Below are 115,085 nucleotides of genomic sequence, written 5' to 3'. Positions count from 1 at the left end.
AGCTCTTGAGCAGGTAGCCACACTAAGGAGAGTCAAGAGACTGCACGTTTCAGTTATTTTAACACTTTAATTAATAAAGAGTCTTGGGGCTTGATCCCGCAAATCCTTCTCTCAAAAGTGCTTTTGTAAAGCTTTTGCAAGTAGTACAAGAGTGATGGAATTGGGTCTGTCCTTTTGAAACATGGTTCATTGTGTAGATGTTGAATGTCTCGTGTATAAATTTCCCCATACAAACACTGTGTTACAGACACATCCTGGTCTTTCAATACACCAGCCTCCTTTTACGTGGATTTTTTTCCAGCCACCTATTAGTTCTAGTATTTTTTTCTTTTTTCCTTGGCAATGATGATGGCACCAAAGGCACGGGCTTTGGTGGAAGCTTTGTGAGAGAGGAAAAGCAATTCCCATCTTACCTGCGTGCTTAATGTGACCAGCAGCAAGTGCTTTAGCCTTCTGTGTAAGTTACAACCTCACTGCTGGACCGTTAGATGACAACAGTTGTGAGAGCCTGGGTAGACTGTCCTGCCGCTGGTTGTGGAGGCGTGAGGATGGGCAGGAGGTTCAGAGGGCATCGTTAGCTGTCTTCGGAGTTGACGTGCTCCAGGACTGCCCCAGGCTGATGGTAGGATTGGGGTGAGGGTGACAGACTTCGATTTGCTCTACCCTTCTGCAAGAAACATGAACAGAATTGAGGTTTGGGGTGGGGTGGAAGTGTTGCCTGTTCATAGCAAGTCAGCAAATTCTTGGCCACGGCATGTCTTGCTACCATCACCATGTACCAGGCAGAAGCCAGGGGCTTCTTGATGGTTTTCAGCTGTCTGAGTATCTTGGTCAGGCAGAAGATTGGCTCTTAAATTCTTTAGGATATGGAAAGCAAAGATCAGGGCTTGTTACCTATTAAAAGGAGCCATGCTTATGGAAACAAAGCTTAAACAGAGCAGAAACCTTTTTCTAGTTTCGAATATCTGAAGTCTGAAATAGAAGATGGTTTCTAAGCACTTTAAGCTTTGGGTTGGCATCCTTCTCTCCACACCTCAGCCACCAAGACATGTCTGCATTGCTTGTTGAAGCAGGTTAACCATCTCCTCAAGTCTTGAGCAGCAACTTGCTACAAAAACATGTCCAGAGCAAGTGCAGGGACCTGCCTGCAGCAGTGCAGCATGTGGGAAAGGGATAGGAACAACTGAACCTCCTTGTAAGAAGTCGCACATGCCACAAGCAGACTCACGAGGTCGCTGGGATCGACACTGCTGTTTAACCTGCTTTATTTCTTCCACCTTTGCAAAGTCCTAGCAAATTCTGTTAAAAGTCTAAGTATATGCAGCAGCTGAGGATCTGTAAAAATATAAGCAGCTTACTGTAGCTGAAAATGTGTCTTTCACTGAAGCCATACCTCCACGTTACTTTACTCTGATCAGATATGTTCAGGGGGGTGGAAAAGAGGAGGAGGGGAAGAGAAGGAAAACTGCTTATATCTGATATGCCGTGCTTAGCTGTGAATGGGTGTTTCAAGGTTTCTTTTTAAAAAAAAGGCCAAGAAAATTATTTGGGGCCAAGCTCCTCTTTAGGAGCCTGATGCACTATTTAATAAGCTCCAAGTCATACTCTGTGGATCTTGGATAAAATTGTGGTGAAGGGACTTTGCAGTCAACCTTCTTCCCTTGACATGCTTTTTCCTTCTGCTAAAGCCCTTCAAGCTGTGCCAGTTTTCCTCCTCAGAGCCTGCCCCAAGCATTGGCCCCAGGCAAGAGCGCGGAGAAGAGCCGGGAAGTGGGAAGAGTTGCCCTAGAGGCTGACAGCCATCCTTGGATCCAGCCTTGCACCATGGCCGGTGTGTGCAGAAGCCTCCTAAACAGCAACCCCAGGGACCAATATCCCAAGGGGCCCCTTCGAGGGCTGCCTGAGTGGATGCTCCATCCCAGGCGGGCATGAAGCCAATGCACCAGAGCTGCGCCGTATTGCTGCATCATCATCATCATCATCATCACTCATCTAAAGAGCAGGGCTTGCTGGGGGCTGCCGAGATTGAACATTGGTGCTCTCAAGGCAATTTGGGTACAGTTTGATGCAATGTTTGTGGGACATATTTGACCTGGAGAGGGACTCCAGGAAAAAAAAAAAAACCAATCTGTTTCTTGGCTATTTGACACTAATTTTTCTCTGCATCACTAGTAACTAGAGCTAGGGCACGTTTTGTGACTTTTGGCAACATCTCCTTCAGCCACTGCCCATCCCTGTATTGTAGCTATTGCAATGCATATGCTTGACCTAAAAAGATGATGCATTGATTTTTTTTATTACTGTGAGTTTCTCTTCACCTGTGCCCCCTCCCAGATGCTTCCACCCTCCATACAGCATCCAGCTCACCAAGGGGACATGTCTGGTCGTAGTTGGCAGGAGGAGGCAGAGGCTTTGCCATCCAAATGTGGTTGAGTGTGTTAGGACAATTTTCTAATGCACTTGGGTTGTGACTGCTCTGGTTCAAGGAGGAACCAGCTATTCTGTGTGCAGCTCTGGTTTAATGCTGTTTTGAAGGTTGGCATTTGGTATTTGGCCTTTTCAGCAGCAAGGGGAAATCCTGCTATTGGATCCCAGCACCAACCCTTGATGCGAAGACGTTGCTTTGCCCCAACAGCATCCCCCTGTAACCAAGAGCAGCATTTGACCCCAGGAATGTCTTGAGTCACAGGAGTCTGCCCTTAGATTAAAGAAACGCAAAACCATGTGAGTCCTTTTTTTATCTTGGAAGGCTGTGGATCACTTTACATCATTCAGATGCTGACACTTGTACTTTTTTTCCATGGGACCCCTCTCAGGAGATGTTCTGGGCCAGGCCTCTGTGTGTGATAAGAGGGACCAGGAGTGGTTTCTCTCCTGCTCTGGGACGTTGAGGAAACTACTGAAGGCCTTGAGCAAAGCTCTAACCCGTCCCAGCTGGGAGCAAGGTTTTGCAGGATCTCTGTGTGGTTGATGGACGTGCCGAGCTACTGCAGGATTTTCCATGGTGTCCACATAAATTAGGCTCTGTAGGAACCACTAGAGAGCACAGCTTGCAAAACTCTGGGCTTCTCCAAAATTTTGCGGAGATTCCCACTTTATCATGAAGAAGTGGCCAGGGTATTGGAAGCTCTCTGGGCTTTTGCTGGTGTAGCCAGTGGTTTTTAGGGCGTTGCTTTGGACTCACTGCCAGTGTTCAGCAAATGCCCTTCCCTCTGATTATTCCACCTAATCTCTGTTTGTACTTACCTTTTAAGAATAGGTCTGGGCTGATTGGAGCAGGATCCACTTTGACTTCCCACGAAGGGTGCGTGCTTGCAGGTGTTTTATTTGCCTGGTGCAAATAGATGTTACTGCACATAGATGTTGTGGTAGGGAGAGTGAAGAGCAACCTGGAAACCCTACAGACAGATGGAGAGGATGGATGGGTAAACAGATATAGCTGAGAAACCAGTCTGCAGACCTTGGCCAAATACCCTTGAAAAGGTTCATCAATGCATCCAGTTAATTATCTGACCACTAATACTGCTGTTTCCTGATTCCCACAAACCTTCCTCTGATACTGGACTTCAGCTTCAAAACTTAACATTAATTTCTTCCTTTGCTTTCAGTCAGAGGGGTTGGTTTGTTTTTTTAAAAAATTAAGTCTCTCTGCTGGGACCCAGAAAAATCAAGCTTTGCCTCCTCCCCTGCCACGGCCTTTGTGGCCATGGCTGGGCCATGCAGAACCCGGGTTGACTTACTGCATCTCTCAATCCCTTTGTGCATAGCAGCAATAGCAGCGCTTTCCAAATCCTGGCTGCAGAGGTGAAACCTTCAGCCCACGAACACCCTCATCCCATCATCCCCACGTGCACTCAGGCAGGCTCTGCCCTTCTCTGCAGCCGGTTCTGCCGCAAGACACGGCAGCCACCGCTGCAAGAGGCGGCAGTGATCGGCGGTGTTGCATGATTTTTTTCTGCAGCATGTCTCTTCATTGCTATAGGACAGCCCAGGCTGATGGCTGCTCACGAAGCACAAGTATTTTAATTGGCTATCTGGGATAGCCACAGCCCAGGGGAAAATACGTAGCGCTTGTACTCCAGGAAAATGAAAAGCTTGGTCTGCAGCTAAGGTCAGTGTGCAGTAGAGAACTGAGAAAGCACAGATTTGTTGAGCGTTCTACCAATGTGGCTTTATGGAGGATGTTCTTGGGATCTTTAACATCAGAAGTCCCTGCTCTGGGTCCTGATACTGCTGGGAAACTCTCCTTTTTCAGGCTGAAATGTTTCTCTATTAAGTTTAATTCTGTAGATGTTTGGGGAAGAGGAGACAAGGGATGCAGGGATGGGTTTGGAGGGACATGCTATTTTCTTCACTGTTGGGGAGGAAACCTTCAGGTCAAACATCCAGAAAGTTGGGTAAGCGCTGAGTGAAACTTCATATTGAGCTGTTGTGGCAAAGGGAAAGAAGTCCCAGCTCGCGGGAGCTGCAAAATGTGAAAGATGACAGAATTCAAAAAAGGCCGTGTCTTTGCTTTAAAAAAAAATTTTTTTCCTTTTTTTAATTTAGCTGCGTACGGCTACCCGCTCCAGGCAGGTTACTGCTCGCTTTGCGCTTGAAGATGGCGGCGTCATCATCATTTTCATCATGATCATCTTTTCTTCTTCCTCCTCTTCATCATCACTGTCTTTCAGTTCTTCATCATCATAAACATGCAGAACTGTGAACCTGCTTTGTAAAAGCCAGCCGTACCACCATCGTCATGGACCCCTATTCCCTGCGCCCACAGCAGTCGCCCAGCAGCGTTGTGAACACCAACAGAACGTTTTTTAGGGGAGAAGTTTCCTTTTTTTTAAAAGGTTTGCCCACATTCCCAAAGGTGATGCTCTTTAAGCACAGCAGTTCCGTGTGCCAGCAGGGCCAGGATGATGCAGAGCACCCCACCAATGACTTTCACCCTAATTACTGTAAAGCTGGTTGAATGAAGAAGCCAGCCCCGGGGTGGGGTGAGCGCCAAGACTGAATCCATACCTTTATCCAGCGGTTGCTGCCTAGCACTGATCTGTCCACAGATTTGTCACTCAGCAAAAAGGGAAGCGAGTGAGTTCTTCCCTCTCGGAATGACTCGCTTCTTCCCTCCTGCTCTGCCCTCCCAGATGGTCTCTGTTTAAATCAGGAGACCCGAGTTTTTATTTCAAGTTCTGTTAATAGTGGCAGCCTCGCCTTGACGGGTCTATTTGCAGGAGGCGTTGCCCTGAACGGGTGTCAGCCCAGCGTGCGCTGCAGGGCTGGCCTGTGGTACCCTGCTCGCCCAGAGGTGGAGCAATGAGCATCCTCCATCGCTCCAGACTTCCTCTCCCCTCTCAAGCCTTCAAGGTGTGAATTGAAAAGCAAACTTGTTCTTCCTGTATAGATATGTTAAAATAATTAAGTTTTGAGACAAGAAGTTCTCGGGTGTGATTGCTGCAAGAAGCTAGAAAGGTACATGTGGGAACTGAATGATATTCTCAGGTTTTTGGCATTCTGCTTTTGTGTCTTTTAATAATCCCCCCGGAGTGAGTCATATGGAGATGCATTTATTCACTGAGTCGGAGAGAGCTGCTACCCAAAATAGCAGCCATGTAATTTTTTATGACGCTGTAATGCCAGTACAGTGAAGATTGACATCATTTAACAGAGATGCTTTCTGCCTGGCAATCAGATAACCCATGTCAAGCCCAAAAATAAACGTGGGACGCCACATGCTCGGTTACATAAAACAGCCGCGAGAGCCAGCCCATGCTGGAAATGCCTTTTTGCCCTTCCCTGCACAGCTGTTGCCTTTTTTTTTTCTCCCCTTTATGCCTTTCTAAACCTTCTTTGCTAATTTTCTTAAGCTAGAGTGTGAGGAGCATTGGGCCAGAGGAGGAACAGGAAAATGGCTTTTCTGGTGTGGGGGTGGGGGGCACACACGTCGCTACCGATCAGCGTTTACTCCGTGACCACCCCAGCACCCATGAGGTGAAGAGCTCCATAGAGAAATCCTAAAATGCATTAAATTCAGTACGACCAGCTCTGAATTGCACATCCTTTCTTCTCACCGACGTTGCCACGCCACCAACTCTGCATTCTGCGCAAACCTCTGAGCAGCCCCCTCGGCCGGGGCTCATGCCCGAAACCCAGCCACTCCTTCCCATCCCAGTGCTCACAGCCCGAAGCGCCGCAACGGCAGCGCCCAGCGGAGGGAGTGAAGGCAAGCTAAATGCTCAGGTAGGGTGTTCTAAGGAATGGTGAAACTGATTTTCTGTATGACTTCTCTTTCTCTGCCCTGTGCTGCTGCCACCAGGTCTGCGCTGGTGTCGCAGCTGGTGGGGCGCCCGAGCCATCCCAGGGTGGTGCTGGTGCTCCCCGAAAGCACATGCACTACCACCGAGTACTCTGCGCACTTTTTTGTGTTGTTTTGGCTTAAATGCCTCTGCAGTCGGCCCAGCCCTGGTGTCATGCCGTCACGCTGTGCCCTCCACCAAGGGATTAATAAAGATGAATTTGCCCACACTGGGGTTTAACAGCTTGGGTGAACTTTCCCAGGCAAACAGTGTTTTATAGGCCCATTCCAGCTGGAAAAATTTATTAACATTATCTTTTTATGTAGCACTTCAGAAGAAAACAGGACTCCTGCCACCAGCAGCTTCAGGCTGACATGAATGATGGGTCTTGCAACGAGCGGCAGCTGAGGCTGAAATTTTGTCAGAGCCGCTCAAGCCTTCCAGCTTTGGCTGACCTAACCGGGAAGTGGAAACGTGAAGATGGAGCAACGGCCCATCAATACACCTATTGGCATAAAGTAATTATTAAGGATAGTTCTAGCACAAGGTGCGATGCACTGATGCCTCTGTGCTTCCCTCACCCTTCGTGCGCCTGTGCAATGAGCATCCCTGCAGACCAGGACAGTTGGGAACACGTCCGGAGCCAGAAATAAATAACTAAATATTCCTGATTTCATGTTATAAGGGAAGTACAGAGAGGGGGCAGGGCTGGGAGGCATCCTAGCTGTTAATTTTTCTTACTATGCCTTTTCAAAGGCAATTTGCAATGGGAGAGCAACTCCTTGTTATGCCAAAAAGCATCTGGCCATCGCAGCTGGCAAGGTGGTGGAGGCAAACATGGAAATAAAAAAAACAGGTCTTCTGAGAGCTGTGGAAGGGTATTGCAAAGAGAAAATATTGATTCCTGTAAGACAGTTTCCCCCCCTTTTTTTCAGTAAAAACTAATGCAATTTACTGAGAGTTTGCTCCAAGATCTCTCCAGTTACCCCAGTAGAGATGAGAGAGAAAGAGACCTTGCTGCTGTTCATGGCTCTGCTCCAACCTCCTGAGGCCCCGTCCACCAGGCCCCAGCAGCAGGCAGGGCAATGGGTTAAACCCTCCCGTGCTAAATCTCAGGCTCTGGTTTCCTGTGGCAAGCGTGTTGCTGGCCCAAGAGGACCCTTTATGCTTATAAATATCTGAAAGGTGGGTGTCAAGAGGTTGGGGCAAGACTCCTTCCAGTGGTGCCCAACGACAGGACATGGGGCAATGGGCACAGGTTGGAACACGGGAAGTTTCACTTAAATACAAGAAAAAAACTTCTTTCCTGTGAGGGTGACAGAGCAGCGGAACAGGCTGCCCAGGGAGGCTGTGGAGTCTCCTCTCCTGGAGACATTCAAAACCTGCTTGGACACGGCCCCCTGCTCTGGGTGTGCCTGCTCAAGCAGGGGGTTGGACAAGGTGATCTCCAGAGGTCCCTTCCAACCCCGACCATTCTGTGATTCTGTGACCCGGGTTTTTGCAGAACTGGTGCTTCTTTTAGGCAACCACGTCCCTCTGCTCGCCTGGGCAGCACCGCAGGTGACCCATGGCCAGAGGTGGGGTGCAGGCACTTGCAGAGGATCAATGTCTCAGCCTGTTTTTTTTTACATCCATCGATGGATGGATGGGGAAGAAGGATGTGAGCAAGCCAGGGAAGTAGGGATGAGACAGAGCAGATGGGAGGCACAACGATTATGAAGAAAGCAGTCCTGAAAGATTTGATCTAAAGCCCCCTGCTCCAGCCCAGCCTCCAAGGAGATGGCAGAGAGAAGCACAACCCATCTCGCTGTAGTTGTCTGCTTGTACCAGTGCTCTCTTTAACTTGTTCTAGCTCTCTTTGCACATTTTCTTGTGGTAATATTTTTAAAATTATTTTAAAATAATAAAGATTAATGTTTCTGGCAAGACCCCACCTTTGCACTGGACTCCTGAGTACATGTTTCAGTTTGACCATCTCTTGTTGCTCTGCACTGTCTGACCATCCATGGTAAAACACGGGGTGCCAAAGTACAACAGAAGCTGCCAACACAGCTGCAGCACCGATAAGACAGGAACATTTGTTTGAGGAACATCTTCTATTCCCAAAATAAAGAGATGCAGAGGAAGCATGCAGGGCTTCAAGTGCGTTGTTATATAGCCCACAGATCAAAGTGCTTTTTGTGTATCCCAGCTTCAAGACCCTCCAAAGGGTGAGGGAAGCAGAAGGTGTCTTTGTTCCAAACTACTCCAGTCGCTGCATCCTGATGTTCCCCTAACAGTAGTTCGAAGAAATTTAGCGCTTCACTGGCGAGGCAGGTAATGGTTTCTGCTTAATGAATATCATAAACACTGCTATCATAAACAAGGACATCAGGGCTCCTGCATCTTTTATTTTCTTAATCCTAACTTCCACAGAGGAAGAGAGGCATCAGGGAACAGCTGGTAACAGAAACATACTCCATCCTTTCTCTTTCGAGACTTAAGTAAAGTCCAAGAGAGACCCGTTTTCATTAGTGAATTAAAAAAAAAAAAAAACCAAACCCAACAAACCCAGGATCAGAAGTAGTCATACTTAAAATGAACTTTTGAGGATCTCCATCTTCATTGCAGGAATGGATTTAAAAAAAACAAACGAACAAAACACACAGCCCATGCCACAGAATAACAGACCCTGGAATAGCCCAACTGGAGCAGGCTGCTGAGAGCCTTTCCAGTCCACTTTCACTTTTATACCAAAAAAAGGAGGTGTTCCGGTTATAAAAATCAAAATAATATAATAAATTTATAATATATAATAAATATATAAACTGGATAAATCTCACAGTGAAGAGTTATCCCTTAGTTCAGAATTTCCTGGGGGGCTGCACACCAGCGCAGCGGCCGGTACCACCCGAGCCCCAGCTCGGCGCCGGACGGCCTTGAACTGCTCCTGCGAAGCTGCTTCCCTGCCCTGCAAGAGCCAGGCTGGGGCTACGCGCTCCCAGCCCCAGAACTCTGAGGTTCCCCAGCAGGGCTTTCTCCTGCCTTTCAAAGACCCTGGGCAGCAGCGCCGCATGCCAGGGCACCGACCGCTTCTCCAGGTGGTAGCCAGGAATTTCCCCTCGTTAGGGTGGCTAATGAGGACAGGGCAGCACTGGTGCAACTACCACGGCCTTGCTAAAAAGCAAGGCAAAGACAGCGGGCTGGGCAACTGGGAAATTAGCGTCAGTTTAGCACAGCTTGACCAGAATATTTACATTTTATTAAATCTTTACAATCAATTATAATCAAGTACTCAATTATGTACAGATTATGTACATGTTAGCCCAGACTTTTACATCACAGTACATAGTTGCCCTTAGAAATATTGTATACACTTAATCACCAGACAGTAAAACCCAACAATAGTGTTACAGCACCTGTTATTAGACATCTTTCATAAGAAAATATACGGCTGTAAATTGGCTGGCTAAAAAAAATCTTATAAAATCTGAACATACAATATTTCATTCACAGAATGGGTTTTTTATTCTATGTTCTGACTGATGCCTTTTGCATAAGATGTCCTGTTTTTAACCTCTCAACATACACTTACTCACACCTAACACTACGCCTTCAGGTACACTGGCAGGAGGTGGAGAACCAAAGCTGGGCTCATTTTGAAACTTCATTAAGAAACAATAAATGTAAACAATTGAGAAGATTCCTTTACGATCAAAGGATAAATTAATTGGCTGATCTGAATTAGATGGCGCGGAGTAAGTGCTAGTTCCAGCTGCGACTCCTGAATTCTTCAGTGTTCAATACCGTACACGTAACTGCACAATACCATACAGAGAAACAGGCGATTACTGATTAATGATGTACGAGCAGTATTCCACATGGAGGGAGCAGACTTCTGAAAACCTGGGAGGAATGCTTACTCCCCTCTCCAAGAGGCTTGGGTTTTTTGATGAATACATTCTTTTTGCTTTTTAAGATGTCAGTGACAGAAAATTGTATCATTTTCAGAATGATATGAAAAGGTTAACTAAAGCCTATTTCCTCATAAGGAAATATAAGTGAAAATAACCTGAATAAAGCTGCCCCCCCGCCCATTTAGTCCTCTTTCCAAAAAGGTCAACCTTACCTGATTCAGTTCTGTAAACAAAGCTATGGCTCTAGTGATGGTTTCAAAGGTAAAGTAGAACGAACTGAAACAACAACAACAAAAAAAACCAACCCAAAAGGAAGGAGGCAACAGTCATCTGAGGTAGGCCACCACCAAAAATGATGCTTCAGATCCATACGGAGCTCTGGGATCATTTGAAATCCCTTAGAAAGAGAGCTGATGTCTGCTGCTTTAGCAGTAGGGGTGGAAAAAGCAGTTTAATAAAAATGAGCTCGTGGTGGCAAGGAAAGTTAATCTTTTAATAAAATTTTACATCTACACCTAAATTTTCTGCAAGTAAAAAAAGAAAACCTTTAGTTGTTATATTGACAGTCTTAACGGAGTGACCAGAGGGCTTCTATAGCTATAAAAATAATTCTATTTCCACCAAAGGAGCTAACAAGTATGAAGATGTAGTCCATGTCAAAGAGCACAGCAGCAAAAGTGCTCCTTTTGTGGCACTAAGCACTAACCCATCAGAGGAATTATCAGAGTGAAAACTCTTGATCTGCACCTGATGGTTTTGATCCTGCAGCTGACTGCACTTGGCCACGTCGCTTCGAGCCCGGACGCCACCAGGGGAGCGCAGCATCCCTTGGGTGCGGAGCAGGGCTCCAAGTGACGAAGGACACTTAAAAGGCTCCCACGATCAAATTCCTTACACGAAGAAACTCATGTAACAACACATAAACAAAAAAATTCTCAGCTGAAAACCCCCAACTGCTTCAAGCCCTACTCATTCAGTCCAAGCCTCCATACAGTTATTTGTGCAAAGGAATAACTAAATTTAAAAGCTAATTTATTTAAAAAGGACACTTATTCACTATTCGGCTACTGCTTCATTTCCTCCTCAAAATTACCTCCTACTCTAGTGACTTAAAGTTATCATTCAGTTTATGGATAATATTCTGATTGACCATCATGCTCTCAAAAGGTGCCTGTGCATTTTGATACTCTTGAAAGCAAGTGTCATTAATGTATACAACATTTGCCTGGGATTTCTCCGTTCATACTGTACAGGAGTATACATAAATACATACAGTATGGCTGTACTAATTAACAGTTGCATATTCAGCACGCATAATTTCACCAGCAAAATGAAAGGTGCAATTCAGACTGGGGCGCTTTTTTTTTGTCCATTTTAAAGATTAACATAAACCTTCATTTTTAGCCTGATGCAGCATATAGGCAGTGTTAACTTACTCTTTAATATAAAACAATTCTTTGAACCACAGTTCACTAAAAGCAGTTTATATAAATCAAGTTAATTAGTTTTTGGCAGTTTCTTTGGACACAGTCAAAACATCTCTTGGTTGTTTAAACATCCCCATTTTTATTTAACTGATTTTTTCGTAATAGGGATAACAGATGAGGACTCCCACTTACCTGTACCGAACTCCGGAAGCCCAGAGTCACATACCAGTCATCCTTGCAGTTCACGCCACTGTACTTTGAGCTATGGACCCAACAGCCAAAATAGTTGCGCTTCACTACTGGTACTGGCCTCGTTGCCTTAAGTATCACACGTATAGAAGTTGCATATAAAAAGAATGACAACAAAGTCAAGCTGTTAGAAGTCAAACTTGTAGAAAAAGGAAGATTTTGTTATAGCTGATCTAGATCTGCTTAGTGTCCTTTCAGAGAATATTGCCAGTTTAAATTCCGTATCTCAGGGTAGACTGAGTTTTTCAACCTGGAAGGACAAAAGAGACATCTGCAACTCAACCTTGTCCACTTCACCTTAACCTTGAGCCCAACTTTCATAACACACCAAGAACCTTTATCTTGTATACTCCAAACAAGCAAGTCTCTCAGTTTGCCTGAAGGAACCTGCTTACAAAGTACCCATTGCCTTTGGTTTATACGGTTTCTCTAGTTGAAAGCAGAGCAGAAGGGAAAACTCGTATGTCATCGTGGTCGTTCTTCATGGTAACAGATGAAAGGTGTGATGAGCAACACTTACGTTTCACTGTGATATGCCACGACAAAAACCAAACTGCTTCTAGCTGTCTCTTAAAGACGCAACAACTGGAAACATGATTTCACCTGCTGCTATCAATGAAGGCTTTTAACTCATTAGAGATCAGCGAAACCACACCTTTGTTCCAACAAAAACAGTGGCTGACCTACTGCCTTTGAGCGCTCTCATCAATAACCGCTACATGGTATGTTAACCCCACTGCGTTCAACTTTTGCTTTCCAGAGACCAAGGGAGCATGACCTCTCGGAGCCTGGAACACAGAAGTCGGGCTCGCTCCCTGAATGAGCCTCCAGGGTTACAGCACCATGCAGTGGAGCCAGACAAATGCTTCAATTGCACGTTCCCATTTTCAAACAGGAAAAATTAAAACAATACAAAGAGCGCGTGCTGGATTTCTATGGTAATTTCCAGGTGAAACCTGGTTGCTCATCACAATACTGAATATGTTTTCTAGTTCTCAGGTATTAGGGCCTCTCACTTCTACCCAGAGAGTTCACCATTTGTTTACTAACAAATAAGTTATTACTGTAAGTCATAGCTCATCCTTTTCCATCATTTCAAATGCTTCTATATCTTCATTCCAGTCTGCTAATATGGATTCCATAGGTTGTCCTTTATTATCCCAGTTAACTTTGGAATTTGACTCTGTCTCCGTCTCTTGTTCCTGAGGCTGGTGATCCCCTTGCGTACATGCTGGCTCCGGAGCACTAGACTCAGCACTAGCCTCATCGGTTCCAGGGACGTAGGAATCCTGATTTGAAATGGAAATACTGTCACTGTCTGCATGAGCAGGAGATAAAGAATCAGGGTCAGTAACATCAGAGTTTTCTCCTTCTTCAGGCTCCTCACTGACTGCACCAACATCCTGAGACGCTGAAGTAGCTTCTTCTGAATTCTGTTTATGTGAATCATTTTCAGAAAATTTCTGGTCCATATTCTCCATTTCCAAGTCTTTGAGAGGAGAGAGGAAAAAAAAGTTTTGAAAAAACCTTAGGAAGGCAGAATTTTATGATGTATTTCAAGAGCAAGGTCACTTCCCTTGGCCTTATTTCCTCAAGGAAGTGCAGACTTTCCATTGATATGGAAATTTAATGTTATTAAGGAACATATTTTACAGAGGGAGGGGAGGGAAGACATTTAAACACATTGTAAACAGGGCAAACAATATAGTGAGACCAGTTTTGGTTCCTCAAACTTGAATGGTGATTTCTGGGTCAGTGCTAGTTACCTTCCGTCAGTCTTAAGCAAATACCCACTGCGTGCACTGCTGAAATTTAATAGTGTATTTTAAAGCACTCCCAGATCCACCAGGATCCCACTTCTAGGCAACTGGGAGACAGAGTTTCATAAGATTACTGAACTGTGAATTAAAGAGAGGCAAAGCCTCCCTCATCACATCCCCACTCAAAGCAACTAATTTACAACTCAAGCAGTGAGTTAGCCTGTAACTTCCCAACAGCTGTCCGATCTAACCATGCAGATTTCTTTGGCGTTTGACATTTATACCTAGCATACAGGACATTAATGTTTCAAGACTCCTAGGGAGTTTAACGGCATACACCATGTTTAACACGGGATACTTACTGCTATCAATAATGTAGTTTGGAATCATTTTACCTTTAAAGATCGTTGCTGGGATTCCAAACGGAAGCACGAGGAAGAGGGGAAGAAGCAAATATGCATTACAAATTCTCAAATGCAGAGCCATCTTTTCTGTTTAGTATTTTGTAAGAGCACCTTAACCATAGTTATAAACAGAAGGAAATTGTAAGGAGCTCTGAAGAAACAATGCTAGCTTTCGGCACATTGCTTTTGCAAATGTGCGGAAGTCAAATACTGCCGCTAGTAGCCACTGGTTTTCTAAAGATACTTGTTCTTACATACTCTGCTTGGACAAAGCAGCGCTAAGAGAGAGGCTTACAAAAGGAAAACCTAGAATTTTCTGCCATATGCATATATTTTAATTGGGAATGTATTACCTTGCAATTTTCTTGTATTATACAAGAAAAACTGCAAAATTACTGAGATCAGCAGCCTTATTTCTCAGGATAACCACTTCTCCTTAGATAGGCAAAAGAACTGTAATAGTTGTCTCTTTCCTTTTGGGTACCAAGAATGTCACCGGGGAGCTTGATAACAGATGCATTTACAATGTAGGGCACTGGAAACACACACACTATTCCTGACACTACTTCAAAGCAGATTATGACAAAAGGGGTTCAGAAGGAATCCAAAAGGCTGTATTTTCTCATTAGTCAAACTGACATTTAACTTATGATCAGCTTTTTTGGATGTTAATGTTAACTTGGAGTGGGGGGAGCGGATGATGACACATCTCAGATAATGGCCTTCTTACGAAAAAACTAATACCAACATCAAACAGAAAACTAGAGCTACCAAGTAACACGTTTGCACCTTTGGGTAGTGATAGAAATCATTATTGTACATTTCACATTTGCCATGGCACAGATGGAAGCTAAATTTGTATAACTAACTAAATTAAGGTAGGTAATCTTACCTCTGTCTTTTGCTTTATCAGAAAGGAGCACCTCCACAGCCTCATACTCCCGGATTGCATCCAGTAAAATGTTTCCTTCCTTGTTGAAGAGGAAGAGCATGGGAATTGTGATATCATCGGTATTCTTTCCATCGCCAGCCATTTGGAAGAGAGGAGCTGTGTCACTACTGCTTCCCTCGTTGTCATCTAGCCAGATGCACACAACAGGAAAGGCAAACAAACCAGGCCCGTTAGATAAACGGGCTATAACTCTGAACTTCAGCAGACTTCTTGAGCAGCTTTCTACTGCCCAATCAGTTAAGAGGATCCCAGGCAGAGAGTAGAAAGTTAGTAGTAAAAAGCAAAAAGCCAACTTCTGTACTTGTTTTCCTTAACATTTTTATTTGTATCTCAAGTCTTCCTCAGCAGTTAATAGATAGCACTATTTCAACACTCAGTGATCCTTAAAACAACAACTTCTAATCTGCAAAAACAGTAACAATCACCCATCCCAGTTTGTTTTGCTACACTTTCTGCACAGAACCAGACAAAACTAAAACATTTCTTCATCTTCTGAAAGCATAATTTCTGTGCTGGAATACTGTCATCTCAGAGAGTTTAACAGCTTCTTGTCAGCTTTCCACTATCTTCAAATCTGTAAAATGCAGGTTACATTTACACAAACAAAGAACTTAATTTTATTTACCAATAACAATGCCTCCTATTGCACCAGCTTTTTGAATGTTCCGTGCCTTTTCAGCAAACATACACTGGCCTCTTTGCATCAGAGCAATTTTCTCTTTCACTGCCTCAGGGTTAGTGATCTCTGAGCATCCATTATATGGCTTAATGGTTGCAACAAATCCTCTTGTCTGTTTAGAAAAACAAAAACAAACAGAAAGATAATTAGAGCGCTAGGTTCAAGCTTGCAAAAGATCCCTCAGCATTTTCCTTTAGTCAGTTAATCTAATGCATTTAGTGTTATCTTCTGCCAGTGCAGGCAGTCTTTACCTTGAAGCTGTTGCTCCAAGAAGAGAAGAATGACCGAGTGAAAAATGTAATTCTTATATTCAGTGTACTTTGTCTATACCTGTGAACTCCTGCCTCTGGAAAATTTCTTCTGTCAACTGCTAGCCTGGAACTCCTCTTGTGGGCTGCATCTTGCCCGAAGTCATTGGGTTTTCCTACTGCTTCTAGTAGAGACCGTTGCCTCTGTGATATTTCCTTCTTCCATCTAGAGACAGCCTTTTATAAAAGCTTGCGCAAAGAACAGCCTACTCTAACTATAAAAGGGTTTTGCTAAAATGCAAATTCATGGCTGACATGGTAGGAAAACTTTCCCTTAAATTAACATCTCTTAGGATATGCCCTGCAGATTATATAAACTTGTTTAAAAAAAAAATAATCATACTACGTATGCATTTTAAAACCTAAATCATGACTAATGACTCAGGAGCAGAGCACAGGCAACAGACCGGTAAGCCGCTCATGTAAAAACCTCACTGCTGTCATTCTGTCATTGCTGTGCCCTGTCATTCTAACCACTGTACTTAACTGATCACCCTCTAGCTGGCCACCCTGAAATTGTACCAGTACTGTAAAATTTAGGCTTATGCAATAAGGAAAGTAACAGAAAGCTAGGAATGGATCACATATACACCTTACATACCCCTGCTTTGTGTTTGGATAAGTCCATCCCAAATTGTGCTGGTCCAGCAGTCAAGACCACCCTGCCAAAGAATGGATGGGAAACAATTTGAACAGCACGAGGAGGTAGCTGTTGCTCTTTCTGTTGCTGACTGGAGAGTTCAATCATTTCCTGCATGAACCGTAAGCCATCTTCAGCATCAAGTGAACTTGCTGCCTGAGTAATAAAGAAACGATAAACAGTTTCTTCTTAAATGTTTGAGAAACTTGAGGAAAAAAAATTGAATCTATGTTTTCTTGGACCACTGCTACAAAAATTTTAAAATACAGAGTGCATATTCACTGGCATTCATTCATCATATCAAATAAAGAAGTTATATAAAGTTAACTCCACCACACAGAAAACTAAACATACAAACCTATACACGTCCTAAACAAATAGAAGTACCTTACACTGCAAGCTAGTATTTTCAGGTAAGATGCTGTTAGCTGTATCACTTTGACATGAACAGCCTCCTTCTAATTTAATGGAAGATTAGTTAAAAGAGTTACAAGAGTTGCTCAGGCAAAATATTAACAAGCATCAGCCTGCTAAATACAGTTGCATGTGGAGCTCACGTGCCTCCTTCCACAGCCTGGCTGTCCCTCCTGAACCTTTAGCAGGATTTTACTGAAAGTTTTTTTTTTAAAAAAAGGTACTGTGAAGTCTTACTTGCACTGCATGCTGTACTAACTGCACTCTTCCATCTTTCAGATGAATCAAGCTGACTCCCATCTTCTTTAGTATCTCCAAGTGTTCAGGATTACTGGCCATGAAATCTCTGGCTCTCAATGGTGGTTTTGGTCCACTTCCCAAACTCTCTTCTCTGCCCAAAGATAGAGACCAAAGCTTTAAAAACCAGATTATTCTTGAAACATAACTCTCACTTTATACCTACCCACCATAACTAGAATTCCTTGGAATGACGTTGAATACAAGGTTCACTAGAATGGCAACTTCTAAGTCAAGCTATCTTTTTTAAAAGCTGTCAATATTATTGATGATTTTGTAGTGCAAAAAACCATACACAATGTTGGTAACAAAACAACCATATGCTATCTCATATTCCTCAATAATATGCATTATTTTAAGACTGAGTAAAACCAGTTTTCCTCATAGAATTGCTACTCAGTTTTACTCATGAAGTGTAAATATCAAAGAGGTGGTCAGAAGAATAAAACTTCCTCAGCTTAACAGACTGTCCTAACCTTGCCTATTTTGAAGAGTTTATGTATTGTAGTAAGCAAATTGCGCTACCAAGTGTTGCAGAACTATTGAAGAGACTACAGAAATTAATTTTACAAACCAAAGAGACACATTTCCTGTAATACCTGGGTTACAATTCCACTTGAAGTATGTGGCTTGTTAAGCTCCTTTTGCTTTGAAAGGCTTGCTAATTCCTGCTGGAAACGAAGTACATCTTGCTGATGATGTGAGAGAGAACATAACCGATTTTTCCCATTGCTAGGCTATCTGTTCTAAAAGGACTCCAAATGCAAGCAGAGCAAGTTCTAGAACACCTCATATTTCTTCTCCCATACATAACAGACTCTTCTACTTACTCCCACACTAACAAAAACCCCAGAAAATATTCATCTTACGCTCTGGAAATACCCCTAGGACAGCTCTTATCCACCACATTTTTCAAAGGTTCACGAATACTCTGAGCAAACATAGGATCATTTGGGAAAAGAATCTGGGTGTTTGGACAGGTCCAGTCAAAGTTGCTGTCATCCAGCTCTGTGTATTCTGTAGTCTAAAATGAAAGATACAGGTCACCTATTAAAAATGCAGGTTACATTTTTATACAAAGCAAACCAACAACTAGACCTACCCTTAAGTAATCTGCGTACTCAGGACATTGAGAAGCTGAATGCAGTAAATGTCCTACAACCACACAGTTTCCAGGACTGAAGAATACATCATTCTTCTGTGCCACACCTTGCAACAATAGAGAGTAAGCAGCGCACTACAATCCCTTTCTAGGGATAGATAGATACCATGCCAGTTCTAATTTGTAACTTACCAAACTTATATCCACCATTCCTTGAAATTTTTTGCAGAAACAGTTAAACTTCTGCTGACAAATACTACTTCTCAAGCCTGCTCTGACACAGCTTGGGGCCCTGTACTGTTGAGTGCTGGACAACTAAAGGACGTATTTTCAATTTCATTTGATATTGCCTTTATGCTGAGTGGACCAGCCTTGAGTAATTCTTGCTCTGTATTACTAAGAGCGTCACATCTTTTCATATGAACAAGAGATTCTCCTCCTCAGGAGCCATACTGACTTACAAGTCTGAATGGGCAAGGATGAATTTGTAGATAATTCAAACAGCCTCTAGCTTCACAAAAGATGACAGAGTTAACGTTTGCATAAGTTGCTTTTTTGTAACATGTGAAACCACGTGGAACATGTACGGTGATTTGGAGCCATATTTAGCCTGCTCTTGGTTTTGCAAATCAATGGTTGGGTAAGTGGCAAGTTAGTTTTCTCATCTATAAAAATTAATGCATTATTTACCTACTTAGAAAAAACCTGCAACATATTAGCTAATTAAAAATCAAGTATTTAAAGGCTCCCTAAAAGACAAGGCCTAAAAGGCTATCAGTTTCCTAGAATAAACACTTTAAAGTACCTATGCTCTTAGTGCGACAAATTGTCACATCACTTAAAGATGATCTTGCAAGCACTATAGCAAGCATCAGCATAGTAAGACACGACCTTTCCTGTTTATGAGGATAAATGCAAACAGGATGTTGGGTTGCTACTACCAACTACCTCACAAACATTTCAGCTTATAAGCACTGTGTTTATATTAAAAATAATTTACACATTCAATTTTCTTACCATGTTTTCCCACCACCACATAAATTCCTTAAGAGTAACACACTCATCTTCACAGCCTTTTAGCCATTTAACACATTTTGTTGACACCATTTTCAATAAATCTTTCTTACTTGTATTATGCACATTAGCAGCTTTGACTTAAAGAGCTTAAGAAAACCGCATGTGAACAATTTACTCTATCCTCTTTAGCAGCCTTTTATTAACATTTGCAGTTCTCAAGAGAACTACATATGTCATGCCAGCATTTCACACATCATCAGCTGTGGGAACCATGTCTGCCTCAAAAGTATCAACTTCTCATGTTGGGAATGAGAGTTATAGAAAATGCCTGCTCCTTCAGACCCTTCAGGAAACTTCTTGCACTGTTTAAAAAAAAAGGTCTCTATTTCCAGAACTTAGAGACAAAAGATAAATACTGAAGGAAAGGACATTTCAGAGAGGGTGCAGGATCTCCACCATCAAGGAAGATGAAAAACCAACCCCCCATTAAATATATTACCAGTGTTAGACATTAAGAGCAAGTAATTAGAAGTTCTTCATTGCATAACACTAGAGTCCATAAAACAGAGTGCTTTTGACTCAATTTTAAGATTTCTCCAGGACACACGGCTTGACACATAACATGAGCATTTTCCTCTGATCCACACGTTATCATAAAACACATAGTAAAGGGTAAATATAGAGGCACACTAACATAAGGGAATTTATGTCCCTGATGCCCTAGACACCTCTCCACTCATGTATTTCTATTGCTTGCCAGTAGTATCATTGCCTTAAATTATGTCAACCTTACAGAGGACAAAAACCAAGACACGAGTATTTAAGATGCTTCACAGCACAGTTGTACTACTCTAGGTTATGTTGGAAGGCTAAGTAATTTATAAACACAGAAGTGTTTTCACATGTAGACAATAGATGTCTACTGCATAGACTAAAACAATTAAATATCCCAGAAGCTATAGCGGTATCTTGTCAAACTAGCTTTGTAGCAGTCTCAAAAAACTTTTCAAAATTTGCCAAGGGTTCACACAGTAAAATCAGCAAGAAGAACAAGCATGTTGCTGCAAGTATTTTAGGAAAAATAGACGATGAAGATAAAAATATCATAGTGCATTATTTTCAAATTTATACAGAGATGGGGAATGATTTTCTTTTTAAATATTGCTAATATTCCACAGCTTTTTTCTCAAGATTCGGTGGTGCAGAATGCAGTCATATAAACATTATTCATGCTCATGTGCCTGTCACTGTTAATATGATGAAAAAGTTCTTAAAGTGTTAAAACTGGTGTATTACTTCACACAATTTTTTCTTCCATTTCCTCTCATAATAAAAGGAACTGCTTCAAAGCATCACTGAAACTTATTTAAATTTGAGCCATTACTTACTGTATTTTTTTTAGAGATGGTTTGATTTGTGGTGGAAAGCCAAAGGGGTAATAGATGAGCTTCTGTAGTGAAGATATAATCTTCAATGTCAAAAATCATGTCATCTTTATCAGCAAACAGCAGGTAAAGATATTTAAACATCTCAGCCAGAAAGAAGGAGTCCATTCTATGGAAAAAAAAAAAAAAAAAAAATGTATGTCCTTTAGGAAGAGCCCCTTTTTTCTGAAACATCAGTAAAACAAATATGCATATGCTCTATCTCTGAACTCTTCATGACTATTATTGTTGAACTTCATTCCATTAGCATTCCTTCCACTTGGAAGAAACTATGTTTGGAGGAAAATGATTCAGCATGTTCAGTACAAAATACCATTATAGAGGAAATAAGCCTCTTTACAAACTTCTAGATATGAAGTATTTTTTGTTCAAAAGTAATTCATCTGTTGCTCTGAGACAAATGAAATGTTACTAAACTAAAAATATTCTTATGTAAAAAACTACAAAACTATTGAAATTGTTTATAGACTATGACAAACAGGTAATTTAAGTCTTGGTTATCAAACTGAAGACAGAGCTACTCACAAGTCAATTAATTCAATTACATAAACAGTATAACTAGGTTTTTCCCCCCTTATAATCTTTTTATGAAAAAAATCATTGCAAAAACTTTTACCTGTCTTCATGACTTCCTGTACGAACATCCTTCATTGCAGCAAACCCACAAGGTACTCTTGCATACTTGTTCAAGTTTTCAATGAGTGTTTTTCCTACTTCTAGATAGTAAGGGTCCCCAGTAGCCTTAAAAGAAACATAAAAACCAAACCCAAACATATAGGTGTGCTTAGACTTACTGTACAATTAGCAGCTTTCATTTTCTTAATATGAATTTATTGATTCCATACCTCTCAGGCACCAGTAAAGTCTAATTTTTGAATAGTGCTAAACAGTCATAAGAGAGACTACTGAGATACTACTGCATTAGCTTTTACAGATATGCAGATAAGCACATGGAAATACTTACAGAAAAGCAAAGACATTTAGGCACTGCTCTTCTCTGCAAGGTACAAGCAGCTTTTGCTCTTAGTCTCCAAGATCTCTTTAAGAGAGATCAGCAACACCTAAATATCTTTAAAGATATGGACCTTTGTCACTTAACAGTTTTCTTTCTAATTTAAGGCATGCAAAACAAAAGTCCTAGGACAATTTTTGATAACCAAATACTTTAGTCTTGTTTATATACGGAACTGTCTCCAGTAGATAAAATGAGCTGGGAGATGCACTACTCATTCTATTATTGGAAAAAACACCAACAAAATTCTAAGTGCTGGACAAAGTGACCAGAAGTCAGAGAACTGAAAGTGATCTTACCTTATACAAGAAGTAAGTGCTTTCAGCAAATTCAGGCCTTAATGGATGCTGAGCCCAGTGAACTCTGAAGTCTGTTGTGAACGCCTGAGGAAGAAAAAGAACAGACAACAATAAATGCAAGAATGAAAACCAACAGGGTTTATTTTGAATTCTACATTAACTGTATTATGACAGCTAAAGTACACAGCAGTGGAGGACTGAAGGTCCAACATCAATCTCAGGAGGCTACAAGAACCTCTGTCCAGTTAGTACATTTGAGGCCAAAACCTAAACCAGTGCTCTAGCCCACTTAGTACGAGTGAGATTTAAGCTCGTGTTAGTGCAGGAGTCTGGACACCACTCAGCCGCTTGACAAATGCCCAGCAAGTGGAGTTCTGGCAGGAGGTGCCAGATGAGAACACATGCTCCAGACACAGGAGCCAGCATGCAGCCTCCAGTTGTTCCCATCAGCACAGGCACACAGCTGCTGCTACAACCAAACCAAACTAGCTTGGTGAAAGGCCACTACACAGAGATGACCTGAGCTTTGACAAATACCATTTTTCCAAACATACCAACCACCTGACACTTCTAATGCATTAAACTGTCATTTTGGCCTGACAGGTGGTAACCAGCTGTTTCTAACATAAATACCACAGACTAGAAGCCAGTTATCTAAAAACTTCCCTAGTGTACGTATTCACTCTTACTACGCACTGGCAAAAGCCACTTCTGTGATGGCTTACATTCACTACTAGTTCATTCTAGGGTTTAAGCCAAGTCCTTGCTAAAGAGGATGGCGTATAAGCTTGAATAAGCTTGAAACTGATCTTTCAAAGTTTCCTTCGTAAGTACAAAGCAATGAAAAGACAACCCCAAAAAACCCTAAGAAGCCAAATCATACCATTTAAAGCACTCAAAAAAATAATTCCAGTGCTTAGAGAGCGTTCTTTGGTCTCAATTTCCACATTAGGTGAAGAATGCGATGTTAATTAAAATGTTCTCTAACAGAAATAAGCTTACACCAGAGGAAAGTCAAAGTTAGAAATGGAGTCAGAAGCTCTCTCATTTATTTTGGGTCATCACAGAATAAAGACACACACTTCAGCAAGTAAACAGGCTTTTCTGTGCAAAATTAACCCACTCAAAGACTGCACTTGCAAAATCTACAGATAAGCTGTGTACCTACTTTTAAGGACGTTATGCAAAATTTCAGAACCTTCTCTCAGAACAGTTCAGTCTTCAGTCTCCTTCCTTTGATTAATAAAGATGACTGATCTTTAGCATTAATGTTATTACATTACTAAGCAGCTAGTACTACCTGTGCTTAAACAAGTTTTGTACACTGAAATGAGTCAAGGTCAATTCTGAAAGGCTGAAATATAAAGTCTAAGTAGTTATTAATAGCAGCAGCTTCCTATTATTGTGTTAATTACAGCATAATTGAAGGAAAAATATTTCATATCCAAAACACAGCTGTTGTACATGCAGAACTAAGTCACATAAGAATGCTGTGGAAATGAGCCTTTAGCTTTAATAAAACACATATTTACTATTTCTTCAAATTGTTATCTAAGATTGCTCAAATTGAGGTAAGAATTAGTTTACATGATCAAAAGATTACTACCTTACCTCCGGAAGAAAGTTATGTTTTTTTATAACCTGATACAGCATCTCATGAGTTTCAATAGCAGGTCTAATATCGCCCTTCAACACCTAAAATTCAATAATAAAATTAGCACTAATTCACCATGCATAGGAATAATACTTAAAGTCCAGCACACTCACTGTGTTCATGTAAAGCTACACACCAATTTCCACCTTTCCAGCAGATACTGTATTACCCCCTTTCAGTGTGAGCCACACATATTCGTTAAGAGCTTTTTAACAAAAATCAGTGACCTCATGAAGACTACTGCCAATGTAGAAAAAGGATCTTTATTATTTAGAGAACACCATGATAGAAATGAGATTTAGTTTGTCTTAAAGATGTAAATGGCACACAAACTAGAAAAAATTGTCACTAGACTACTAAAAAGGCAGCTTAGTTTGAGGGTTTTCATGACTAGGAGCAAAGCAAGCAAATCATACAGACATACTTGTCTCGATTCTCAACATGGCCAGAAATGCACAATAACTCGCATCATGGCACTGAAGTGACAGCAGGAATGAGTACAGAAATCCTCATTCAGTATTTCTGAAAATCAAATTACTAAGCTTGACTTGCAATTATATATCCAGTCTACTTAATTGTTTACTCGTTATTAAAATCATCTGCACATGAGTTTTAAACCTTACCTGCAATCCAGGGAAGAAAGCTAGCAAAGAATCCATCCAGGTCCTAGCATTAAGCATTGGTTTATGAATATGAACATCAAGAAGAAGAGGTGGTTGGCTAATGTATCTCATTATGGCATCGTAGTGCTGACAAACATCAGAAAAATCATGAGTTTATATTACCAATACATTTCATAAAACAGATACAGAACACCAGATTACGGCATTTTATTTCAAAGGAAAAATCAGTACTACGCTCCGAATCATTATTACGTTTGGCAATGCACAGTAGTTTCTAGTTTTGCTAACTAAAAAGAAGCGCAGTAAATACTGCAAAGCTCCACAGTATTACACATGCAATACACATCACCTTGTCCAAGTAATACACATCCAATAAAGTATATTCAGCAGCCACTTGATAAAGTAGTAACTACAAGAGTTAAGGCACATTGTTTTGGCTGAATCTTTAAGCACATGCTAAACAGAGCTGAAATTGCTTTCTCTGAACAAGAGAACTCTAAAGCAAATACATCTCAGGAGGAAAAGGCAAAAAGGAGGTATAAAAAAAAATGAACAAAGCAGCTGGACTTGATGGCTTAGAAGAACTTTAAAACCTGGTAGCTCACTTGTCAACCTGCTGACTTCTACTTCTATACTCCCTAAGATAGCTACCTTTCTTGTTTTCTGAAGCACAGAAGGTACAATCATGAGCACATGGGCAAAATCAATAGGAGACAGTTAATTGACATAATTGAGGCAAAACATAATAGTGGTGGCTGCAGGTTAGGAGTATGAACTAATCATTACACTTGAAGTGTTGCAACAGGCCTTTAGCTGCTGAGTTATTCCAATTTTAATACTGTTTTGATATAAAATCATGCTATATAAAATAATTTTATGACATAAAATGTTTTTACTGGATATTGCTATTTTCAGAAGAAAGAATGCTCTTATGAAAGAATAATGATGCTGACAAAGTTGCTTAGATTACTAAATTCGTAAGATTAAGTGTGTTTTTTCACTTTGTAAGTATACTTAAACATATACTGAGCCTTAGGATCTGCAGTGCAATGCAAGATCTAGACTTTGATTTTCTGATCTTTGTTGCTCCAGGACAGAAAAATTGTACCATGGCTTGTAACAAGAGGCCCTTATGTTGTTTCACAGAAACATTTGCAGTATTGCACTCTTCAAGCTGATCTTGAAATACAGCTTCTCCTGTACTGGAAACATGGAAATGGTCCAGAAGATTCTGATTTTCATTGAATAGGGTTAAAATAGCCGCTCAGTTGACAGTTCACCCAAACCTAGCAAAAAATCATATTAAAGAGCTGGCGCTAGACACATCAGAATTTACAGAAATTCTGCGAAAGATCTCTTCATAGGCTTCTCAGGCTAACAGCTGACCGACAATACAATTAGTCTTAAATCTGTTTTACAGAAAGCACAAACCTGAGCAAGGTGTTAACTTACTGTGTTAAATCTTTCCAGGAAACTGTCATCTCCCAGCAAGACATAGGCTTTTAATAAATATTCATAATATGAATCTATTCCTGCTCCAACTCCACTATCTAGAAACAGCAGAAAATGAAAAGGTGGTTTTACATTAAGTAGCTACATGGACATTTTCACATGGTTTCATTTTGATTTTAAAGGCTCTTTCAGTAAAAGGAAAAGCCTCCTATCACTAGAATTAAGGCACAGATGGATGCAGACACACCATACTGTATGGCTACATTAAAGGTTTTGCAGTATCAGCACACAGAGCAATATGAACAGACATGCGCTGAAGCCAGTTATTTCACTTTTCCTCACAGGAAAATAATTCTACTGCTGCCATATACAACGATATTCTTATTTAGATTTTTCCTATGTACTTGTAGTAGAATCTGTGAAAACTTATCCCAAGGCATTCCCCTCTCAGTATTAAAGTGAATTAGATGACACTTTCTTTGCAATGAATGAAACTAGTTTCTTTTACAAAACACCCTTTCAGAGTAAAGCCAGGCTTCGCTGTAGCAGCTTTCTCCAGCACTGAAGTGATGTTATTCCACTTGACTATCCTATTAACATTTTTAAGTAGTCTAGATAAATGCATTGGTGTGGATGTCAAGGTTTTTTCTTGCCCAAAACCACTTGTGGACACTGATTCAGATTTAGAATACCACACACCTTTGCGGACCCAGTCTCCAGTGTGAATATTAATAGTAACGCCTACTAAATTGCTGCTGCGCTGTCTCTTTTCCCAAATAAAATCAAGCGCTTTCCGTGCATATTCCTGCGACAACAAAAAATGCTTGTTAAAGGAAATTAGAGAAACACATACAGGAGAGACTGTTGTTCTTTCATCTATTGATATTAAGATGCTATAAAGTAATACGTTTCATATCTAACAATTATAAAATTCAGTAATACATTATATAGGCTTAAATAGCAGGATGTTCAGACCACATTTTATATAAATAGTTGTTCTGTTGCTGATTAGGAAGAATGGTGCTTGACTACACAATTATTTGCCAATATACTGTATAGCCTTAGGCAAGTGAAATGTCCTTCTGCACAGGTTTTCCACCCTAAAATTGTGAATACAGACAGGAAAGTAACCTAATTTTAAAAAATTCCAGTAACATAACAGTCAGAATCAAAATCACTGCATCTTTTCAGACATCTCAATGTGGAGCAGCAGACCCTTTTCATTAATATATAATTTTCCAAAATTACAGAACCATAGAAGAACACTAATGAGGACCTAATTCCCAAAAATAAGATATCATGGAAAGCAAACCTCAAATACAGATGTTCCTGTGAATCGGCTTAAAGCTGCAAACTCAAGGATCAAGGTACCTGCACAAGCTGTACAGGTATCAGTTTCTGTTCCTGTTCGTGCTTCTGGATGTCTTACACCAAATTTTAAGTTAACCTAGAGAAAAGTAGAGATTACCATCTTTATTTTTACTACCTGAAAGAATTTACACTCCTGTGATAGGTGTGTAGAGCAACTATATAACCTATGCTTTTTCCAAAGACAAGGGGAAAAAAAAAAAATCTCACCCCCCCCTTCAGTTCTGCTCTACCACACACAGTCAACTCAAGCATGCACAAAAAATTATCCAGAAGTACCCAAAATAATCAACCCTCCAAAAAAGGACTCGCCCAATTGGCTGTTGCCTGATTCACTGGACATCTGAATAAAAGAATACCACCCTCAAATTCTAATTCTAACAATTTATTTACCAGCAAACCACCTCGGAACATCACACATGCTCATGGAAATTAAGCTTTGAAGATACCTTACTACTCCTGGCTCCAGAGTATATCTGCTAGATGGACCCAATTTTGTTGTGGGCACAACGTAACTTTCTGCATTCCAGAGAGGACTCTCTCAGCAGAAGATTGTCAAATCTGACAATCTGGACGTTTTGAATTTAACATTTTCACTGGAAAAATGCTGATTTACTGAGCCTAAATTTTTAATTTATGGGAAAGTTTCCAATCAAAGCCACATCTCACAAACTCAATGGATTATTTGCATGGGAAGTAGTTTTCTGTCATTCAAATAATGTGTGCCATGCATTGTTTGAATTTGATATAAGTTTCTACAGTAAACGAATATTTTCAGATTATAGCTACCTTTGCCCTCTTAAAAATATGGATGTAGACCATGAAGATTAAGTAGTTTTGTGCTAATTCACAAGCAAGTGCTTGCAAGTTGCTCTTTCACTGTCTTAATGATAGACATGTACCAAAACTAAAATTACTCTCCTCAGCTATTTGGTAGCGCCTACAGTAGCAGGGAGCAAGAAATTGGGAGACAGTGATTAGGCAACATTTCTGCAGTTACTATTTACCCTCAATGTATGCTAGAATTTTCAGAGCTGGAAACATAGGGAGATTCAGAGAGACTAAAACTGCATTTTAAAATACTAGGTAGCATGTATTACAAATGAGCAATTCATCAGCCATTGATTTTCTGTACCCTTAATAAATGTACAAGTGATTTTAGAAACAGAGATAAAAACAAAACAGAAATTTTGCTTACAGAAGTAATTCCGAATTGCAGAAACCAGAGAACTTACTCTTGGATAAGGGAGACCACTAGTGGTGTTAAAAGCAGGCAAAAGCTTGTAGCCTAGTTCCTTTGCCATGTGCAGAAGTTCACCATTGTACCACTGCATATATTCACCTTTTTCTTTCAGCATAATCGCCACTGAATGCCCACCTAGGAGACCTCTGAACACAAGAAAAATTATCCACATCTCAGTAGATCTATTAATCTCAACACAAATGCAGCAATTTCTACAATTTAGATGACTATAAGTAACTGCTACGTTCACATGGCCCTAATTTTCAGGAATGCTGAGCAGATGCAACTTCAGTTACAACCAAGGTGAGCTCTCAGTATTTTGGAAGCAATTCTTATTGTTCAGGATTCAGTCCTAAACTATAGTTGAATCACTGATTCATCAATATAGTTAGTCAAAAATAACAACAGACACCTCTAAAATTGCATATAACTATCCTGCTCTGATCCTCCTTTGAGCAGCAAGTTGGACTAGAGACCTCCAGAGGTCCCCTGAAATAATTGATTTAAGAGGTAGAACATTTCAATGCTAAGGGTAATATAGTATTGGCTAGTGCAATCTGTAAGACTGTTTCCATTAAGAAAAAATACACACTGCTACCTCAGCGTGCACAGCTTCTTTTTAATAAAAAAAAAAGCTATGCCTGCAGCAGTTAGATGGGGGCCAACTTGATTCAGTACCACTGCATTGATTCCTGCCTAGCATTTTAAAACCTTTCTTAGGGCAGGTGTCAAGCTATGCTGACAGAGGTACAACTGTTAAACGTTGCACAGAAACAACACAGAAAGGTATGCCTTAAGGACATTTTGCTAAATGCCACATTTTTAAGTTTGAAAACATTGAAGTTACTCACCCAAGGACTCTTATGTTGGTTTCAAAGACAGATACAACAATGTCGTTATCTAAATTAACATCCTTTATTACTTTTTTTACAGCCTCTTCAAACTCTTTGGTTTTATTTAACACCTGGAATACAAATGTAATCAGGTGTTTATATTTCAACATAGCTAATACAGTCACACTCAGGTGTGGAAGAACAAGTGCAATGAATTGAAAAAGAAATTAACATTTAAGATTGATATTCTGGTTCTGCAGGGGCATACTCTGATACAGTGCAGACAGACATCAGTATTATTGCTTTTCTCATGATACACATGAAAGAATAAAAGCTGTACACAAAGAATAAGGTCACTGAGAATGTACCTAATCCATTACCCAGGGATATATTTGTTCATGGCTTCCCCTACTCCCATGCTGTGACTGTAGCGCAACAAGACTCAGTGGGCTACAGGCTGTGCTGGCAGAGCAGGCAAAGACTGGCCTGCTCTGAAGCCTCCGATTTCACAGAATCCTCCTACCCATGGGCTAAGAAGCCACATCCTAAGCTCGGTGAATCGTCCTAGCAGTTTTCCTCCTCAAGACAGTTTTCTCCTTGTGCCTGAAGAATAGCTCAGGCATTTCCTACAGATTTTTACACTGACTTTCTTTTAGTTCAATCGATCTTGAAGAATCTTTGTGACAGAAATGCTCACACCAGCACATCCAGCAGGGGAGTAAGTCAGGCCAACCAGTGCAGTGACAAATGTTCTTTAGCTGTCTCCCAAGATGTGAAACAGACGAGTAATCACCTCAGGTGTACGTATACAAATGCACACAGTCTAGAAAGCAAACAGAAGGAACTGGAGCTCCGTGCCCTCTCAGAAGGGTACGACATCATAGGAGTAACTGAAACATGGTGGGACACCTCAAACAACCGGGGGATCACAATGGACGGTTACAGGCTCTTTTGTAAAGACAGGCAGGGTAGAAGAGGTGGAGGAGTTGCTCTCTACATTAAGGAAAACCTTGATTGTATCGAAGTCAACCATGGCGATTGTGACTGCTCTATCGAATGCCTCTGGGTTAAAGTCAAAGGGGTCGTCTCCAAGCAGGACCTCACAGTGGGCATCTGCTATCGACCTCCTAACCACGATGACGAAGCTAACAAAGCTGACAAAGAGATAATTGGGGCACGAAAGGAAGCCTCTGGACAACAGAACCTGGTCCTGATGGGTGACTTCAACTACCCAGACATCTGCTGGAAGAACAATACGGCAGCTCACATGTCATCCACCAAGTTCCTGGAATGCATAAAGGACTGTTTCCTCATACAAATGTTAGATGTGCCAACCAGGAATGAGGCACTGCTGGACTTGGTGTTCACAAACCGAGAAAGCCTGCTTTGTAGTATCTCGGTTAGTGATGGCCTTGGCTGCAGTGACCACAATATTGTGGAGTTTGGGATCCTGCTGAGCATGCTGAAGGTCAGCTCTAAGACAAGGGATCTGGATTTTAGAAGAGCAAACTTCAGCTCACTCAGGGCTCAGTTGGGAGGGATTCGATGGGAAGCGTCCATGGAAGACAAAGGAGCCAGTGGGTGCTGGGAATTCTTCAAGAACTCACTCTTGGAAGCACAAAGCCAGTTTATCCCCTACAAAGGAAAGGGAAGTAAGCAGAGCAAGAGGCCCCCTTGGCTCAACCATGACCTCCTGGGTCTACTCAAATCCAAGAAATGCATACCAGAGATGGAGAAGTGGAGGATTATCTGTCGAGAGCTACAAGGGCATTGCCAGAGTGTGCAGAGATGCAGTTACAAAAGCAAAAGCCCAGCTTGAACTGAAACTGGCTGTAGATGTCAAAAATAACAAGAAAGGTTTCTTCAGGTATGTCAACCATAAGCAGAAACAGAAGGAAAACACAGGCCCACTGTTAAATGGAAAAGGAGACTCAATCACGAATGATGCAGAAAAGGCTGAGGTCCTCAACACCTGCTTCACCTCTGTCTTCACCAGCACTGGAGGGTCCCAGGCTTTGGGAACAAAATTGCTGGTTGATCCAAACACCGACCCACCATCAGTGAAGGAAGAGTTAGTACATGAATTACTACAGGAGCTTGACCCCCACAAATCAATGGGCCCTGACGCCATCCACCCGAGGGTGTTGAGAGAGCTGGCTGACATCATCGCCAAGGCCACTCTCCATAATCTTCGAGAAGTCGAGGAGAACGGGGGATGTCCCAGAGGACTGGAGGAAGGCAAATGTTACCCCTATCTACAAGAAGGGCTTGAGGGAGGATCCGGGTAACTATAGGCCCATCAGCCTTACCTTCAATCCCTGGGAAAGTTATAGAATGAATCCTCCTGGGGGCCATCACAAGTCAAATGAAGCACATGATTGGGAAAAGCCAACATGGCTTCACTAAAGGCAGATTGAGCTTGACAAACCTGGTGGCTTTCTATGACAAAGTGACTTGCCTGGTTGACATGGGGCAGGTGGTGGACATTGTCTACCTGCACTTCTCCAAGGCCTTTGATACGGTCCCCCACAGTCTCCACCTGGAGAAATTAAAGCGTTATGGCCCAGACAAGTGGTCTGTGCAGTGGGTGGGGAACTGGCTGACAGGCTGCACCCAAAGGGTGGTGGTAAATAGCTCCTTTTCCAAGTGGCAACCTGTCACTAGTGGGGTCCCCCCAGGGATGGATATTGGGCTGAATGTTATTCAACATCTTTATAAGTGATCTGGATAACGGCATCAAGCGTAGCCTGATGAAGTTTGCGGATGACACCAAGTTGAGTGGGGAAGTAGACGCTCCAGAAGGGAGAGCTGCTCTGCAGGGAGATCTGGATAGGCTGGAAGAGTGGGCCAGCAAGAACCTTATGAAGTTCAACAAGGAGAAGTGTAAGGTCTTGCACCTGGGAAAACATAATCTGGGAGTGCAGCACAGACTGGGATCCACCTGGCTGGAGAGCAGCTCTGTGGAAAGGGACCTGGGGTTCTGGTGGACAGGAAGCTCAACATGAGCAAACAGTGTGCTGCTGTGGCCAAGAAGGCCAACAGGATGCTGGGTTGAATCAAAAAGGGCATCGCCAGCAGAGATAAAGAAGTTGTCATCCTGCTCTACTCAGCGCTTGTCAGGCCACACCTGGAGTACTGCGTACAGTTCTGGTCCCCGCTATACAGAAGGGATGTGGACAGGCTGGAAGGGGTCCAGAGAAGGGCCATAAAGATGATCAAAGGATGGGGAAGCCTGCCATGTGAGGATAGGCTGGGAGAACTGGGTTTGTTCAGCCTTGAGAAAAGGAGGCTCAGAGGGGATCTCATCCCCATGTCCCAGTACTTAAGGGGCAGCTACAAAGAAGATGGAGACTCCCTTTTTACAAGGAGTCCCATGGAGAGGACAAGGGGGAATGGACACAAGTTGATCTTGGGGAGATTCCGATTGGACATGAGAGGGAAATTTTCCACAGTGAGGACAGTCAACCATTGGAATAATCTCCCCAGGGAAGTGGTTGACTCGGCCACGTTGGACACCTTCACGAGTCGTCTGGACAGGGTGCTGGGCCATCTTGTCTAGACTGTGCTCTTCCTAGAAAGGGTTGGACTAGATGATCCCTGAGGTCCCTTCCAACCTGAGATTCTGTAAATGCCTTTAAAGTCCATAAATGTTAATCCTTCTCTAAGACAAGAAAACAGTAAGTTTCAACAGTAGAAGTATCTTGTACCAGCAGACCAACAGTTTTCCACCACCACCAGTGTCTGGTAGAAACTGAGAGTTCCATACTCCACGTTTCAACATTTGTGGTCCCACTTCGGATGAGCCACAGGTCATCTCATAAAAAGGGATTAGCTGGCAGAGTAAGAGCATAATCATTCACACCCCAAATCAGTGCAGTAAGGATTTGCAAAACTTTTTAGATTTACCTGTAGATGTGAATGGCCAAAAATTCCTGATTTCCAAACTACTTTATGATGACAAAACATGTCAAAGGGATTGAAATTTTACAAGTAGTAGTTTATTAATAATTGGAATCTTTTAATAAGAGATAGAAAATGTAAGAAGTTTGGCAACATTTCCTAGCAAACATGTCCAGGAAATGCCTTTTTTTTTAATGTGTATTTAAGTGCACACAAGTTTATCCACAAAACTTGTATGTACAACTTAAAAACAGAAATAATCCAGTAGGTATGAAGAAGTGTTCACCTATAAGTCAGTATGTTGTTTTAGACTATAACAGGAAGGAAAGTCTTTTGTTAAGCAGGACAAGAAAACATCAATGAAATGTGAAGGAACTGTTCTAGTTTTCTTTTTGCAACAAACTCCAAATGCCACCATCGCAGTGCTTGGAAGTTCTTACAAGCAATAGGCACTTCAAACAGCCAGAGATCAAAAGGTGAAGAAAAATCAGTATTGTTAAGTATAATTTAACAAAATAGAGATCTAAAAATAAGTGTGACCATCAGAAGACAATTGTTTATAAACATATATATTGTTTGTTTATAAACAAATTAAACTTACCACAAGAGTGTCCAAGGTATCAATCAAGGTCAGTGAAAATCTATGAAACAAAATTTAGAACAAATTTACTATAGACCTTTATGTGTAGAAATTAAATCATTTTTAGTAAACAATATCATGGAAGAAAGTAAACACTCAGACCACTAGCTGCTAAAAAAAATCAGTTGTACACAATATGTTTAATATCAAAACACCCTACTAAGTTTCTTCCCTTTGTTAGTGACCAGAATAGGAGCTGACTGAAACAAGCGATGATTATAAAGATACCTTTATTTACCACTAAGCTTTCAAACTTCCTGTAAGCAAATTACATTTTTATTTCTAGTCTCCAATCAAATCTAAGAAACGCAGCATAGTTCAAAGCGTTTTTCCAATCTCTTTTTTTCCTTCTTTTTCAAAAAGTAAAGAATATTGACTTATGCATAATAAGGAAAGATTTAGGAAGATCAAAAATCATTCCCAGCTAAATTTTTCCTACCAGAAACTGTTCCAATTACCTACTTCAGAAAAAGTTGCAATTTGTTGCAATCAAACTCTGTGTTAAAAGTAGTGGTGAAAGACCAGAGAAAATGTTGTTGTTTTGTTATGAAACTTCTACATGGGATATAACGGAACAGGAAGATACAACGAAGGGCAGTAAGGGGCAACTGAAGGTACGTAGCAGCTTCCGTACTAGGAAGAAGTGAACAGAGTAGAACTCTTCAGCCTGCAAAAACTTAACTGTTATTATACAAAGATTTTTAAATTGCACATGGCATGAAGAAAGTGAATAAATATCTACTCTTCAGTTTCTCACAGGAAGTTTCACCTGGTGCCATCCAGCACTAGCAAGTGGCATGCATAAAATAAAGAAGCAGTTACTCAATAAACAAAGAAGATTAAACCAGATACATACTGTTTGAAACAAGAATATCACAGTAAGGCTTGTCCTGTTCATATGTTCTTCTCTAGGCCTGTTCTAGTGCATACCAAGCTCAGTGGACCTTTAGCCTAATCCGATAAAACTGCTCTTATATTAAGAAACACCACACATACAGCAGAATTTACGGAATTTTATGGTATTAAAATTGAAAACTTTGGAAACAGTTACAATTGGCTATTGAAGAACAAGCACCAAGAATTTAAGCAAGTGCCCAATGTTTGAGACCCTGTAGGCAACATTCTAATTAAGTGGTCTTTAATTTTGTAAAGATATAAGGGCATTCTGCATCATTTTACTAGAGAGATTAACTTGTGGCTATGCACAACAAACACTCAAGTTTTTCCTTTACAAAAGGGGGGAGATTATGCACTGCACAGCTGTAGAGGAGGCTGGTATGCTATACTTGCCCTGGCCTTCCAGGGAAACGGAACCAACCTAGCTGTCTCACCCTGTAATCTCGTGATTGCAAAGGCTTGTGTAGAACATGACTGATGAGCCAACTAGCGAGAAAAAGGACTGTCATGGTTCAGCCCCAGTTGGCAACTAAACACCAGGCAGCCGCTTGCTTATTCCCCCCACCCCTGTGGTATGGGGGAGAGAATCAGAAGAGCAAAAGCAAAAAAACTTGGGGGTTGAGATAAGGACAGTTTCATAATTAAAATAAAATAGTAATTATAATAATGATTGTGATAATAATTTAATAAAAAGGAAAAGAAAAAACCCACAAATTATACAACCGCTCACCACCCGCCGACTGACGCCGCCGGTCCCTGAGCCGTGATTGCTTACAGCTCCCCCCAACCAGCTCCTCCCTGTTAACAAACTGGGCATGATGTTACATGATATGGAATATGCCTTTGGCCAGTTTGAATCCTCTCTCTTAGCTGTGCCCCCTCCCCTCTTGCCTTCTTGTGCACCCGGCAGAGCATGGGAAGCTTGAAAAGTCCTTGACTAGTACAAGCACTACCCAGCAACAACTGAAACATCGGTGTGTTATCAACATTATTTTCACACTAAGTCCAAAGCACAGCACTATGCCAGCTGCAGTGAAGGAAATTAACTCTATCCCAGCTAAAACTGTGACAGTAAGAAATCTGATAAATAAAGATATATCTGATTATTAGGAACAAAAAAGCACATCTAGAGAAAACAAATACTCAGACTATTCAATGCATCTAAGGGGGGGGGGGGGCTGAATGATATTTTTACTCAAATGATAGTATGTTACTATGTAAAAAAAGGTCGTTAAAAAGAATGCATCACCAGGAATAAAAATACATTTTCCTGACACTTCTTTCTCATCAGTCATCTCTTAATACCTCCAAGGCAGCAGGCTTACATAGTAATCTCTAGACTAAGGAACTTCTGCATATAACGAAAAATAACATGCTCAATATCATAAAGTGAATTAGAAGTAGTATTTAAAATAATTTCAGCTGTGATAAACACTATTCTGCTGAGGAACACTAAGCAGTGATACCAATAAAAAAAAGCACCAGCTATTTGCTATTAAGTATTTGCTCTATAAACATAGACAGCACACATACAGACAACATTCCTTGGGAAAGGAATATAAATTACAAACACATTTAGAGTAATTCAACTTTGCGTTTGATCATTCAATTTAACATGGAGGAAAAAGTTCTTAAATTTACATTTTGTCAGCCAAAAGATTGGTACTTTGTATTATCAGCTATCTTAAGTGGAAAAATATGAAGAATTTCCACATCTGAAATAACGTTTTATACTTCGGCAATGGCCTTAGGCTACCACACACGATAATTATTTGACTAAGTATGTTTTCAGAGAGCTTTCTACTAAAAGAAAAAAAGCAATTTAAATATCACTTAAGGCCAGCATAATGGATAACAGTTTACTGTTCTGTGCTGTTCTAAGGGTAATTAACCCTTAGAAACCATATTTATCAGTCAAATTTACTAATACCATAATTATTAACTCACATTTGGAAGGCTTTCCTATGGAAAATACTTGAAGAGTAATTTTTAAAAAATTATCTTTGTATTTCATTCACTGGTCAATTCTCTTTTTCTGATTCAGGTACAACTTCACATCAGTTAAAAGCATGGGAGGAAATAAAAAAAGTATTTCTTGCAAATGTAAGTTTCTGGACATGTCAACTCAACAAACAAGTTTTACGGGCTGCAAACTGCACTTTGATTCCTAGATGTTTACATGAGACAGTAACCATTTCAAACACTAACTTTCCCAAGGCATCATCCACATCCCCTCGACTTGGTTCCTGACCCCGTACTCGTCCACGACAAGTTAAAGGCATGAGTTCATCGGCTGGATACGCATGCTCCTGTGGGGAAACAAAACAAGGGAACAACTGTTACAGCCATTTCAGCGACTCTTCAGAGCCTGTTAAAAGGAAGCCCAATTATGCTGTACTTTAGCAATCACAGAACCTTTGAGGTAGGAAGGGACCTCGAGAGGCCACCTTGTCCAACCCCTCTACTCAAGCAGGGCCACCTAGACCCAGTTGCCCAGTACCATGTCCAGACAACTTTTTAGTATCCCCAAGGAAGGAGACTCCACAACTTCTCTGGGCAACCTATGCCAGTGCCCAGTCACCTTCACAGTAAAGAAGTGTTTCCTAATATTCAGAGGGAACCTCCCATGTTCCAGTTTGTGCCCATTTTTTCTGGCCCTGTCACAGGGCACCACCGAGAAGAGCCTGGCTCCATCATCTGCCAAGAGAATCTGCTTCTACAGCCTTACTTCAAGTATTTTTCTACACTGGTAAGATCCCCCTGAGCCTTCTCTTCTCCAGGCTGAACAGACGCAGCTCTCTCAGCCTTTCTCCATAGGGAAGATGCTCCAGTCTCTTCATCATCTTTGTGGCCCTTCGTTTGACTCCACCCAGTACATCTGTACCTCTCTTGTACTGGGGAGGCCAGAACTGCACACAGTGCTCCAGATGTGGCCTCACCAGTCCTTTGTGGAGGGGAAGAATCACCTCCCTCAACCTGCTGGCAATGTTTTGCCTAATGCAGCGCAGGATACACTTAGCCGCCTTTGCCACAATGGTACGTTGCTGGCTCGTGGTCAACTTGGTGTCCACCAGGACCCCCAGGTCCTTTTCTGCAAAGCTGCTTTCCAGCTGGGTAGCTGGAAACGATAAAACTGTGAGCAAAGCAACAGGACCTCTTTCTCCTCTCTCTAATCATCCAGAGAAGTCTGGAACAACTAACAGCACATCAAGAGCAAACTCCACCAAGTAACCCAAAGAGTTAATTTTGTGCTTTCTCTAACAAGGTGCATGTGACATTTCCTATAATGTTTCCTAGGCAGAAGTTATCATCGCAAAGGTCAGTGTAAAACCTAAAACCAGCGAAGACATTATCAAGTGGCTGATATTTCATGTAGAAATTAGTGGGAATTAAAGTAACTTTGTGACCCTGAGTCACTTATGTTCATTTGGAAATATTTCCAATCAGTGACAGATAAGAGAACCCATTTAAAAGGTAAAATAAATTGGCAAATCTCTACACAAGGCACAACAAAAGAAAACATTCACAAAAAAAGCTTACCAAGACCAAGCCTTTTTTTTAATTTTAAATTTATATTTGCAAGAGACAGACATTGCTAGATTTTTTTTTGAAAAGCAATGGTTACTTTCTGTATTTCCAGAGAAAGCACTCTGCAAAGCAAGCTGTATTGTAATATTATTTCTCATCAGTCACGCAGAAATAACAAGAGAGGCACCACTGCTTAAGTCAAGCACTCTGAATAAAAGGCCTGTTCCTATCCCCTCTCAAGTCAATGCAAGTTTTGTAGGTTTAAACTACCACCAAAATAGGATATCATATGAAATAGACAAAAATTTGAAATTAACTGCAGTACAATAGGAGGGGTTTACTGAAAAATTTTCAGAGTGACCACTGACATTAAGAAAAATTAATTTTAAATATATCTAATCTCAGCAAACATATATGAAATTGCCTTTCCCTTAGAAGCCCAGTACAAGTGATTTGGGGTACAGCTTCTCTCCTTTGATTTCATCAGGAAACTGGCTGATGTACTGTGCTCTCCAATTCTGCTTTTAGTGGAGAAATAACATGTGACGGGGTGGAAAAGTTCAATTACTGCACTGAAACTGCAAGAGAACACATTCAAAGTTTGTCCAAATATATGGTACAAAAAATATTCTATATTCAAACATGAAATAAAGAGGAAAAGAAGGAACATTCTTCTATAAAACAAACAGCTCTTACAGCAACTTCTTTTGAAAGCGATGGTTTGTTTCCCTGTCTGCCACCCTCCCAAATAATTTGGTCTTCACACGACACACTGTTCTCCTCAAATTCAGTACAAAAGCCAGAATCTAGATCATTTTAATATGGCTCAGATGCTTCCAAATGTCTGTGCAAAGATTCAGAAAAACTGATTAAAGAAGTACATGACAAAAGCAATGTTAAAGCTAAGATCTCTGGCTTAAATCACAGAGAAAAAAGGTGACAAAAATTCTGGAGAAAATGGACTTTCAGTCTTACAAAATCATAAGGAACCAGAAGCATTTTTGAAAAATAAATGTTCACTTATTCTGTCTAGAGCAGAAAAGACTGCTGGTTCAAGCAATTTCCCAGCTTGTAACTTCTCCCCTTTCAAGTAACCTCAAAGGAAGGTAGCAAGAGCCATTAAATATAAAACATAGCACAAATGTTACAATAAACATACTTCTGGAAAACATTATACAAATGGAGCTCAACAGATACTCTGGAACTTCTACACATTCCAACTGAACAGATGATCATATTGCCTAACATCAGGATCGTAAATTCAGGGCAGCACAGTACCTGAATAATGAAAAAAGACGCATCGCTACTAGTGCTGTAAACCAAGGAATACCTACTGGCCTCAGGTGACTGAGTTTCACATAATCCTTCTGACAGTCAAGAAAAAAACCATTATTATAAATACTGTCGAAGGATGGAAAAAACCCAGCAGTTTTTACTCAAAGCTCCTGTTAACAACTGGAGAGAAAAAAAGACAACGGAGTTTCCCCCTTGCATGCAAACATGAATTTTCAGTCTTCTAAATACACAAGTCTAAAACACATATTAATAGAAACAGAAAAACAAAACTTTTCAGATGGCTGTTTCAAAAGCAGCTGCAAAAATACTTAATGGTCTTGGTGTCAGAATTAAGTCTGATACTCTAATCTTTTCTTCCACTTTGAACGAACAAGTCATATTTCTGTTTGCTTAGTGCTCCAGCATACGTGGCAAGTAAATATCCTTTTGGCTTCAAAGATTCCAGGGTAGCTGAAGCCATTCTTCTCTTTCACCCAGAACTTTCTTGCTTCAGATGTAGCAAGACACCTACCAGTTTCCAATTTATCACACAATGAACAGTAGAAGCACAAATCCTTTCTACCGGCACACATTTTATCAAAATTTTGCCAAATACATAACAGCTTTTACTTCAGAATGCCATGGGAAACCAAAGCCAAATGCTTTTCATGGAACCAGCTCCCAGGTAACTAATTACAAATAATCATCAAAAAGCCTGATGTTTGTTAAGCTGCTAAGGTGTCAAAAGCAAGAGCTAACGTTAAAAAGAAAAACTATACCCACTTTGAAAATACCCGATTGGCTTTTTATCCATTAATTCTATAACTCTCATGTACCATTTAAACTTGTACCTCACAAGCTTTTAAGCTTGTATTACACATTAAAGCTTTAAACCATAATACAGAAACTGGGACATGTGGCAAGATACTGTCAAGCAACAGCAGTTTGTCCTGCAGGAACTGACACAACTTAAAAGAGGGGTTTCTGCAACAGCCACAAAGAATGTACAAAAAGATTGTCAACGTAAACTCAGTAAGAATGCATCTTCTATACTTATTCACATTTACAGTTCCTCCCCAGAAGTGTATTACTTACAGTATGTTTGAAAGTAATTATTACTTGAGGAAAGTCAGTCCATTCTAAGTAATTCTTTTTTCTTAAACATATCTAAGCTAAGGTAGTTTAAGGCTCATTAGAATGGCTCACATATCCAGAACATGAAGACACCTGCACAGAAAATCACAAGTCATATTAAAAGAATCCAGAGCGAGTGTGGCTCACCGTCATATGACAATCACATACCCAGAAGAGGCTGTAACGCATATATATGACACCAGATCCCCTTTTTGTTCTACTTTGTTCTACAAAGAGTGTTTGTTTGTAAAAGAGCTACAAAATCTACCATTTAGTATATCTTACCACAGAAGAAATACTGTACATAATTTCTACCTACAAAACAAGCAAGATCAATTTGTATTCTCCAGAATCTGATGACCACAGACAGGTCGTCTTGAGCTTCCTTTTCCTAGTATTTTCAGGAGTCTGAAATTTCAAACCACGTACTTTACCAAAGACAAAAACTGTTCACAGCTTGATGCGAGATAAATTGGTTTGAGAAAGATCAGGCACACGCTAACAGTTACTGCTAGCAATTCCTAGCTATCGTTCTGAAAGCCGTCATAAGCCTCCTGCCTCCTGACACTGCTCTTCCTGAAAGTAACATTTGTTCATTGCTTTTTAAAGGCTATACAGGTGCTCTCATTTATTTTAGCTTTGCTTTCGCCCCTACCTCCCTGCTATTTCTATAGAGTGTTAGTGCTGCATGTTTCTTTCTCTCCCAGGTCAGCAATAACAACTCTGAAAAAAATGAAACGAGTATTTTACTTACCATATAATTGCTGTATGCATGGTCAAACATTTCAAGCACTTGGTTTCTAAAGAAAAAGGAAATAGCATTAGTGATCTGCCCCACAATGGTCTTTCACACACCATCTCAGAGGAGCAAGATGTATTACACTTTAATATCTGAATATCACTACCAGGTCCTCTACTAACATACTCTACTCAAGTAAATTAAATACAGCATAATAGTTGTTCCCAATTCGGCTACTTTCGTTCACTGCAGAAAAACAAGGCTGTTTATTCACCTAACACGAAATTAATTATGTGGGGATCTCTTTCAACCTCCTGTGCTTCCCCATAAATAGCTGTAGATGTCACCAACACATTAAAGCTAAAGATGGGACACATTCCATGCTCAGCCAAAAACGGCAAACAGAATTATATTCTGCTTGTAACTACCAACTGACACAGCATAAATTCCTGTCTGTGATTCAGAAGAGGACCATAAGTTATGAGCTACACCTCTTCCTCGCATTAGAAGTCTTGGCAAGCAAATACTAAAGAAAAACCTTGTAGATACACATGTTTGAAAAGCAGTCAAGATGATAAATGCTACTATATAAAAAAGCACTGGCGTGGGTTTTTTTGGTGGGGTGTTTTTTTTGTGTGGTTATTGTTTGTTTGTTTGTTTTAGGGACAGCACTGCTTCCAACTGTTTTACTGAGGAGCCCTGCGAGGCAAAAGAGCATGCCAAATTCCAAGCAACTATCAACATAATTCACAATCTCTGCTGATAAGACTGAACATAACAGAGACAAGAACACCACAATTATATTCTAAATACATGATTTAGTTCAATGACTTGGAAATAGTTTTAACTCATTAAATGCATTAAGTCATCAAAAGAGTAGAATATGATGCTTTTTTGGGGGTATTTCAAAGACAACATCCAGCCTGCAGTTCTGGGATTCGTTGCAGCAGACAAAACCCCAGGGTCTGGCATGAGTGCCGTGTTCAGATGCACTAAGTGCACAATGCTGTTCAGTGATATAGTATACAGAAAGCTTCTTAAAACTTTTATTTCTCTACATGCAACTTACTTTTACAGGGCATTATCTGAAAGAATTTCTGTGACTGGTACGATCCAGTCATTAAATAAATACACAGATTACTGGCTGTTATTCAGAAATAACCCAGCTCGGCATCCTCAAATACAGACCGTGGCAAAACATTACTTGCATGTGCCAGGGGCATCAGATAATATAGGGATTGCAAGTTATGAATGTGAAAATTTTAAAACCAATTGCTAAATGAAATTTAAACTCCTTATGTAGTCACATGAAGAAAACGTACAAAACATTATACAAAGTACCCTGAGAACACAAGATGGAAAACTCCAGTAACTGTAAACATTGGAGTCAAATATCAACTTACATCTAACAATTAACACCCACAACAGTATCCAGAATGTTTCTCCAGCAGACTTTTTGCATCATTATTCTGTGCAACGGACCAGTAGATGGGAAGAGGATGATGATGGAACTGCCCCAGTAATACACTAAGATCATAAGATGCTTAGTTACATATTTCTCTAAAATAGTCCTACTCCATGCAGTGTGATACATTGCCACCTATACTGTAATCCTTATCCTTCAAATAAAAACTATACTAAGAGAGAATGAGCTTCTTACAAGCACATGCATGGGGGACAAACATAATTGACCTTATACACAGGATCTAGTCAAGAACACACGTAAACATTTACCTTTTTTATGACTCTCAAACACTTGCATGCTCCAGGGGCATAGCCATGATTAGACCGACTATGGATTTGTATTTACCTTTGATCGCTTTTAACCTATAATTACACGCAACCACTGGCTGAAATCTTCAAAACTGGAGCTCCCAAGGGCCTGGCAGGAGGGCCTGACCCCGCAGGTAGCGGCGATGAGGGGCTGCCTGCCCCAAATAGCCCTGGCGACCTAACCCAACATCCCGACCCGTCTCCCACACAGGCAGACCAATACCACGCATCCCCCAGAGGCTTCCCGGGGAGGCGGGAAGGGACAGGAGGGCCGTTCCCGGAGTTCTGCCGGGTTGGGGGGCACATCCACACCCCTCAACCCAGGCCCAAACCCCGGGGATAGCGAAGAGCCCCCCCCCCCCACGGCGCGGCGAGGGGACGCCGTGGCACAGCGAAGCCACGGCAGGCAGCGGGCTCGGCCCGGGCCACACCAGCCTCCTCCGCCCGGCCCGCACGGGGACCGGGAGCAGCCTGGCCCCGCCGGCCTTCCCACCCCCCACCCTGGCACCCCCCGCTCCCGGTCCGGCCCAGCCCGGGCGGCGACGCTCACCCCAACCGGCGCTTCTCCTCCTTGCTCATGGCCCCAGCGCTCGGGGCGGCCGCCCGCACGGAGGAGACGGAGAGCAAGATGAGGACCAGCAGCTTCCACGGCCTCCTCTCGCCGGGCCCCCGGCCGCCGCCCTGGCCGCCCGCAGCTCCGCTCATGGCCGCGGCCGCCTGCCCGCTGCCGCTAAGCCCGGCCCCGGCTCCGGCTCCGGCCCATCCCGCTGCCCTGGCCCTGCCCGCCCGGCGGCCGCAGCTCCCGGCACTGAGGCGGAGGCGGAAGGGATCGGCCCCCTCCGCTTTCCTGTGGCGTAGCCAAGGAAACCACCTCGCGCCGCCAACTTCCGGGTTTTCCCCGCACGCGCCGCCCGAGCCGGGCCAATAGGGAAAGGGGGGCAGGGAGGAGGGCGGAAGCGGGCGCCCGCCACGTGACGGCGGCAACTAGAGGGCGACGTGGACAAACGGAAGGGCTGGGAGGGGGAGGAGCGGCGCGCAGGCGCGGTGGCGCCGGACTACAGCTCCCGGCGGTGCCCGCCCGCCCCGGTGCATGCCGGGAGCTGTAGTTCGCCGACCCTAAGGAGAAGAGGCAGGAAGGGGCGGCCGGCTCCCCCCGGGGCCGCTCCGGCAGGCGGGAAGGCGGCCCTCCGCCGGGGGCGGGAGCCAGGCAAGCCTTTTCTCCGCTGACCCCACGACAGCCGCTTGAAGGGCATGTTTTTTTAATATACCTTCCCCCCCGCATCAAATCATCACACACACAAACCTAGCAATGGAAGGGATGAGCTGCTTTTTATTTCCCCCGACAAGCATTTTTACAAAGTTATACGCAAGATACAATGTGTTTCATACCCCGTCCTTTAAAATTGTCAATCCCATGAAATAAAACGGGTAACACACCCCATCCTGGCCCGTTCCCCTGAAGGCACTGCTGTGCTTCTAACCCGCAGCCCTCCACGTGGTGAAACGTGATGTATTATTATTCCTAGTTAACAAGACAAATAATTCATCCCAGGTAAGTGAAGGAAATACCAAGAAAGTGGCAAAAATTAGTGACTCGGTGGCTTATTATTTTTGATCAGTTGTTCCAAGGTAACCTTGCAGATGCTGACCTCTAAATCGCTGTCACCTCTACCCAAGTCTGATTAAAGACAAGAACAATACTACCCTCTACCCATTTGCAAACATCTGAATGTACAGAAGGTATCCACAAAGGCAAAAAACCCAGTCCCCTAGCCATGAGGAACTTAAATTGAAGAACTAGGTGATGTACAGGCTAAATGTTCCCCATTCTTTCCCATCCTACTTATAAAAAACAAATATGCTGACCATCTGAATTCAACAACTCAGTTCTTTAATATTACAGGAAAATACTACCCAGATTTAAGACTGCCACAGAAATAATTCAAAACTTACTGTGGTGGGAATGTTTATGCTAAATACTTTCTGTGCACATGCATCTAATTTGTAGGAGGCTGCAGCCTTTTTCACAGACAGTAACCGTTGCTGTCCTCCTTGTCCTCTTTCATACAAAACACTGTATCCAAAAAAGTCCCCTAATTTTAGCATGGCTACAAGAGACTGCTGCTGCTTAACTGTAAAGCACATTATAAATCTGAAGTCACTTAACGTTCAGTACCAATAAGAAATAGCTAATGATTTGTAAAAAAAAAAAAAAAGTAGCTCACTGAAAGAACTAATGATTTGTAAAAAAATTGGCTGACAGTGGTTTGTGTGTTTACAAATTAGTATTTTTGCACGAAAAAATATAAGGAGGAAATGAGTCAAAGTCCTTTTGCAAGGAAAACATCTGTGACCTTAATGTCTGTATACCGCAATACGGCTTCTGGAAAAGTAGGAGTTTCATTTATTTTACAATAGCGACATTGCGGTTGGTCCAGTTACTCAACAATGTTCCTTATGTATGCAGTAATATTTGCCTGTTCCTCTAGTGTCAATTCTATTAGTATTATAGCATATTTTGAGAGCATAAATAATAGACTTTGCACAGTTTGTTGAAGTTAAATGCCAACAAGTATTATGTTCTCGGGACTTTGTTATTTCTTCCCATATCTTTATAGGCATAAATCCTGCAGTCCTTACTGTACTTAACTTCTACTTACTAGTATTTATCATTAATCTTTGCTGCCCTGTACTGTATTATATTTATTTAGAAACAGTCTAAAACACCAGTCCAAATTTTTAAGGTGCCTTAAAAGTGACCTCTAAAGTGAGGTCTTGATCTCTAAAGCCCAATTTATTAAAATGCTGTTTTTCATTTCCAAGCTTTACTGTGCACAGTCTTTAAATTGTGCATACAAATAATGCATATAAGCAACTTTTGGCATAGATCATGATTTGACAGAGATGATAATATGCTGGCTATGAAAGCAACAGGTCTCATTTTAATTAATGCTTTGGAAACGTGATTCTGCCAAGTCTAAGCACAATGTTTGGCTGCTTTTTGCCTCAGTTAACATCTGTACTAGAAATCCTATGCGATGATTATAATATTTTCAATGACTGCAATTTATGACATAGTTTATGCACCTAAAAAGGCCTAGAGAACTGGGTAACTCAAGTCAGTAAGAATGAGAATGTCAGGGCTTTTAATATTCTTTATTAGATAGCTGTAAGTGAATATATTTTATAGTGGGAAGTAAAACAGAAGGATGCTGCCTAATGGTTATAGTTATTGTAAACATTCTCATCTTTCCCTTCCATAAAACAAAACAAAATAAAATAGCCATAAAGTGCTCTGGAAGGCTATATAACCCAGAAGTGCAGAGTGGGACTGAGAAACCTGCTCCCATATTTTCCCCATTTTAAATACAGCAATAAGAGAAAAAAAATCAGAACACTTGCTTTTCTTTAATATCTGCCACAACTTTAAAATAATTAAGTAATCAGTTTGCAGAGTTTACATAAAGTGTGGCTTTTGAGCAACCTACTAAATTAACTATTTGGTTCTGTTGAACTACTGAAAGTTTTATTTATTTCCCATATACTGCATGCAAATACTAAAAGCCTCCTCGAATAGCAATGTATGTACCAACCCCTTAAGAATCATAGCAGTACTTGTCAAATCCATGCATTTAAAAATCACGAGCTACCGCCCTGCCAAAACCACTAAGAACAGTTAAATTGTTAAAATGACTTTCTAGTTGGGGGTGAGTTGCTTTTGAAGCATTCAGTGGTCACATCTTCAGACTTTTTCTATAACCATAAAAGGTAGAAAAATTTAAGTGAAAGATGAGGTTCCCCAACAGTAGCCTGGTTTTAAACAGTGAGGGCTTTAACTGAAAAGAAACCTATCAGCCATCACTCAGGAAGGGATCTGTGCTAAAGCTGCAAGAGCTGGTGATACCACAACAAAGCCCATTTCCTCTAGCCCTGACCCAAGTTAAGTATTCACAATTAAACAGGGATGAATGGAGTAAATAAATCCTGCAGGGCTGGGCTGAAGAACACTTCTTACTCTTCAGAGTTTTGCTGTGCATAACTCTTCTCTGTTTTCTTCTGTGAAAATATCTTTTCCTTCTGTGCTTTTTATTTCTGTGTGTGAAGATGATTCATCTTCTGGCTTCTCTTCATACCCACCAGCCTCTCTATCTCCTGTGACCTCTATGGTGCTAACCTCACCCTGCTCTGGCACTGAAGAAACTGGCAGGTCTAGCAGTCCTGTTCTTGGGTTTTCTGTATCCAGAACGGGCACTTGTGTTGTGTCTGCAGGATTATGAAAAAAGCTCTCAGTCCCTACCTCCACCAGGACAGCACAGCTATTCCCTGCTCCTCCTTCCTCCCCATCTAATATTTTGCCTTCAGACACATTTTCAGTGTGTTCCTCTGGCTGCAATCTATCATTTCGGAGGCTTCCCACATCTGTGTACCAAACGCTCTGCTTGATATCCACCCCTGCCTTTGCTTCCTGAGGAGTGCCTGAGTTTTCTACCAGCCACTCTGCTTCTGCCATACGGCAGGCCGCCTGGGACACATTCTCTAAATTCATACCATCTGTCCCCAAACTAGATGAAGATGGCCGGTCCTCCTTGAACTCTGCACATTCTGCTGCATCTTTATTCACCGTCGCCTGGCTCACTTGAATTTCTGCTGCAGCCATTTCGCTCAACTTGTCGATCCTTTTATCATGCTCCTGCAACTTTAATATCTCACTTTCACAAATCTCCTTTATGTTCTCAGCCTGAGTACCTGCTGGTATCTCAACTGTTACCATCAGCAAACTCCTTATCTCATTCACATCATCAGGGGATTTACAACTCTTTTCTGACTTGCTTTCTTTTTCAGCATTATCCCCAAACACTCCTTTCCCTGTGTTTTCATCCTGGGAAATAACCCTTGTCTCAGTACTTACTCCTTGGCCCTTGCTTTCTTTCTTACTGTCCTCTTTAGACCCTGTTCCTACCACATATTCACTCTGAGATAATTCTTTTTCCACGCTGATTCTCTTTCCTGCATTCCCTAAAATCTCTGCTTCTGCTACATTATCATGTGGGCAAGTCAGTTTTATCTCTGCAACTTCTTCCTGTGCTTTGCTTTCTTTTTCAGTGCCACTGATGAACACAGCATCCGTTGCTGATCGACTCTCAGAAGTCACCTTTTCCTCCACTGCTCCTTCACGTACCTTAAAGTCCTTTTTAGCACTGGCTCCAAAATCTTTCACTGCAGTTTCAGTCCCATGAGACACTTCTTCCTCCACGGCTTCTCGTTGTGTCTTAAGCTCTTTTTCAGTGTTTACTGCACACTCTGCTTTCACTGTGTCCTCATTCTCCAAAATGATTTTTTCCTCTGCAACCTCTTGTTTTTTAAAGGTAGCTGTAAGGGATTCCTGTATTTCAGCAATGTCTGTACTGACCACTTCTTCACTTTTCCTTGCTGTGTTAACAGAAGTGACTGCCTCTTTGCCTGATGACTTTCTATCATCAGCATCCTTCTCCCAAGAAATTTTTTCCGTCACAATGAGTGTTTCATCACTTTGAGTTTCAGGGTCTGACGTCTCGGCTCGGGTGGCGGAAGGCTTCTTCGCGGGAGTGGTTTGTGCTGATCCTGAAGGGGTCTTGAGGTCCGTTAAGCTGGACACGCTTTCACAGGGCAAATTCAAGTTATCTTCAAAGAGGTTGTGCTTCTTCATAATGGCAGCTTCTTTTATCACTAGATAAAACAGAAAGATTACACTCGTTTGGAAAGACTGACAGAGGTACCTTGACAAAGGTACACCCTTTTCCCAAGTTTCTAATGTCATATGTTCTGATATTACAGAGATTTGATATTCATTTTCAACTTGCTTTTTTACTTTACATTTCTTGGGGTGGGGGAGGGTTTTATCTGTTCAGAATAAGGGACCTTCAATATTGACGTAAGCACTGCTGTAATGGAAAACTACCAAAGGACCCGCAATGAACGTAGGTAATGTATCAATGCAGAAGTATTTACACTTAATATAGGAATAAAAGTGTGCTCTTTACATTAATTATGATACTGATATTTTTGAATAGGATTGCCAAAGAGGAGCCGTTAAAGCTTATTGTGCAATCCAGAGGCTTGTCTTTTATCTAGGGTATAGAGAGACAGATGGATCCGGAGAGATACAAGTATTTTACATATCTATATATGCCATCAAGAATAGTTTCCTTTTCTGACACAAAAGCAGAGGGGTTTGCAGGGAGGACTGCACTGGCACTAGTGGTTTATTGGAAACTGCATCCAGCAGTACATTTCATTTGGGGAAATTAATTTTCACTGCCATTAGATATCACCGAGTCTTTGCAAACGAGCATAATTTCACTCCTTGGCCCAGGGAATCAAGATGAAATGAAACTGGCATAATTACATTTCATCAGAAGCAGGCTTGTGCCAAGCTATCCCTTGTGCTGCAATTCAGACTTTAGGGCTCGCCACACACATTCAGTGAGCTGAATCATAACCACCAGTCTTCAGGAAAGTGGGACCTCGGTCTGGAACAGCCTGCTTAGGACTCTGGGAAGCTCTCAAGCAAGTGCTCACTGGCCAGTAGCTGAAATAGTATTACTGTCACCTCAAGAATGTTCTCACCTTTCAGGGCTTCTTCAAGCACTGTCTGATATAAAATCTCTTCATACACATTCTCTACTTGGATTACGCTAGTGTAATCAGCAAAAATAAACTGCTCGTACTTCTGCAGCTCCTGTGCAGACACAAACAAAGGAACAGATATATAAAAATGAGACATTCTGAGAGTTCTGCTTCAACAGAGCACCTTGGAGATGCCATCTAGCAGGTCTTGCAATGCTCCTTGCTGGCTCTTGAGGTGGACTATTTTAATTATGACTGAATGAACTGCATACGTTCACAGTTTATTATGCACTCATTAAACTATTCTTGCACTACAATTACATTCAAAAGCACTATAGGTCATTGTCATCTACACAATAATAAACAATTCTGAAATAAATAGCTGGTGAGGAAATGCCTTGCTCGCTGTTCATCTGAGGAGGCAAACCCATGGTGAGCATGGGAGATTCAGGGTTTGGTTTTGTTTTTCTAATAGGTGTGTAACATTTTTAGCTTGCTGATTTATATGCAATAGACTGTCTAGACAATAATTGAGTCATAATCACTAAGCAACTGCTTAGTGATTTATAAAAAGTATATTAAGTGACCTCTGCCCACTTCTAGAAGAGGCACCTACATAGAGACATCTGGAGGTTTTCAAGTAAAAGACCTGACCAGACATGTCAGCCGTGCCACACGTTTGTTTGTAGAGCTGGCTGCTCATTTCTGCAGAGGCACAATGCAAAATGCTTCTGCGAAGTCAAACAGAAAGGGCTTGTGGGAAGTTTGCACCACCACTGCTTCCTCTGTCCCGTATGACAGAGACACAGTGTGGGACTCCATCCTCTCTACATATATTCAAGGTGCTGAAATGCTTGCCCTGCGCATACACCATCTCTGAAGGCACTGCTGACGATCTACAAGAGAGTATTATTTTGGGGATAGTAAAGAAAGTAGAGCGACATACGGAAGAGTGTGATTTTAAATATATTTTTGAAAGTTGTAAGTTTTAATAATCCATACTCAAAGACTTGCAAGCATAACTTGGCAAAACACTTCTTTTTAAACTTGTTTTTGGAACTGACACAAGCTGGAGAGGATCAGCAGGAGCAGCACACCCTGGTGAGAGCTTGTAGCTTCAGGGATATGATGAACATCAAGGGAAAACAAAAGGGCAGAGAAGCAGGGTGGCTTAGGGCAGTCATCTTCCAGCAGGATCAGTGAAAATGCAAGAGGGTATGCACGGGCGTCAAGAAGAGTGAAGACTATTTGTTTTGAGCCAAGGTGAACAGCATTCCAGCTGGCCCCTGACATAGCCACACTGATAACATCTCCATGAAACTCTGGCAGCCACGTTTGCTGAGAACTAACCTACCCGTATGATTAAGGGCAACAAAGAACGTCTCTGTATGTTTGTTTCCTGATGCTTGACGCAATTGCTTCCATTTAAAATCACAGAAAGCAAGCGCACGGCCTGTCTGCTTGCTGCTCCTGCTGTCCAAGCAGGCATTTGGATTTGAAGAAGGCCGTCAGCAGAGGCTGTGTATGGTCACAGCTGTGCCTCAGGGTGCTGCTGAAGAGGAAAGTGCCCTCCCCCACAGGCTGAAATTCAGCCTGCAACAGGGCTGCTGAACACAAAGACAAGCTCATAACCTATAACCATAACTGTCAAGAGGAGTCCAGTTTGACTGGACTTCAAGATCTCTAGGGAAGTCACAGAGTTAGAACTGTTATGACTAAAACTTGTTGCTTTGGGGGAGTCAGAAAGGCTTTAAGACAAGAAGTGCCTAAACAAATCTACGACAACAACATTTGACCTTAGAAGAAGCAGCTGTACAGAACCATAAAGATAAGGAACTGCAGAGCAAAACACTAAACAAGAACAGTCCATCCCTCACGGACAGTATATACGTAATCTCAGAACTGAGTTTGTGCAAAAGCAAAAGTTAACTAGCAGACACAGTGAGGAAGAGTATATCCTTCATCCAGAGACCCCTGACGACCACCCGGAGACACCAACAGGCATGAGCAAAGAACGTTTGCATATGATAATGAATTATTGAGAAATAATGAATATGTATATCTTTTCTTGGAAAACTAATGAATATGTATGTAGAGCTTGTATAAATTATGCAACTAACCCTGTGCGGGCACACACACTAGGAGGAGTGATCCCCTGTGCATCCAGCGCTGCAAGAAAGAGTAACTACGTAATAGTTGTCAGACTATTGAGTCCTGATTTCAGCTTTTCACAGCATCAGAAAAAATGAAGTGGGATGGGCAAAGGTCTGCAACTATCTTTGAGAAAGCAAGCTGCACGTACAGTTTCCCTGTTTCCTGAAATCTTCCTACTGCCACATCAGCTCACAGACTGGCAAATCTAAGCATCATTTGGCCAAGCAGGCAGCCAATCTGCACAACTCTCCGAGAGAAAACAGCTTTACATAGTTTAGGATTTACTGCCAAGGTATTAATCCTTCCTCGCCTTTCAATATTGGTTTTTTTTTATTAATCACAGAAACCTACTGGTTTGCATGTTGAAGCCAGTGACTTTTGCATTGTGGGCAAAGTGATCTGTACCAGTGCTTCTTGAAATATCTTCTTCCGGATAGTGCTGCTGTCATAATCATATTGCTGTCAAAACAGACAAAAAGAGAAACAAGCCCAAATGTGTTTGAGGTTATTAATCACTCATAGGAGGAAGTGGTTCTAGTTAACCTGTAACTGGTGATGGATGAATCCCAAAGGATACGACGTCACAGGCACGCTCAGAGGTTTGAATTTCCAGCTTTTAAAAAAATACTCTAAAAGCTGGTTTTCTGGATCTCTTTTCCCTTTTTTTTTTTTTTTTTTTTCTTTCACCTAGGCTAGAAACAGCCCCCTGATTGCTCTCTCCAGGTATTTCAGCACTGCCTCTTCCATGAATAATGAATACAGGGGCAGGCTAATTATAAAGCTAAAAACTGATTTACCCAGATCCATAGCATCATCTCCAACTGATTTAATTGCAGTTAGAAGGTCTACACATGTAAGTACTTTTACAGTTTCCTGCCCAGAACTAGGTTTCACACCCCAAAATGAGCAGGTTTGCTAAGTGCCACCGAATCAATATCTCCAGCTGGATGGGAAGTGATATCTTCTTTCAAATACTGAGATAAATTCACATAAACTATATTCTCCGTTTCCAAAAAGGCAGAACCCAAGGTCTTTCTGTGCAAATACCGCAACATCACATTTACCTTCAGTACTCTCAGCTTGACTTTTTCAATGGTTGTTGCAACTTTTGCTGAGTCTGCCTGGCGGCTTGGAGAGAACAACTGCTCAAAAGTATAAACTGCATTTTCCATCAGCTAAAAATAATAATTAAAAATCCGTTAATGACCAGTAACATAAAATTCCTACATATGTAAAGAAGCACAATAAATGTAACTGCTAACTTAAAATGTATTTTTGAGAAGGTGAGATGAAGAAAGAATAGGCGGCCTGAAAACAATAAATATTTCAGGTACATTAAATGATTGTGGAAGGTGAAGAAAAGACTTGTTTAGTTTAGACTGCAACACAGTTTTGGAATGGGAAACAAAAAAGAAGATCATTTAATGCAAGAGAATAAGAAAATTAAACTACCTCAACTTCTATTTTCAGTTTATGGGCAGGCCAATACTAGGAAGTGTGCTAATGGAACTAACCGAACAGTTATATCAGCAAACTTATTCAGAGTACATTCATTTATATTGTCCAAAATTTTTCTGCTGTATTTCAGTTCTCTGAAGACTAACATGCACAGAAATGTTGCAATAAATAAAGAAAAGTAAGCCTTGGTATCATTATTATGCTATCATAGTTTTCTCGTATATATTTCATGTCACCACCCAAACTGATGGTGACAAAAAGTAGAATCGATCATCTGTGCATAAAGGCCATAGACAAAATTCATCATCCCTAATAAGAAGACTCCCATTGACTCCTACCGGGTTCTAATGGTCTTAGTCATTAATACTGCAGATAAGGTTTTTTAAAAACTAATTAATCAGTAGCTTTCCTTATAATACAAATAATTATCAGCAAAAATCACACAGAGTGCAATAATTTCTCACAGAATTATGTTAGGCTGGCATTTGCCATATTTTCACGTTATCCAGAGATTCATTAAAAATATTAAACCCCCTACTCTGAAAAGATAGTTCAGAAAAACTGTTCTACACACAGTTATGTCTACTTAATGAGGCTTTGCTTTTTCAGGGTATGTGTTTCCACTCAGGTTTTACTGTATTCTTGTTAGAGAAGTACAGAGACATCCACAGGGAGGCTGTCCATACAGCTGGTCTTCCTTTGCACCACCTGGGACCATCCCAGTTGATATACATAGACAGCCACATACTATAGAGGACTTCTTGTAGTTTGTAACTTAATATCTACATACTTATTGGTAAGATATGCTTTTAATTCCTTCTCGGCAAGTAACATTTTCATTAAAATATGTGGTGACAAATGTTGAAGGCCGACTTTTATAACTGACTTTGCAGATAATGTAGGATTGGACTATACAGGCCATTTATAAATGCAAATGGAGAAGATGGAGGTTTAGTCCATTTGTGTGTCCATCAGAAGGCTGTACAGTAAAGGCTCATGCACTGCAAGAACTTGGATACATGAAAAAGACAGGATCAGTGTAGAGTTAAGTCTGAGGCTAATTAAAAGATGAACTACTCATTTTTTATTTCAATTTTTATTTGAAGCAAATCATAAATTGGTGTAGTTCTAGTGAAGTCACTAAAGCTGCTTTATGCCAGTTGACCATCGTGTTCCCAAATTTCCTAAAACTGGCCACTAGAGGATGCCAAGCTCCCAAGCCAAGGAATCCTGCTCCAGCCTCCACCTGAGTTAGAGTTAAGCCAAATGATTCTTTTGTGTTACAACTACACCAGCATAGACATGTCTGACCTTACTCGTTAATAAAATAAATGTCCATGGACACAAAGTGAAACTACTTCACTATTTTTATGAGAAACACCAGCCTTTTAAAGAGAGAGAAGCAATAACAGCATTTTTAGAACAACTTGTGCTTTAATTCATTTATTGCTAATTTTGTCTCATGTTCTGTTCAGGAAGAGAACCCCACTTGGTTTGTATGGGATATATTTTCTGTCCAATTCTTATCTGGACTCATGGTCTTCACTTACAGAAACACATTTTATTTGGCAGCATTTTGGAATGGTCCCCCCTGAAAGACCCAGACATTAAATCAGCATTTTATTTCTGAATAATTCTTTGGCTGTTGATCATGGCTGTACTTAGAAGACCTGCTTTTAGGAAAATCCTATCCTAACACTGTGCTAGAGACTCGCTTTCCATATTCAAAACTCCCACTCCACAGAACTGGACCAGCTCCATTTCACAAGATTACCAACTAGATTATTTAGTTCTCAACTACGGATTAAAATCACAGGATTCAACACAGAGCTACAAGGCCAAATCTGCCTCGTGATCTGGCAATCAAAAGAATCCTACTGGCCAGCTCCTAACAGATTTCTGGCCAGGCATCCAGAAGAAATGAAAGCAAAGCAAAATTATAGCCTATGCCAATACACACTAGAGGGGAAAAAGAGGTGGAGTTCCTTTTTCATCTGAAATTGCGTAGTCACTTCAACCATTCCCATGAAAAGTGAAGTCGGTTAAAACACCTACATGCAGCTATATCCTGAGATGTCATCTGTGTCCAAGTAATTGCCAGTTTCTAAGATCAATTGCGTTACTTTATATTCATGAGAAAATAAACTACCAAGGAGGAGACATTCCGTTTTGGTAAAATATATTTAAGATCCTTCCTGAAAAGGAATATATTTAAGATCCTTACTGAAAGACTCACACGCATGCAACCTCACAAATGTAAATGTGAAACAGCTTTGAGATGTGATTTTCTTAGGTTTTGTTACCTGTACTTTGATTGAGATGCATTCTGGAACTCTTGAGTAGCTTTTTATCAAGATTACTTTGAAGCAGAAGGACAAACCTAACCTGTTCTCCCAGGAGGAAAAACTGGATCTTACAGTACCTCTTGCATGAAGTTCTGTGTCCTCTGAATCACAAAGTCAATGTGATAGACCTTGAAGCGATTCTTGAGGTCTTGAAGGAGCTCCTGGAGGAGGTTCACCTTCAGATAGCAGGGCTCCATTTTCACAGAGTTGAATGGTAGCTTCATAAGCTGATCCACATTCTGCATTCCAGTGGAGGAAGAACAGGTTTTGAGAGAAAGCAACCAGAGGCAAATTTTTAACAGAGAATGTAACAGTGGCCCTAAGACAAATTCTGATATCTACACTCTAGCTGCACAAATACCGCAAGACTTTCTAATTGACAAAACCAAGCGCTAACATACTACCACCTGGGAAAGCGAATACTACCAGTCCTTGTGCTAATGTAAAAGGCCCCAGATATATTTTCTTACCTCCTTTAGCTTCATGATATCATTTGTCTTCTGGAAGTCCTGGATGATTTCATTAACTTCTTTATCAAAAAGTGAGCGGACTTCAGTGAACCCGGAACTCACCGGACCCATGAGCTCCTCCAATATGGATGCAAGAAAGGGCTGGATATTTTCTGTGCAGCACCTCTGGGCAGGCTCAGAAACAGTGGCTGGAGTGCCAGACAAGACAATGGTTGCATTTAGGCTACTAAGAGATACAGTGAAAGAAGTAATCTGAACTGATCTACTTTACAGTGAATTAAACGACTCTGTATCTTTCCCTGGAGTCACACTCTGCAAAGATGGTGAGGGTGATGAAAGGAGAGTTTATAGTTTCATGAATGAAACATGTTTTCCCAAGCCCCAGCCAACCAAACACTAGCAGCTTGGGGGCACTGTGAGAGCAGAGGAAAGGGCAGCTGTCAGTACTGATACACACTGGCAGGTCTGAACAGGGTGTGGCCACCGTGACTGTAAGGAGGTATCCGAACCTGGTACTTTACGGTTCACTGAAAGTGAGAATATCAACAGAACATAATGAGTTTTATCAAAACAGCTCCTAAATTATCAGCTCTTTATTTGCTAGCTTAAGCAACATCGACTAACGTTTTGCCAGCATGTTACTCTCATTTTTATATTCATAGCAAAATTATAATTACTTCACATCAGTTTAAAACCACCTAAGAAGCCCTTTGGATTAAGTATTCTTTGGTAGCCTATGAATTTGTCATATAACCAGAACCTGTTTTTGTGGCACGTTCCTAGACATCAGGTCAAAACCACTACACTTTTAATTATGCTTATATGACCCCTACCTTCATTGCATAAGGCTGTCCAAGTAAAAATGAAAGCAGAATGAGCAACTCTAATTAGGATATTCAAAACCTGTCAGCTCTAGCTCCAACTTGAGAAGACCCAGTATTTTCACAGACATGGGGGCCACAGATACCAGTTCTCATCAAAGGCAGCAGAGGTTCAAAGAATTTTTTTTCTGAAACTTAATGTCTCTGGTTGGATTTTTTTCAAAACACATGAGGATTTCAAAACAAGGACATCGGGTAATTTGAGCAATACAATGGGAAACATTTTAAAAATTGCTCCAAACACAGCTGTTCCTCCACTAACCTTTGATTTTCCCAGCTAAGAAGTTCTTGGAGTTCAGAATCTGATCCATGTCTGAGCGAATGGTTCCTTCAAGAGTTTTTGCAAAATCTCTGCATTCTTCTTTCAAGGTACTTAATCCTTCTGACACCTGTTGCTGGACTAAACTGTAAGTTTCTTCTACAATCTAAACCCAGATTAAATTAATAAGCAGAAATCAGAATCAGCACGCACAGACAACTGCAATGAGAAACAACTACTCTGCAAATACCAGTACTTACACCAAACCAGGCCCGCTTCCTGTCGTTCCTTTTTCCTTTCATTTTAGGCAGAATCATCGTCTGAAGGTTAGGCAGGAGTTCTTCCATCACAAGGTTGCTCAGGATCTATATGATCAGAAGATTAAAATGACATGCTCACACACTGTTCTTCATCTGAAAACTGAGCACTCACATCACAGAATGATATGCAAACACAGGCAACCTCAAATGTACAATGGCTTATTTATCCCAGCTTGCCAGGGGGACTGAATTTAAAATATTATGTATGCCTAAGGGAGGCTCTATGTATTTCATCTGAAGCATATTTCACTGAAGACTTTGGGAGAACATGCAACAGTTGACATCAGATGAACTAAGAAGCCTGTTAAAATGCACTGCATGCTATTATGAAATTGCCATGTGAAAATCAATGGAGCTAAAATGATTGATATCAACTGAGCAACGGGATCAAAAACATTTGAAAAGTTGGTTTGCTGACTGCTGCTTCTCCAAACTGACCTTGTTCTGGGACACTCACACCCTCCCAGAGGAGGTATGATTGAGGAGAAATTGTTCTAAAGAGCCATCAGACAAGGGATGCTTCTGATAGGAAGATAATTGGCCCCAAAAGAAAGATATGACTGTACCAATGTGGATCTCCAGCACTGTTTCAGGCGAGTACCAACTTCACAGTTCAAACAAGAAAAGAAGAACATCCCAGGAAAACCAGAATATGGGACAGAAATGGAACCCAGAAATGTGGGTAATCTGCGAATCAAACAATTCTACTTTATCTGATTTCTTTTTCTTTTTCAAAAATGTGTACCATGATCCAAAAGATTCATTAGCTCCAGCCAAATCCTGAGGTGAAAGGGATAAAATAAATAGCTGTTGGAGTTCGTGAAAAACTTTTCAAGCAAATACTTTTGCCAGTAAAAGACAACTGTACTGGTCTAAAACCAGTAAAACTTTCACATTGGAGAGTTCATATAAATTAAAGTCTCCTCCCAACACCTCAAGATTCTTGAACAAAAAATATATGAAATATATAACCTAAGAAGCTATTCTGTGGCAAAGGTGCACCACAGCAGAAAGGCAGCAGGAAGAACAGTATCCAAGGAACTTCCACACATCAAGTGTCTGTGCTGGAACGTAGGAAAACTGAGGAGAAGGTATCATTGCCTCATTTTTTTATTATTTCTGTAAGTATACAGTCAGTCTATCATTGCTGTATTCTTCTGAATTGACACTGAATACTCTTCTCCCTCAAGAACATTTTCACTTTGAAACAGGGTTCAGTGGTTGTAGAAGAAATGCATCACCCCCTCTGATCCCACCACCTAGCTGGCAATTCAGTCTTGCAGATGGTTCCAATTAGAAAGAGAAGCCATCAGACTGGGAATACAGATGATACCAATTTGGGGGAGTGGTCAATAGGCTGGCAGGCAAGGCTGCTATTCAGAGGGAGCTAGATGGGCTGAAGAAATGGTTGGACAAAAACCTCATGAAGTTCAGGAAAAGCAAATGCATAGTTCAACATCTGGGATGGAACAATCCCGTGCACCAGTACAGGCTGGCAACAACTGGTAGAAAAGCAGTTTTGTGGAAAAGGAGTTGGGCATCTTGGTGGACAAGAAATTCGACATTGGTCTGCAGGGTGCCTTTGTGGCAAAGGGCAACAGCATGTCGAGAGAGAAGAACCTTCCCCTCTATTCAGCATTTGTCAGACTGTGTCTGGAGCCGTGTCCAGTTTTGGGCTCCCCAGTACAAAATAGATCTTGACACACTGGAATGAGTTGAGCAGAGGCCACCAAGGGTCAGGGGATGGAGCACATGACATGTGAGATGGAAGGAACTGGATTTTCTCAGCTTTAAGAAGATAAGGCTAGGGGGAGACCTTATTGCTGTGTACAACTACATAATGGAGGATGTTGGGCAGACAGAGCCAAGATTCTTGGAATTGCACAGGGAAAGGAAGAAGGTGGTGGCTACAAGTAGCAACAAGGGAAAAAGGTATTAAGAAATATGTTTCACCATGAGATCAGTCATGGCAACAAGTCATGCAATCTCCAACCCCAGATATCTTCAGACCTCAACTGTACAAAGCCCCTGAAGTTGGCTCCACTTTGAGTGGGAGATTAGGCCAGACAACCTCCAGAGATCCCCTTTTAACTACATTATTCTCTGGTTCTGTGTGGTTCTCTTGATAGAGCCACCCAACTTTTTATAAAAGAAGCATCAAAGTCTGGCTTCTTCGATACAGAAAGAATGAAATAGTGTGAGACAGATTCCTGGTTTCATTCACTGGCACCCATTTCAGAAGTTTTCTTCAGAATCACCTATGCTGTCAGGCTTTGCACCTCCTCTGTCTAGATTTGAACTACAGCTTTCTTCTTGCCCATCCCACACAGATGCACCAAACTGGCAATAAATACACAGACTTACAGGCACACATGTGGTTTTTAGAGTCTAGTCTTTCCGTTTTTAAATTTACGGACACTGTAACTCTGGCCTGAGAAAGCTGCAAGACTTCTCTTTCTCCCACGCTTTCTTCTTGTTGTTGGCCAACAAGGCAAACTATGCAAGCAGAGGGAGGCATCGTGGGACCTGCCCTGTTTCTATTTCTTTGTGATCTCAGGTCTCGAAATACGTTTCCTATGGAGGCATCTATCAGTGCTGGAGATATATGCTAAATTCTTGAACTCCTCTACTTAAAGCATCTTGATTTTGAACTAAATACCTCAGTCCAATATTTGCTTCAGTCATTAGTCAACCTTGTGATTCAGAGGAGGGAGGGATATCTTTTATTTCTGGACATGTTCATTTTCTGTTAATAGATCTTGCCCAGGTGTGTTTGTACTGGCCTACAGTTACAGATGCACAGCTGCCAGTTTAGGATGAGAGGCAATACAATTGTGCATGTGCTATACAGAATGGAACAGAACCCTTTCATCAAGGCTTTTTATCTGTCCTGACTGTACAGCACATATGTGGTTGTCCACAGTCTCTTGAAAGCTTTGAAGTGTAATGGATATCCTGCAAATCAGAGACACTTAGAAACCCTATAAAAAAGCAGTCAAAATGCATCTTAAGGTTCTGTACATTTCTCATTTAGTCTGGGTAAAGGATTACTACCTTGCTCAACAGTTTCAGTAGTGTCTCACAGGCAAAAGTATGTGTGACTCCTTCCTCTCCCGTGGGCCTTCAACAGTTTTTGCTGAGTGATGCGTATTTGCACCCAGCTTTTTTCCCTGCTTCAACAACACCCCAGCACAACCCTCATTCAAGGATTACTGCCCTGATGCACTCAGCCGCTGGCTGAGCCAATACAGAGTGCAAAAACACTGCTCAACTTTGCATTTTCATCATGCTTGGAGTGCCAGTATTTCATGACCTTCAACCTCATGCATTACGGCTGCTCGAGTGGGTTTTAGACATACAGTTGTTACTAATGTCAGAGCAACACTGCTTCCTCCAGCCATCACACTTGACAAAGGGCTCTACAAACACAAGAAAACACTCCTTTTGCGGGGGTGTGCTCCTTTTTTACTGCTATCAAGAGTCCCATGATGCACCAATAGCACAGCTGGGAAATGGCAGGAATTTAGACAGCAAAAGTAAGTACGAAAGGGCTCTGACTACATGCCACGTGGTGCAAAACAGTACCTCCTGGGCATAAGACAGCCTCTACAGAAATATAACACACAATACCCTACTTATTAATATACTTATAATATACCTATAATATGCAATACCCTATTACTGTTGTTTCATATAACAAGTTCTTATAGATTATGCCACAGCACCACTCAAATTCAGCTCTGCTGACTCAAATACATGAAAACCAATGGACTAGTTCAGGTCCTGAACTAATGACTCGCTTAAAAAAAAAATCTCACGAAGAACCCAAACTGGAGCACCATAGACCGAATAATAAATGTGACAATAGATCAAACATTATAATAACATTAGTGTGTTGTAGTGCTCTCCCTATGAGGCTGTTCTGTTGCTTGTAACAAGCATTGTCAAGAATTGCCTGGTTCTAACCCTGTATTTCAGCACTTAACCTACAGAAATACCATCTAAAATTGAATTTATCCTTTGTTAGTAATGAAACCTTAAAAATGAAAAAGAACAAAAACAAAACCAGGAAAAGGAACTTTTACGACACCAAAAAAAATGTAGTAGGTCTTCAGCTGAGTGACTGGGTACTTGCTGATATTACATCCATGTTGCAGTACCTAGGCAGAACCACGTGAGCTAATGCTGCGGGGACTCTGTCATGATAAATGAATGTCAGGGAATGTATTTATTGGCATTCTGCAGGGTTTTCACAGCAACAAATTGTAGCTTGGTTGTTCCAAACCATTCACTTAGCTTGGATATTTGCCTAAAATAATTATCATATTTGGTCAAAGCAGGCATGAGAACACACTATACTTACAGAATGAATTATTACTAAGAAGATAACAGCGTAACTAGTCTGGATGTCTTCTGATTACAGTCCTCTCGAGGTATATGGGTTATGAGTAAGTAGTTGGCAAGCAATAGGAAAAATAAAACATAAAATGAAACTAGCACTAGAATAGCTCCACAACTTGAGGGAGCAGGGGAGAAGAGAAAAAACCTCACTCCCTCCACTGCAAGGATGAAACTCCTTACACTACAGAATTTATTATCAGATGTTAGCAGGAAGCTTCAGCCGCTGACATGATGGCACTGGGAGAAACACTGCTTGTGGATTCTTCTCCAGTTTCCACATTTGTCAGCATTTGAAAGGTAGACTTCTCCTAGAAGAATAATCTGGTTTCTTAAAACAAAACCTTGGATTGTGAACTCTCCATCAGGCTTTTTTTCCATTTTCCCAAAGGGAAGCCAGATTTCATCAAGGAAAACACCCGGCAGCTGGTACTAAAGTAAATATTTGCTGCTGAGTGCTCAAGTGCTTCAGAAAAATTTCATAAATCAGGGCCCAAATAATGTCTCAATTACACTAAAAGACATCTGGAGTGATGCCAGAGGGATTGGTGGTATTACTTCAGCTACCATCAGTGCTCCAAAGCTGCTTACTCAGGTGCCCAAATATGGACCCAGACCCTAAGCTTAGCATCTCGTTTCTGAAGATCTGAAGCACACACATTTTTGGTGTTTAAGTGTGACTTACTATGCAAGACTCTGTTTCAGAAGTCTGCACAATAAGTAGGTCTACTAGTTTATCAGCTCAGGACTAAAAGCTTCATTCCAAAAGAATGGGGAAAGGCAAAATGAAGAGATTCTTCACAATTTATGCTCATCTGCTGTTCTGTTCTTTGTAAAGCCTGATCTCCTACAATGGCATTTAGAGGCATTAGAGGACAAGCAACAGCAAACTGTTGTGTTCAGTGAAAAAAGTAATAGCAACAGAAGAAAAAACTCTCTCTCAACTGCAGAACAGCTGTCATGAAAGATAGAAGAACAGACCGCAGCCCAACGCAGCCCAACAGCAAGTATCTGCTGAGTACAAACCGTGGGTTCTGAGCTTGGTGTGTATTGCTTTAGGTCTCACTTATTTACCAAGAACAGCAGCAAATGTGGTAGCGAGATGTTAGCAAGCGCCTCATTTTAGACACAGTGTTTATTCACCAATTGACCCCGTGGCATAAAATTGAAGTAGATGTATGAGCTTTTTGTGGAAATGTGGCCATCCCTACATTCCAGCACAATACAACAACTTTAGTTCACAGCACACTTTCTTTTACTTTCTAGCAAAAAACTCAAAATGGGGTTTATTAAAAAAGAATTATCACTTACATATCAATAAGAAGTATCTTGAAATCTTGGGTATTTCTACCTACTAGATTTTCTTTCTAAAAATGCCATTTTTTCCCAAGAGCCTTTACAACCTTCACTATCCTCAGAGCTGCCATATCCAAAGCCAAAAAAGAAGGAAGATATTCTTTTACCTCTTTTTCATTGCCGGTTATCATCTCCCATGTTCCATAGTGGCCTTTCTCTTGCCGGAAGAACTGAATGGCTTCTAAGAATGCCTCCACTTCATAAGTGGTCTGCTTGAGAAAATCTAAAGAAAACAAGAAGTAACACAAAGGATTTACCTATAAATAACCTTTAAAAAATAACCATTTTTTTCTGATCCATTTTCCTGTTCCATGTGCATCTAGCAGTAATATTTTTAAATCATTTACTAAACCTGAATGTCTGAAGACCTTGAGCTTTCATTAAGATCTAGAAGTGTAATGTAGAACTATCACACTGCACATATGAACCAGCACAAGCCATCCCATATAAGTTGATAAGTTAAACCACCACCAGCAAACATGAATGGAGAGCACATGATAAGGTAGGAGTTTTATGGCAGCAAGCCTTGCCTGTAGCAGACTTTGACAAGGCAGTCATTAACACATGAAAGCTCATCCCTTGCCTTTATAAATGCACATGCCTATGAGCAATGTAAGAGTGTACATGGGAAGACTTTGAGAGTGTGTACCAGGGCCAAGAGCTGGGAGCTTCTGCTTCTTTAATTTAAGATAAGAATTAAGAATTTAAGATAATGATAGTCAGCTGATTGCGGCCCTTGATAAATTGCTAAACCCTGAGTTAACACTCCCCCAATAATCTTTTATTTCCTATTGTTTTATTAAGAAATTGATGATCAAGATGATTTTTCATGGGCGTACAATAAAACAGTCCTCGACAAAGTAAGCACCATGCTCATACCAATTAAGCACAAAACCTTCTGACAAAATCATGGTGCTTTCCCTAAATATTTCAGGAATGTTTAACCGCAGCTCTGGAGTATCTAGTTACTGTTCACAGTTAATGCTGCTAGGTGGTAGCTCTTCCCAAGAACAACGTGGTAGCCTGGGGACACTCTTGTACAAGTGAGACTACAGCATGGAAAAACCTGAGAAGTGGCTGAGCTAGTTTGTTCTTACAAACTCCAGATAACCAGTTTGGCAACAGAAATTACATCTCTGGCTATTTGCTCTTTCCAAACTGCTAAAGGCTTTCAAGAGAGCTGCAGCCAACACTATCCTTCACATGAGAGCGCAAAAAAACACAGCTAATTAAGACTGCAACAGCAGTTATACAGCAGAACTAGTTTGTCATGATTTGGGGAGAAACAGTCCCTCTGCCTCAAAATGTGGAAAAGCTCCCTAGAACACTCACGCTGCTTGGCAAACCTGAGTAAGAAAAGCCACCACTGAAATACTTCAGGAATTCAGGTGCTGTGTCTTCGCTGTGAAACAGAGCTTCGGGATTATTGTGAGGATTATTATCTTAAGGGAAAAACAAAGCCATGATGGTTTATTGTCCCCTCTTTGAGGTTATCTACTTGCAGCCTTGATCAGCTAAAGTCCTGTTGTGCGCACATTAGGAAGATAGGAGGGAAGAATAATGATGTTAATTCTCCCAAAGGCAGTATGCTGCTTTAAAAAATACTGATATCTATAAACAATTGTTATGTGAAGAGTGAGAGAGTAAGTTCTCAAGCCTTGCCTGCAAAGCAAGACACTTCTTTTGACTGGTTCATGAAACTTCTTAAAGAGAACAGCTTTATAGGAGGCTTGCATACATGCCAAGGCCAACACAGGGATCATAAAAATTATGGGAAACACAAAGGATTAACACTGCAGTAATGCCTGAAATGTCTCCTCCATGCGCTTTACCTAAAAACGAAAGCTACAGAAACCTACCATTAATTTCATTAATGCTTCACCTTGGTTACTGCTTGAAAACAGCACTGTATACACTGTATAGATTTTATCTACGTAGTGGGCAATGAGGTTTCAGATCTGCTAAAAGCCCGAATGTCAGAATTTCCACTTTCAGAGTTTCTCCTGGGTGTAATAATTACTTCAGGAAGGTACGTTATACATACTGAGGTGCAGTAAACACTCTCTCAGTCCCACTTTATAGATACCATCCCTGTTTTGCAGACATTTGGAGGTCCAGAGAGACTACACAATTTCTTCAAGCTCACACAATGATCAAACAAGAGAAGAACAGCCAGGTAAAATTCCAACCATACCTTCACTGCTACCTCCATGATTTATAGCATTTTTAATAGCAAGTTACAAACCAGGATGCTAAGATACCAGTGAAAGAGTTGTAAGGCTGTTCACTGCCAAGAGAACTTCCTCTGATGGCAGCTTTAATGAAAGACAGAAGTATTCCACCTGAGAAAGTGGTGGAGCATTGCATCTGAAAGCTTTTGTCCTCCCAAAATTAACCTCTGAATATTTTGACAAGAAGAGGGCCGAACTTGGCTGGAGGAAGGAAGAACTGCAGCTCCTGCAGCCCTCTGATCGTGACTCACATGTTTTCCTTCTTCACAGCTGTGCTCCCTCCTAACCAAAAGGGACAACAGGCCATCCAAAGGGTTGGATCTTGGACCTGCTGAGATGATGATGCGCCAGAGCTGACAAGATTCTGCCCTCTAATATCAGCAAGTTTTAAAGTCCATGTTCAAGGGAGTATTTTCTCTCTGTTCTGACCATCCCCAACCCCATAGAGAAGTGGGAAGAAGGTGCTAAAAATCCAAGAGCGACTAATTTGAATCATGGGAAAGTATCAAGGGAATATTCATGGGAATGTTCATGGGAAAGATATTAAGCTGTAAGTACCATAAAATCCCGATCTCACATTCCTTCCTATGCTAGTAAACACAGGAGGAAAACACAAGTATGGCAGTCTTACTACAAAAGCAGCTCCAAGTAGAAAGGAAGCTTTACTCTTCAAGGCTACTACAATTGCTTAATCTAGGCAATTTCATTCTCACTTTCTATAGGAGAAAAAGATTGCATCAGCGATAAGGCACTGAACAACTAGATCCATCCAGTGCTGGGCTGGGCAGTAGCTGTTGGCGAGGCACACAAGACAGAGGCACATTCATGGAATACAGCTCAAGAGAAGGGAATTGTACCCAAGCTGAAAGGACCTGTGGTGCACATCCTCTGAGATTTCAGCAGGGAAGAGCCAGGGCTTCTGTAGATCAGATCTAGCAGTTTATGAAAAGGCTAGAGGACTGTGGCTGGCTTGGCAGCCAGTTCCACTATGCCATAGCAAAGCGAAGAAAACAATGAAAAAGCTGTCAGGGTAGCCCCGCTTGCGTGCAAGAGAGAGGATGGTGCGTGGGAGATGGAAGCAGACGCTGCAGCTGCAAAGAGGGCAGGTGGCAAACCCCAGTGGTATCAGGAACAATTGTTCATCAGCAGAACGGACGACATGTGCTTCGCTCTTCTGAACACCCTCGCAGGGGCTTCCCCTTAAAGAAATCTGGCTGGCATCTATCATGCGTGACGCATCTGTCCCCACTGTTTGTAGAAAGTGGAGCATGTTAGGGGAGCTTGGTGCAGTGCTGGATGTAGGTCATCCTTATCCAACTCCCATAAAAGCCATAAAGTTTACTGAATGCCTCCAGCAAAAGGCTGGTGAGGTACCCAGACGGATGCTACATGCTTAATCCAGGCTGGTCTGCACTTGGAAAATTACCCAAGCAGCTTCTCCAGCTGTTAATGAATACAACATCAGCTTGTTTGTGGAGAGCAAAACAAAATTATCTTTGTTCTGTTTAATTTTAAAATAAGAAAACCCACCTAGAGACTATCTTTACATATCCAAGTGTGGAGCCTAATTTTAATAACAGATAAGATATTGCTAACCATAGATTCCTTTTATAAACATAACAGAATGACTGCTATGAAGCTCCTTTTTGAAAAATGGAAGGACATCTAGGAAGGACTTTTATAAATCTCCCCAAATTTGCATGACTCTCAGAGGCATGGCTGAGTTTGTTCAGTACTGCAGAGAGACGTCTGTAGGCATGAGCTTCCTTGTAGCATATAAACAGTTTAAATCCCTCTCAAAAAAAAAAATAAAATCTCAAACCTTATCTCATCAAAATGATACACAGAGGATTAGGCTACTTGGCACCCGCTAAGAGTGCACTTGCACCTGGTGCAGAAGTGCTAACTTAGAGGGTCCCCTTTCTAATTTCAGCTGTATCCGATGTTTTGGCTGCTGTGGGACTTGCAGTCTCCTAACAAGGTGCTCCAGGCTGTGAGTTGCAGTTCCTTCTCCGTCACTTGGTAGAAGAATGTCTGGTCATACAGGCAAGTAACAAGGAAATCTTCAGTCCTAAGTTTCCACATGCTCTTCCGTGCACTGCAGGACAACTGCACTTTTGTTTGAAGATGGACACGTCACTGGCACATTGTTTAAAAGCCCCTTGAGAAAGGCTGTCTGAACAATTTTTTCTGACGCACTAACACTTCTTGTGTGTGTCTGAAGACAGTAGTGGAAATTAATTGCCCTGGTGAATTTGGTCTTTTCCGTAGCCATAGGTTTTACATCTGTTAAAACACCGAAGATGTGTGTGCAAAAACTTCTATAAATAGGCCTTGTTACCAGAAAGGATGAATGCTGCAGACCTCACTGCCTCTAGCTAAAACTGTGGATTTTCAGCAAATCCAGATAATATGGAATCTGTATTTGAACGCTCCCGTTCAAATTTTGTGTGTGTATGTGCTGCAGGCTGCTGCACAGGGCCTCTTGCTGTGCTTTGTAGCAGAAAGCTCAAAACCTGCTGATGTTTAATTGCTTAGATGATGATTTTTAAAATTATGATCAAAGGAAGATGCCTCTTCAACATTGCATATCCTAACCTGCCACGCTAGCTGTCAAAAAGTGAGTATTTCAATATCCAGTTTAAGCTGTGTGCCCCTCTAAACAGTAATTGCCATTAATGAAGCTATTCAAACTCATTATTGTAGCATGAGAGAGGCTAAAATGGTCATTGAACAACAGGAATGCCAATAGGTGTTTGAAGACAGACGGTGTATTGTTCACCTCCTTAACAAATGCCATGGCGACAAGTCAATTCTTCGTATACGTAGCAGCACAGCTTATTTCTGTACCGCTTGTGCAACCGCGTGGAAAAGTCTGTGTTTGGGAAGAGCAGGGAAATGCTTCTCCAGCACCTGGTGGCACTTCAATCAGATGCGATAACCAGACAGCAAGAATTTTCCACCTCCCAGAACTGATGAGATAGTTTGCTCTACTGAGACACCAGTGGGTCACAGCTCCCTTCTGCATCTTGGCTAATTCTGCAAACTGGGACTCAGTGATTTTTGGATACAGCAGCAGCATTACCACGTTAAACTGTTCAGAGAGCCAAGGAACTGCAGTCAGGATGTTTTATGATGTGTAAAAACTGAGTATGTCATTCTTCAAAACAAACTGAGTGCCCTTATTGCAATCCAGCAAATGTCCTTCTCCCATATGGGCTTTTGTTACAATAAATTTATTACTTTTATTGTCAATAATACTGAAGGGGTGTATTGACTTTGGACAAAGTGCTTTACCAAAGCAAGCTAAACCACTGAGAGTAATCTAAGCTTTTTGGCTGACATTTGACAAAGGGCTGAGGCCCAAAGACGTAGATGAACAAGTGTTAAAACAGAATCCAGAAGTCTGAGCTCACAGAACACGGGTTTTAATTAAAAAAATGCTGATTCTGACATAATGCCCATCATCTGACTATCAAAACTCGTAAGTAATCCACCCTGCTTTCATCTGTTTCCTGCAGCGCTCACATCTACATATACATTCCTGAGCTAGGGAGCTGCCTACAGTTTGGTGAAGGATTCTGCATTCGGTGAATATTATTTTCCATATGGTCCCTGAATTCTTTCTGTAGGTGACTATAATTGATACTAAAGCAATCTGGCATCCAATGATGGCCCTCTTTATAAGAGATGATCATGTAAAGGCCCATAGGTAGGAAGGTAGCCTTGCCTGGCTCTTGCCTACAGCATCCTCATTAACTGCAGCTTTGGTCAAATGTCTCTTCCCAACACAAGTTGCTAACAACCTGATATACTTCTTAGTTCCCTCCTACAAGACAGCTGGGCCCACGAACACCTCAGATCTTCAAAAACTACAGGCTGACCTTGGTTAAGGAGTGGGGAAGGCAGGAGGACAGTTACTGGAAGGAAATGAAGATGACCGAGGAGTTGAGCTCGGTGGCCTTTCACTGATGGGGAGAACATTTGTCACTTGCTATAATTTTTTGAATGTGATAAATTAGTAGAAACTGCATTTAATTTTATGTGACCTTATAATAGTATCTCTTTGCTTCCTCTTCTATTTGGTCGAAAGCTGGCTGATCACCTTATATAGCACTTCTTGGGACAAGAAAAGTCTCTGCACAGGTATCATTGAAGGGCCTTCCTTCTTGTGATGCTACAAATAGATAGTAGGATGTAGATAAAGCTGAAAAATATTTGGAATTTTAAGTGTCTCATCTTTGACTTTATCAGTCTGAAAAGACGGTGCTTCCACCACCTACTATTTCCACTGGACACTGCTACCCTCAATGGAATAGATTTCGCACTAAGAAATGTAAATTTCATTTTCCAATTTTCTTATCCTTCCAAGTGATCCCCCTCTCACCTTGGCATCTGTTTCTTTCAAATATATCTAGGTTGTTATTTTTCCTCTGCTTTCCATTAAGCATGCTCTTTAATAATAAAAAAAAATCTAATTGAATTTTTTTTTAATTTAGTTTTTTTAAAACAAAAGCTGGTAAAAATGAAAATAGGGAACGCCAAACAGGGGGAGGCTGCTGAAAGAAAAGGCTGCTATTTTCAAGAACTGTGGTGTCTTAACCATCTAAAAACACAGGACATTTTCACCTCTAGTACTGGTACTTCAAAGAAAGCTATTGCAAGCTGCGAGCGCCAAAGGATTTGGGGTGAAGGCAGCTGGAGAACATCAGGGAGTAAGAGACATTCATGCAGTTAAGGAATCATTCTGCCAACCTCCCAACACCACAATTAGGGGATGTCCATCAAATAAAAATAAATTTGTATGATGAAGAACGATTGCCCTTTCTGAGAGCTATCTTTGTAGCATAGGTTTCCTGAAATAGCATTTTTTCTAGCATTTCTGGTAATACCTGCCTGGGATTTATTTGCTGTGGGTAGGGACTGCAGTGATTATTGTCTGTTGCTCATATAGTTTCTGTTTAATGATGAGCAAATTTCTACTGTGAGGTGTATGAGTAATATCATCACACAGAGGATCATGGACAGGACACAGAGAATGGCTACAAGAGAGCAAGACCAACTGATCATCACACTGTCAGAGGGCAAAAAGCGACCACCTGAGCTCCCAGCACATTTTAAGAGCTGTTGCTTGTAAGATATTACAGAAAATTCATACGAAAGGCTATGGCCATCAACTCCAAAAAATGAGGTTCTGAAAAGTTCTGTCTCCAAAAAATAAGCAAATGGTCCCAACCCAAAGGGGACAGCAGGTAAGAAAATGAGAGCGAATCCATCTGTTTGAACCTGGGGAGACGAGGAGAGCTTGGGAACTGGACCTTAGGAAAGGATAGCTTGCCCAGGGCTTGCAACACAGCTACAGCACCTCTAGAAAAGATCCTCTGAATAAAAGGACACACTGCTTACTTTTACGAAATGGAGTCTTGTCACATGATTATCCAAATCAAGAACAAAGTGAAGTATAATGCCCTGGGTCTGAGAAGCATCAACCTGACAGCTCTGATGCTTTCCTGAGAGCAATGTGGTATCATATTATTCATAGATCATGCGGTATAAAGCTGCCTAACCACTAACAGAAGCGAGATGAGGTCATTTCCCAACAGGATACAACCCTGCAATAATACGCTGTATTTATAGCAAATCAAGTTTTGTAGTGCAAGTTCCCTCCAAGACCATCAAACCAACATTCAGCAGGTTTAACTATTTGCTTTGCAGCACACAATGCCTGTATTAAAACTGTTCAAAGCAGCACAAGACAGATTACAAGGTAACTCCCTCTGCTGGGACCAGCAGCTTCATGTTTCATAGTCTAAAACATGAACACACCATATAAACATACACAAAGAATCGCAATATCGTTTATCTCTGACAATTTCCAAGCGCTTTCCCAACCAGCTGCCATATTCCTGGTGCAGATGAGAATTTTTCTGCTGTTAAACTTTGAAGCTGGAGCCCAAATACAACCTTACACCTGCACAAATGAGTATCTTTATGGCTCCTAAAATAGGGTTGGATGGTGGGCACAAGGCAGTGGCTCTTCTGCACCACCACACGCTTGCACGGTAATCCATATGAAAAGGAAAATCAGCCTGAGGTGTGGAGGTGAGAGGTAGGAAGAACATAATCGCAATTAGGATTTTAGCATATTAATCATCTTGGTGTTTCAAAATGAATACACCTCCTACAGACTGAAAATCCTAACTATAGCACAGGCAAGTACGCTTACTGGAAAAGCAAAAGTCACACTGAATGAAGGAAATGATGTTGCAGAACAAAAACACCCCATAAAGAGGAAAAATAGTCTTATTTTAAGCAAAATACTCTAAATTATACATATAAAAAAATGTCCTAAAGCATTTCATGGGTTTTGTAGCACCCTAGAAGCCTCACCAAAGATATTTAGAGCAAAATGGTCTTGAATGTTATGACAGCATTAATATTTCTATGGAAATTTGCACACCAGTTTTGAAAGGTCCAACTGGACCTCAGGTATCTGTCTGGTGAAAGACCAGCCATGGTGTCAGCCACTCATGTGGATCACGGGAGATCTGATCTTATTAACCATAAAGTGATTTAATTAATCAAAGTGCAGGAGCTGCAGTGAGAGAAGCCATGACACAAGTCCCAGGTCAAGGACGCAAGTCAGGCAGGTGATGGGTTGAATATTTTGTCTTCATTTGTACCATTTCCCACCCCCAAATTATCAGGCAAACCTTCAGAAAGGTCTTGCTTTCATCCCAGTGCAGAAGGACATTTTTCTTTAACATCAAATAAAGCAATTTGCTCCTTAGTTCTACTTTCATTGGTTCTTCTGCACGTCATCTGAAAAAGGCAAAAAGAAAATCCTTTTCTTCAGCTTCCCTCTCTGGAGAAGAAATGCCAACCTGTTTCCAACATAAAGACTAAAACTCCTTCCAAAGCCCTATTTGGACTCATGACAGCTGCTTTGCCTGTATATGGAGATATATATCCTTCAGTATTTAATGTCACCTTCTCAACCTTTATCAACGCTCCAGTAATTATTTTGAATTATAGTCCAAGAGTACATGTGGTAAGCCCCACATGTACTATATACATGTAACATAGGAAAGCTATAAATAATTATGAGAGAAACACCTGCCAGCTAAACTTAGAGCTGAAAAAGGAAACATGGACACAGCTAATGAAAACTCTAAAAGCCAGAGAAAAAAATATCTGAAGCTGTCCTAGCTGTCCTGACATAGCCAAGCTGTGACCGAATGCCCTGCATAAGCTTAAAAGTACATTTTGTATTTCTCTCTTACCGAATGTATTTCTTTATTATACTTCTTTAATGCATTTATTTATCTAAATTTTTTTTGTTATTTATGGTGAAATTAGAGATGACAGGATATGGGTTTGAAAGTGCCCCAGCTTCCTGTGTCAAGAGGGTGATTATTAAGATAAGGATGTGAAATCAAACCAGATGAAAGAGAATAAAATCACGAAGTGAAACTCTGCATCTCCCAGAATTAGCCACTTGTATTTTCCTCCTCATCACGCAGACTTCCCTCTATCCTGGCACCAAGTGGTCGGGGTTCTCCACTTTTAACAACAAATACCAAGCGAAACAAAATAACTCATAACCTCATATAGGAAATGAGAAGACTCCCTAAAATAACAAAAAATGAAATAAGCATTCAGAAGAAACTTCGGTTTGATTTTCAGGGCATACAAACATAAAGGATTACAAACTGGAGAATGCTGAATATTAGCGCACTGTGAATATTTGGAGCATTTCCCCCATTATTGCCATTCCGGGACTGACAGCACTTCCCCATTGGGAGTTAGGTGGTCACTTCAGCAGTAAATTTCCCCCCAAATTTGACATGTGCAGTTCTCACCATTTCACTAAGAAAATGGGGATGGAGAGAGAACCACAGTAAATCCAAGCTGTGGATGAAAGTGAAGGCATCACGGAGATAAAGGTAAACCAAGGAATCAAAGGCTACAGCCCACATCTAAACAAGGTGTAGTGATTTAGGAAACTGGAGGAAAAATTGAAGCCATTTTCTTCCACACTCCAACTCAAGAACAGCTTCTCTAAAAACCTGAGAAGTATTTAAAACTAAGTATTACATAAAATCCTATAGTAATGAAGGCCTGACCTCCACCGATGCTTGAGAAGAACAGGCTCTCTGGAAATAACAGTGAATGGCCAGAAAAACTCAATTAAGGCAATACTTAGGGATGGAAAGTTAGAAAACAATATTATGGGCAGAAAATTCTCCTTCTTGCTGCCCCTTCTGTTGGGAAATTGATATGGAAGCAGTATTAGGATATGTATTTTTTGTCATGTGCTGTATTCTCCTGAATTAGTTATGAATCATCAAAACTGAACAAATATAGTAATACATTTTATATAATGATGTAACATAGGATTTTTAGATATAAAAAATTCTGATGTGGTCAACAATACTAATTACTTACTAAAGCCAATAAGGGCCCATTTAATATACTGTAAATGCATCCCAATGAATATCAGATCAGAAAGCAAGAGCCCTCCAGTAACTCTTGAAACTGCATCTTTCACAAGAGCTATCTTTTGTCTTGATGCACTTGTCATTTGAAACATTTACTTTCCAGTTTTACTAGAACAGCAGAGGCTACAGTATAGTCCTGGGAAAATACAGCAAACGTCCTACGGCATAAGGAACAGGCTAGCAAGGCAAACATTGAAAATTAATTGTGTAGCCCCGTACCCACAGAACTGTACGTTCTTCTCTGTATGTGGAATTACTTTTATCAAGAGCCATCACTAGGCTGTATTACTTTATACCACCATATTTCTTATTATTGACTCCTCTGTATCTGTTGGCTGCTTGTTCTGCAAAGAACATTTTTTGGCTGACCTGTTCTGCATTTGGAGCCCTCCTCTCAACGTTATGTTTCTATAGGCACATTTATGCCATTTAACTAATTTATCTCAGCCTTTCATTTATCATATTCATGGATCACAGCCAAAAAGCTTTGAAATCAGCCAATATGCCTGTTATAGTGTTTCATATCCTACGCCTGGGTAATAAATTCACTGAGAAATTAATCGTGGCTTTTCGGAGCTGCCACTATGTTCTTTACTGAAGTTCTTAATACAAAGCTGTTGGTAAACAATGAACAGTTTGGAGAGAAGGATGCTTTCTGATGGAGCTTTTGTAAAGTTTTGAGATAATGGCCAAGATTAGATAGCAGCACCTCTGGACTCAGTATGCAAATTTACAGTCATCTTTTTTTTCCTGGGAGCAAAGTTACACAGTCATTAATTTTCACAGGAGAAGGGTCACACACTGAATGGTGAAAAGCAATTTTGAAATATATTGGACTCAAACTCAGCCAGAAAAGGGAATCAAATGCAAGTATGGCTTATGTTAGAGTGGCCAAATCTGGCAGCCCAATAGCTGCAGCTCTCATTACATCCTTCCCCACCAGCCCCCACCGACAGCGGCCAGACCTATGTTCACCCCAGCAGTAACTCCCAGACCCCCATGCCTCTTGGGTAGCTGGCTTGGACTTATGGTTCCTCCAGTACCGGTCACAGCCCTCTGGTCTCTCTGACCACTGGCTCCCACACCTCCTCTCCTACTTGCCAGGTAGTCCAGATTGATGTTTGCTAGTGAGTGAAGCCTATGCACATGCACGGCTGGCGGAAGCGCATTAGGAGAGCACTCTGGTCTCACCAGTTGATGGCCCCACACCTATGGGACCCTGTGCTCTGTGGTCCCCTCTCCCACTACTGACACTGGGACCTCTCACACACATCTCTCCAGGTGCTGGCACCTCAAACCTGTGGAGTCGCCATGACCCCATGGTTCCTTCTCTACTTGCTGGCACTTTGGATCCCAACACACACACCAGAGAGAACCTTCACCCTGGAAAAGAGCAGTGCAGTTTAGGAAGAAGACAAGACAGTCCATGGTGATCAAGCCTGGGGCTTTACTGGACAACCATACTGAGCAGCCTCCTGTTCAAACCCAGCTGACCCCATTTACCCCTGTTTTCCTCTGTTATCCCACATTCTTGCTCTTGCCCTCCATCCTGTAATGAGTTCCATATCAGCTGAGACAACAACAGCCCTGCAGACTGCAAGGGGGTCAGGGAGAGCTGCTGGTGGCCTGTGTAGGTTGGTTTCACAGTGGCACCATGAGCTGAGCCCCCTCCTCTGAGTTCCAGGGCAGTCGGGCTGGGGTCCCCTCTGCGCCCATCAGTTTGTCAGGGTTCACTGCCGCTCCCTGGGCACTCGTGTTTTCATTAATTAGCCCTTAATCACATGACCTCACAGCTTAAAACCCAAAAAACATCTGATCTCCTCCCCAAATCCTGAGGCATCACAAAAGCCAACTTGCAAAGAGCGAAGTGGGAGCCGTCCAGATGAATCACTGAACTGGGATGGTTTCTGCACGCAGATTAATCAGTCAATCAACATTCAGAGTCAGGGTAACTCACAGAATCTCAGTGTATGCATCCAGTTGTGCTAAAATATTTTTAAAGCCATGACCAGTCAGGTCCTGATTGGCTTAGGCTCATTTTAAAGGTCTTAAATATGCTTTTACCTGAACTGTACTCAAGAAAGGTGCAAAACATCTACATATTCCATTAATAATTAAGGAAATCATTGTCCTCTCCCACTTGCCAACCCGTACCAATTAGTATAAAGGAAGGACAAACACAACAGGAAAACGTGGGGGGGGGAGAGAACCCACAATTCGTACATCTGAATCATATTTGCAAGCAGCGATCACTAAATCCAAACACTTTTGTAATTGTTCCCCTGACCATAAGTTCTGACCAGAAAACGCAGAAACACAGGCTGCAATGGTTATTTATAACAGAGGGACTCTGAAGAGAGGAAATAGCTGAATGCCAGGGCGGCTCCCATCGCAACACCACATGCTGATTCACTCCAGTTTTCTGTCAGGCAACAAACAGTATTTAATTCTGCTTCCTAGGAGAAACGAGACTTTAACCAAAAACTCCTCCAAGTTTTTGGCTAAATTCTGGTGCGATATATTCCATTCCAGAAGTGGGAGATTACAGAAAAGACAGAAAGGCAACTTCTGATCAGACATTACATCTGTCTTTCTCCTGCCCTTGCCAAATCTGCCCTGGCAAAAGTTAACTCCGCACTTTTTCGAAGAGGTAGGGTGAATGCTACCTTGGCCAGTGCTCCTTACCCCACTAAATTATATGCCACAATTGAACTCAAAGGATTTTTCATATTTCTTCTTTCTTTCCAAACTTTTTTTAAAAAGAACACACAGCCAATTTTTATCTCATGAGCCTTATTACCTGTAGTATTGCTGCAGGTGCCTGTAACTTTGTTGAATTGTTCAGATACCTGGTTTTTGTAGGCAGAATTGTTTGCACATAGGATTTAAAAAGTATTAATAAAGTAACACATTCCAGTCATGTGAGAATAATATAAATCAATATGAAGTCCTTGTAAAAAAACCCTGCAGAGGTTCACTCCAAGGGCAGAGTTAAGGTTACTGGAGTGCTCATCAGTGATCATTTTTCTGCATGCAGAACCTAGATTTCTAGGATATGGTATACCTCCAAGAAATCCATAAAATACAGGCTCCCATTTCCGTACCTGTAAAAACTTGTTCATTTTTCCTGTGTTACAGTCGGTCTTAATCCAGACTGTCTTTATCTACTAGTGTGTTGAGCAGAAATAATGTGACAGAAAGGATAGGCCTTGATGAAGGCACTCCAGTGTCACCGTCAGATAAAAACTTGACCACAGAAAAAGTGGAGAGGGATAAATCCTGGAAGAGATGTATAAATGAGAAATAGCTGAGCTGTGTGAAATCTAATAAAACACAGACTCGCAGGCATTGGAGATGGAAAAGACCTATTAGGTCATCTAGTCCCAGCTTCTGCCAATTCAGAATTGGCCCCTAGAGTGATGTGCTGAATTTTAAGGAAAAAAAAGGCTGCCAAAAGCTTTGTCAAGCCTGTTACACTTGCTTCAGGAGAGAGAAATTAAAAACCCCAAACCCAATGAACAGGCTTCAAGTCATGGAGGACTGACAGTGCCAGGAAAACTTGATTGTATCCCTGCCTCCTTACCAAATCTCAGTGAGGAGCAAAGGGGTGGCTTTCCAAAGTCTGGAGCACTTTCATACTGTATGACCACCACAGCTAAAACCAGGCTAATCAGAAACAAAAATCAGAGGCGGGCTTTGCCCTCAGGCACGCTATGGGAATTTGTGTTCCTCTATATGGGAATGTGTTCCTCTGGCAGCTATATAGGGAATATTTATTGAGATTTAAGCTATCTGTAAATGCCAAGTGAAGGCGTGTTCCTTCTAGATTGATGCCTCCAAACTATGTTAATCTAGCCATAAAACAGTCTTTATAGTCCCTGTGACTGGGTATTTGCTACCAGATTGTTTTAGCCCTCAGCCTCTCCACACCTACACAGATTTGTATCAGAGATGCTTCCTCTGGTTTCTATGAGGCTGTCAGAGCTAGAAGGGCATGCTGCATCTTACCACCTTCAGCACAACAAGACGGTGTGAGACAGCTGTCTGAGGGTAAGGGGGTGGGCCTGATTACCAGGAGACAAAAGTGACAGCTAAAAAGCCACATTGGGAGCCACTTCTGTAAGTAAAAGGGACTGTTCACGCACTGCACTCTCAAGTCATTTATCTACAAGGAGGGGCTTCAGGCCCAAGTAGCTGAGATTGCTGGAGAAGTTCCTGAGTGTTCCCATTTCCCATCAAGGGCAGCAGGAGCAGATGGGACTCAAAAGCATGGAAGAGCCTGGACACTAGCAGGGGAACCAGGTCAGCTTGGTGGAAAAAGAGAAAAGCATTCTGAAAAACAGGAAGCATTTCTTTTTCTGAAGAATACAAGTCATAAATGCTCTTCCAATTTCATGGGAGCAAGGTTACTTTTATAATGCTAGCAAGTCACAAGTTGGGATTTTTTTAAGTTTTCTAGTCTAACATACTCAGAAAGTGAGATTTAAAATTTACCCATGTGCAAACAATCATTACTGTGTCTTACACACCATTCATGTCCCTCCTACAAGGCTTAACCATGGCTGGGGCTTGAGCTGCTATCTAAACACCTGCACAAAACACCAAATATTTGACCATTGGTGAGATATGTATAACATTACAGAAACATACCAGGAGACTGCGTTCCCTCCTCATCACACAAACCTGGTCTACTGTACCTATGATGCATTCGTCAAGCTTGCCAGCACAGGTGGGAGTTTGCCATGCCATATTTAGTAAACACCTCTTATGATTTTGTGCCAGGATACTGGATTTAGATGAGCTGACAGAGAGGGGAATGCCACTTTCAAAGCAATTCCCATGTTTTCTACCCAAGCTTACCACACTGCAGCTCAAATCCCACCTAACTTCACTCCCAGCAAAGCAAGAAGAAGGGGTATGGTTATGCATTCCTGAAGGCACTGAAAGCCAAGCATCTTTCATAAATGACTCACATTTTTCTACAGCTTTTTTACTATAATAGCTATTTAAATCTTCACCAGGGTTAATGACGTACAGGAAGAGGCCCTTTCTGCACTCACCGTGGTTTGAGTGTCTCACGCAGTCTCCCAGCATGGTGCTGAACTGCCTTTGAGCTTCTGGCTCTGGAAAGCAATAGTAGCTGTGTCGGGCGAAGGGCTGCCACAGGTAAACCGGGAACTCCTTTGGAAGCTGAACAAAGGCTTGAGCGACCTCCTTCTCACTTGACCCTATACAAAACAAACATCTCCATTTGAAATCTGCAGATTTCTTGGGGGTTTGGCTCCTTCCCTCTGCTATGACAGAAAGAACAGACCTTTACTAGCAGGGAAGCACGAGACATGAAAAAATCAAGTCTCCTTCTTGATCCAGGTGATTGGGCACAGAGGGCAGGGGGGCACAGCTGGGACAGGCAAACTCAGCAGGCACCAACCACCTCTCTATGTTATACTATAGCAACTTCATGTCAGCTTGTTTTATATTCAAGATGGCCATAAACTACACATTTTTGGTAAAATTTCAAAGACACTATTTCATTGGATTGTAGCTGCTAGGACAAAGGTTTTCATGGCAAATACGTAAGTTAGTGGGCAGCTCTGGTCTCTTCCACATAGACAACATATAGGAGCATATGGTCTTCCATGTAGAAATTAATTGCATTAAAATGTGTAGGAACAGTGGTTTCCCTCTCTCCAGGGTTTCCAAACACAACTGCAAGCTGGTCTGGTGAACTGTCACTTCAAACTCTTGAAGGTGAAGCAAAGAAAGAATCAAGTATCTCCAGTTTCCACCTGCCCTGAGTCACTGTGCACAGGGGGTGCCATACAACACCGTTTACAGATGACCAAACCCAATCTTGTCTCTGTGCCATGCATCAAGATGAACACAAAATGTTCATTTCGGAGGGTGTTCAGCATCGCACAGAAGGAGAGAAGGGCCATAAAAAAACTAACTGAGCCACTCTTTGTGAAGGGAGAGCAATGGGAAGCCCACAAGCGGCCTTGGGCTGCTCCACATCACTCAACCCCACTGCTGCAGAGCTGTGGTGACACATGGAAGACACCTCCAGGCACCACTGCCCTATGCTACCACCCTATGCCTTGGGAAATGGATGTAAGGGGAACACCTCCCAACGGTCATAACTTCAAGTGGTACAAGACAAGACATGTCTACATGTTGCCCTTATCCCTTTTCTTATGTGACACCCCATCTTCCAAATCTGACTCTGCAATATGAGATCTGCTCCCTTAAAGCCCGAATTTTCTCCATCTTCATGGGGTGGGGGCAGGCAGGACCACAGCGGTTCCTGTCACAGAAACAACAAATTCAGCAGCAGCAACCTTCCTGCCCTCTCTGTGGGACTTCTTATCAACTGAGTCAACACAGGCAGCTGGCATCTAAAAATGGAAACAAATAAACCAGGAATATTAACAAAGCCTGGGAACAATGGTGGTGTGGTTCCTGCCCTGCTTCTGCACAGCTTCCAGCAGCTTTGTGCCGGGATGCTGGAAAAAACAAGGGAGCCAGCATTTTTCTGAATGTTAGCTTATAGCATCTTCTGTGTACATCCACTCTGGAGCTCTGCTTTGACTTAGGAAAAGGGCTGTGTGCATCTTCTGTTGCCCCATTTTAAAGTCTAGCCAGAAAGCCTGCCCAGAAGAGGTCTGCATAAGAGCCTGAGGTTTGGCAGTTCAGCTTTGAGCAGGGCTTACCAATAGGATCTGGAAAATGTTTATCAGACAGCAAATTGTAATCTTCTTCTGAAGTCAGTACTTTGCCTCCTGCAGGAAGAACATGATATTTAGGGCTGGCTCCTTTCTGGTAGGCCTGAAAAATCAAGAGAGAGGGAGTCAAACAGTAATTTAAGGAAAGGGAAATCATAAAGCACAGAACTCATTTACATAGCTAATGCACAAGGATATTCCCCACAGGGATATTTTTTTTGTCAGACTGATTTTGGATACATTTCCTGGAAACGTCAAACCTAAAACATGGTTAAATATAAAAAACATTTTAAAATATCATGGCTTACGAGCCATGATGAAAAGACAGAAGGGAAGGAAAAAGGATGGGATTTTCTTCTAAGCCCTATTCATTTGATTTGTCAGCCAGGATGTGTTTGACTCTTGCAGCTGCCAAACGAAAAGTTTCACTGTAGTCAACGTGAAGCCACCCAAAAATTGCTACTTAAAACCAACTGCAGAAGCATGCTGGTGTATTGCAATGACATACTGATAAGAAATGTTCTATGATATGCAAAGGAAGGTTCAAAGCTCTGTTAAAGTGATTTGCTGATTCTGGCAAATGTGTATGGCCAACACAAGGGGCTTGGTTGTACCCTCAACCACCACTGTGGAGCTTCCAGCCATCTCCACAAGGCTGGAGCTGCCTTGCCGAGGACATTTCATCTAGTATTGTCGAAAGAAAGGTGGCAGCAGTGGCCAATTCACTTGACACCAGTTTCTCTGGGAGCATAGAAGAACATAAAAGGAAGAAGCATTTACCTCTTTAGTCTCAAAGCAATCCACACTGTAGTCATTTTTGATAACGACATATCTGTCCTTCCACTTCTTCAGATCCTCAGCAAAATGCAGCAGCTCTGCCTCATATAAGACGGTCCCAGCTTCCGCCGGGGGCTACAAAGGCAATTTTCTAGATTTGAAATTACTCTGGATTACTGACCATTTTGAAGCTTTTTTTCCTACGTTTCTATAAGATTGCTACGAGGGCTTTCGAGTCTTCAAATGCAATTTGGAGCCATAAGCATCATTCTGATTCAGGCAGATACTACACACACAATCAAATTCTTGTAGCCTGAGGTGAGGAAGCCAAAGAGAAGCTCTGCCTTCCAAAAGAATTCCAGATTTCTGAGACAGAGATGTTCTTATTTACCTTTTGGTTGGCATGCTGAATGCAAGATGACTTGTAATTCATTATCTCCCATTTTCCACTACACAACATCAATGAAAACGTTTCATTGATGCAACAGTTTTATTATAAAATAGTAAATTATTTCCCAGTTCTTTGTAACACATTTGCACCTGTGCTCTTGTAACTGATATGAATCTTTCTGAAAGTCGTGGCTTTTCTATTATCCCACCTTTTACATCCACTTCATTGCTTTACCCTGCTCATTTCAAGAGCATTGGAAACACGTGATTTCCAATATGGCCAAAAAATTCAGATTTGTATCTTTGTAATATTGAAGGCTGGTTCTCTGCATTTTCCTTGAATTAAGAGACTTTTGTCTCTCTTTTTGTCTCTCCTCCTCTAATAAAAAACAGCTCTCCATAGCTCACTTCTCAAAGGGGATTATTGCCTTCTTTACGGAACGTTGTAGTCATGGCTGAAAGGGTTAATTAAGCTTCCTACATAAATTTCTACCCTGAATGTATCATCTCTGACCCAAGATTCTTGCAAAGCCTTGCAATCAGCTGGAAGCAACTAGTTTTGTCCAAGTGTCTAACCCTACCTTGATGAGATGCATCCTTTGTACCAGAAACTTGTGTTATGATTCTTCTCACAGTATGATGAGACAACCAAACACAACCAAAACAAAGATGAATTTTCAAAAATAAACTTTAAACCTGCACCCAAATGCAACTTTTCCACCTAAAACCTAACTAAACCAAATACAACATCTGCACTTGCAAATCTATAGTGTGCAGGTGGGTTACATAGAAGAAAGTACACATGTAAAATGTCCTAGATACACATTTATTATGTATTCAACTATCCAATATAAGAAGCTTAAAGAACACTTCTGAACTGTGCTTGTATATATAGAAGCATTTAAATAACTTTAAAAATACTTTGGGCTTGATTTTTAGAATCTTTGAGTATCTGTACCACCTATCAACTTTACTTGAGGGCATTCAACCCTGGGAAAAACAAGAAAACCAAGCCAAGTCGTTACCTGACACACTTGTAGCTCATGCTTTTCATACATTTTGACTACTAAATGTGTGATTTAAATAGTCAATACATTAATTGTTTCATGCAGGAGAGCAGAGCTGTATGGCAGCTTCAGGATGGTGAAGGGCTTATGTGCCCTCGTACCTTGGTTTTCAGGAACCGGGACTGGGAATCCCGATGCTGCTCCAGCTCATCCTGCACATGCTTGCAGAAAGCCACTGCATACTGGCGTCTGTAATGGGGGCTGAAGTTTTTGATGATGGCCTCTGTTTTTCCTGAAGCAGAAATAGAGATGTACTTGTATTTAATGTACAGCAGCTTAGAAACTGTAATGCAGAACCAAAGCAGTTATCCCCAGTGACCCAAAATATTGCCCAACTGTACCAAAGGCCACTTGCTGCACAGCATATCAGGAAACCCTCAAAGATGCATTCAGCTGTCGTGATGACCAAGCGCAGAGGGAATTTGTCTGGGTCTTAATGATATAGAGAAAACACTGGGTTTTGGACATTGTTTTTCCTTCTTAGAGTGGGCAAAACATACCCCAAATCCATTTCTCTAAGAAAAGACACTATCTGGCTCTCTCTAGGGCACACCGCCAGAGCGTGAGTGTTTAAGAGTTGATAAGGTTTTCAAAGAAACACATACATAAGTGATACCGACTAGTATCTAAGTGATACTGGCTAGTATTTATCACTGTTTTATTTTCCAATTTTATCACATAATCATAGTTTAAAAGCTGACTCAAAGCTCCTACAAAGGATGTTTTCTAGGCTTGTGCACTCAGTCTCTTCTTTGTTTTAATGTAAACATACTCAGTCATGCTGCAACAAGCACTAATCTTGTATTGTCTTGCTATGATCAAGATCTCATCAGTAGCAATAACAGCAGCAAACACACGGACAGTCTCATTTCTGGTTATCTTAAAGCAATTTACAAGTAATTAACTCATTAACCCTATCAAAGAAATAATAATGCTTTCCAGACAGAGAAGTGAAGCTAAAAGTTAAAGCCATGTGCATGTATGTGACTCAAAGAGTCTGCAGCAATGCAAAACCTAAAACCTGGACTATGATCTAGATATCAATCAGACCATCCTGGATACTGGAGAGATCCCCCGTATTAAGGAGCCCCATCACAAAGGGTTTCTTCTGAGTATAAAACAGAGAAACACAATTTCACACCTCAAGCAATTTTGATGCTTTCAAAATTTTCTTCTGCTTGGGTAAAAAAAAAATCAAATTTCTGTGTAAGACAAAAAATGGTAGTTCCCAAACTGTGATTTCTTGAAGCCTTTCATATACGTGGGCTCCTAAACCAGGACTGGCATTCAGACTCCTGAAGGGCCAGAGTAACCAGCAAGAAACACTGTGGAAGTCCTGGAAAAGCTGAACCACCTGCATCCTGTGATGATATTCCCAGACGGACAAATTCCCCCCAGCCACCCACCAGCACAACCACCAAAAGGGATTCACTGTGAGTTTTCATGATGCTTCTATATTTTATACAACGGGCTGTGAGTCTGCAGCAGCTATGATGAAATCAGAGATCTTGACAGATTTGCTGCTTCAAGCACAGAAGCACCGTCCTCCTAAAGTAGCTATGCAAAACTTCCTGGATTACTACTGATTTTATTGCCATTTCTCACTGAAAAATGGGGTTTAAAAGTCAGCACAATTCCCAGAATGTTCATGCCTTTCTTCATCTTAAATAATTTAAAATATGGCTAAAGAAAGAGAAAAGCTGTGGATCATTATGAGAGTAAGTGCATGGGATTTTACAGGAGAAAGTGCATGGGATGCTCTGGTGTAGAAGATGCTACAGTCCAAGATTTATCACTTCCACCTACTTTATTTTCATTTAAAAACCCAAATACGTGTGGCAAAAAAGAACTAGTTTGCTAAGGAATTCACAGAGATGAGCAATAGCAAAATATTTTGTAACGTGCTTATTTCAGGTCCAGCTCCGATTTGCTCCTAATGTGGGACATTACCGGGCTGTTAGAGGTAATTTCGCCAATTCAGATAGCCGCAGTATTAAATTACTCCATAACTTCCTGAAAACTACATTGCTGTAGTTTTGTGGACATACACGCAAAAGAAAAAGCTATACATCAGCTTCTCTGCTTCTGCAATTTTATTTTCAGTTTGATGCACAGAATTTGACTCACCTCTCAAGTTTAGGGACAATATTGACACAACCTTTCATTCCAGCTACTCCTGTGTAACCAGCTCTCCTTCTTAAGCATCAACAGGATCGCTGCCTTCAATTAAACTGAAAGCCCCTTCTGCTCCACTCCTCCCCACTTCCAGTCCCACACCACCACTGGGTTACAAACCAGCCACCACTTTGAGCCCTGCCTGGGTGCATGGAGGAGGTGGCTCAGCCAACGGACGCATTTGCAGAGTCATTATACAAAGCCAGAGGGATGTCAGGAGGTCGGATTAAGTTTTTGGGTATGTAAATTTTTCAGATTTACTTGTGCAGCAGCCCCTGGTGCTAATCAGGGCTCCAACCCTCCAGTTTTAAGAGATCAGATTTTTTGAGACCTAGTGATCATAGGACGTGCTTGTGTATAATAGCAGGATACCGGTGCTGCTGAAGCAGAAAATCCCTGCCCATCTGACAGCCTTTTAAAAACCAGCCTGCTTTAGGCAGGGGTATAAACTTATTCTCCAAATAAGGACAAAGCTTCCCAAAACCTTCTTTATAGCATTTTTTTTTTTCTTCCGGTCCCAGCCAGCAATAGGATGTCGTTGGCCCCAGCCCCGGTGGAGTTTCCTGCTCAGGCCACTGCCAGGGTTGCCCCTATTTTGCACCACAGCTTTTTCTTTTCCAGCTTGCAGTGGCCTTTTAATCTGTTACAGAGGGCTCTGGGACACTGGACCTTACTTGACTACTGCCTGCATCCTGCAGTAAAAATTTGCAGAGGAAGTGGGACAAAGAAAAAAATTCTGGTGTTGGGAAAAAACCCCAACAATCACAGGAAATACCTGTACTTTTGGCAAAGTCTTTCAATTATGGCTAACTCAGCTCAGAAGTGTGATTCTTCGGTGTCAACATTTCTTAGATCAGCTTAAAGTATGATGACCAAAAAGAAAGGAACTATGCAATTCCTAACATATATATAAATGAGAAATATTATATCAATGTGATTTCTATGTGCAGAATATATTTACAATCAAACAAAACATGAATTGAGGAGCAAATGCTTCATGCAGTTTATTACAGTCTTTGTACTTCTTGTGGCAAAGGTTCTCTGTATTAAAAATCTACCCCTTCTTAAAATTAGAAGTTGTTTTTTGAAGAGGTTGAGAGTGGCATTGCACAAGGACCTGGCCTTGCACCGCTTGGCTCAGTAGGAACTGCAACATTACCTGTGGGTGAGAAGAGACGCTGATGGACCCTTGAGCCATTGTTCACCAATGGATCTTTAAACTCTTTTGGTTTACAGGAGATAAAAATATGCTATCTGAAAACAAACATGAAAAACATGACTGGAAACAGACAGTCATGAGTAATAGAAACTCTTCCCATGAAATGATAACATGGGGCAACTGGAGATAAAATACTCCAGGGTCGTTGAAAAATGAGTTCCCCTAATTCTTTTCCAAATTTAGTGTGGCTTGCTTAGTCAGAGATGTTTATATGAAGTAAGGCCAACTTTCCTACTCAATTGGTCTGGCAAAAGCACAGCTCCAGCCTGTATAAATGTCATCTGAAACCCAGCAGCTAGATTGGTGTTTATCCTAGGAGAAGACAAAATGTGATTATCTCCAGTAGAAGCCTGCATGCAACTGAATTTACCAACAGCAAAAGACAGCAGTGATGGAGGTGGAATGATTTCTGTCAAGTTAAGGTGGCAACGGTCTGCACACACAGATGTCACCCTTTTGTTGAGAGTTTAGATCCTGCTAAAGAACAAACTTTTCAAATGCTTCATGATGCATCTTTTCTTCTGCAGAACCACCAAATGTCATTGCACTGGGAAACATCTGCCAGTTGCCCCACTGGAAACCTGGAATCCCCCCCACCCCCAACTTGTTTCTTCCTACTTGTCCACTGCCTTTGACATTTTTAACTGTACCACCTGTGTTGGACGCTTGGATGTAACTCCAAGTCATCAGACCCACAGCATGTTCTCAAATACCTGACTTTTTAATTTGGATTTCACTGTTTTTATTGAAATACACTGACATCCAATGTTAAAAAATAAGGCCAGTCTTTGGCAAGTTCTCCCATGAATATCTGCTGGTCTAGCTGGCTTTCAGCCTGGTGGGATGGCCACGCACAGCCTGGCTACCTCATCCTGCCACACTCCTCTGCTCTCTCAACAATGGGTTGCCAAATGACCGACACGGATGCAGGTCAGAAAAATTCAGGAAAAAAAGGTCACAAAACAATAACTTCTCAGCTGGCATATAAGAGAGGCACTGCTCACACTCACCAGACTTCAGCCATTTGGAAGTTAGGAAGAGGTAGGGACTCACCGTAAATGCTGTTATTCCACTTAAATATCGTAGTTTGGTAGCAAGATGACCCTTACATGGGTAGCAAGGTGACCATGACCCTTCCTCTTCATAGCACAACTGCTTGCACTCAGCAGCTTTTGAATGGGGTTTTCAAAAAATACCATGATCGCAACATTCATAATGGAGGTCTGGGGGACTTATCTTCTTAAATCATTTAAGCCCTTGGGAAAATATAAGTTGTGCCCTGAGGGACATGAACTGCAAAAAAAGTAGATGATTTGCTGTATCAAAACAAACCCTAGACAAAATCTAAAAGAAACAATAAGCATTGTGCATGCTGAATGCCAGTGCACCCAGCACTTCAAATAAGTGTGAAGTATTGAGACAGAACAGGAATGAATGACTTTGTCCTTGTATTTCTGCCACAAGGTCACAAGCAAAGCCATCAGAATTGAAGAGAAAAAGACCAGTTGATCATACCCACATGGTGCTTCACCAGCCAGGAGTGCAACCCACAACCAGGGACATGCTTTTAAAGTATACTTACTGCATGCCTTAACATCACTCAGCAAGTTCAGTAACAAGCTTTAAAATTACTTACTATCCATCCATCTATCTGGATATATAATCTTATTCTCATAGCTCAAAATAACTTCAATGTTCAGCTCATAGATCAACTTTTATCCCAAGTCCAAGATAAACGCATCCTTTGATTGAGATAAACATCTAAAACTGTAGATGCTCTACCTGAGCCCTATGAATCGGCAAAGCTGGATTTCAGTAGTGACAGCACTGAAACAGGATGGATGCTTGCTGTGAAGAGCGAGAAGCAGCCTCTGCTGCTTCTGCTGCAATATGGTGCATAAAAGCTTCTCTTCCTGAATTCACCCGTTCATTTCAAACATCATTATCACTTATTAAATGCATCTAGTAACCAGAAAACCTGTAAAAGCAATTCTCTTTGGCATATCCTCTCTAACAGTGCCCACCACCTTCCAGTGCTATGGGACATGTAATAGTGCAGCAGCAATTCCCAGCAATTCCCTCTTTCCTACAGTTTTCTTTCTTGTGCACTTGCCTATGCTATGTCCTGGTTTCAGCTGGGATGGAGTTAAATTTCTTCGTAGTAGCTAGTATGGGACTATGTTTTGGACTGTTGCTGGAAACAGTGGTAATAATGTGGAGATGTTTTAGGTGTTGCTAAGTAGCACTTACACTGGTCAAGGACTTTTTCAGCTCCCGTGCTCTGCTGGGCACACAAGAAGCTGGGAGGGGGCACAGCCAGGACAGCTGACCCAAACTGACCAACGGGATATTCCATACCATACGATGTCATGCTCAGTATATAAAGCTGGGGGAAGAAGGAGGAAGGGGGGGACATTTGGAGTGATGGCATTTGTCTTCCCAAGTAACTGTTACGCATGATGGTGCCCTGCTTTCCTGGAGATGGCTGAGCACCTGCCTGCCCATGGGAAGTGAATGAATTCCTTGTTTTGCTTTGCTTCCTCCTGCAGCTTTTGCTTTACCTGTTAAACTGTCTTTATCTCAAACCATGAGTTGCCTCATTTCTGCTCTTCTGATTCTCTCCCCCGTCCCACCCAGGGGGGAGTGAGCGAGCGGCTGCGTGATGCTCGGTCGCTGACTGGGGCAAAGCCACAACAGGTACACCCAGAAACTGTTTAAATCCAAGTGCTCTCAGGCTTTATCCTACGCGTACAGGGAGGCAATACAAAATGCTCTCTTTGTTGTTGAAAGCATAGCTCAGTTGGTCTGTATTTATAGAAACAATATTTCGATTATTTGTGAGTCATGACTTAATATCTGTTATGAAAAAAAGGGATGACAGACACAAATCCTGCGTTCTGATTTGGCTGAATCATGTCCCCATGGGTTTGCTTGCACTCACTGAGCCAAACGAAGAAGCTCTCTGATGGAGCCGCCCCACCTCCCCATGCTTACATGCTGGAAAGCATGGTTTGCACCTGATAAAATATTGAAACCAATTATTTACTCTCAGCTTTGTTTTGTATAAATGGAGACTACTCTCATTAAAATCTTATAGTGCTGTAACTACACTGGGGTGTGCACACACCCAAATTTTTCATCTGCAAAGTGAACACCAAATTGCACTGGTAAAATCCCAGTTAATCACCCGAAGCTCAGTCCATGGGAAAGAATAATACCCATCACACCTCAGATCGTCCTCCTCCTAAATCCCAGCATATAAGCACTTCTTGGGTGCTTAGCCCATCTTCTCTACAGCATGAGCGGGAAAGTTGATGCTGTCTTGTGAAAAAAATCAGGTTCCTTAGCAAGTTTCCCAGCTGAGACTGTGGCTGTGGAATTTGTGCTTCACCAGAAGTGAAGCTCCTCTCTCAGGGCAAGCTAAACAAACACGTTTGTAAGTTCATGTAAACTTGATCCACAGCAAAGGAGGAGCCAAAAATAACAGGCTCTATTCCAGCCTTGCAGATCTCCCTTGCTACAATTTTACTCGAGTACTTAGCTCTTCCTCAAGTGCCCCGCTAAATAAGGCGAAATTTTATACTGAGCTGCACAATTGTTGGACTTGATGATCTTAGAGGTCTTTTCCAACCTTAATGATTCTGTGATTCTATGAATTATCCCATACATTTGAATAGGTTTATATACCTATAATGTTATTCTCGGGCAACTTCATGGGCATCTTGTATTTCGGAGGGAGTAGACAGACCTGAGTGAGACAGACCTCATTCATTCATTCAAAAAAAAAAAAAAAAAAAAAGGGCTTGTTTTCTTAAGAGTAGCTTGTGATTTAACTACAGATCCTGCTATTTTAAATTAATTCTGAATATGGCCTCATTAAAAAAATGCAGAGCAAAATACAGAGCACTAATCCTGCTTAAACACAGCCCGTCTCTTGGGTCAAACTCAGCCAGGCTTCCTTTCCCCTTTCCCCTTCCCTCCCAGACCAGGATGAAGAAAATTCTTCTTGGGAAATGCAGACACAGAACTATCACACCTTTGATCTATGGTTAACCATCATTATCCTAACAGCACATCTTCCACGCCTGTGCCAGCATCTGCTATAACCTGAAACTCTCTGGAGGATATCTCAATTGCTATCACATTATTTCCATGCTACGTCCTTCACAAGAAGCACGCAATTCCCTCCAACTGCACAACCTGTTGCCAGGGTATTTTATTTAAGACCAGCTGCTGTTAAGATGGAAATGCTCAGAGAGATGTATTTTAGCATCAACCCATGATTGCAAAGCAACAGGCTGGGATGACACGTATCGTGCACACCTGAAATGGAGAAGTAGCAGACACACAGACATCTGAAGATGTGACTTGTAGCCGTCCAAGCACAATGTATTTCATTGAAACAATGGAAATAAGCTTCACTGAGACTTTTTCACCATCAGATACAACTACTCAGTCAGCACATGCACTTCACAGGCACATGCCAGCCCTGGGACACCGCTCCCTCCAGCTTCTTCATACCTTCTCCCGTACATGTGTTATCTCTCGTGCTGTGGGAAACAGGTGGACAACCTCTCCATCTGCTGATGTGTCCTGTACAAGCAGCTCCACCAGCTTTGCAGAGGGGAGAGGTAGTAAATATCAGGAAACCGCTGGCAGTGCTACTGCTTTCCTAAACACATAGGCTTGGGGCAGCAGATGGGGAAAACAACAGGAAGGACTTGAATTGTAACCTTAAAATGCCTGAATTGCAACCAGTGAGATCAGGTGCTCCTGCACCAAACAGCAGGTACCACCAGACACCAGCTCTGCAACACTCCCATTGCTGAATCATTGTTTAGAGGAGAAACAAGATTTCACCAGCTGCCTTTGCAGTTCTGTCAATTACCTAAAGGCCAAAGCTTGTGGGTAATCAAGCAGAAACAAGCCCCATACAAGCCAAGGGTTTGATTAACACTGTGTCAGATAAGCTTATCCTTAAGGCTGCTGAAATTTATCCTTTATTGGTAATGGGGTTAGAAGCAGCAACGCTTTGCTAGAAACAATTACTCATGGTCAAATTCAGCAAGAATAAGGTCTGACAATCCTTTATTTATAAGCTTATTTCACAGCACCAGAAGAACTAGGGATTTAATAAAATAAATGAACCCAGTTTAGTTCCTGAGGGCCACAAGAATCTAAACTATGCTTTGTATTAAGTTACTTTTGTGAAGGTCAATGATTTTCAAGTTGTTGTTTGTTTGGTTTTTTTTCAGCACCAGAGCCACAAGCAGAGCCACTAATGAGGAAACAAACACCAAGCACATCTTGAGCAGCTCTCTCCAGCCCGGATCTCTGCATCATGTTACGCATCATGGAAGGTCATATAAGAATGTTTCTTGGGAACATTTAAACAGCTTTCAAAAAATGTAAGCCAATGCAGCGTCACTCTTTAAATCAGGATGATGTATTGCCTCTTCCCTCCCTTTCGGGTGACAGGCATCGCAGCCAGTTACTTCACTGCCCAAACATCCACAAGACAAAATAAGGAAAACCATTCTCACATCAGAGATACAGATAACAGAAATAACCATCTTCATGATACTAGTTGAATTTTTTTTTTCTGAAAAAAAAAAAAAAAAATTATACAGACACACACACCTGCACAAGATTAATTCTGTGCAATGTCTGGAGTGTGCCCATATCACTCCAGGTGATATTTTACTTTTTTTTTTTTTCCTTAATTATTTTACCAAAATTATGCCATACTAGACAGGTCTATTACAAAATTACTCAAAGGCATATATGACATTGTACACAGGTATGAGTACACACACACACACCCCTTTCCATGTGGGGTCTTATTTATGCTGAGGTTGCCTTACATTAGTCTTAGAATTCCCATTATTCTGTTTACGCTGTAACTCCTTTCACTACCAGTCTAACATAAGTCAACCCACGTGGACTTCTCAGAGTATGAGGTTTCCCATGAAGGCATCACTTTTCAGCATTGTAGCAGAAGGCCATTATCCCGTGGTAATATTTTGTTCCATTTCTCTTCAACAAATGCACAGACCCCACAAAAGGGTTATGTGTTGGTAATGAGATGAGAGTAAGGGTACCATCAGGTAACCCCTCCTTGCAGTTTTTCTCTCTGAATTGTAAGGCATTTGATTCACTTTTGGCTCCTACAATCACTGAAAGTGAGTAAATGTAATGAATTGCAAAGGAAAATATTTCAGCTAGCCTATGTGCAAAAAAAGGTTAAAACCAAGATTCATCTCAGAACAAAATTATCAGAGGCCTCAAAGTGCAGGTGTTTATTTTAATGGCTTTCCACCACCACCACCACATCTCTTAATTCTATGGCAGGAAATCATTTCAGCCTCAGAGCTGAAATAACCCAAATAACCAGCACCACTCAGATTTCTGAAGAGCTGATCCCAGGCCATACACGTGTCACCGGTATGCCAGTTGGGACCATTTTCCAATATCATCTCTTCCTCTTAGCTTGTGCCAACACCACCTTGCCCTGGTGCTCTGTAGGGCAGCAGCCATTGAGGAACGTTTGGAGGGGGACTGCAAGGAACAAACACATCATCTCCCTGGAAGGGTACACTAGAGGAGCAGTCTTGGAGACTGTCTCCTTCCCATTTCCAGCTTATGAGCTTGCAAAAGCCTTTTGCCCTTGCAGTCTCTCAGGCAACCTCCTCTTGTGGTCTTTTGACATGCTGCCTTCTTGGTAAATATGAATTTTTAAAATTGGATCTCTGCTACAGCATCTCAGGAAGTCCTTTTAAGTCAAAACCACAGTCACACCCATGCTGCAAACTTTGTTAAGCAGAGGGGTAAAAATAACAGATGTGTATTTCACATAGCAAAGGAGACAGAAGTATTTATCCCTATTAGATGTAGCTGACAACACAGGTCTTTAGATGGACGAAGAGACAACTCTTTGTGAAAACCAAGAATTAATTTTATTGCTCTCCCCTCTTTTTTAAAATGAGAACAAAATTAAAATTTATATATAATTATGCCTCTAATAAAACTTTATATTCCTGGAAGAGGAATATGTGAAGTGCAGTTCACATCCCAAGGAATTTTTTTACCTCAGCTCCCACTTTACATTAAGCTTGGACAACAAAAATGGGAAAATATTTCATTTGTTGTGCACTTTTAGTCATTTCCTTCAGGTTCTCATTAATTTCATACTATAATACTGGAAGATGAATGCAAGGAAATGTAACGGTTGTCACAGCAAAACATTACTGGGGAGAGGATGGAAAAACTCACTTTATAAAACCTAAAAGTTTGAGTGAAGCATCATTTCAAAATCTCTTTAATATATCACATATTTTGTTGTTACAAAACATGGTGACACAATGGGATCCCTGTCTGATGCCACATGGACTGTGTTGTCCATAAAGATGCTACAGCAGGAATTGTTCATGGCTGACACAACCTACAAGACAAAAATGTTGTTTCACAGCACTCCGCCGCAGGGTGCCATACCACGATCCCAGCAGATAGTCTGCATGCTTGCCCTGGTGAAGCCAGAATTATTTACTATGACTTTGAGTAATCTGTTTTGCATACATATTAAACATACTGAAAAAATATTTCCATCATCTCATCCATCCATATGGACACACAGCAGCTGCAGAACAGCAACCAGTGTGGACTACTGGTTTTAAGCTGGGAAAATGAACCAGCAGACAAATGTTTCTTGGTTCTGACATTTCTAAATTATTTTGCCTAATATATGGTTAATCTTTCTATGTCTTAGCTAAGCCAAACTAGACAAATTCTCCTTGCTGATAGTCTGTTCTCATGTTCAGAAAAATAAGGTAATGTCCTTAAACACCTTTGCTAAATCTTTAGAAATAAATGGATTAAAAAATTACTGCATTCGCACTTTGTAGGAAATACTTCCAAGCATTAAAGTGTCTACCCTCATGCAAATAAAAGTGTCCCCTTTTACAAACAAACCCTCCTCCACTTCTCTGTGGATAATAATATTTCCCAGCCAGCAAAACCACGCTGTTCACTGAATTTTTAATTCTACAAAAGAGACAGGAGAAAGGGTTGGTGCCTCAACCTGTGGGGAAGGAGGTTCCTTCCCATGGCTGCAAAAAAGCATCAATTAAGGTTAGGAGTCTAGAAAAAAGGTGTATAATTACTACATGAATCTGCTCACCAAACCCCATGTAAAACAGTCTCTTTTTCTGTGAATATTACAGGTGGGGAAGGGAAACTACAGCTCTGCAATGCAGCAGATAAGCTTTATAATTCAAGTTAGCTGAGAAACACCACGAACACTGCCTATTATCATGGAACCAGAGCACTAGCTGCCTGGATCAGGGGTTCTTCAAAGCTATGGAAACATCTGGTTTGACACGAGGGGAGGAAGATGCACTAATGACCTTGACTGAGTCTCCTCTCACCCTTCAAAACAATCCTGGTCTGAATCAGTACATCTGGTTTTCTCACTTATGCTTTACTCAGACTCTACTACAGTGGCTGCTACTGCCCAAAAGTCCTAGTTTGGGATAGGACACAGCCTGGTGCTCTCTTCCAGCTGTGAAATGGGTGCAAAGCAAACAGAATTGGCTACAACATAGCGAAGGAGGTCTTCCCTTCCCTCACAAAACCAATGTGACCACAAAAAAGCCCCTGCTAAATTTAGTCCAGGGACAATCCATGGGCAGAAGCAGAGAAAATGAGAGAAAAGGGCATGAAAAGAAAATCAAGGGGAACAAGCAAGCAGAAGACGGGAGATGGCCCTCTGGCTCTCTGGGGCTTCTCAACATGGGAGACCTGCCAGTGGCCTCCTTTTCCCTCTTTTCTCCTCTCCAAAGTTAAGTGAGGCCATAATTAAGATCCCAGTATTTCCAGGGCACTGTAAAAGAAGGAAGTAAAGTGATGTGGACATTTTTGCAAAGCTAAAAAGAACCATCATTAATCATTCCTTACTTGGCAGAGTTTGTGCCTTTGATTCTTCTGAATCAAAGAGGTTGAGACCTGACCAATAAAAGTATACCTTCTGCTAGCAAATTCAGAATTAATTCCATAAATTTTATCCTGAAAAAGAGTTCAAGTAAAAGCAAAACAACCCCTAACCTCCTGCAATTGCAGCAGTATCAAAGATGAAGGATTGCCTTCCCAGTCACCAGGTCTGCTCTTCCTTCAAACAGCCAGTGCCAGCAATCCAGATCACCAGAGGCAGGAGAAATACCTCCAGGTCACAAGGCCATAGGTTTGGGGAATTTAAGGAAAAAATGGAAAAAGAACTGTGTTCAGAAGGAATTTGATTTAAGTATAACAGAGGACAGGTACAAAGCAAGACCTTTATCTAATAGTCACTCCTGTGCAAATGCTGGGGTTTAAAGTCAAATTACTCTTCATCTCAGCAAACTGTTGAAAAGTATTTGTTTTCTTTTTCAGACTTCTATTTCTAGCTGTAATTTGGAGAAATGCCAGAACCTCACTGAGTGTTTGGCTGTCACTCCCAAGCAGGCGCAACTACGATGTCGCTTGCTCTGTCGTGAAGGTGGTGGAACACAACTCTGCAAGTTCCACCTCAAAGTCTCAAAGTCATGTTGTTTGCTCCATTGAGCTGGTTTCACTAAAGCCTGCTTATATACAGTGGAATCAAGCTCAGAGGGGCTACAGTCCAACCACTTGACAGTCTGCCAAGTGTTGTACATTATTCTTCTCATGCCTGGATGAGTTTCAGTTCCTCAAGCGCTCATGAAAGCATCATTGAGAAGACAATAGGGTTACCACTGGTGTTTGTTTTTCCCATTTCTAAGAAGACTTCCCAGGAAGAAGCACCAGTCAGCTATTGTCTGTCTCACTATATGTGTGTTTGAGTCTCCTTGGCCGCTCAGCTCTTCCGCCTCAATGTTTCAATGCTCCTTCCTTTTTTGGGGAAAAAAAAAAAAGTTGCCTCATTTCCTTTCCATTTATCTTTCACATTCAGAAGGGTTTGTGACAACACAACACAACTTGAAAGGAAAAAAACCAAATCAAAGCCACCTTCTTCCAGCGCTGTGTTTGTACAGTGGCTGTGTTTGTACAGTAGGACCACCTGAGATTCTGGGCTTGGAAAAACAGTCAGAAGGTTATTATTAAGAAGAGGAAATTTGTTCCCAAGAATTTATTTGGAAACAGTTCTCTGAGAGCTCTCCTGCTGGTTTGCAGTAACCCTGTGCCTTCAAGGTCTTCAGCAGGACCTCCATGTACGGACACACCAAAAGTACTTGCCCATATGCCACAACTTGTGGCAACATGTAACCAGAACATGTTAGAGGCCTGGTTTTACATCTATGGCAATCTTTGGTGGCCATACCTCCATTAGTGCATTAAATGGTCTGCTTTCAGCGCTTTTGCCTTCGTATGATCAATTACGGAGCTCTGGTTTTCTATGTCTCAGTTCCTCCATCACGGCTCCCCATAAAGTTCTCCCCATCAATCCAGTCTGAGCTCCCATCAATGTGGATGCTGATACTTCCTCTCCTTTTGGAAAAGAATATGGTCCTCTGTCTTGTTTGTCCATATCAAAATCTAAATTCTTCATCTTTCTGTGTTTTGTAAAATATTTTATTTAGGGGACTAAGAAAAAAAAGCCCTAATAATGCAACACACAGAACTGATAAGAATAAAAGAAAATAACTTTCGTGTGATAAGAGTTTTATCTGGCAAATTTATGTGTATCAGCTTATATTTTTATTTTCTGAATGCAGAAGTAATCATTAGTAATGCTACTTTAAACATATTTAGCTCCTATCTACTCAACTGTGCTTTAAGCACACTGTCACCATTCTTTTCACCAGGGAAACAGCCAGGCAGCAGTCTCTTTCACAGACTCACAACTGGGGAGAAGGGTGCTACAGGCACCCCTCTGTGGCAAAAGGAGTCACAAAATGCTTATGTCAGTGCAGATCTTCAAAAGAAAAAGCAGATTTTGGATAATAATAAACCATGATTATGTGGTGTTGCTTTGAAATTTCAAATTCTACAATGTATTTTTCTTTGTGTCTTTCCCCAGACTCCCAGTTAAGTGATTGCAGAAGACAAAGGAGAACCTATGAAATGGTCTAGTTTTTGCTTCATCCTCTCCAGGGCTGCTCTGCAAAAGTTTGCCATGAGCCCAGGTAAGTGTCCAATATCCGCAAACTGCCTCTAACAGAGTAACACTCATTTTGAAACTCATCCAAATCTTAATTCCTCCAAAGGCTGCCTGCATTTACTGACTACAGCTAAATTTCAAGCCATGCTTGCATTCTTCAATGGTGGCTTAAAGTCAGCCTGCGTCTTTCTAAGAAACAAACACTGGGAAAGCTCCATAAATCCATCATCTATCTTCATTTAGGGCGATGGCATTCACCAGCCTGATGAAGTGCAGGATGAGCACTGAATTTCCACAAAGTATTTTCCCTAAGAGCATCCAGTGTGGCTTCAAAACGTCCCCAAGAGCTCTAGAATCCACAATACCCTTTCAGACACTTTTATTTCCTTTACCATTACTCCTAAATACCTCTTGACTTCTCTATTACACAGTGCAATCACCTCTTCCAATGAGATGCTACACATGCAGTAGCAAAACTTCTTTGTACCCTGGGACATTACTATTTTACTATTTACCCTTTCAACCATCACCAAGCAATTATTTCACCAACAGTTTCACCATAGGTTTTGCATAAAACCAGCAGCTTCATACAAACAGGCAGGCTCTCAGTTAACCAAAAAGCAGATCCGTGAAAAGGGTGATTGAATATGAAGAGGCCAGGAATTTTGGAAAACTGCATTCACAAAACCCACCAATATGATTAATGGATTCTTTATAATGACCAATGCAAAACCACAGCCACTAGAAGAGACAATGTTGGAAAAGTACATCTTATGGTCTCTGCTTTACACCAACCTTGACCAGCAAAGACACACCAAACCTTTGAAAATGAGCCAGTCAGGTTGAACCTTCTGGCTCCAAAAGTTTGGGTTTAAGTTGAGTCATGATGGTTTTTCGCATGTGTCAGAAATTCAGAGGTCGGGACATAGCCTGACAGTTTCAAACTGTCAAAAACACAGGCCTCAGATTTAACATACTGGTTTCCAATTTTGCTTGCAGGCATGTCCCTCTGAGGCACATGTGCCTTAGGTAACAGCCACAAAAACCTTAGTCTAGGATTTGATAGCCTTGTATTGTAATTATTTCACTTTTAGAAGGACCTCTGACACTAAAAGGATAGTATACACGGTTGAAGATTCAACAGCATTTTTGAAAATTACTTCTGCTGCCACCAGTGTAAGGCAGCTTCTCATGTTTCAGAACTGCTGGATACCAACCACCAGTGCCACATGGGTGCTCAGCACCTCCAAAGCCAAGTTGAAAGTCTAAATGCCAACTGAAGTTCTAAAAATTAAGATTTTTGCTTGGATGTATCAAAAATATCTACTTAGTATGCTTCAGAAGAACCTTCTGCAAGAAAAAAAATTAAAGCATCAGACCTTATCTCATTCAAGAGCGACTAGTACAGAGCAACATGATGAAAGCTGGAGGAGATAATGCAGCCTTGGCTTCATGATTGAGCAGCTATGCTAACACGCTTTTTAAACTTCTGATTACCTAGCATTCCTCTAGTTTGTAAAATACTGTATCTTGAAATTAAATCTTGAAATTATAGTAAAGAAACACATAAGATACAGAAGTAAAGCTGCTTCGCTAGCCAGCACGTATTTTTTTTAAAGTTATTTAAATAAATGTCTTTTAAATGCATTAGAAATACCTTTTTTTTGCAAAACTGCTCTGGAAAACTCATATTTTAAACATACACTCTTCTTTCTTGTCTACTGTACACAAATTGCATATCTTTGGGTTAACGTATTATTCAGTCCAGAATAATTACACACCAGAGAGATGCCTAATAAGTGAATCTTTAAACTCTACAGATCTAAAAAAAGATCCCAAGGCATGTTTTATGAATATAGAATGGCGTCAGCTGACAAATACATGGCACAGTCCATATTATTGTGGTTGTAACCAAGAACCACATGAATCAATGTTATGGCTTGTTTTTGCACTATTCAAGATGACAGGACCTCTGAAGGAAAGCAAGAGTGTGTTCTCTAATTGTGAGAATCCACTATGAAGATAAAAGAAAATTTGCCACAGAGTATGGTAAAGAAAATGCAAACTATAAGCAACAGTGCATTTTATCAGCAGTGTGCACTTCACTGGAAGACTCCATAAGGTTTTAAAAATCAAACAGCTGCTACGAGAAGCAACAATGAATAGAAATACTTGGACTTTACAACTAAAACTAACAGGGGACAAAATTAACAAAGAAATATTTTCAGTTACCATAACCATATTGTTTTAGACTTACATCAGACAAAAGCTATTTCAACAGGAAAACCTGTCTTAGCCAACAGCTGGAAAACTCATAGTCTTATTCTGGAAGGAAAGAGGAATTATTACTTTTTACAGATGTCTCCATTCCCATCATCCAAAAGAAGTTAAAACTATGAATAGAGAGATGGGCCCCATCTGAAATATGGCTTTCACATCCTCCCAAGGCTGTGCACACTCACATCTCTGGCATCAATTCAGCCTGCGCCAGTATGTGTAATGATCACAGAAACTCAACCTGACGTTTCGTATAGCATCTTTAAATTCAGCTTTAAATTTGGTTTTGGTTCAGTCTCTCAGAAAATTGCATGTCCCTTCCAGCAGCAGAGCTCCAGACATCTTCGCTATCAGAGGGGCTGGATTCTATTTTTAAAAATTGCTCTTTTGCAGACAATAACAATAAAAACCCAGACAGTGTTCACCTACACCGTTCAGCCCCAACATCCTGCCAGACCTGGCTGTCACAGTACCATCCAAGGCAAGTCTGATTTCAGTTTATATTCACAAAAGTAAGACCTACCAATGCCAAGTGTTACAGAAAGAGCACAGCAACTTTTTAGTTGACCACACTTCCTGCTGCCTAAATATTTAAGGCGCGCTAAGGAAAAACCATGTAGCAAGATTAATACCTAACAAACCACACGCTCTTGCTCAAAATAGTATTTTATACTCTTACCAACGCTTTTTTGTATGTTTGTTTACATTGGTAACTCCCTGTATCTCAGTGTGGCATCAGCTTTAGACACCCCCATTCTGGTACGAGATGTGCTGAGCAGCTTCATGTTTTTTCCATGTTTAAGGGAAGTTGGTGATAAATTCAGATGGGGGCCCTTCTTCTTCATTCACTTTGAATGTATTCTTCCTCCAGCAAATCCCAGTGCTGCTTCTCACTGGGCTGCTTCAGTTTACAATCTGTCACCACTACTTGGCCACAGCTCCCACAGGATTCTCATGAACACATCAAGCCCCAAATAACCAATACCCAAAGTCTTCTACAGAAGCTTCTGTTGTCACAGATCTCGGGTGTGTTTCACAGCAAATACAGCCTCAGTTTTCTTCCGGGCACTCTTCCTCCCCACTGCTTCCCTTGGGTTTGGTGGGACGTTGTTTGAAAGCAGCTTGCAGCTGGGCCCTCCTGCGCTCAGCTAAAAAGCCATTGAAACTCAAGAGCAGGAGGAAGGGATTGAAGCTCTGGTGGAGAACGGTGAACTACATGCAACACAGAGGCCTTTCTTCTGCAGCTTCTGAGGAAACTCCATAATGAGGACAAGAACTGGCAAAGGAACTACTGAGCTAATGAAATACCCATGGTCCCACCAGCAGCACAGTAATTACGTACCATGAAACCGAGTAAGCTTGCTGCAGCCATTCCCTAAGGAAAGCATCTGCCACATAATTAAAATACTTATCTCAAAAGGAATGAAAGAAACAGGAGATGAACCCTAATACCGGCCAAAAAAATGCTGTGTGGCCAATGTAGCAGACTGGTGAAGTATCATGCATCTAGAAGTAAGGTTAAATTAGGATTCAAGTTGCCTTGATTTTGACATCCAAAGAGAGAGGTGCTCAAATCCTGTATCAGTCCACATGGACACCAACATCCTTCCCCCTTCCCTCAGTCTGTTTTTGATCAACAGGCTGATGGAAGCAGCTATTAACATCATTTTCTACTTAGCACATGACTTGCTTCTATAGTTCAAAAAGTTCTTGAGTTTCCTAGAGATCAATTTCTTCTATTAAATGCATTGTGATGGCTGAATCAAGATTTTGGCATGGGCTTCAAACACCTTTCACACACAGGTCAGACTTAAATAAGGCTCATGGAAACTAGGAGCGATGCCTGTCCTGTGGCCTTTCACTAGTCTGCTCAAGACCTCTCTCCAAATTGTAACGTTTGATTTATACCACAAGCTGAATAAGTGAACGAGGAGGCTAACACAGCTTGCCATCCTGCTTTGGATAGAAAATTTTGGATTTTTGATGTAAACAAATTATTTATTATGCTTCATATGTAAATGGATATACGTCCCTCCTCCACAAAGTGCACACTTGGATTAGTCAGGTTGATTTCCCTTGATTAAATCCTCCTGTGTAGTACATATAGGTTTGCTTCACAGGATTCCTGACTGTTTATCTTTTTTTAAACCTAAAGATGCCGGAATAACCTTTGGTTCCCATCTAGCAAGCCTCCCGTACAAGGTATAGGAAGCTACGCTAGGTAGGTCTGCACCCACCTACCACTCACTTTGGTACATTTTAACACCGAGAAATTCATCAAAGGTCTGATCCATGAAATGACAGAGACCGGTTTCGTTTGTATAAGACACAACTCCCCATGAAGTCTGTGGTGTGTTGAGCTGGAAATAGGAGGGACTTGATTTATATTTAAGGCAGGTAAATGCCACCCGGAAGAACTAGATCCTGTCTCTGTGTCTGCTATAAAATGTAAACCTGGATGAAATGTATGTCATTTATGGGAGAAGCTCCCAGATGGCTCCTGTCCCCTTCTTTTTCTGATTTACGAAGTGCTGAATTCCCACAGTCACAACTGAGCACAGCCAGAGCCTGGCTGGAAATCTGGGGAGAGCATTAAAATGGCCAGCTCCCTGAAAAAATAAGCGCTATGTTTGTCAAGACCCAAATCAATAGCCATAAATCCTCATACGTGAAATAAAATACCACCACCTATCACAGTACCTTAGCAGGAAGATCAGTGTGATGCATGTCTGCATGGCACTTTGTAGCTTGGCAGGTGTGCAGGAAATCTCAGAAGATGAAAAAAAACCAACCCCAAACAACAAATCTGGGGTTTCCTACTGAATGAAGCCAATAGAAAAATATACCAAAAAGCTGCCTTTGCACCTGGGCTCCCTTGAGCGTCAGGGATGAGTTTGGGGCTTCAGATTTGTGGACCTTTCCAGCTAACACAGTAAGCTTGTAAGGTAGAAAGTTGTTTGCTTTATGGCATTACAGGGGAGAACCCCTGCTGGTAACTGTGGGTTTCATAGCTATTTGCTAGGCTGCACAGAGGGCAAACATGCAAACACGGGGGTTTAGTTCAGCAGGTAAACACTGGCAGCAGTTAGAAACCCTTCCTACTTGCCCCTGGTTTGCCTTATACCAGCTCTACAGCCCCTAACTCCTTCCCTCCTCTTGCAGGATATGTGTGAGCTGCTCAACAGAACATGCAAAAAGAAAAAAAACATGTTTTCTTCAAATTAATTCTCAAAAAAAAGAAAAAAAATAAAGGTGCTCATCCATTTTAGTTGCAGTTTTCTCAAAAATGCAATTTGAGGCAGACAATCAGCATGGAAATTTTAATCTGAACAGCTGAAGGCTGGCAAAGCCTCATTTGCAACTGAAACAGTGGAAAGTGTCTGGCAGACTAAATTGCAGACAATGATACTACTTTATGGAATACCCCTAAGAGCATAAAAGCCTTTTTTTTCCCCTTTGCATAGACCCTGCCATTAAGTCTTTGCCTGGGGATGATGAAAGCTTGCCTTTACTCCAGTGTGACCACTACAATATGTGGAATATCAAGTGAAAGTATGCAAGGTTCCTCCATATCATGTTCAATAAAAGCAAGCCAGTCTTTAGACAATGCTCAACTAAAATATTTAACGTCACCAGTGCGACTTCAAGAATCTGGTCTTCAGTTATCAACATAGCAACAAAGCTCTGCAGAGAATCACAGCACAAATAGCAACTGTGGTTTCATGCAGAGGAAGGAAAATATCACGTAATGCTTTAAAAATTGCTTCCTAATATAACAAATGAGAGGGGCTGTGGAAGAGTTCTAGCTAAAAGGACAGGGATGAATGAGCTGGACACTGAGTGGCGGGATGGTGGTAGCATCTTTTGTAAATCTGAAGCAATGATGCCCATATATCTCTGAAGAGTGAGGAAAAGCTCCTTGGCAGGCAGCAAGTTTCCAGATACAGCACATGAGGGTAACATTTCCAGCTGGGATCCCAAGCATACAGAACTAAAAACCAGTAGTAAATCCAGAAAGGCATTACTCTAGTGAATGAGCCATCCCAGGCAGCGAGCAGAGGATCTTTAGAAATGGTATGCATGGACAGAGCTGATTTTCAAGCCCTGCAAAACCTGCAGCTACCTTGAGCTGGGGAACATAAACCTTTGTGGGAAATCCCAGATGTTTTTATAATGTAAAGAAGCTGTAGACATTTTTTCCTAAGGTTAGCTGTGAAAGTATTTAATGATCACAAGTGCTTAAAGGTCCAGTTGGTCCCTAGCACGTATAATAGCCATTAAATCTGCCTGACTGGGACACATCAGCACGGTGCAGCTGGAACTGTTGCAGAGGCCTGACCCTGTGCTGGGAATTGGCACAGGCTGTTTCTCCTAGTCCTGGCACTCCCTGGTTCCCTTTCTCTGGACCTTTGCTTTAGCTTTGTGTTTTCCCTGCTTAAACAGTAAACAACCAGGAACAAGGATTGTTTTATACTGTTTGTACCACAAACACTCTTCATGAGGACCAACACATCCCCCACGCAACAACTAATGTGCAAGTCAGGCGTAGATGACCTTTTCTGCAAGTTGCCTGTTGCAACGCATGAGAGCCACAGTCAAAACATGCATTGACCTTAGAAGCACAACACAGAATGAACCTGGAAAAAACAGCAGCATTCTGGGGGAACTATGAACTGATTGTCTTATACCACTACCAATGATCTCCTTACAAGTCTGCTATCATTTAAAAAGGCATCACTGCTGCTGCCGTTGTCAGTGGAGAGTCCAAAAATGGGCCGAGCACCGATGTGGGTGGCTTTTCTCAGCATGCCACTTGGCCAGAAACTAATGGGGAGGATGCACCACATTCACTGTTTAGTCAATGACATGGAAAAAAAACAACCTGAAGATCAGCTGACATGCTCACTTTGCATAAATCGCAAAAGCAGAATTTATTCTGAAGGATGGATCATGGGTTGCTCCTGGGAAGATACGCAAAAGCGAGTAGCAAGCCAGAAACCTCCGTTGCTTTTTTCCGTCCTGGAGTTCCTGCATTACTGCAGCCAATTGTTGTGGCTACCCTGGCCTGTCAAGCAGCGTGATGCTAGGCATGGTTTGAGGCAGTCCCAAAGGAGTACACGCTGCTCTGACCTAAAGGGTTGGCACAGAACCCTCTGAGATGCTGGAGCATGACCACACACCTGCAACAGCCAGCAGGAAACATCTACTAACCGCCATGGCCATGCTCTGATGGCTGATGCAGCACCTCCCCCTATTCACGTTGGACCTGCCACGTATTCAGCAGAAAACTACCTGCAAGAGACTTGACTGGCCTGGAGCTGAACAGGGATTGCACGAAACATGGCATCTGCAACAAAAGCCTCCGTAGCACATGCATGCTTCTTGGGAACCACGCTGCTCAGGGCAAGGCAGAAGAACAGGCTTAGAATCAAGATCATTACAAACAACATCAAAAACTTATTTCTAACAACTATTTTTTTGTTAGAAAATTTATTTAGAAAATACATTAACTGCTCCCTATTTCACTTATCTCCTAGAAGAACTTCAACCAAAAATAATCTTGAAAACTGTATTTCTTTTAGCTTTTTAATCATCTAACCAGAAGAACCTGAGTCATCCTTGCTTTTGCTTTCCATTTCCTGATATTGTAGCTAAGATATCTACCTAGCTTAAAAAAAAAGATGGAATAACTAAATAACAACTTTGGTAGCATTACAATGGCCTAATATATAGGTTTAAAACTTTATTAACACTGAAAATATAAGAACAGCTGTTGTGTCTAATGTACTAACTATATCACAGAAGCATGAAGATTAAAGGCTTATGATTTCAAAAATTAACTCATAAATAAATACCTGGAGAAACTAATTCACCAAAATCTTAGGTTACACCTAATAAGTTAAGCATCAGTATAGAATCAGCATCAAACTAATTTTTATATGTAAGAGTAAGAAAAAAAAAAAACAGGATAAAGTTTTTAGAAAACCCGGACAGGCAAACCCTTTCTTCACACAAGTTAGAGCTATTTCCACAAGTTTTAACCTTGCTTTTATGTAAGAGTTGGCCTCATTTCATCACTGACCTTTAACTGCAAAAGCAGCTAAAATGCTTGCATGCATGTTCAAAAATTGAAGCCACTTTTAATTGTTCTTTAAGTGCGAAGAGAACAGCATGTTTATTATATGCAAAGGAAAAAGCTGTAGAAAAAAATGCTGCTGTACTTTAAAAGCAGCCATGACCACATTGCTTATGAATATCATCCCTTCCGATCTAGACACTAGCTTTTCAGCTGCTACTGCCCAAAGGCATCAACAACAAAGCTGCTTTAATCTTCTCAGAGCTTGCTTTTTTCTCTCCTTAATATCAATAAAATTTCTATCAGATGCAAAGACTGTCTTATAATTTGTGGCCAAGCTGCACTAATTAAAGAAACTCCAGTCTTCAAGATTTCAGAAAATAGCAAGTACAAAAGAGCAACAGGCTCCACGCTTAACAGTGTGCCTCTCAATTACAGTTTTTTGGCAAATGTGAACATATTTCTCACTTTTTATATTGAGAAGAATCTCTTTCCGTTGATACCCATGCTTAATTCAATATTGTGTGTAGTTTCTTCTACACATACAGCAGAAAAGCATGAAAAATGCCACTTGCCTTTCCCTACCAGCCAGCCATTTCCCTTCATTTGTACTACCCGAAGAAGACCTTCTTTCCCAGAAAGAAACCACCTTTCAGTTTTCTAACCCACACTCAGTAGCATTAAGTAAGCATTACGTAACACATCATCTTTAAGGTTAGTTCTTGTGTAAGCAATATCATTTCCTTTGGCGTCAGGGAGCTTCAGATGATCCTGTTGAACGGACAAGGAGCCTAACCTGCTTTCCGAGCCACTGTGGCAGGAAAAGAAGCCATGCCACAAAACAAGTAACTGAGATTTCTGGGTTTATGAAAACCTCAAGCCACTTCTAGAAGGTAAATGGGACGCGGTCATGGACAATTCCTTTATTGACAAACTGAAGAACAAAATCTTACCTCCCGCCTTGATTAGGGAAATTCTTGGCCATGTCTGTTGCAAGACAATGTGACTGTAAACTTCCAAAATCACTAGTCGTACTTTTGAAAGAAGTTAATAAATGGGACTATATGAGCAATGGAAACTGAATAGAGAAGGTATCTCCTGCCTTAATGTCCCAAAGCGGAAATCAGGAAGTTACCCAGTACAGTAAGTTATCTTCAAGTTGGGTGTCAAATGCTTTTCCCATCAATCATGGCCCTGGATGCCTTTTGCTTGCACGCAGTCTAAAGCTAAAACAAAGCACCTGGCCCCCTGAATTAAAGAATATAAGAACCACAGAGAAGCTGCTTCTCCTTTCCAACACAGACAGGCACTATTTATAAAAACTATGGGATGAAAATCTGCCATTGGCTCCAACAGCAACAACCTCTCTGAGGACTAGCACTTCCCAGAAAGCAAGTAAAGCCAAAAGGATTTTTCTGCAAAATCTCATCTTTTAAGGTCTTCAAAAACTTAGACACTTAGCAAGGTGAATATAATGAAAACCAGAAATTCATATCCATATTGAAATTTGAATTTCCTACCCATTTCAATTAATTTTTTCATTCCATGGGTATTTATGCCTATTTGGATTGGAAGAGATAGTACTTGCTAAGTGCTAACCCACAATCATGAATTCTGGATTCAATACATCTTTGTAAAATAAAATATAACTCTGCCTCTTCCTTAGATTTTGGGAATCGCAGAAAAATCGTATCAGCTTTTACCATAAACTTCAGAACACGAAAATGAAAAGCATGCTCTAAGAGCTACGAAGCAGATGCTGTAAGTCCAGCGAGGCACCACACTCCTGCTCTATATGATGCTACAGCCACGCTCACCTGCAGAAAACGAAAGAGAGAGGATTTCCAAAACACGGCAAGCCATGGCTTGCAACAGGCTGAGAGAAAAGGCAGTAAGTGCAGCCAGATTTTTTACAAAACTCTGTAATACTTGCAGTTGTACACCAAATTAAAACCAGAAGGACTGCGCGGCAGTTTAAAGCAGAAAATCCAATATGCAGTCTGCGTGCCTGTCCAAAAAAGGCCAACTTTTCCACAATTAATTCCAAGTTACTCTTCCATCCTCCAGCATCCTGCTCATGGCTACGTGCAGGCCAGCTGGCTGCTGGAGAAAATTTCACTCCAGAGCTATATCAGGCGCTTGGGTTATCTCCCTCCGAGTCGGTGGGACTTATCTCTGTACACTGATGGTATTTGCTCACATGGTTTCCTGTAAAGCTTGTGAATGATTTCCTTATCTTGTCTTTTAAGTAAAGGGTAAACCAGGCTCCTCTTCAGCCTCTAAAACTTGACAGAATAGGAAGAGTCTATCTGCTTTAGAATTTCTAAGTGTGCTGCACCTTGTAGGAACACTTCTAAAGTGTTTTATCCTTCTGCAAAAAAAAAACATCTTAATTAGTACCATACTGAAATTCATAGGCAAAACAAATGACTAGAAAGAAATTTCTTACAGATATTAAGAAAATAAGTTTTAGCTTTCACTGACAAATGAAAAGAAGAATAGCTGGAAGATCTGCTCGGGAAAAAGTCCTGAGCAATGGGGCAACCCGCAGGGTGCATCCCTGGGTGCCACTGGTTCATAGCACCATCACTGCATCCCTCGGCCTGGCCATCCCATCTGCCTGGGTGAGGAAAGAGATGGAAAAGAAGGGAGGGAGGGAGGGAGGGAGGAAGGGAGGGAGGGAGGAAAGCTGTATTTAAAAAAAAAAATAAATATCAAAACCAAATTACTACAAAGCCCCATCCTCTGGACAGCTTTATGTTTACAGCAATGGGTAGACTGGATATGGTGAAGCACACTAAGCGCCTTTAATAAAAAAAACAACCTTCAGAGAAGTTCAGCTTTTTGTATGCTAAACTCTTTTGAAGATGTAACTGTTGAAATACCTGGTGTTGGGTGCTTGAAATCTCTCCACCTCTCCAAATTTAAAAAAAATGGGTCACAACAGAACACACATGACAGAGCAGAACTTGGTCCTCTACTACTGCTGCTGCTGAGATTGCAGAAATGGAAAAAATCACTTAAGACTCTCAGGGCCATTTCTCCCTTCTCCCCGCTGTGAGATCTGCTTCCTTGATTGCTTCTTGTCTAATATTAGAGACCCAAAGCAAAAACTTTGTATTAGCAATCTTGAAACCTCCAGCACAGTCTCTCAGGGCATACTACTAAGCTGTTTTAACAGCCACTTTCATGTTTTTCCCCAATTTCATGATTGCACCCCAGGCCCGTAACTCCCCACTATAACTCCCCACTACTGCCCTATACCGCTCCCGGTTGGGTGTAACACTCATTAAATATCATTAGACAAATCATGCAACGAACACCTCCCATCACAGCTTTAGCCCATGCTTCATCAAACTGAAAGCATGAATTTTTTTAATAAACTCTTTTCACATGAGTAACTCCCAGTCTCCTAATTATTACTGTCATTTTTCACTCGCATCCTGAATAATTCCCATGTAGTCCCACCAAAACCCTACAAAGAAGGATTATCTCCTCCACTTTCCTTCTTTTTTAAGGGCTCAATCCCAAACCTAGGAGAATTACTATAAAGATTTCTTTTAATTTCAGGGGGGCTTTAAATAATTTTATTGCTTATAATGTGTGCATATTTAAAATATTTAAGGATCTTAAATGGAAAAAATATTTTTCAATAGGTAGGTTAGAAAAACAAGCTCATGCTACACAGAACAGAAGACACCTTTGAAACTGCTAAGGTTTCAAGACTAGCAATGCTGCAGTACATGTGGTCTGGCTATCTGCCCCACTCCTCCTGGCTGGCACTACATGGTCTTCTATCCTCCCCTAAATAACCTCCACCCCTGGTCCATGCTTCTCCCTGAGGCCACAAGCTGTCCCCAGTGCTCGCAGGAGCCCCTGCTGACTCTCATTTTTCTATTACTTTACTATGACATTAATTTCCTCCAGGTAGGAGTAAGGAAAATCGACTCTCGACTTTGTAGTCACAATTTCATCCCACAATAATTACCTATTTTTTTATTTCAACTTGAAAGAGACTAAAGATTTTGTGACAGCTTGCAAAACGTAACTTCATGCTCTCTCTATATAGTTTCTTAATGCAGAGATTTTCTGAGTACAAAAATTGTTTTGCAGAACATTGCCATCCCCAAGTAAGTCTTGTGAAGAACCTGTCCCTGATTCAAGCTTCAAAAGGATGATCCCTGCCCTTGCAATTTCAAACACAGCCTCACACATCTCACTGTGAAGACGACTTGAAAAATTACACATTAGCATCGCATATTCTCCTCTTAGAGAATTCCTGCAGGAAACACACATTACCGTGTCAATAATTATTATTAGCTGACTTTCAGGTATGGCTCAAGATATTGCCCCGTGTACAAGTATACAGAGCTGTCGGTGATTTGCCATTTGGCTGGTTCAGTACTATCACTTCTTCCTTAAGAGCACAGAAGTTGAAGCAGGTTTAGGTGGAAATCACAGCCTTTACATACAGATACCGAGACCGCACGTAGGATACCTTCATGATTTTCTCCAGGATTCATTTCTCCGACTGGTCTGACGAAGCTCGCACTTATTCACCCCCAGGGAGCTGCACAGAGCAAAGCATCTCCCAGGCTCTACCTGCGGGTGCCCGTGCTGAGGGCCACAATCTCACTGGTTTATATAGACACCTACACATATGTTTTAACATATTTTTTTACACAATTTTACATTTCACATAATTGTTGTCCTTGTTTGGTCTCTTCTCATCCCTCAAACAATGTGAGTAAACAGACTTTTGGAAATTAGAAAACCCTGTAGATTTGTACGTATGACGATGAAGAAACCATATCAGTTTATTGCTGAAAACTCCATCCACCCCTTTAGGCCTCAGTCCCTCGTTTCCATTCGTTATATTGTGTTTTAGCTTAAATGTTGTCTAAATAAACTACAAGGCTTTACAACACAGGGACATAGCTGCAGACAAATTAAATTATCGTTATGGCAACAAGAAATTAAATTACACCGTCATGACAACAACCACACAGGAATCCTGCTACACATTCAAGCAGTCATGTTTAACTCTGCCCCACGTGGTTTTGTCTAACCTCACCCTTGCGGTGAGCTGCCCAGCACACTGCAGAGCTGACATCCCACCCAAATAATTTTCTGTGCTGCAGGTTGAAGTTAGCGCGGCAGGAACTCACTTGAAGGGTGCCAGTGTTTACTGACAGCAAGCTTCTGCTGCAAAGGCAAGGAGAGGGGGGCACAACTCATTGCCAAACTATGGTGAGGGAGATGCAAAAATCTAGTGCCCCTAGATCAAGACCCCCCTGCATCATCTTTGGAGAAAAAAAACCTCCAAAACTCCCAGGCCTGCGGTAAAACCCACCTAACCTTTACAAAGCCAGCTAAGAAACATGCTGCTTTCCGATCTACAGCATCAGCCCTTTTCCTTTTCGAACGAGGAGAGCTCATCATGGCACTTGCTCTGGAAATATGTCGGACCAAGACATACAAGACAGATAAGCAAGGTCTGAATCTTGCAGACTCTGGCCTCCACGCAAGCAGTAGGTTCGGCGAGCTGGCTGGACTGCACTCTGTTTTGATTTAAGATGCTCTTCCCAATTCCTTTTCCTTCTTGGAAGTACAAATTTATGGGCAGCCTCCACACAAAGTGCCTCACTAATTATTTTTCAAAGCCAAAGTTTAGAGTGGGGGATCCTCACAGCAAGAACAACAGACTTGAGCAATGTTTTAATTTCTTTTTTCACAATGATTTTGCTTTATCACTCAACCCTGCAAAGATGTGATAGGCGAAGTAGAGATGTGTCTGAAGAAGCACTCAGCTCTCAGCAAGGCAAAGACAGCCTCCCTTGGAGTGACAGGGAAGTCTCAGATACATACATCGAGTCCAGTTTCACCCGTGTCTGAACAGATATGGATTTCCCAACCCTCTGACATGAGTTCCCCATTCTAATTCTAGATTATGTCCTGCATGATTTCCTCCTGCACAGCTGTGAAGAAGCTAATAAACTCCCTGAACCTCCTGCCTTTTTTTTTCCCCCCCAGTAATTGGACATCAGCCTTTTCAGGCGCTCACAACAGCCCTCACTTCTTCAGGGACCAGAAAACTTGAAATGCTGAATGGTGGAAGTGCAATTTTGGCTGTAGCATGGGGATGAGTGTAAATTTAAAAAAAAATCCATGGGGATTGAACCCTTGTGGCTCTGATGGGACCTGAAACCACCCTCAATGGGGCAGGAGAAAATTACAATACTGAAGAGACACTGTAAAAAAATCTCCACATGTGAGGCCTGCAGCTTTGCCAACTGCTTTCTGGGTGAAAGCCATTTAATATTTGGATGTCTTTCCCACTATGGGAATCTCTTGAAAGATCTACTGTGATTTCAAAAGAGCCCTAACAGAGGAGCGGTTCAACATTTGCACTCCCTTCTGCACCACAAAAAAAAAATCTCAAAGCAACAGAATAAAGGCACAAATTTGGCTGCTGGCACCACCCAGGAATCACCCTATGGTCTGAATCATCAGCGTCGGGTTTGATCTCCCAGTCCACAGCAGCGAGGGTTCTTGCAGGCGTCAGATGCATAATGTATAATATTCTGGAATAGGGCTTCCTTTTCACATGCAGACTTTTATTTTGCTTGTAAATCTGCAGCCTTAAAATTTGCTTTGTAAATACTTTACCTGCTACCTTACTGATAAGGAATGTAGGTAGACAGGCAAGAGCAAGATGTATTTCATCTTTTAACTATTCAAACAACAATATACCCCCCCAAAATACAGAGTTACGCTCTTTTCCTTCGCAGTTTAATAGTAATATGCATAGATTTAAAGCAGGTTTTTTTGTTTTATCTCTCTCCTAACATTTTTATGGGACAAAACCCTGTTATTACACAACTTTGAATAGTTTACCTAGATGCCCACCTTGCAGTTTTCCCACTGCTTTCAACGGGCTTTGCAAAACACCAGGCCGTACGGTCCTGATCCGATCTATCCTGGCGAAATCCAGCACCTTAGAAGTTTCAGCTGCTGGTGCTGGGGCGCTGGGGCCTCACTGTCACCCGACAGCTTCGGGCCGCATCTCTCCGCACTCTTCAAAGTTTCTACTGTCTACTCTTAGGCATGTTATAACTCACTCATCATGAATTTTTAAAGCTTTGGCGTCTAAAGAAAACCCTGGCTGCTCGAAGCCCACCGGGCAGTGCCCCCCTCCCAACCAGCCCAGCTGCCTGCCCAAACCCCGGCCCCCGCGGACTCCTTCCCCTCGCCCCCCGGCTGCTCTTCTGCCACCTTTCCCCACCAGACAGCACAACCACCCATACAAACGCGTTTATCCCCAGCCGGTGCTCCCCCCAAAAAAAAAGTCTCGGGAAGCAACCGACCGCTTCGCCTCCCGCTGGCAGAGCCCTACCTCGGATGTAGGTGCACTTGCTTTCGTCCAGCGGGCTGGAGGCAGAGCCGCCCATGCTGCCGGGGAGCCCCGCCGCTGCCGGGGAGCCCCACCGCCGAGCCCCGCCGCCGCCCGGCCCGGCACAGCCCCGCTCCGCTCCCGCTTCCCCCTCAGGCGCCGCCTCCCGCCGCCGCCCAAGGGCGGTGGGGCCCGGGGCAGGAGGGCTCCGCCGGCCCCCGCTCCGCCTCTCTCCCTCTCTCCCCACTCCACCCCTTCGCCCCCTACCCAGGTGGGGAGCCCGGGGTTGCCCCTCGGCAGCCTCAGGAACTGGAGGTGGCAGGAGGCTCCGGCAGAAGCTGCGGAGGAGACGGCGGAATGCGGCTATCCGCAAGGCGGGCGGGGTGCGCCTCTCCTCCCCATCGGTTTTCTTTGGCCCATCAAAATGCACAGCGCCGCTGTCTCCTCTTGCCCACGCGTCACCTGTTACTCCCAGCTCAAAATCTGCATCCCCTTGAAGCCACACTTAGATCCTTTGCAGCCTCCACAGAGGCTACTTTAAAGACCAATTATTGAACGTGTAGTGGGTATCATGGGATTGATGTCCATTAGAAATAGTTTCCAACTTTTTTCAAGAAGCAAGAACCACCTGAAACATCCTTCAGATCTACAAGGCATGTTGAGACACCATGGGATTCCTGTGGCTCGGCCTGCAGGGCTTATCTTCTTGCTCCAGTTAGCCTCTTACTGGGAATCCTGGTGGCCTATATAGGATGCTATTGATATACAATTCTAGAATGAACGATAAGCCTACCCAAACAAGCACTAAAATGCATGTCACGTCAGTAAAAATTGTCCAGTGATCAAACAAACTTCCTAAAACGCGCAAGAGCACCAGCGTGTAGAGCCTCGGCACAGCAGCACAAGACAGTATGGAACAGTTATCTGAATTTCCTTGCCTCTGAATAATAATTGCAGTGAGGCTTTATACCATACGTGACTTCCTAAGGTATTTTCTTCCAGTTTGCTGTTTTTATAATGCTAATTCAGCTGAGCAGGAATGGGCAGCATGCCATACATTATTGTGCCTCATGTGTTTAGTATGGAGTTCATGAGTTGCAATGAATATGGATTGTGCCGACGTGCTGGAAGTTCACAGTGACTGGACGTTATGTATTTTCGACTTAAATGCTCTTCATTGAGCTTGCACACATCTGTCATTTGCTGTGAAATTGCTTTAACAAGGTTAAGTTTTACTTATGTGGATTGTGCATTAAGTACGTTTAACACTTTGCCACTCGGTTGATCACAGGATGGTTAAAAATTTTGAGATTGAATATTAAAACTTTTTAAACCACACTAAACTTGACTGGATTTGAAATTTTGAAGATGATATGTAATACCGAGGTCAGTATTCTGCTAAACAGCCTCTTCCTTCAAGAAAGCTGACTGAACACAACTTCAATATTCATGCTCATCATCATCATCAATTCACGCTCTCTGGGCACTTGCTAGTTGCACTCAAGTATAACAGAGCAATTGTTTTAACTTCCCTGAGGAGACGGGGTTCATCCAGAGCATCACTAAAACAGCATTTCACAAGTCTATAGATATCTCAGCTGAGAATATAATACTAAATCAACAGCACATCTAGAGCTCAAATGTGAATCAGACTTT

At 41.6% G+C, this 115,085-nt stretch overlaps 2 protein-coding genes across 2 annotated transcripts; both read right to left on the bottom strand.

Annotated features, from left to right (window-relative positions):
- Positions 1-9,503: 9,503 nt before the first annotated feature.
- EDEM3 (ER degradation enhancing alpha-mannosidase like protein 3) lies at positions 9,504-44,096 on the bottom strand. The gene is made up of 20 exons (XM_064454384.1): positions 43,795-44,096; positions 41,487-41,532; positions 37,004-37,104; positions 33,860-33,899; positions 29,377-29,489; positions 28,518-28,671; positions 27,227-27,361; positions 26,614-26,719; positions 25,915-26,012; positions 24,463-24,588; positions 23,797-23,880; positions 22,186-22,269; positions 21,491-21,615; positions 20,818-20,983; positions 18,180-18,334; positions 17,251-17,404; positions 16,561-16,755; positions 15,598-15,763; positions 14,913-15,098; positions 9,504-13,345 (listed from the first exon to the last, which is right to left on the bottom strand). The coding sequence occupies exons 1-20, from the start codon at positions 43,947-43,949 to the stop codon at positions 12,927-12,929; spliced, it is 2,808 nt and encodes a 935-aa protein (XP_064310454.1). The 5' UTR covers positions 43,950-44,096; the 3' UTR covers positions 9,504-12,926.
- Positions 44,097-44,554: 458 nt separating this feature from the next.
- Positions 44,555-113,807, bottom strand: NIBAN1 (niban apoptosis regulator 1). Its single transcript, XM_064454383.1, is given in 15 exon segments — positions 44,555-47,283; positions 47,285-48,950; positions 49,851-49,962; positions 52,356-52,463; positions 53,069-53,179; positions 55,885-56,046; positions 56,278-56,465; positions 57,421-57,583; positions 57,678-57,782; positions 63,599-63,714; positions 79,284-79,451; positions 80,934-81,048; positions 81,726-81,857; positions 83,281-83,411; positions 113,433-113,807. Coding segments are annotated over 15 exon segments (3,360 nt in total). The 5' UTR covers positions 113,488-113,807; the 3' UTR covers positions 44,555-47,255.
- Between the last annotated feature and the right edge of the window lie 1,278 nt (positions 113,808-115,085).

Source organism: Phalacrocorax carbo, chromosome 6, assembly GCF_963921805.1.
Source record: "Phalacrocorax carbo chromosome 6, bPhaCar2.1, whole genome shotgun sequence".
Taxonomy (NCBI): Eukaryota; Metazoa; Chordata; class Aves; order Suliformes; family Phalacrocoracidae; genus Phalacrocorax; species Phalacrocorax carbo.
Note: the sequence above shows the minus strand (reverse complement) of the source record. Positions and strands in the feature narration are given on the sequence as shown.

Bases quoted from the DNA above. Each gene is read 5' to 3' on its own strand.
- EDEM3 (XM_064454384.1), bottom strand. From the start codon at position 43,949: ATGAGCGGAGCTGCGGGCGGCCAGGGCGGCGGCCGGGGGCCCGGCGAG. The intron at 23,881-24,462 runs GTAAGGTTTAAA...ATTGAATTTTAG, and splicing joins CTTTCTTCCCTGGATTGCAG to GTGTTGAAGGGCGATATTAG. The intron at 17,405-18,179 runs GTAAGATGAATA...ATCTTTGGGCAG, and splicing joins CCTAGGGGTATTTCCAGAGC to AGAAGAGAGTTTGGGAAGTG.